At 33.6% G+C, this 141525-nt stretch overlaps 10 protein-coding genes and 1 long non-coding RNA gene across 17 annotated transcripts; 6 read left to right on the top strand and 5 right to left on the bottom strand.

The window, feature by feature from the left end:
* Nucleotides 1-27272: 27272 nt before the first annotated feature.
* LOC145796770 (uncharacterized) lies at nt 27273-32292 on the top strand. Its single transcript, XR_014337284.1, has 2 exons — nt 27273-27411; nt 31996-32292. It is a non-coding gene; the product is annotated as an uncharacterized LOC145796770 (long non-coding RNA).
* An 8589-nt stretch (nt 32293-40881) lies between these two features.
* On the bottom strand, nt 40882-50319 carry LOC114321568 (syntaxin-52). Its single transcript, XM_028268743.2, has 6 exons — nt 50050-50319; nt 49379-49600; nt 42446-42651; nt 42259-42359; nt 42077-42121; nt 40882-41314 (listed from the first exon to the last, which is right to left on the bottom strand). The coding sequence occupies exons 2-6, from the start codon at nt 49594-49596 to the stop codon at nt 41183-41185; spliced, it is 702 nt and encodes a 233-aa protein (XP_028124544.2). The 5' UTR covers nt 49597-49600; nt 50050-50319; the 3' UTR covers nt 40882-41182.
* LOC145797399 (uncharacterized) lies at nt 42870-47909 on the top strand. The gene is made up of 2 exons (XM_082884450.1): nt 42870-44650; nt 44692-47909. Exon 2 carries the CDS (start codon nt 47209-47211, stop codon nt 47863-47865), a length of 657 nt encoding a protein of 218 aa, XP_082740576.1. The 5' UTR covers nt 42870-44650; nt 44692-47208; the 3' UTR covers nt 47866-47909.
* A 4633-nt stretch (nt 50320-54952) lies between the features above and the next one.
* On the top strand, nt 54953-62780 carry LOC114321569 (serine/threonine-protein phosphatase PP-X isozyme 2). The gene is made up of 8 exons (XM_028268744.2): nt 54953-55455; nt 56560-56712; nt 60336-60398; nt 60477-60562; nt 61362-61437; nt 61561-61829; nt 61909-61987; nt 62242-62780. Exons 1-8 carry the CDS (start codon nt 55315-55317, stop codon nt 62290-62292), a joined length of 918 nt encoding a protein of 305 aa, XP_028124545.1. The 5' UTR covers nt 54953-55314; the 3' UTR covers nt 62293-62780.
* A 1018-nt stretch (nt 62781-63798) lies between these two features.
* Nucleotides 63799-64701, bottom strand: LOC114321571 (eukaryotic translation initiation factor 1A). The gene has a single exon (XM_028268745.2). The coding sequence runs from the start codon at nt 64415-64417 to the stop codon at nt 63980-63982; it is 438 nt and encodes a 145-aa protein (XP_028124546.1). The 5' UTR covers nt 64418-64701; the 3' UTR covers nt 63799-63979.
* An 11174-nt stretch (nt 64702-75875) lies between these two features.
* LOC114321572 (putative BPI/LBP family protein At1g04970) lies at nt 75876-82521 on the top strand. The gene is made up of 6 exons (XM_028268746.2): nt 75876-76929; nt 77989-78128; nt 79404-79755; nt 79839-80087; nt 80950-81075; nt 82107-82521. Exons 1-6 carry the CDS (start codon nt 76531-76533, stop codon nt 82308-82310), a joined length of 1470 nt encoding a protein of 489 aa, XP_028124547.1. The 5' UTR covers nt 75876-76530; the 3' UTR covers nt 82311-82521.
* A 1955-nt stretch (nt 82522-84476) lies between these two features.
* Nucleotides 84477-95972, top strand: LOC114321573 (uncharacterized). Of its 6 annotated transcripts, none has more exons than XR_003650356.2 (9): nt 84477-84699; nt 84880-85364; nt 86164-86542; nt 90906-92326; nt 92781-92894; nt 93347-93501; nt 94174-94305; nt 94483-94560; nt 95678-95972. XR_003650356.2 is itself a non-coding variant. In XM_028268748.2 (7 exons), exons 2-7 carry the CDS (start codon nt 84948-84950, stop codon nt 94220-94222), a joined length of 2535 nt encoding a protein of 844 aa, XP_028124549.2. In that variant the 5' UTR covers nt 84477-84699; nt 84880-84947; the 3' UTR covers nt 94223-94448. The 6 variants fall into 6 exon arrangements, 1 of the variants encoding a protein (XP_028124549.2); XR_014338903.1 differs by having other exon boundaries at nt 94483-94578; XR_003650358.2 differs by having other exon boundaries at nt 84495-84699; nt 86215-86542.
* A 21170-nt stretch (nt 95973-117142) lies between these two features.
* On the top strand, nt 117143-121925 carry LOC114321588 (indole-3-acetate O-methyltransferase 1). The gene is made up of 4 exons (XM_028268762.2): nt 117143-117313; nt 117623-118045; nt 119611-119886; nt 121375-121925. Exons 1-4 carry the CDS (start codon nt 117203-117205, stop codon nt 121726-121728), a joined length of 1164 nt encoding a protein of 387 aa, XP_028124563.1. The 5' UTR covers nt 117143-117202; the 3' UTR covers nt 121729-121925.
* A 213-nt stretch (nt 121926-122138) lies between these two features.
* Nucleotides 122139-125447, bottom strand: LOC145797398 (uncharacterized). The gene is made up of 2 exons (XM_082884448.1): nt 124874-125447; nt 122139-122460 (listed from the first exon to the last, which is right to left on the bottom strand). The coding sequence occupies exons 1-2, from the start codon at nt 125311-125313 to the stop codon at nt 122457-122459; spliced, it is 444 nt and encodes a 147-aa protein (XP_082740574.1). The 5' UTR covers nt 125314-125447; the 3' UTR covers nt 122139-122456.
* Nucleotides 125448-127472: 2025 nt separating this feature from the next.
* On the bottom strand, nt 127473-133352 carry LOC114321574 (protein HOMOLOG OF MAMMALIAN LYST-INTERACTING PROTEIN 5). Its single transcript, XM_028268749.2, has 6 exons — nt 133134-133352; nt 132892-132992; nt 131459-131568; nt 130087-130162; nt 129772-129912; nt 127473-128478 (listed from the first exon to the last, which is right to left on the bottom strand). Exons 1-6 carry the CDS (start codon nt 133225-133227, stop codon nt 127663-127665), a joined length of 1338 nt encoding a protein of 445 aa, XP_028124550.2. The 5' UTR covers nt 133228-133352; the 3' UTR covers nt 127473-127662.
* Nucleotides 133353-135140: 1788 nt separating this feature from the next.
* LOC114272965 (65-kDa microtubule-associated protein 1) lies at nt 135141-140684 on the bottom strand. Of its 2 annotated transcripts, none has more exons than XM_082884445.1 (10): nt 140457-140684; nt 139758-139852; nt 139397-139600; nt 138989-139237; nt 138677-138892; nt 137801-137956; nt 137404-137715; nt 136290-136377; nt 135748-135896; nt 135141-135627 (listed from the first exon to the last, which is right to left on the bottom strand). In XM_082884445.1, the coding sequence occupies exons 2-10, from the start codon at nt 139827-139829 to the stop codon at nt 135316-135318; spliced, it is 1758 nt and encodes a 585-aa protein (XP_082740571.1). In that variant the 5' UTR covers nt 139830-139852; nt 140457-140684; the 3' UTR covers nt 135141-135315. The 2 variants fall into 2 exon arrangements, with proteins under 2 accessions (XP_082740571.1, XP_082740572.1); XM_082884446.1 differs by having other exon boundaries at nt 139758-139847; nt 140457-140653.
* Between the last annotated feature and the right edge of the window lie 841 nt (nt 140685-141525).

Genomic DNA, 141525 nt, shown 5'->3' with positions numbered 1-141525 from the left:
CATTGCAATTTTTCGAAACTGGGAAATAGATCCCTCCTTCCTCTCGCATATTTGTTTCAGAAACAGATCTCAGATCTGGAACAACTATTTGTCTTGCTTCAACATGTGGAGAGTGTTATGAGTCAAACCATCCGCGGCTGTTTCAGATCTCAAATCTGAGGCGATTCTGAAGGAGGAACTCTGGTTTGGAAGTGAAAATGGGCTAGAACCTTACGATCTGGCAATGGCTTCAACAGCAATTCCTCTGAGAACTCTTCCCATTCTTCTTCTTGTGGTTCGTACCCTATGGATTCGGACGCAAAGCAAGGAATGAATAACAACAACAGAGAGATCATCGACCGTGGACGAGCCATTTCGCTACAAACCCTCCTCCGCCATGGAAGCCTCTGAAAAACTCATCTGGTTTAAGATCTGGCCAGTTATTGATGTAAAAGGGTATTGATGTAAAAATAAATGGAATCAAATCACACCCTCAAAATCTGGTAATATATTAGGACTAAATGGTATACAAGAAAATTTAAGGGACTAAATGATTTAATTTTTTTTAGGATAGGATTTATAGGTAATTTTTTCATTTAATAACCGTATCATTTTCTGTGTATAAAAGCTTTCTCTTATGTGTTTATGGTTAGTTTTTTAAAAACTTTGCTCCCATTTTAAGGTGGGTTTTTATCTTTATTTTTATTATAAGGTAAAATGACTTTAGTAAAAACGACTTTTGAAAAGGATTGTTTTACTATTAAAATAATAATAAAATTTAAACACATAAAAAGCTTTGAGAAAGTCAGTTTTAATTAATTTTAAATTAAGGAAAAACGGTTTTAATTAATTTAAACCGTTTTTACACTAAATTTTTTTAAACTTATATTTTCAACAAAAAAAAAAAATTGACCAAAAATATTTTTAATACAAAAAATGATTTTAAAAACAATAATGACATATCCCTCTAAATCAATGAGCTCTAATGACATAGAAAGTCAAAAAAAAAAAAAAAAAAAACACAAGACATAAATATCACTATCACAGTGGGATCTACACCTATATTAGAACTATTAGAACTCTTTTATTAGAGTTTGAAAATATTTTTTTGAAAAAAAGCGGTTTTACAAAACGGATTTAGGAAAACCGTTTTTCTAACTTTATTTTGCTTTTTCTTTTTCTTTTTTTCCGTTTGTTCCCATCTGGGAAGGTTGGACTTGGGAATCAAAAGAGTGTGAGACAGAGCAGCAATTCCATTGCATTGGCGGTGTTTGGGAAAAGGTTTTTTTTTTGTTAGTTTTTTGCTAAAGAATAAAGCTTGAGACCCCAGTGGGGGTGCTGGGGTCTCATGTGATTGGCCCAAAAAACAATTTTTTGTTTTCAGCCAACCCCAGGCCGACACGTGGCACTGGGGGGTCACTGGGGACCCAGCATTGCTGTTTGCTAAAAGATAAAATAGGATAAAAATTCAAAAAAAATAAATCCATTCAAAATATTGCATTAAACTCATAATCATTTCACTTTTTCTCTCATAAACATCACATCCAACTACAAAATAATCTATCTTCCTAAACACAAAAAAAATTTCCTCCAAAAATAATTAAAAACTAAAAAACTTACTAAAATAACAACTTCTCAAACACCCACAAAGATGGGTTTTTTACACAGACCCAAAAAAAACATAATCGATATGATACTCCACCAAAGACTTAGGCCTTGTTTGGTTTGTATTTTAACATATAATTTTAAAAAAAAATTAAAATTTTATTTCGTTTAAATTTTTTGAAAAAAATTTCAAAATCACTTTTTCTCTTCTCTACATTAATCAATTATTTTTTTTTCTCCTCTCTCTTTCTCAATCACTTTTTCTCTCATACACATCTACTCAACTATAACAAAGTATCAAATTATCCCAAACTCTCAAACTATTTTCAAAATATACAACTAAACAAACTAAAAAAATTTCTAAACTCTCTCCTCAAAAAAAAAAAAAAATTAAAAATTTATCTCAAAATACAAAACAAACACATTAAAATATAGCACAAAAATGTATGAAATTTTTAAAATTTATTTATCTCAAAACAAACACATTAAATTTTAAAAAAAAATTATCTCAAAATACAAAACAAACACATTAAAAATATAGAACAAAAATGTATGAAATATAGTGCACATTAAAATAAATAAATAAATATTTAAAATATAAAATATTTATCCTAAAAAAATAAAATTAAGAAAAATTTTAAAAAAATAAATCCAAAAAATTTTAAAAGACAACTCAAAACTCAAAATACAAGTCAAAACTCAAAAATTCTTTTCAAAACCCACCCTAGAGTGGGAATAAAATTTGGTTATGAGTTTTGAAAAGAGTTTTGAGTTGTTTTTTAAAATTTTTTTGGATTTATTTTTTAAAATTTGTCTTAATTTTATTTTTTTAGGATAAATATTTTATATTTTAAATATTTATTTATTTATTTTAATGTGCACTATATTTCATATATCTTTATGCTATATTTTTTAAAATATTAAAAAATTGAAAATATATATTTTTTATTTTAACTACATAAATTTTATTTTAAATATATATATATATATATATATATATTTTTGTTATGTGTTTGGTTACAATTTAAGTGTAAAGTTTTGAAAGTAATATAAAGTTTCGAGTTATGTGTTTGGTTATGAGTTTTGAAAATAATTTTTGAATTGAGTTTTGAGTTATGTGTTTGGTTACAATTTGAGACTTTTCAAAACTCAAAACTCATTTTAAAACTCAAAATTCAAAAACTCCTTTCAAAACTCTTTTTAAAAAAAAATTCAAAATTTCAAAATTCATAATCAAACAAATTTTATCTTTTCAAAATTCAATTCACAACTCCACACTCAAATCATAATTTCAAAACTTAATCAAACACAATTCAAAAGTTCTGAACTTATGTGAATAGAAAGTTTTTGTAAAATTTCTGAATTTATGTGGACCCAAAGTTTTTGTAAAAATGATAAGAGTATTATATGAATTGCGTTGTTGTTGTTGTTGTTTTTTTTTTTCTTTTTTTCTTTCTTAAGAAACTCATCTTTAAATGCATTGGAATTGCTACACTCTCTCACTCTTCTTTTGGTTCCGAAGTCCAACCTTCGCACATGGGAACAAACGGACAAAAAAAAAAAAGAAAAAAAAAAAGTGAAAAAATAAAATTGGGAAAACGGTTTTTCTAAATCAATTTTGTAAAACCGCTTTTTTAAAACCATTTTTTGTATTAAAAATATTTTTGGTCAAAAAATATTTATGTTAAAAATATAAATTAAAAAAAATTTAGTGTAAAAATGGTTTTACCAAAATCGTTTTTAATTAATTTTTATTAAAATTAGCTTTTCCAAAATTATTTTCCATGTTTAAATTTTATTATTATTTTAATCACGAAACACGACTTTTTGAAAACCGTATTCTAAAAAAATAGCAATGCTAAAACCGTTTTATCTTATAATAGGAATAAAGACAAAAACTCACCCTAAATTGGGAGCTTTAAAAATGGCATAATTAGAAAAATCAGCCCCATTGCCTGTGACGGTTGAATACTATCCATGGAACGAAAGAGGTTGGAATTTTCTGGGAAATTATGACATGAATGCTTGAAGGTTAAACATTATTTAGTGTGTTTTGTTTTAATTTTTTGGATTTAATTTGGTTTTTTATTTTTTTATGTTGTTTTATTTGTAGTGAATATTTTTAAAATTTTAAATATTTTTATTTTTTATTTTTTTAGATGTATTTTATTTAGATATATTTAAAAAGTAAAATATTTATAAAAAAATATATTTTAAAAAATTAATAAATATACAATAATATGAAAAATATTTTGTATTTTTGATATTTAGTGAATTTTTAATTTTATTTTTTTACAAATATTATACTTTTTTAAGTATATTTATGTTAGGTGTATCTATAAATTAAAAAAATTTCTTAGAATATTAAAAAAAATTAATAAATACGAAAAATAAAAATAATAATTTTTTGAAAAGTTAATCATTAAAATTCAAATCAAACAAACTGATTATTATTTTTCATTATATTATCTATGTGTTTTTTTTTAGTTTGAGATGAGAGAAAAAATACGATCATGCTACGTAGTTCGAATGTCGCGGCTCGAAACGCGGCTCGACACCAAAACGACGTCGTTTTGGTGTCGATTTTGTTTTTGTTTTTGTTTTTTTTTTTCTTTCTTCCCTGGTTTTGCAGAACGAAGAAGAAGAAGAAGAAGAAGAAGAGGAGGAGGAGGAGGAGGAGGGGAGGGGGCCATAAAAACCGGTTTGAGGAGGAGAGGAGGCCGGGGCGACATCGGCGGGGCTGCGACGGAGGAGGAAGCAGAGGCGGCGGCGGGAGCTACGACGACGGCGGGAGCTGCGACGACGGTGGGGCGGGGAGCTGCAACGCCGACCTTCTTACTCTCCCTCCCTTCTCTTTCTCCTCTCTTCTCCATCTCTTTCTCTCCCTCTCCCTCTCTTCCTCTCGAGCCATTTTCGAGCCTGGTAGCTTCGAGCTACCAGGCATTATTCGAAAAAATAATAGTTCGGTTAGTAAATTTTGTAGTTTGTGTCATGAGGAGCCACTTAGATATATTTGGCACGATCGGTTCAAGTCAATGGAATTGTATTGATTTATTGTATTAATAGAATTTGTTTCTTTTAAATCAATTTTCAAAAATATTTATGAAATAAAATCTAAAAATTCAACAAAAAAATGTCATCATCATCTTTAGAATATATTTTGTTAGAATCTTAACTACTAACTGTAACATTTCTTCAACTACTCCCTTGTCTATTATAAAAATTATATTTAAAAAAAACTACAATAAACTTGTAATGAATGAATTATTATCAGTTTTTCCTTTTATGTAAGAATATAAAAAATAAAAATCCTTCCCAATTTAGAAAGGACTTGTTATCTTGTTATCTTGTTTTTTTTTTTTTTTTTTTCTTTTTTGAATTCGGACTTTCAAAATTGAACAATAATGACGAAAACATACTGAATATTCACTTTTATGTAAAAAAATAAATAAATACATAAATCAATAATTACGCTGTGATATTTATGTGAATGCGCACCTCATCTTTGATGGGTTATTTCAAAAAACTGTTTTGATTACTCTCATCTATTGTTTGATTTTTATTCAAACTTTTTTTATTTGCCAGTAACATTATAATAAAAAATAATGATGTTGATGATAATGGCGAGTTTTGGCGAGTTGGATTGAAGTTTTAGAGTGAGAAAAAAGAATAAGCAAAATTAATTGAAACTTGAGAAAAAAGATAAAAAAATTTGAATACGAAGAATACATATAATTTTTTTAAATAGTGTAAGAATACATATAATTGATTAAGGTGTACAATGAGAAAAAATAATATTTTATTTTAAGGTTTAATTTGTATTATCTTTATTAGTAGATTCACATTAGGGTATAATAGAAATTAAAATTTTAAAATTTGAGTTAGGCGTGTTGAGTAGAACTGAGTAAGAAATTCGTTTAATTCGCAAACCGAATCGGTCCAATCTAATCCGGTAGGTTTGGTTTGGTTTTTTAAATCCGTGGTTTGATTTTGGATTGAAAAATTGGAGGAACCATAACTCACAGATTGGTTCCAATTTTTAGTTCACAATTCCAGATTAGAACCGATCCAGACCGTTTGTTATGTATTTTATATTTTTGTGACTTAAAATATTTAATTTGGGATATAAGTTTCATAATTTCAACATTTCCTATGAAGTCTTGTTTCTCTAGTTTTTTATTGGTAAGGTAGAGTGAAAATATTTGTTTATTTTGCTATATTTTGACCAATTTTTTGTTTGTTTGCTCAATGCATCACTATTGTATTCCAGTCTTCTGATAAGAAAATCTGTAATTCAAAGTAGTTTTAACAAATCTTTTGTGTACATGTTGAGATTATGTGAATTTGTAATTCTAAATTGATTTGAACCGTGTTTAAATGGTTTGTTTCGAATTGGTTCCATGATTTAAACAGATTTGTTTGGTTCTAACGTTTATGAAACCGTAAATAACAAATTAGTTCTGATTTTATCCCAAACTAAACCAATTTAGACCTGCTCAATAAATTTTGGGTTGAAATAGAATGTTCCTTGCTCTCACATAGAAACTGGAAACTAGCATGTGGGCCAGTAATCGGCCATTCATTTTTCATGGACTGGGCTTTTTTTTTAAATGGTAAAACAAATCAGAAAAATACATAGCATCCACACTGGGCCTTTGGCAAGCTTAGCATATAAACTTTTTAATGATTTACTACTTGAAACTAGTTTTAAAGAGTTTGAATAATATATTGTTTACTAGCCGTTGAACACACGTGATGTGTGTTCTATTTTTTTTAGAATTATAAAAAAGTATATACAAAAGCACATCAAATAGAAAAGTACAAATCCAAGACGCTTAGAACACTCATAATGAAAAATAATAATGTTTGGTGGTTCCAAAAATCATGGCTTGAATGGGTCAAAATAACGTCATTTTGGGGATAAGACGATATCGTTTTGATACATTTAAGCCATTCGGGTTACTCAAATTTGGGTCACCAAACATTTTTCAATGAAAAATAAACAGTAACATTGAAACAGATTTGATGTACATATAGAAAACTAACAATTTAAAAATAAAATCACAGCCATTATAAACACACAAACACAAAATTATTTTTTTTGACTAGATAATACAATGAAACATTTCATTTTCTAGAATTTTTTTTTTATAGCAAGTATAATTAACAGTGTTATAGGGAAAAAAAAAACACAAAATAGTTGTTGTGATTATAAATCTAACACTCATTATAAATCTAACACTTATACAAAATACTTATAGTGAAAGTAGATAAGTGTCGATAAAAAATCACCTGAGAAGTTATTTATTCTAAACAACACAAAGTCATAAAGCCACCTGCAAAAAAAATTAATAGTATTACACACAAAAAAAAAAGAAAAAAAATTACAGTTATGGTTGATAAGCCTACCCACCATTTGTGAATTAACATTCACAATTTTTACTACTCAAAATAAAATAAACAAAAAAAATCACAGTTTTCCCAAACATGGGCAAAGATGTTGGTTTACTTAATTTGTTAATTATATTGTTTAATTTTGATGATGTCTAAAATATTATTTGTAAAAATTTAAAATTTTTAATATACATATTATTTGACACAAAATATTATCTGTTTCAAATATATATTGTATGATACATTTGTTAAATATTATTTAAATAAAAATATTTTTTACTATTCACTTTTGGAAAAATTAGACTGATCACTATTCATCTTTTGACAAATTTAATATTGATTGATTGTATTATTTTAATGAATTTGATATTGATAAGTTGTCTTCTTTTAACAAAAGTGAGATATCCACATGGAGTGGTAGGTTATATTTAGTTTAAAATCTCTACAAAAATTTAAAAATGCTATATATGTTCAAATCTATTATAAATATTACTTAAAGAGATTTTATTATATATGCAAATATTTGATTAGAATATTATATGTAATGCATATAATATAAATAGAATACATCACGTGAGCAATTAGACTTTTTACACTACAATGATTGTATCATATATATATATATATATATATTATAATAAAACAAGAAGAAAAAGATAGAGCAAATCGTTTGCTTGTTTGAAAGTGGTGAATTTTGTATTATATTATTTTTGTCAAATTGCCTACAAAAGAAAAAATATGGCTCCATGTTTGAAAAAAAAAAAAATTAGTTTTACTTTTATCATCTTTTTAATTATTAACATTTGCTGTCTATTTGAAATTAAGAAGCGTGCCCATGTAATTCATGACGTCAGCAAGGAGCGTCCTACTTCCAACAGGTATATTTTTTTGGTATAAATAGAAGTGTTGTGCGTGGAGAACTTGAAGAGAAAATTTTTTGTGTGCTCCAAAATTTTGAGTATATTGTATTCTGCTCTTTCACTTTCAGATCTAAGTGTAACCTTTGTTCTTATACTTTCATATCTACTCTTTGTGAGAGAATTATTATAAAAGAGAGTTTAAGAACTACTTATTTTTATTTTTTATTTTTGTGAGAGATTTTTGTAAGGGTAAGATATTTATTGTTGAGTGAGACTCAATAGATAAGAGTAAGTCTTGTGCAAAATCTACAAGCTTAGTGAAGACTTGGTGGTGTATTAATTCATTTTGATAGTAAAAAATTCTCAAGGAGGTTCTTTGGGGAGTGGACCTAGGCTTCTGGTGCCGAACTATTATAAATCTCAGTGTTTGATTTTCTCTCCTTATCTCTCTTACTTTTATATTAATAATTATTATTCTGTTTTTTATTTGTTAAAATTCTGAATATTATGTTTATAAATTTTAATATTATAAAATTTATTAATAACCCAATTCAACCCCTCTTGGGTTGCCTACTTGGGATAATAATTGGTATCAGAGGCTAGATTCTAGTTTGTGTGACTTAACCGTCTTATAGTAGATCATGACAACCCCTAATTATTCCTTAGCTGGGGGGCAAGTATCCAATAGGCCACCATTGCTTAGCGACACAAATTTTAGTTATTGGAAAACTAGAATGATTATACATGTTCAATCTAATGATTATGAATGTTGGAAAATTATTTTTAATGGTCTAAAAATTCCTATCAAAATCATTGATGGCCTTAAGGTACCAAAACCTGAAAATGAGTGGAATGAATTAGATACTAGAATGACCCAAATTAATATCAAAGCCATAAACATGTTGTATTACGCCCTAGATGCCAACAAATTTAATAGAATTTCTATATGTAAAACTGTAAAAGAAATTTGGGGTAAGCTTATAGTAACTTATGAGGGAACCGAACAATTTGAAGAATCTAGAGTCAGTTTGCTAGTCCATAATTATGAACTCTTTAAAATAAAGCCTGATGAAACTATTTCTCAAACGTTTACTTGCTTTACTCATATTATTAATGGTTTAACTTCTCTTGGCAAAATATATATTAATGCTGAAATTATAAAAAAAAATGCTTAGGTCATTGCCAAAAAGTTTGGAGACAAAAGTCATTGCCATTAGCGAAGCTAAGGATTTATCAAAGTTAAGTCTAAATGAGTTAATGAGATCTTTCTTAACTCATGAGCTCATAATGCAAGAAGGAAAAGAAAAGGAGGACAACAACAAGAAGAAAAGAATAGCCTTCAAATCCACCTCGAAACATCAAGAGGATGGGGAAGATGATGAGGATGATGATGAGGAAATGACATTCATCACTAGGAAGTTCAAAAGGTTTATGAAAAAGAAACAAGGTGTACAAAAAATTTTCAGAAAAGATTTCAACAATAGGGATTTTCAAAGGGGAGAAAATCACAAAAAAAATCTGAAGTTACTTGCTACGAATGCAACAAACCTGGACACTACAAATCAGAATATTCGGAACTTAGGAAACAATTCAAGAAAGACAAGAAGAAAGCTGTGATTGCAGCATAGGGAGAAGATAGCGATGAAAACGACTCAGAAACCGAAGTTTGCAAAAATGGTTGCTAACCATACTTAATGGTACTTGGAAACGAAAATAAAGTAAATAACGAATCTTTTACGTTTGATGAATTACTTGCTGAATTTATGAAACTTGGTTTGAAAAGTAACTGTCAAAAGAAAGTGATTTTAAGTTTATCAAAAGAAAATGAATCCTTAACTTTCAAGATAAATACTTTAGAAAACGAAGCCATAAAAATGAAAAAGAAAAATGAGATTTTAACTCGAAAAGAGTTTTCAATTTCTGATAAAAAATTAGTTATTGAAAGAAAATATTGAAAACTTGAAAAATACTCTCTCAAAATTCACTCAAGGAAAATAGACTTTAAATAAAATTCTTAAAAATCAAAATCATACTTTTGATAGAGCTGGAATTGGATATAAACCTTTTTCAAAAGTAAAAACTATCAAAAATGGTTTTGTGCATTCATCTTCTAGTCACTCTCATCTCACATGTTATTTTTGTGGTACAAAATGTTATATTCCACCTTCATGTCTTGTTAAAAGAAATCATTTGGCTAAATTAAAAAAGATGTGGGTCTCTAAGAACATTTCAAGAGTATCAAAATCTCACTTTTATGGACTCAAGAAAATATGGGTACCAATAGAAAAATCAAATTTTTGTAAGGATGTTTCAAGACAAAATCCAGTAACGATAAATGGTATCTCGACAGTGTATGTTCGAGGCACATGACTGGAAATAACGCTATGTTCGCCACACTCCAACCAAAGGATGGCGGATATGTGACTTTCCGTGACAATAATAAAGGTAAAATCATTAGTGCAGGAAGTATTGGTAAAAATCCTTCTCCTATTATTGAAAATGTTTTACTTATTGAAGATTTAAAATATACCTTTCTTAGCATTAATCAATTATGTGATAAAAGGTATAGAGTTATTTTTGAGAAAACTCATTGCATTATTGAAAACACCTTAGAAAACAAAACTTTATTTGTTGGTTATAGACATGAGAATGTATATGTGTTTGATTTGCATAATTTGTCTTCTCATTTTAATATTAAATGCTTATCTGCTATAAATGATAATGTTTGGTTTTGACATAGGAGATTAGAACATGCTCATTTTGATTTAATTTCCAAGTTTTCAAAAAATGAGTTAGTCATTAGTTTACCAAAAATTATTTTTGAAAAAGACAAACTTTACAATGCATGTCAATTTGGAGGGTAATTTATGTCTAAATTGCGCTGAGCTAAGTATGAGACTTCTTTGGTAATTGGGCCGCAAGATGGACCGAGGTAAAAGTAGATTTACTTCGGTCCAAAAGACTAAGCGGTTGTGGGCCGAGCTAGCTAGGCACTGTGCTTGGGAGAGCCGAGCTAGCTTGGCATTGTGCATTGGAGCACCGAGCTAAACTCCTACCTCGTACTTGGTTAGCTCGGTATTAAGTATACGGCCTAGTTGGAGCATGTCAAACCGAGGGCTGAGTAAGGAATCCGAGAAATCCGTAATCCGATCCAATCCAGTCCAATCCGATAGGTTTGGATTAGTTTTTTGAATCCGTGGTTCGGTTCCGGATTGAAAAATTAAAAATCTGTAGTACACGGATTGGTTCCTGTTTGAACTCCACGGTTCCGGATTGGAACCGATCCGGACCGTATACAAATAGTATATATTTTTATTATACATCCTCTCCCATAGTATCTTCTCTTATTCTATATAAAATCTAAACTAAAACCTAAAACCATATAATATCTTCTTTTATTACTTTTGTTTGTTAGTTTTTAGTTTTAATTTGTAATAGTCTAAATACTTATGGTGAAACCAGTTTTCTTATGGTTGTTTAAATTCTAGCACAGTATGTCGCTATTATAGAAATAGATGTTGCTATTGTGGAACTAATATAGCGCTATATTTATATTTTTATGAAATTAAAGTGTTATATATATTTTTTTTGTTATTTAATTATGTGAATCTGTGATCCTAAATCGATCCAATCCGTATTGAAATGGATTGGTTCGGATTGGTTTCATGATTTAAACGGATTGGATTGGTTCTAATTTTTCAGGAACCGTAGATAACGGATTGGTCCTGATTTTACTCCAATCCGGTCCAATCCGAACCATGCTCACCCCTATGATCCACAAGCAAATCAACCCTGGTTAGATCAATTTTTTCATAAACTCCCTAATCCATGGGATGAGTTATGTATTAAAACATATCCTGATTTTCTCAAAAAAAATGGAAAATGAAGAATATGATAATCTTGGTTTTCGCATTAATTATGTTCTAAGACTGATAGCAGATCGATGTTTAGAAGCAAAGGCGAAAAAACAAATAAAAAATCAAATTTCCAACTCACAATACGGTCAAAAATGTTGTAATAAAATTTTAAAAGAAAATTGAAAAATTGGCTGTAATACATTTCCTAAAATGAAAGGATTTTCCAAAAAACGTAGAAAATATAAATGGAAACCTTGGAAAAAGAACAAAACTTTTTCAAAAAAGAAAAAGTATATTCGAAAAAAGATACCAACAAGTGTTTAAAAATAGAAAACTTGTAAATGTTACATTTGTAACGAAGAATGTCACCATGCACCCGAATGCCCAAAAAGGGGAAAAAGTGCAAAGAAAATGATCAAAGTCCTTGAAGAACAAGATTTTGAAATAATATATGGAGAAGAATATTCTGATGAAGAAGAAATCTTATATGAAATTTCTAGTGATGAGGAAAGTTCAGATGAAGAACTAATCTTCATGATGACTAATAATAGTCAAGAAATATCTCAAGAAGCAGATAGTATATCTCAAGAAGAATTACAGGCAATTCGACTTGTAGATGTAATCAGAGAAAAAAAAACTTTTACCGACGAAGAATTAGCAAAATTAGAAAAAATGCAAGAAGTTGTTCCAGAAATTTACAAACTTTCAAAATTCAACTTCTTTTCAGCAAGAGTGTTTGAACAATACAGTGGTAAGACTCAAGCAAAATGGCCAGAAGAAGGAAATATTGATATTCCTTTTTTTGATAAGAAAAAGATTGCAAGATGGAAAAAGAAATATCCTGAAATTCAATATATTCATATTGGATTAATTCAAGTAACCATAATAGCCTTATTTCGCCAAGGGATAGATACTTCTATTTTGGCAGTAATTTTTGATAAAAGATTCTCCGACCCAACGAAAGCAATCATTGGAGGAATTCAGTCTAATTTGGCTAATGGAGTAGTTTGGTTTAATGTCAGACCAAATTTTTTTATTTCCATAAATGATCCTAATCTTGAAGATACAGTCAGCATAAGAATTAAAACACAAGGATTAGGAATGAAATCAAATTCTCATGATTTGGCTATTTGTTGAAAAACAATTCACAAATTAACAAAATTTCCTGAAACAAAAACAAGATCAAACGATAATAAAATTGTTGAAATCTTTGAATCAAGACCATTTGACACGGTAATATAACATTGTCTAATGAATTGGAGTGATTTAGAAGTCCCTCGACAATGGTTAATCCAAAACCTAGTGGGACAAGGAGAATCTTCTAAAACAAAAAAACCTGCATAATTACAAATGTAGGCATCAGGAAAAAATTTATATATTGAAAATGCAGTTCCAAAAATTAAAAGATCAACTTTTGTATTTGAAAAAGATTTTCCTAACAAATCATTTTCAAAGTTAAGCATTGGAGAATCAAGTAATAATTCTAATCAAGAATCTATTATTTCAAACAATATTCATATTCCTATTTTTTCAAGGACAAGAAAACTTGAACATATTAAGTCTGCATATATGTATCATTTTCAAACAAAAAATGATGACATTATTTTTTCTCCTAGTCAGGGAAAAAGAAGATATACATATGTATTAGGAACATTTAATTTTGCAGGTTATAAACCCTATAGCCTCAGTGTTCTCATAGACACAGGAGCTACAGTTAGCTCATGTAAATGGAATGCCATACCAAAGGAAAAATGGACATTAATGAAACATCCAATTTTGGTTACTGGAATTGATGACAACCATATTTCCATACAATTCAAGACTAAAAATATAGTTATTTGGTTAAATGATAGCAAATTCATTATACCAAAAATTTTATGTTTTCCGTATATGCATGGAGATTTCCTTCTTGGAAATAATTTTATATATACATATCTTCCAATGCAAATACAGGAAAAAGTCATTTCGTTAAGCATAAACAATGTCTTAATTCATATTCCCTTGTTAGAACAACATAAATATATTTGTGATAAAGAGTTTGCGCCCATGCCGCGTGGTGATTTAACTCCCATCATCAAAACTATTGATGAATCACATTGGATTTATAAAATTTTAGAAGAAAATTTTAGTGAACATCCATTAAAACTATGGCAACGTAGTCCACGCTATTGTAGTTTAAAATTGAAAGACCTTAATGTTATCATTAGAGTAAGACCAATGATCTATACTAGACAAGATATAGATGAATTTGATATTCAACTCCAGGAACTTTTGGACAAAAAGTTAATTGAAGAAACTAGAAGCCCTCACTCTAGTCCAGCTTTTATGGTAAGAAATCATGCTGAAATTAAAAGAAGAAAAGCCTGAATGGTAGTCCACTATAAACGGCTAAATGAAAATTTAGAATTTGATGGATATTTTATTCCACAAAAAGATGTTTTGATTAACTTAACCAAATGATCAAAAATCTTTAGCAAATTTGATTATAAAAGTGGGTTTTGGCAAATTCAATTGACTGAAGAGTCAAAAAAATTGACAGCTTTCAATACACCTAGAGGACATTACCACTGGAATGTTATGCCTTTTGGGTTAAATATTGCACCACAGGTATTTCAACGGTGGATGGTGTCTTTCGCACACCCCTTCGTGTATTTCGAACAAAAATGCTTCTACTTTGCTGGGGTGGACACACTTTAGATAAGGTCCTGAGAATGACTTTTTGTACAATGCCATAGATGGGGAGAGCCAAAATTGATGCGACTTTGCTCTAATTTTGTTGGCTTCTTTCTTTTCTTCCGGTAAGACGCCGTCTTTTAAGAACAGTATGATAGGATCCATCCATGAGGGGCCTAATTTGGCGCAACACACCTCTTCTACTTCGGGGTCCTCAATGCTTGGTCTCGGTAGGTAGTCAATTAGTAGTGGGTGAGGGATGGATGTATCTGCCATTGACACAAAGCCTGCTAGTTCGTCTGCTCTGCTGTTTTCCTCCCTGCCAATCTGTTCTATTCTTACACATCAAATTTCTTGATCTCTGTTCTGACCAATTCTTGGTACTTGGCCATCATGTCATCCTTTGCTTCATAGTCGCCAGAAATTTGGTTTACCACCAGCTGTGAGTCGCTGTGGACCATTAGTTCGGTGGCCTTCATGTAGAATGCTGATTTGAGTCCTGCAAGAAGTGCTTCATACTCCGCTTCGTTGTTTGATGCTGGGAAGCCAAGGTTGATTGCTTGCTCCACAACCAGGCCATCTGGTGAGATGAGGACTATGCCAAGTCCTGCACCATGCCGGTTGGATGCTCCGTCCACAAAGAGCTTCCACATCTCTCCAACGAACAACTTCCAACAAGTGGAGGGGTCAAATGATGTCGTCGGGTCAAGAGTGTTGCTGGTGTTTTCTTCAAGGTCCATGCTTACTGTCTGCCCCTTACTATCTGATTGTACCAAGTCTTTATTTGTTGGTGAGTCTTGGCTCGGTGTAGCTTGGTTCGCTTCTTCCTTGCTGTCTTTACTCTGGTCTACCATGGGGTCTGACTGAGTATCCTACACCAAGGGTTGCGCTATGCCGGCGTCAACTTCTATCCCTAGTTCGGTTGTGTCAGTCAGGTCGACTGGGCAGATATGATGACTTCCTGGGGTAAATTCTACGACAAAGTCTACCAAAGCTTGGGCCTTTATCGCGGTTCTGGGTTGGAACTTGATGTCGAATTGTCCCAACTCTACTGCCCACTTCAAGATTCGCCCAGAAAAATGTGCCATCTCAAACAAAGCTTTTAATGGGAAAGCTGTGAGGACGACTATGGTGTGGGCGTGGAAGTAGTGCGACAACTTTCTTGAGGCCATCATTAAGGCCAAGGCCAGTTTCTCCAGTGGCAAGTACCTCGTTTCGACGCCCAACAATGTTTTGCTAACATAATAAATGGGCAGATGTTGGATCCCTTCTGCACGGACCAATACTGTGCTAATTGCGTGCTGAGAGACCGCTAGGTACAGGAAGAGTTCTTCTCTAGGTATTGGGGTAACAAGTAGTGGTGGAGAAGACATGTATTTTTTCAAGTTTTCCAGAGCGCGGTCGCATTCTTCGTCCCACTCGAACTTAGCTTTCAATGCTTGAAAAAATTATCGTAGTCTATCTGACGACCGACTAATGAATCGGTTGAGTGCAGCTGCCATGCCAGTGAGATGCTGTACTTTTTTTACTGAGTTAGGTCTCTCCAGATCCTGAATAGCTTTGATCTGGGAGGGGTCTGTTTCTATACCTCGGTTGGTCACCAGGAAGCCCAGGAATTTGCCAGATCCTACACCGAACGCGCACTTAGATGCATTAAGGCGTAACTTGTGCCACTTCAGAATCTGGAACATCTCACCTAGGTCCCTTAGATAGTCATTCTCATCCTTACTTTTGACCACCATATCGTCGATGTAAGCTTTCATTGTTCTGCCTAACAACGGCTCAAACATCTTTATGACCATTCTCTGGAATGTTGCCCCTGCGTTCTTGAGGCCAAAGAGCATGACCTTGTAGCAATACAGTCCTCTTGGAGTTATAAAGGACGTGACCTCCTGGTCTGGTTCGTACATGGCGATTTGATGGTAGCCTCTGTACGCATCCAGAAAGCTAAGTCGGTTGTGCCCCGCCGTTAGGTCTACCAATTGATCTATCCGTGGTAGGGGGAAGCTGTCCTTTGGGCATGCTTTGTTGACTGTCTTATAGTCGACGCAGACACGCCATTTGCCATTCTTTTTTGGCACCACGACTGTGTTGGAAATCTATCTGGGGTAATGCACCTCTCTGATAGCTCCTGCCTTAGCAGATTTCCCACTTCTTCCGCCACTATCTCGGCATGGTGGAGTGTCGATTTGCGAGTGCGCTGAATGATTGGTCTGGCGGATGGGTGGACATTGAGTTGGTGATAGATGAAGTTTGGATCAATGCCTGGCATGTCGTAGGGTGTCCAAGCGAACACTTCGATGTTAGAGGTTAAGAATTCCAAGACCTCTAATCTCTCAGTACTGGACAACGACGAACCGAGCAAAAAGAACTTATCCGGGTTCTTTTCATCTATTCTTACCTCTACCAAGTCTTCCACCTCTTTTTGATCAGCTGCTTTGCCGATATCTGCAAACAGTTCATTGCTCTCAAGTTCTTCCACTGAACGAACATATCCCTTGGCAGCGCGGCTACCATTAACCGTGACAAAGCATTGCTTGGACATAATTTGGTCTCCAAAGACCTCTTCAATTACCCCGGCGTCGTTGGGGAACCGCATTACTTGATGGTAGGATGATGCTACTGATTTCATGGCATGGAGCCATGTTCTTCCCAAGATTATGTTGTAAGTGGAAGGGACCTTCAATATCCAAAATTCCACTTGTTTTGTCACGCTTCCTGCCCTGACTGGCAGGATAATTTTGCCGACTGGCCATTCTGGCATTGAGTTGAATCCGATCAGGGGGGATACAGCTGGTGCCAGGTCTTTGTCCTCCAATTTCAGTTGTTTGAAGGTGTCGTGGTACATTATCTCACGCGAGCTACCTTGGTTTATCAGAATTCGCTTGACGTCATAATCCTTGATGCGGAGGGTGACGACCAGTGCATCGTTGTGAGGGCAATATATTTTTTCCAAGTCCTTGTCTGAAAAAGAAATGACGTTCGTGGCCTCTGTTCTCCCCTTTTTGATGGTAGGTTGGGCACTTAGTACCTCCCTTAAGTGCTCAGCCTTCTTGATCGACCCTCTGAGCTCGCATACACGCTCAGGTTCGAATACTCCATGTATAACGTTGATTACTCCTTGAGGCGGGGCGTCAATTGGCATTTCATTGGGGTTATTGTGGTCTTGGGGGGCTGGTTGCGTCCCTCCTTCAATGTATTTATCTAGGTGACCGGCTACCACCAACTCCTCCAGATGCTGTCTCAATGGCATGCAATTTTCAGTGCGGTGCCCCTTTTCTTTGTGGAAGGTGCATCGCGATCTTTCGTGGTAGTCTTTTTGTGCTTCTCCTAGCTTAGCTGGCCATCTGACGAAAGGCTTATCGCGTATTTCGCTCATAATCCGGTAGATCGATTTCTTGAATACCGCGGTTATGGCAATGCGGACTCTCAACCATCTTTTATCCTGGTCCTCTCCTTTATCTCGCCTGCCGCGTCGGTTTTTATTTGGACGGTCTACCACGTTGACCTTTGCTGAGGCTTTTTTCTCTGGTATTGCGGTGGTGCCAGATTTTGTTTTGGCACGGGCGCTATCCTCTTCCACCCTGATATGCTGATGCACTCTTTCCATCAAGGCCTCCATGGTGAGGGGCGGTGTCATGGTGATTGAGTCCCTTAGTCCGTTCCCGACTGGAAGGCCTCTTTTGTACTGTGCAATGGCGAGATTAGTGGGACAGTCCCCAATCTGGTTGAATGTCTCCCAGTAGCGACTATTGTAGGATCTTAGTGTCTCCTTTTCGCCCATGTCGATGGAGAGTAACTGGTCAATCTCCACCGGGGTTTTGGTGTTCGTTCTGAACCTTGTGATGAACTCCTCCGCCAATTGTGCCCAGGAGGCTATGCTGCCTTCCGGAAGTTTTTTGAACCAAGTCAAGCCTAGGTCACCAAGGCTTGATGGGAAGAGGATGCACATCAAAGCCTCGTTTCGCCGATATACCGCCATAACCTGGTGGAAGTGGCTTAGGTGTATGTAGGGGTCCGTCTTCCCCTCGAACGTGGTGAATTTGGGCTGAAGGAAGCCTGAAGGTAGGGGCGCGTTTTCAATTACCGGAACGAACGGCGAGGTCTGCAGCCTTGCTAATGCTTTGTCCGTTGGTTCGTAGGCAGGGCGTGGTAACGGCATTCCGACCTCGACGCTTCCATGCGTCCGAGGAGCCAACCGCTGAAGGGCAGATACCCTATGAGGGTTGCGCGCCCTAGTATCCTCCTTCCATCGTGCCTTTTCTTCCAGCATGATCCGCAAATCGGATGATCTTGGCAACTCCGTCTGCTTGGATGATGTTTGGTGCGAGCGCGAGGGTCGATAGGTTCTTTCCTCAGTGTAAAACCTCAATGATCTCATTCTCTCAAACCTGGAGTAACGAGTTCTGGAGGTTCTGGACTGTGTATCGCCTGTCCTGAGGCTTCTACTCTCTGCTTGTGATGGTGTGGAATGCCTTCCACGGTCTTTTGAGCGGCGAGGGGGCGTCTTGCTTTTGCGCCCCTCTCCTGTCGCCACTCCTTTTCCCTTCATCTGGCGTTTCATAATCTCCATGTCCGCCGCCATCCGTCATATTAATTCGTCATGCTCCTTTACACGGTCCTCGAATACTTGAGGATTAATCCTCCGCCTTTGTCAGTCAGGACTTTGTGAATGAGAGTGACGGGGGCTGTTATTCCGCCTCCCCCTAGCATCCCTTCTGGGGTTATGTCATTGGGGCTCCAAGTCCGCCATGGGAGGGACAGGAGGCAAACCTTCGCGCCTCCCACCTCCTTTTGGTGTTTGTCCATCAATGGCGAATTGTGGTAAATCTTTGTTGTGCGCCATTGATTCTAAAGAGGAAAAGTTTGATCAAGAGGTTATGTTCTTGTCTGAAATTTCCACAGACGGCGCCAATTGTACGGGAAAGAAATAAACCTTCTCGTATAATCCTGTTGATCAAGTCTGCGCTCCTCCATACGTCGTCGCTTTACTCCCTAAAAACACAAACGTGAGCTAGCCAGCGGATGTGTGTCGGATACCTCTCCGATGCCTAAGTCAGCAAAATAGACAAAGACAAAAAGCTAGGTGTATTCAAGAATCAAAGTTGTGTGTTACCTCTCCATAGGTGATGTTTGTGAGCTTTTGTAAGTTTCGCGTGGCATAATCCTAATAGAACTCTTACTCCTCCATGTAGAGTCCTCCTAGGATTCATACCCCTGAAAGATAATGTTTATCCTTCAGCACCCCCCTCACTGCTTAAACCAAGTGAGATGGTTTTACCATGGCCAGACTCCAATATGACCGAGGTAAGCATGGCTACGCTAAGCCGCAGACTAGACTGAGATAACTTCTACTTCAGTTCTTCCATTCACTGCTACCACGGTTTTCCCAATGCTGACCATAGTATTGTTAAGTCTGAGCTAACCATTAGCTAGGTCCGACAGAGCTAGCTGCGCTATACCGTGACCGGACTAACTCTGAGTGTGGCATCCTGGCGACCGAGCTATCCGTAGTGCTCTCCTGGACCGAGATAACAATAAGCTTTCAAGGACCGGACTAACTTTAGGGCCGTCTGGGACCGAACTAACTTCAAGGTTCTGGGACCGGACTAATTTTCAAGGACTTTTTACTCTGTCCTCCGTATTGTGGCCCATAACGGCCCATTGCCCAGCTCAGCCCAATTTATAAATATAAATTATCCTCTCAGATGGGTAAAATTTTTAAAGACCTTAAAGATTGTTGTGTAACTTATATTGATGATATACTTATCTTCTCTAAAACCAAGGAGGAGCATAAAAAACATTTAAAATTACTTTGTGAAAAATTCCAAAAACATGGAATTATTTTGTCTCCAAAAAAGATTGAACTAGAAAAAGAATCAATTGAATTTTTGGGAATAATTTTAGACCAGAAAGGTTTAAAATTACAAGAACATATTTTGTCCAAAGTACGAGATTTTCCTGATACTCTTGAAAATATAACACAATTATAGAGTTTATTTGGCATTTTAAATTATGGACGAAATTTTATCAAAAATCTTTCAAAAATATAAATTCCTTGGTTAACCAAATTAAGTAAAAATGTTATTTTTGAATGGACAGCAGAAGATGTTGCTTTAATTAAACAAATTAAAGAAAATGTTAAAACTTTACCGGATATTTATCTTCCTAAAACAGGTGATAAATTAATTTTAGAAATAGACGCCTCAGAAGCATGTTGGGGATGTGTTCTTAAAACTATACCCAGTAATTTATGACATGATAAAGAGGTACCTTTATCAGAAAATGGGATTAGACCAACAAAAAATCCAATACCCATAAAATTACAAAAAGAAGAATTAATTTGCGGATATAATTCTGGAACATTTAAACCAAATGAACAGAAATATATTATTTTCGAAAAAAAATTACTTGCAATAAAATTAGCAATAAAGAGTTTTCACATTTATTTAGCCTCAGAAAATTTTATTGTACGCACTGATGATAAGGCAGTGAGAGATTTTTTTATCAATAAAAAACCTATTGAGCAAGGAAGACGATTAGCCTGGTATAATAAAATTTCTGAATATACTTTTGAAGTAGAACATCTTAAAGGTACTAACAATTTTCTTGCAGATTTTCTTAGCAGAAATTGTTTCAGAAAATTAAATTGCTAAACAAGTAAATTTAATTTTTGCAGAAGACCTCTAGACCAAGAAGAAACAATGGATAAGGGTAAACAACCCGCTCAAGGAGATTGGGTGACGATTGCTAAAAAAGCAATCTCCAGAGAAGAAAAAGTGTATGTTGTGTTTGCAGGAAGACAACCTGGAATTTACACATACTGGAATGAAGCCAATCTACAAGTTTTTGGATATTCAGGAGCGAGCTATAAAGCATACGATAGCATGACTAAAGCTAAAAAAGTTTTTTTACAGTGCACCAGCTATGCCAGTTTATCAAAAGAATTTTTGTTAAATGAGAACTAACCTAGTTCCAACTAATATTCAGACATCTAGACTAGATGAATCTGAAATAAAAGATTTTTTCAACCTTGGTATATCTAGAGAAATTTATACAGAACTCAATGGAGTTTAGAAAACTCACATTGTAGACAACAAAGTAAAATATCGAAAACACATGGGAGTTCTGGCCAACAAATTAGCTGAGCAAACAGCTAAATTAAAAGATTTGCAAAATCTTTGTTTCAATATTCTCAAACAAATGAATTGGAATGAAGATTTTAATTTTGAAAAAATAAACAATTTTCTTCAACTATCAAACCTCATATCAGATGAGTTTTCTGATCTAGTTTTTGAACCAAAAAAAAATTTGTCTTTTTGAAAAAGTAAGAACTTTGCTTCCAAAAGAAATTTTTATGTTAATCAAAAAATCGAGTTGAAAATCATCATGATAAGATTAGACAAATCTTATAACGATCTTATGATAAATTAAATTTAAAGATGGAATTCCCAAAATAACTATCATGGCAAACCATAACATGTGGTTTTTTGAGGATATAGATTGGGGAATAACTAATCAAGTTATTTTCCAAATTTTAGATCCAATCCAATGGATAGATTATCCAATGATCATCAAAGAAAAGCTCTCATGGATAGTAAAAGGCTTTCGATGGAGCAAATATTTTACTTTCTGAATCTCCAGCACTGTTGGTTGGCGAGAACGAGAACATTTTTTCCAACCATACCAGATTTGGTATCTTAAAGAAACTGAAGGTTTTGAATTTGAAAATGATTATTTAGATGAAGATCACCGGAGAGAGCGATTGGAAAATATCCAAAAACTTTCTTTGACAGAATATTGGATAGACAATCTAATATCTGTTTCACAAGCAGCGTCCAACATCCATGGCTCAATAAAATTGCCATTCATGGTTACAGATGGTAGAATATTATTTGTAACCCATTTTCCCATAACATATCAAAGGTCTCCTACACAAATTAATGAGGCTCTTGACATGTTAATAAATCTCAAAAAGAGAAATAATTTGGATCTTCCATTGGAACTAGCCATGACCGTAGATGATGTAGAACATTTCTGTAATGAGCAATACAGCCAAGATTCGGATTCCCCTCCGTCAGAGACTGATGAAGAATATCACATTCTCATCAACAGGATGGAAGCATAGTGGACCCCACTATCAAATGTAGTTGTCTCCTGATTGACTCCAACCTTATTCAGGACAAGTGGAACAACCTGCATTATTAGGCGGAAAGTGATCAGCCACATCCTTTCAGACGACACTACACGACAAAGCAGCTCAGCCAAAGCTTATCTACAACAGTCTATCTCTTTGAAAATCGGGGAGGGTAGACAGTATGTATCAGTGTATATAATTGTAAAAACTGTAGCAAAGAGCATATAATTGTAGTTTTTCCTTTAACCATTTTTGTCTCTTTGTTTTTACTTTTATGAAGACCTTTTATAAAGCCTATGACTAGGCTTGCCTAAGGTGCTAGAAATTTTTAAAATCTTGGCCGTAAAAGTTTTGCCAAGTTAGGTATGCATTAAGTCGTATTTTTATTTATATTCACCATCTTGTAGTCTATATATTGGCCTTTATGCCAACGTAATGAAACATGTAAATTCTCTCCATATTCTCTCCATCTTTTTGCTTTCCCCTTTGTCTCAAATTTCTCATAGAATTATGGTGGAGTTATGGAATTATGATAGAGAAATTTGAGAAGTGTAAGAAGTGTAAGTCATTTTAGAAAAAATTGGAAAAAATTTATGAGGAGTGATTTCATGACACTGAAATTGATATTCCCTTTTAATAATAGGATAGATAATATATATATAAAATTATCAAGTTGAGTAATAAATTATTTAATTTTAACTTAAAATTTAACAAGCACTTTTAAAAAAAATAAAAAAATAAAACATTTTAAAACGAAAATCTTACAACAAAAATGCCACGGCCACCATCTCCACCCTGCACCACCATGACTTACAATCAACCACACATAATATGACCACTAAGAGCATCTCCAATGGTTTGCCATTGGAGCTGCCATTGCTCTATATAGCAGCTGTCATTGAATTTTGATGCTCCAATGGCAAAACATAGCAGCTGCCAAATTTGAGAAATGCCAAAGCTTGTGTCAAATTTGACACAAGCTTTGGCAGCTGCCATTCATACCAACTTAGCAAAAACCAACGGTTTCTCTCCCTCCCTCCTTCCTTCCTTCCTTCCTTCCCTCCCCCAACAACTGTTTCACTATTTTTACAGATTCAAAAATTATTCATCAAACAGATTCACAGATTCACAGAAAAAAAATTACAGATTCAGAATTAGAAAACATGAAAACGGATTGAAACATGAAAATTACAGATTCAGAATCATAATTAGAAAATTCAATTGAAAATTCAATTAGAAAATTCAATTACAAATTCAATCAGAATTATAAAATTTAATTAGAAATCAATTTCAAAAAAGCAAAAAACTTGCTTTACCAAATAAAGAAATCAGTGAAAAGTAACATCAATCAATATAGAATTACGCATAGATAGCTTAAGATTCCACAATTAGCAGCAAATCCATAAAGTGCCCATATGTAGAAAATTCAATTAAAAAAAAAGAGAAAGAAAACAGAAGAAGATGAAGAAATAGAAATATTTGGCAGCAGAGAATTATTACCGTTGGAGCAGAGACTCCATAGAAAGATTCAAATCGAAGCTCTGTCAGATTGAAACACTCAAACCCATCTACACATTTGCTAACAAACCCAACAACAAATAGAACCCATAAACCCATAACCTTCCTCATAGCTGTGTCAATCAATCCCACCCAAAAAATCTCAAAAAATCTGAAAATCTAAGCAAAGATCTTTGAAACTGTTAAAGCAGTTACGCCATAGCCAGTGGAGACCTCTGCTGGAACTCGCACTACTCTGCTGGAAATCGAGACCGAACTCGAAATCGGGACCAAGATCAGTGGAGAGAGATCGAGATCAGTGGAGAGAGATCGGCTTCATCGATGGAGACCGAGATCAGTGGAGAGAGATCGGCTTTGTTAGGGTTTGATTTGGAAGATTTGAGGAGAGGAGATGAGAAAAGAGGAGAGAGAGATGAAGATCGGTGAGGGAAATAAAGAGAGAGCAGAGAGAGAGAGAGAGCTTGGTGTCATAGATAGATAGATACAGCTCAAACAGGAGGGTATATAGGAAGATAGATAATGCACGGATTGTTCTAGATATATGGATGGATGAGCCGTTGGATTATATAATCCAACGGTGCTATTTTGTGAAAGTAATGCAACGGCTCTTTTTCTTCCTCTTTCAAAACAGTTATAAATTAACGGGCATTTTTTTACAAACGGTCATATTTTGTATTTCTATAAATAAAAAATTTTAATCTTAATTTCATTTCACACCAAATATTTTAAATTTCATTTTTCTTTTCTCTTCTCTTTTTCTGAATTTTATTTCACAACAAACTTCACAAATTATTTTCTTCTTTGTTTTTTCACACAATCACTATGGAAGGTTCATCAAAAATGAAAAAAGGAAAATCATTTACCACTCAAGAAGATGTGACAATTTGTAGAGCTTGGTGTCACATTACTGAAGATCCAATCGTTGGGAATTCACAATCTCATGCTCATTTTTGGGGAAGAATTTTTGAAAATTATTGTTCATTGCAGAATGATCACTCAAGAACACAAGTGTCTATCTCATCTTGATGGGGTGTAATCATGAAATGTTGTAACAAATTTCGTGGGTGTCTAGCGCAAGTCGAAAATCTACATCCAAGTGGGCCGTCACAAGTTGATATAGTAAGATTTCATTTCCATTTATTATGTTAGTTTTTTTATTTTGTCTTACATAAAAATTAACTGATTAATTAATTTAATATTTTATTGATATAGATGCTTCAAGCAAAACTGTTATACCATCAAGATGAAAACAAACATTTTCTTTTTGAACATTGTTGGCCAATCTTGCAAAATAATATTAGGTGGCAAGATGCAACTCCTACGAACACGGTGAAGTCAAGAATACATATACCGTTTTCCCCTAATTCAACCCCCGATTCCCCTATGGATAACTCCATTTCTCTTGAAGATGACACCAGTCCAAGTGTTGGTAACAATCCAACCGTCGGTGAAGGTAGTGTCTCTGCAAGGGGTAAAAGGCCCATGGGTAGGAAATCTGCAAAAGAATTATTTCGGAAAAATCAAGTGGCTCAAGCTGAACTTCAAAAAATGAGCACACAACTGGACACATTTAACCAATACCTTGCTGAGAAGGAAAAGAAAAAAGATGAAAGAGAAGAAAAAAGGATTCAAGCACTGCAGGAGATGAAAGAACTTGAGATGAAAAAACATGACTTCGAGATCATAAGACAAGAACATGAGATGAAAAAACATGATTTCGAGATCAGAAGACAAGAACATGAGATGAGAAAGGAAGAACACCAAATAATGACTACGGACATTTCTCATTTGGACCCTCAGATGAAAGCGTATTACACAATGCGAAAAAATGAGATTTTCGCCAAGTGGTCCTCAAATGTGAGCAGCCCAAATTTTTATTTCCCCCTACCTCCTGATGAATAATTACGGGATAAATGTTAGTCTTTATTTTTTGCAATATCATTTTTATTTTTGATGTAATTGTTAGTCTTTTTTGATGTAGTTACGGGATAAATGTTAGTCTTTATTTTTTGATGTAATTTTTAATGAAATTTCATGTTGTTTTAAGAAACATTTTTGAGTATTTTGTACTTGACAATGTAAAAAAAGACATTAACTGACATTAAAAGACATTGTAAAATAAAAAGACATTAAATGAAGAACATTTTATTGGAATAAAAAGACGTTAACTGACATTAAATGACATTAACTGTCATTAAAAAGATAAAATACTGGGTTAATAATGGATGGTTGTTGGTGGTTGGTTGTTGATGGGTAATTGGTGATTGTTTATTTTTTATGTGTAGTTAAAAAAATTTATTAAATATGTAGTGATATGTTTTTTGGTGGGATGAATTAATCAAACAAATTTTGTTTTTTTTCCAATTTTTCATTTTTTTTATTTTCTATATTTGTCTAATTTTTTTAACAAACAGATAAAAAAATGTCACAAAAGACAAAAAATAAATAAAAATAAAATCACAAAAAACCTATATCCAAACAACACCTACAAAGTTGAAGGGAAAGTTGGTTGAGATTTGTCAAAAATAGCAAATGACCATTAGAGCACCATTGCTATAATTTGGCAAAATAACACTATTCATTGCCAAATTATAGCAATAGCAACCCCAATATAGCAACAACCATTGGAGATGCTCTAACACATAAATTAAGATTAGAACAAGATAAGGGGGAGGAAGGGGAACAAAACAAAACAAAAGTTAAGCCAAAACAAAATTCTAAATTCATTCCCATTAACATTATTTTATTATTTGATAGGGAAATAACTTATCTGGTCAGAAAAATATATATATATATATATAGTAAATATTAAAATCATAATTTTTTTGTAATAATTTTTAAAAAGTATTTCTGTGAAAATCCATATTTAAATTATTCTTAAAAGAAAATAAATTAATTAATTAATGTTATTCAGAACCTACCTAAAATATAAAATAGTGAAAAAAAAATTTAGTTTTAAATTAACCCAATTCTATCACCAACAAAGACCTTATTAAGAATAATAAGGTATTGATGTTCAATAATTATTGTTATAAATTATTATTAAAAATAAAAATAAAAAATATATATATGTATATATATATATAGGAGAATCAGATTCGGTGGCAAGGGTATGCCACATGTTAACTTGCATATTGGCTTGGTGGATTCCACCAAATGATGGCTTTTGGGTAGAGTGAAGTTTATGACAGGGAATAACATCATGAAAAGAAAGAGAGAGAGAGAGAGAGAGAGAGAGAGATCTGCCAATATATATCATGGACACATACAAACAAAAGAAGGAGTATATATGGGTGAGGAGAGATTCAGTAGAAGGAAAAAAAGAGAGGAAGGTTAAGGAAGCAAAATTTTTCTACCACTTCATCACCCATTTGAATCCTACTATTAAGTAAGAAAACCCTCTCAATCCTCTCATTTTTTTTATATATTTGAAATTTTCAGATTATATATGATAAATTGTCTAAACTGTGTTGAGAATAATCTGTTTTGAATCTGCCAGCATGTTTACCCGAATTTTTAGACAATTTTATACTCAAAATTTCGAGATAATTTCTGCTACAAAGTTGTTAATAATGATGTCTATTTCATCCAGAAATTTTGGCAACAATTTTTGAGCTTTCTACGAATTTATACAAATATTTTTACTAAATCTGAAACTGTGTTGAGAATAATCTATTTTGAATCTGCCAGCATGTTTGCCCGAATTTTTAGACAATTTTATACTCAACATTTCGAGATGATTTCTTCTACAAAGTTGTTGATAATGATGTCTAGTTCATCCCAGAATTTTGGGAACAATTTTTGAGCTTTCTACGAATTTATACAAATATTTTTACTAAATCTGAAACTGTGTTGAGAATAATCTGTTTTGAATCTGCCAGCATGTTTACCTGAATTTTTAGACAATTTTATACTCAAACTTTCGAGATGATTTCTACTACAAAGTTGTTGATAATGATGTCTAGTTCATTCAGAAATTTTGGCAACAATTTTTGAGCTTTCTACGAATTTATACAAATATTTTTACTAAATCTGAAACTGTGTCGAGAATAATCTGTTTTGAATTTACCAGCATGTTTGCCCGAATTTTTAGTCAATTTTATACTCAACATTTCAAGATGATTTCTCTACAAAGTTGTTGATAATGATGTCTACTTCATCCAAGAATTTTGGAAACAATTTTTGAGCTTTCTACGAATTTATAAAAATATTTTTACTAAATCTGAAATTGTGTTGAGAATAATCTGTTTTGAATCTGCCAACATGTTTGCCCAAATTTTTAGACAATTTTATACTCAAAATTTCGAGATGATTTCTTCTACAAAGTTGTTGATAATGATGTTTAGTTCATCCAGGAATTTTGGCAACAATTTTTGAGCTTTTTAAGCGTTTATACAAATATTTTTACTAAATCTGAAACTGTGTTGAGAATAATATGTTTTGAATCTGCCAGCATGTTTGCCTGAATTTTTAGACAATTTTATACTCACAATTTTGAGATTATTTTTTCTACAAAGTTGTTGATAATGATGTCCAGTTCATCCAGGAATTTTGGCAACAATTTTTGAGCTTTCTAAGAGTTTATAAAAATATTTTTACTAAATCTGAAACTGTATTGAGAATAATCTGTTTTGAATCTGCCAGCTTGTTTGCCCGAATTTTTAGACAATTTTATACTAAACATTTCGAGATGATTTTTTCTACAAAGTTGTTGATAATGATGTCTACTTCATCCGGGAATTTTGGAAATAATTTTTGAGCTTTCTACGAATTTATAAAAATATTTTTACTAAATCTGAAACTGTGTTGAGAATAATCTGTTTTGAATCTGCCAGCATGTTTTCCCGAATTTTTAGACAATTTTATACTCAACATTTCGAGATAATTGCTTCTACAAAGTTGTTGATAATGATGTCTAGTTCATCCGGGAATTTTGGCAACAATTTTTGAGCTTTCTAAGAGTTTATAAAAATATTTTTACTAAATCTGAAACTGTGTTGAGAATAATCTGTTTTGAATCTGCCAGCATGATTGCCCAAATTTTTAGACAATTGTATACTCAAAATTTCAAGATTATTTCTTCTACAAAGTTGTTGATAATGATGTCTAGTTCATCCAGGAATTTTGGAAACAATTTTTGAGCTTTCTAAGAGTTTATAAAAATATTTTTACTAAATCTAAAACTGTATTCAGAATAATCTGTTTTGAATCTGCCAGCATGTTTGCCTGAATTTTTAGACAATTTTATACTCAAAATTTCGAGATGATTTCTCGACAAAGTTATTGATAATGATGTCTAGTTCATCCAGGAATTTTGGAAATAATTTTTGAGCTTTCTACGAATTTATAAAAATATTTTTACGAAATCTGAAACTGTGTTGAGAATAATCTGTTTTGAATTTACTAGCATGTTTGCCTGAATTTTTAGACACTTTTATACTCAAAATTTCGAGATGATTTCTTCTATAGAGTTGTTGATAATGATGTCTAGTTCATCTAGGAATTTTGGCAACAATTTTTGAGCTTTTTAAAAGTTTATAAAAATATTTTTACTAAATCTGAAACTGTGTTGAGAATAATCTGTTTTGAATCTGCCAGCATGTTTACTTGAATTTTTAGACAATTTTATACTTAAAATTTCGAGATGATTTCTGCTACAAAGTTGTTGATAATGATGTCTAGTTCATTCAGAAATTTTGGTAACAATTTTTGAGCTTTCTACGAATTTATACAAATATTTTTACTAAATCTGAAATTGTGTTGAGAATAATCTGTTTTGAATCTGCCAGCATGTTTGCCCGAATTTTTAGACAATTTTATACTCAAAATTTCAAGATGATTTCACTACAAAATTGTTGATAATGATGTCTAGTTCATTCAGAAATTTTGGTAACAATTTTTGAGCTTTCTACGAATTTATACAAATATTTTTACTAAATCTGAAATTGTGTTGAGAATAATCTGTTTTGAATCTGCCAGCATGTTTGCCCGAATTTTTAGACAATTTTATACTCAAAATTTCAAGATGATTTCACTACAAAATTGTTGATAATGATGTCTAGTTCATCCAGAAATTTTGGAAACAATTTTTGAGCTTTCTAAGAGTTTATAAAAATATTTTTACTAAATCTGAAACTGTGTTGAGAATAATCTGTTTTGAATCTGCCAGCATGTTTGCTCGAATTTTTAGACAATTTTATACTCAAAATTTCGAGATTATTTCTTCTACAAAATTGTTGATAATGATGTCTAGTTCATCCAGGAATTTTAGAAACAATTTTTGAGATTTCTAGGAATTTATACTAATATTTTTACTAAATCTAAAACTGTGTTGAGAATAATTTGTTTTGAATCTTCCAGCATGTTTGCCCGAATTTTTAGACAAATTTATATTCAACATTTTGAGATGATTTCTTCTACAAAATTGTTGATAATGATGTCTAGTTCATCCAGGAATTTTGGCAACAATTTTTGAGCTTTCTAAGTGTTTATAAAAATATTTTTACTAAATCTGAAACTGTGTTGAAACTAATCTGTTTTGAATCTACCAGCATGTTTGCCCGAATTTTTAGACACTTTTATATTCAAAATTTCGAGATGATTTCTTCTACAAAGTTGTTGAAAATGATGTCTAGTTCGTCTAGGAATTTTAGAAACAATTTTTGAGCTTTCTATGAATTTATACAAATATTTTTCCTAAATCTAAAACTGTGTTGAGAATAATTTATTTTGAATCTGCCAGCATGTTTGTCCGAATTTTTAGACAATTTTATAATCAAAATTTCGAGATGATTTCTTCTACAAAGTTGTTGATAATGATGTTTAGTTCATCTAGGAATTTTGGCAACATTTTTTGAGCTTTCTAAGAGTTTATAAAAATATTTTTACTAAATTTAAAACTGTGTTGAGACTAATCTATTTTAAATCTGCCAGCATGTTTGCCCGAATTTTTAGACAATTTTATACTCAACATTTCGAGATGATTTCTTCTACAAAGTTGTTGATAATGATGTCTAGTTCATCCGGGAATTTTGGCAACAATTTTTGAGCTTTCTAAGAGTTTATAAAAATATTTTTACTAAATCTGAAACTGTGTTGAGAATAATATATTTTGAATCTGCCAGCATGTTTGTCCGAATTTTTAGACAATTTTATACTCAAAATTTCAAGATGATTTCTCTACAAAGTTGTTGATAATGATGTCTAGTTCATCCAGGAATTTTGGCAACAATTTTTGAGCTTTCTAAGAGTTTATAAAAATATTTTTACTAAATCTGAAACTGTGTTGAAAATAATCTGTTTTGAATCTGCCAGCATGTTTGTCCGAATTTTTAGACAATTTTATACTCAAAATTTCGAGATGATTTCTTCTACAAAATTGTTGATAATGATGTCTAGTTCATCCAGTAATTTTGGCAACAATTTTAGAATTGTGTAAATAATTTATTTATAAATTTTAATACCGGGTATTCAGGGTGAGTCCTGATTTTTAATAATTTTTAAGTAAATTGTGTCGCGAAACCCTAAGTTGGCATGAGGATTATTTGAACCCTTATAGGTATTTGGTTTTAAAATAAGGGTGGATGTGCGGGTGGCACGCAGGGAAGTTACGTACCCCTGCCAGATCGTTCCCTTGGGGCAGACACGGATGTCACGGCTTGGGTATATAACTCCGGGCGTGGGCATCTTTGGTAGTTCTTGAATATTTGACCAAGGGGGGTTTCCAAATTAACCGTGGCCATGACTTAGTGGTTGGTAAGTTAAACCTCTTTGACGAGATTTCAAAGGTCACCTAAGTTATTAAATTATTTGAGGTATTTTAATGGTTGTAATTTATGTTTACAATTATATTATTATCTCGTGTTTATAATCTTATTATTTTCTCTCAAAAAGAATGATAAGTTGGTTATGTTTTCTTACTGTATTGCAAAATTCATGGCATATATTTTGTTGCCCTCGTGTTTCATGCCAGATTATGTCGAAGAATGGACTGAGGCTGAAATTGGAGCTGCTGCTAATATCGAACCTTGGCTAACTTAGAGTCAAGGTTTTATCAAAATAAAATCCTGTTATTTCTTATATTAGAGTTTAACTATGTTGTGACGTTGTGTGTGAACTTGTAATTTTATTTTGTTGTTGGACTTTGACTATGTAAGAATTTAAAATTTCCTAATTAGTAGTTAAAATTTTATCTAGCAAGTTATTGTTATTTAAATCTTATGACGTTTCAAAAAAAAAAATTTGGAGCGTCACAATTTCCCTTGTTTAATCCTCTAAAGTGTATTAGACTCCATTTGGTAAGACTTTCTAACTATGATTTGAAAATATAAATTGTATTTTGAGTTTATGTGTTTTGAAATTATGATTTGAGTGTAGAAAATTTGTTTGGTTATGATTTTTGAATAGAGTGTTGAATTGAGTGTGGAATTGAATTTTGAAAGTTTGATTTGACATGTGAAGTAAGAAAATTTGTTTGGTTATGAGTTTTGAAAAGAATTTTCAAAACTTTTTAATTCAAATTGTTATAACTCATAACAAAACACATTACTTTCACAATATTAAAAATTCTGATCAACACTTATAATCAAACCCTTTTTAAAATTTAATTAAAAAAAATTATTATTAACAGAAAATAACATTAATCAATTTTTTAATTGAAAATACTACAAAGGAAATAAAATTTTTTTCAAAATAAATATTCAAAAAATTTAAATCATAAAAATTTAAATAATTTAAATATTCAAAAAAATTAAATAATTTAAAATTTTAATATTTTAAATTTAAAAAAACTCTACGCGCAAATCGTAACCAAACACATAAAACAAAACTTAATTAAGAAATTATTTTTAAAACTCATAACCAAACACATAATTCAAAACTCCATACTATTTTCACAACTCTACACTCAAATCGTAACCAAATACATAACAAAAAAATTAAAATATTTAAAAATATTTTTATAAAATAGCGTTTGAATTTATTTTTATAAAATATTTTAAAATTTAAAAAATTAAAATAGTAATATTTAAAAATTAAAATATTTAAAAATATTCAAAAAAAATTAAAAAATTAAAAAAAATCGTAACATATTTAAATATTAAAATATTTAAAATCTTAACAAAATTAAAATATTTAAATATTTAAAATATAAAATATTAATTTAAATTGAATTTTAAAAATAATTTTAAATTATATATTTGATTATGAATTTTTAAAAATAATAATTATATTTCAAATTAAATTTTTAAAAATAAATATAAAATTATAATTTAAAAGCACAAAATAAAATAATAGGAGAACTATAAGGAAAATGTCTCGTAGCTCAAATTTTGTAGCTCAAAAGTGGCTCAAATGGCCAAAACGACGTCGTTTTGGCCATTTTTATATTGTTTTGTACTCAAAACGACGTCGTTTTGGCCATTTGAGCCACTTTTGAGCCACAAAATTTGAGCTACGTAGCATTGTCGGAACTATAATCTGCACAACAAGTGGAGCCTAAGGAAAGTAGGTAAAAAAAATTTATATAATTGGGATGATTTTTTGGCTAATTGTGAAAAGATGTGCAAAAAGTAGAGAGAAAAAAGAATTTTTAACTTTTAGATATAAATTGTTGACTTTTTGACTAAAAAAATAACTTTTTAACTTTTGACTAAAAAGGTAAGTCTCCAAACGGCGTCTAAGCGTCTCGTTTCTTCACTCTGCACAAACAGCTCGTACAGACTTCGGTTTAAATTCATATTTGTAATCCCTCTTTTTTTCTTTCTTCTGACCAAAAATAAAATAAAGCTTTTTTCTGTGGGTTCCAATTCTGTTGAATTGTTCGGATTTACAGTTTGCAAACGCAATCAAAGATAATAACATTGCATTTTTCAGATCAGATCGAACCATGTAATTTGGTTTTGTTGAATTCGGATCAGATCGAGTTTGAATTCAATATATTTCATTGCAGAAGCTTCATAGCTTTGGGTGAAATCGAAATCAAAATCAAAATGGGGTTTTCGGTGACAAGCCTAATTTTTGTCGCGATCGGATTCATTGTTTCTCTCTGTACCAGAATCTGTTACAACAAAGGTCCTTCTGCAAATCTGTACGTTTCAATTCTTTAATTTCTCTCTCTCGTAAATTGGATTGGATTCTGAACAGTTTTGGATTTATCCAATTTGAAAGGCCATAATTTTGGACTTAGGTTTTAGTTCTTTTTCTTATGAATTGCATTTAGAATCACCAGGAAGGAACCTAATTTTTTGTTGTTACAATCTTTTTTTTTTTTTTTTTTTTTGTTATTTCAGAATACAAATCTTTTTTTAATTTTGTTTAAGGAGGGAACTAGTGTACTTATGAATTTGGGAGGTACTCAGTTGATTGATTGTTTCATAAGATTCTAAAGAACATTACCCAGTGTTGGTCCCAGTAATTGAGGATGTTGGGATGGGTAACATTGGAAGAAGACTCAAACCTGCACTGAGCAATGCCCCTTTTCTTTCATATATTTCTGCAAAACTAATATTGAGATGTGAAATGTGTCTGGAAAATATGAAGTAAGAAATCTTTGTTTCTTTCATGTGACTTGAAAAATTAGAAACAAAATCCCCTGTTAAAAAAAAGTTTAAAAACATTGAACCTTTTAATGCATATAATATGATGTTCAACTAGCTATTGGGCTGATTGAGGCTGGCTAAGCTAAGGTTTTGGATATTTTGTTAATATCAGGTGAAGATATTCTAGTAATATTTTTTTAGTTTTTGAACTCCTGAACTTTCAATTAAAGAGGATAATGGGAAACATCAGAACTAAGTATGGAAACAAGAGGAGCAGGTGGGCATACAGCCCCATTTACAGGTAAGGCCTTAGAAAGACAAGCCTTTGCAACCCAGTGTACTGCTTCATTGTTGTTTCTGCTTGTCCAGGAAAAAGATAGAGAGTGTGGGGAAGCAAGTCCTCGAATGTCCAGGATAATGGCACTATACTCCCATGGTGGAACTGTTCCGGAAACGCAAAGAGAGATCACCGATTTGTTGTCACTTTCGATTTCCACTCGCAAGAGATTGAGAGCTTTAGCCATGAGACACGCTAGACGAACTGCATGTGCCTCAGCTTGTGCTGCAGACGAAGCCTTGCAAGACTGAGCACAACCAGCCAGAAGGTTTCCCTTTGAATCTCTAAGAATTACAGCCAAGGCAGCTGATGAGGAAGTCTTACAAAAAGCTGCATCGCAATTAAATTTGACTCTATTGAGGGAAGCTGGCTGCCAACCTAATTGGGAATTATGGTTGGGGATGGCTGTGGCCTGATTGAGAGGGTTGAAAGAGCCATTTAGATCATCTTGTTCTTGCCAGAAATGAGTGATCTTTTGCAAAGTAACATGGGAGTCCACCACTTGATGATTAAAGACAAAATCATTTCTAGATTTTCATATGAACCAGGCAACAGTAGCAACTAAACTGATGATGCGTTTGGATTCAGTCTTTGGATTACCTCCTTGCAAAAGGTCATTGGTCCACCTGGTCACATTTGTAATCAAGCCCGGATCCGCTCGCATATTTAAAGAGCTACCGAACCAAACAGCTTTTGTCCAGGAACAATCAAAAAGGAGATGCTCCACAGATTCATCATCTTTCCTGCAGATAGGACATTCACCAGATGATGCACATTTACGCCTAAACAGACCCAGCTTTGTTGCCAACAAATTATGGCATACTCTCCACCAAAAGTGACGGATTTTGGGAGGGATATCAAGAGCCCAAATGGAATTCCAAAAATCTGTACCAAGGATGAGAGATCCGGAGGGCTTGTTAGAACCATTGGAGTTGTGCCAGATCTGCTTGGCTAAGGCATAGCCCGACTTAACAGAATAAACTCCCGATGGATTATGGTGCCATATTAAAAGATCATCTCTGTTAACCGCTGCAATTGGGATGGCGAAAACAGCCTCTAAATCTTTTGGCGAAAGCCACTCTTTGAGAATTTCACGCTTCCATATTTTGCGAGTGGGAACAATAACTTCAGCGACTGTTTGAACATTACAGTAAGGGGGTTTATGGGAAGCAATTTTGAAATCTTTAGTAGAGGGTACCCACTTGTCCTCCCAAAAGTGAGCAAGGTTGCCGTTTTGGATTTGCCATCGGAGCCCAGTTTGGAGGAGTGCTCTGCCTTTGAGGAGGCTCGACCATGCCCAAGATGTTCTCTTGCCTCTGGATGCTTGCAAAAAATTGGAATTTGGAAAGTAGAGGCCTTTATACACACGTGCCCAGAAAGAGTTAGGATTCTTAAGGAGGCGCCAAACTTGCTTAGCAAGTAAGGCTTGATTAAAAGCTTTGAAATCTCGGAAGCTCGTACCTCCTTGATTTTTGGGGACTGTCATATGATCCCAACTGTCCCAAGGGATGCCCTTGTTATCCGGATCCCCTTTCCACCAATAGTTTTGAATGAGAGAATTTAGCTTAGAGCAGAAAGAGTGTGGCATTTCAAAACAAGACATGGCATAGGAGGGTAAAGTCTGAACGATGGCTTTGATAATACGGGATACATATTCTGATCGAATAGGTTGATCGGCTTTTGTACTACATGTTGTGATATCTCTTAATTTCTATTGGCTATTGAATCCATAAAATGGGATATCTAGATTCATGTAATTCACTAAGCTTGCTAATAATGTTTAGGAAGACATGTTATTTGCTTTGCTTCCAGTCAATTTATTTCAGATTTTTTTTAATTAATTAATTATTATTTTTGCACATGGCTAATGTACATTATGTGATGCAGGTTCCACCTAACATTGGTTATTACTGCAACAGTATGTTGCTGGATGATGTAAGTTTGATTTTTAGATGAACTTCCTTCTTTTTGCTGCAAAATCGAACGAATAATTACTTATCAAATAAAAAATAAAAAAATTTCCAAACATGAATCATCTTGCGGTTGGATTAGACATGATGACATCATTCAATGTCAAGTTTGAAACTTTAAATTCTTTTTTCACATACCTAATTCAAGTGTGAGACCTTGTTTGTTAACTATATATTTTAGTCAAAAAGTCACTATAAATCGTTACATCACTCTTTCTATTTTTTCTACACATCTTTTTATAAAAAAATTAAAAAGTTATTAAAATAACTTGTTCTCAAACAAGGCCTGACTATGGAGGACTGCACAGCCTGCAGTACATATGCATTTAGACTCTGAATCCGATTGGTTCGTAAAATCTTTTACAAGGAAAATAATTATTATCACCTATTTTCCTGTGGAATATTTAGGGGTGGTTTGGCATGATCTAAATAAGTGAGTTTTTTGGACTTTTTATGAAATATGGATTGGGTATGGGTTGGGTTTGAAATAATGTGATAGAGAGGTAATGTGACTTAAATAAGATAGTGACTTTTTGACTTTTTAACTTTTTGAGATTATGACAAAGAAGGCCTTAGTTCAAACATTTCGTCAAAGAGTTGATGGGCAAAGAAAATAATATCTTAAATAACAAAATAGTACAAAATTTGAATGGTAGTGGTTTGAGGTAGGCTTATTGCAGAGACTAAAGTAGATCTTGTTCTAGGAGATTTGGATCTTTGAACTCTAAAAAATGTAGAAACAAACCATACCAAAATGGCGCGCATGTGTGTGTGTGGAGAGAGAGAGAGAGACAGGACTGAAAAGTGCTAGCCAGAAAGGCTAACGTCCAAAATATATTTTACTGAGCGTTTGTTTAAAGGCTTTACTTAGATTCTAATGATTGTGAACATGTATAAATACATTAGATTAATTTTATGATAAAAAAGTTTGGTGTTACAAAACGTCATACTAATTGAGTAGTAAAGTACAGAAACATCGTAACTATTTTTGGATGATTAGGAACATCATCCTAAAGTCAGAATGTTGAAATAGATGCGTGGTAGGACAAGAAGGGGTTGAACTAAGATGAGAATGCATTTTTAGGAGGTTGGAGGCGACACTTATTTAGAATATGGGAGAATGTTGAAATTATGAAATTACTTTACTCTTCATAAAAAGGAAAAAATGAACTATGCTTAATCTTAACTTCTAGAATTGTATCCTTAATTAGCGAAGAGGGTAACTTAATCTTTTGGTACATTGCCATTAGTAGAGATTTGAGTGTTTGGGAGGTGGAATTGATGGAGCTTTTTAATAGTTTCTCTCTATGCTCTTCCACGCTTTCTACTTTTTCTTCCCACCTTCTATGTTTTGAAATGCAAAAAGTAAAAATTGAAACTGAAATACTATACCCAACTACCCCAAAGTAAAATAGGATAAAGACTGTTACGTTGTTTCAGTGGAGGAGCATACAGCATACCCTAGTGAGCACCTTTCAATTACTATCTCTTGCTTTACTATGGTTCATTCGGGATGAATTAGATGGTCCAAAATACATTTTTCAATGACCTAATGTAGATGCGCCCCCCCTCTTTTTTTTCCTATTGAAAAGAAAGAGAGTTTTTTAAGAATTACATGAAAAGTACCAAAATGCCAACAATCATGAATAATTTGGAGGGGTGCTAGAGTTGGGAAGAGAAGAAAGAAAGCATGGCGTTTGGCACCTCTAGTTGTTATGGTAATAGGTATTGTTTATTAGGATTCAAGAATTAAAGGCATATCCATGTACAATACATATATATATCTTCCCAAGACAATTTAAACAAGGACAATGTGTATCTTCTTTGCTATTTCTCTTCCAAGGTCAAACTTGATATTTTAGCTATGGCTTGATCATTTGGGCTATTAACTGTTTGAATTGATCATCAAATGTTTGATGAATTGACTAATAGATCGATAATTGTAAATCAATCTCATAAGAGAATTTAATCATTTAAACCACAAGATTGATACGCTGCTGTCCAACTTTGGAGTTTCGGATTTCTATTTTGTGAATTCATTTGCTATGCTAGAATTTTCATTGGACAATTTGAATTTGACAAATCAATGTTTAATCTAGACATGCAGCTCTTACAAAACTCAGTTTTGTAGTGGATTCTACATTTGCAGTTTCCCTATTTATTTGATGTTAATTCGAGTCATGAACGGGTTATCATCTTTATTGCCCCACATTCCATTTCTTTTCGCATCATATTTAATTGTGTATTTCTTTCACTGGTGTAGGTGGGCAATTGTGTATCTTGCACAGATGAAACCGCTCATAGTCCCAATTTTGAGCGAAGGGGAGTGAGGTGCTATCAGCAGAACAAATCCAATCCTCTTGCATTGTGAAGGGTTTAGTGGGAATGAAGATTATCGTTTTCAAGAACACGAAGAACCCAAAATCTTTTTTCAGATTTGTACTGGTAATTTCTTATCGGTGATGCAAACAGCTTTGTATTGATTTTTTTTTTTTTTTGCATATTGTGTTGCGAGCTGTAAAAGTGTTAGTTCATTTTTTGAGATCTTCATTATGAAATAATTGATGGAGAAAGCCACATACTGAGAAACTTTTTTGAATGTTAATTTAGTGCAATTTATTTATTTATTTATTTTTGGCCAAGTTCCCATCCACCACCATGGCAGGGCATACCATACTTAGGCTGACATGTCCCACAGATCCCCACCAACTACTTGTGTCACTTCTTACCCACTCACTACTGTGTTAGGGAACTTTATTTGTTAGGTTCTGAAACTGTGAAGCTCTCAGCTTTCTTCTGGGGTGGTCGGTCTTACACTTTTTCTTCTTCGTAATATAGAGTGTCACAGTAGTAGTACTAATGAGAGATTCAGACCAATACTTATTTCACAAGGCAGCCCAGAGCTGGTATTTTAGAACTTGGATCCTTGCTCTCTCTCTATCTCTCTCTCTATATATATATATATATGCAATTGCAAAGTTGGCAATATGTTGCATCTAAAGTCTGAAGAGGACTTGGAAGGATTTAGGGTCGACTAATATTTTTCCACAGCTTTCTTGAACTTGAAAATGGCACTGACTGACCAGTATACAAGTCATTACCCATTATTAGCCATGATGAGCTTCAAAACTAGGTTCAAGAAAGCTGTGGGAAAACATAAGTTGATTCAAAGGCAAAAGGCTCATCTCTCTCTCTCTCTCTCTCTCTCTCTCTCTCTCTCTCCAAGGTAAGAGTGCACAATCTATTTCCAATTCAAACTGCTTAGACCAAGTTTGGCAACCCAAAAATAATTTATCTTTTTATGTTTTTATCTTTTTTCCATCACATCACCTCTCTACTTTTCTGCACATCTTTTCGTAAAAAGACAAAAAATACATTTATTTAGATCATCCCAAACAACCCCTAAATGTTGTTTAACTGTTTTGTCATCCTCGTCAACATATGTTTGGTCTTTGGTGCTCTAGCTTACTTCTTGGATTTGTACAAGGAAGACAAAAAAGAAATGAAATGAAAAAACATATACCCTATTGCTTGGTTGTATCTTCATTTTTTTTATTAATTTATGCTCTCATTTTCTGAAAAAATCAACTTTTTTCATGAACTGTTTCTCAAAATTATTTTCAGAAAATTAATAATAATTCAGAAAACAACTCACTTTTTAAAAAGCACAAAAAAAATGCTTCTGAATTTTTGAAAAATGTTTTCGTACAAAAACAAAAACAATATAAAACCATGGGTGTTTTTAACTTTTCATTGGCTTTGTTTTTGAAAACATGAAAATGAAAAATAAAAAACAGAAACACAATCGAACATGCACTCCTTAGCTAAAAACCCAACAGAGCCAGATGTCTCCTCTTCATGAAATTACTGTTTTTTAAATTAAATTTATTCAATTACCTTTTAAAGGATAAACTAAGCATCCAGATTACACTAGGTGGTCAGATGACGACAATCTAACATTTTCGTCTGATGATCACCAATGCTAAAAGGCACAACACAAAATCTAGGGCACATAAGCTCAAACAGATAACCATTCAACTATTCTCAGAAGCATTCATCAAACCCATCCATGCAGTAGGTGATTACAAGAAGGAAAAAGAAGGAAAAAGAAACAATAATTCAGTGTTTGAGTGACACTTGGTCATTCGTAGTATACAAATTGATTTGATTTTAACACCAAAATAAATATTGCATGACCAAAAGGAAATCGAAAAACTCAAACAATGAACTTTTACAACAGATCAGTCATAATAGCCATTTGCACACGAAGACACAAAACACATCGGCGGAGAGATGTTGGTATGTTGTTTTGTATTACAAATATTTCACCACCAAATAGATGGCGACAACCAGAACCACAATCCCGGCAACTGATAAAAGGAGGCAAAGGCAGGAGCAACCACCTTTGGTGCGTTTGTTCAAAATTGCCAGGTTCTTCTGAACTCGCTGTTTCCACAGAGATGAAAACCCAAAAAGTAAAAAAAATGTTAGCTAAATTTTCTTAGAAAAAAAAATAGTAACGCAATGCTCGTCAAGATGCGAGTCATGACTAAGTAAAGATCAATCACATTAATAAAATGTTGTAACACAAATTAACTAGCAGCTTGATTGGAGAAAAATATATCAATTTCAACTTCATAATTAATGGCTTCAATCGAAAAAACACGTCAGATGTTCAGTTGCTTGGTTATTTCTTCTCGTGTTTTCTATTTTCATTTTCACAACAATGTCAACTAATGGAGCTGCAACCTAAAAACTCATGCTCCTGCTCTATCTGAAAGTAATAAGTAATACTACAATGCATATTGCATCACTAGCTGAAAAGATGAAAGAGAAAGGTCTGAAATTTTATCATTACAATCCGTTTTTCTTCCCCTTCATTTGCTCCCAACCTTAGCATGTGCAATTCATAAAATTATAAATTCAATCCACTTCTAAAATATGAATATTCTTCATTTTTCAGCCACAAATTATTTTTCTCCAGTAGTATTTGTACTCAAGTATTCTGATATTGCTCGTGATATCATCCCAATTTTTCAACACCCTCGCCACATAATATCCAAATTCCCAATTCCATTGCCGTGCATTGAAGAAACAAAAATGCTATTAAAAAAATCACCTAGGAAGTGCATCCTTAATCACAAAGGCTACACATGCTAAACATGGTTGCATGATATTCAGAAGGTAAAGAACTAGGATGAGTATCACCTGTAATCGAGAGTCTGTGACATCCACATGTCGGTCCAGGTTATCCTGCATGGTGGGAGAGGAAGTATCATTTCATGATCATGGTTCATTAAATTTCATAGTATTACCAAATTAATTCTACCGAGAAGGTCAAGGATGCAAAGAGGCATGTAAGTAAACAAACCAATAATGGAAACACATACAATTAGTCTAGTGTGTAGGTCAAGTTCCTCATTGACTGCCAAAGCAATATGTTTCGTGCTTATCACCGTCTCCTCCAATTTCTCAAGGCCCTCATCTTGTTCTGCTTCCAAGGCATACGAATCCATGATATAGAAGCCAAATAAAATATTTAAAAAAAATGAGTCTGAAGAAGTTACAACAACTTACCTTTCATTATTTGTCTTTGAAGACCAACAACGCCGTGGTTATCCAAGCCACTTGCCCTGCTCATGGCATCAGCTGACGTAATTTCTGGCCCAAGCAAGCTGTCTCTGTTGGCAAAATTCGACATGTTCAATGTGGAGGCCATCTGGGCTACTTTTGATCTCAAGTTTGCAAGCATATCCTTCCGGCGATTTATCTCTTTCTCTGTTCTGTGTATAACAAAATGAGGCTTCACTAACAATCCAAAGACAACAACAACAACAATAATTTAACATACTTCTACTTTGAAGATCATTGTCACAGAATCACCTAGTTTGTTATATATATATATATATATATATTATAGAAACAGAGAAATGAGTACAGCATGTTGATTACTACTTTGAAGATTTCCTGAGAAAGGGGAGTGCCAATCTGATCTTTCAGATTTTTTTTTTTTATTTTTTTATCATGATAATATGTGAGTATGTTAAATTCTTTTCAGCTTGGAATAAAAAGCAGTATCCAAAAAGACAGCCCAATATAATTAGAATTAAAAAACATTGTTTTATAACTTCTACGGAAAAAAAATAAAGATAAACATTCAGTTATGCGAGGCAATCATGAACTAATTAATTGCATAAAATGAGAAGCTGAGTATTCAAAGCTACATATTCTTATCCCTTCTTTAATTCTGAAAATTGCATTTAAATGCATCAATTGAATGAAGGATAACTACCCAAGCATATCTTAAGGTAATGCTCCCATGGAAGGCATTGCTTTGTTTCATTCATGTATCAGCTGATATTAGTATAGGGAAGAGATGTAATGGAAAACATCGCATTACCATCTAATGCCTCCCAAACAGAATTACTTCAACTTAAATTAAATTCGTATTAGGAATATGGATTGAAGAGAAAAAGAAGAGCATACTAACTAAAATTCCTTCAGCTTCAACCTCCAATGTTAGATTGCTTCACATATCACAAAACCGTTAAATCTCTAAAAAACTGGATTTAAATGAATACTTCCCCTACTTCTTTAAGGACTCAGACTTCAAATATAAAAAACCTCAAACTTCTATTACTAATAGTTCTCTAGAACTCTACTACATACCCACTAATATTACTTGGCCAAATTAAGGCCCATAACCCACCACTTACAACCCATATTTCGCACATACAGACACTGTCAATTTTGACAGTTAAAATATAAGAAAATTTTAAAATATAAACATAAATATATTAACAAAAAATTACAACACAACAAAAGTTAGACATTACAACTTTATTAGATGCAAGAGCTCTATGCTCAAAATAAAAAAGAAATATATTAACATCGAATTAACAAAATTTACAACATGACATAAGTTAGAAGTTACTACATTATTGGATGAGCACTTCAGTCCAAATGAAATTTTGGTTTGTTCATTTTCTTGTTTCCGTGATCTATATGAACATAATTTCACAAATGCAAGCATACGTTTGATAGAAGGACATTTTGTGTTTTGCTTATGGCATGCCAGTGTGGGAGTATAAAGTTGTGGTTCTACCGCTCTGCCATAGGGCCATTTGGAAGGAACGTTTGTTCGTGAAATTATTCTCTCACCCTCAAACTACGTATAGCAGTTGCGCATAATAAAATAAGAGATACTTATTTGTAGGCAAAGCATAATTACAAAATATCCATTTTGCAAAGAACATAGATCCAAAACCATAAATTGTTTTTGTGGGGATATATTTTCTGAGTACCAACACGTGGCAAGGTGACGCCGACGTGTCAGCCGAGGTGCCACGTGTCCTGGTCGTGACGCCGAGGTGATCTCGGCAAGGCCGAGATTATCTCCGAAGATATTGGAATCCGAGATAAGTGGATAAGGGACAAGAGTCCTAGAATGAAAAGGGAGCTCAACCTGGATAAGGGACAAGAGTCCTAAAATTAGAAAAGACTTCAGTTTGTATTAAGATAAGACTCTTAGAGAGTTTATCCTAATCTTACTGGGAGTCCAAAATTAGCAGTAATCCTAAGTCCATAGAAGTCAGGCTTCTATTGGGACTAGGTTTATGTTGGCTATAAAAGAAAAGCACCCCTATGGGTCTAAGGTATGCTTTTGATACTCAAGCTTGTGAGTTTAGTACTTGATTTATCTTTGAGAGATATACTGACTTGATCATCGGAGTGCCCCCGGGTGGTCGAAACCACCGCAGGATTCTTATATTTCTGTTGCAGGTGGTCGAAACCACCGCAGGATTCTTATATTTCTGTTGCAGGTTAACCAGGTGCCATCTATTCTGCCGGTGCTCTCCAGCTGGATACTAAGCGGGCAGTGTGGTCAGAAAATCACCCATACAATTTGGCGCCGTCTGTGGGAAAGAAAGAAGAATAGATGGCCAATGACGGACAGAACGCTCAAATTAGAGATAACGCTTCTGCTAGGAGTCGGAGACCTATCGATCTCAACATTGAAGGGAACGACCGCAACACAGAAACTCGTGACCAGAGTCACAGAGTGAAAGACGCCAGCCAGGAAGGTGACGCACCAAAGACAACAGATCGAAGCGAATACTACAACGAAGATGACCTCTAGGTATGGAAGGATAGATACCTGCGGAGGAACGAAGACCCTTCCAGAAAGGATGCAAAGACAGGAGGCATGAGCGCTCCCAAGGAGATAACATTCAAGTATAGAAGAACTCATCCTGAGTGAGCAGATCCCGACTCAAATTAGAGATAACGCTCCTGCTAAGAGTCGGAGACCTATCGATCTCAACGTTAAAGGGGACGACCGCAACACAGAAACTCGTGACCAGAGTCACAAAGTGAAAGACGCCGGCCAGGAAGGTGACGCACCAAAGACAACAGATCGAAACAGATACTACAACGAAGATGACCTTCAGGTATGGAAGGATAGATACCTGCGGAGGAACGAAGACCCTTCCAGAAGGGATGCAAAGACAGGGGGCATGAGCGCTCCCAAGGAGATAACATTCAAGTATAGAAGAACTCATCCTGAGTGAGCAGATCCCAGATTCCAAATCCTGGATCCCGGATCCGAGAAGACATGATCTCAGCCTAGACAAGTAGGCCCAAGAAGAGAAGAGCTCAACCTAAGTGAGCAAATCCAAGATTCCAGAAGATAAGATCTCGGCACCTGAGTCCAAGAAGAGAAAAGCACAATGAGCAGATCTCAGATCCCAGAAGATAAAAAGGAAACACACAAGATCAAACTAAAGTTGGCCAGAATTGAGAAGTATGCTAAGGCCGAGGAAGACATGCCGGGAACAAAGGCGTCGAAACAAGAAAAGAGAAACGGCTCGCCGATGCGAGGCCGAAAATCAAACTCAGGTTGGAGCCAAGTAAGATCAATAGAGAAACCAAGGCCGACAACCTCGGCTTGAATTCAACCTCAGCGACAAGGTTGAAGCTTCATGTATGATGAGAACCCAAGTGGATTTTAAGTTCACACTGGGGGCGTAGAGAAGAAGAATGCGTTTACCACTTGTTGAAATTTGTAACAATTTACAAGTTGGTTAAACTAATATGATGTTTACCGCTTGTTGAAATTTGTGGACAATTTACAAGTTAAGTTAAACTGAGATAATGCTTAACCGAAGATAAGCCGAAGATGATGTTTAACCGAAATTAAACCGAGATGATGCTTAACCGAAATTAAACCGAGATGATGCTTAATCGAAGTTAAACCGAAGATGATGTTTAACCGAAGTTAAACTGAGATAATGCTTAACCGAAGTTAAGCCGAGATGATGTTGAAACTTGAGAAGAGTTTACAAGATTGAAGACTATGGTTAAATACTTGTTGAAATTTGTAGCAATTTACAAGTTGAAGTTAAGCCGAGATGGTTCCTTATCTTCACTTGTTGAAATTTGTAGCAATTTACAAGTTGAAGTTAATCTGAGATGGTTCCTCATCTTCACTTGTTGAAATTTGTAACAATTTACAAGTTGAAGTTAAGCTGAGATGGTTCCTTATCTTCACTTGTTGAAATTTGTAACAATTTACAAGTTGAAGTTAAGCCAAGATAGTTCCTTATCTTCACTTGTTGAAATTTGTAGCAATTTACAAGTTGAAGTTAAGGCAAGATTACAGTTTCTCTTCGCTTGTTTAAATTCGTAGCAATTTACGAGTTGAAGCAAAGTCGAGATTATTGCTAAACACTTATAGCAATCTACAGGTTGGTTAAACCAAAGAAGATGCTTAACACTTGTTGAAATTTGTAGCAATTTACAAGATAACGTTAAGCCGACATATGATCATCTGTTGAAATTTGCAGCAATTTACAGGTTGAGAAAAAAGCTAAGTATGTTGTTTAAATACTTGTTGAAATTCGTAACAATTTACAAATAGATTATTGTTTAACACTTGTTATGTTAATCCTTGTTGATCCCTGTTACAGTATATGTTAATCCTTGTTGAAATTTGCAGCAATTTACAAGTAGGCTAGACCGAGATTACCGTTTAAACACTTGTTGAAACTTGAGAAAAAGTTTGTAAAGTTAACATTGAGTAGTATATGTTTCGCACTTGTTAGAATTTATGAAAAGTTTGCAGGTCAGTATCTTGCCAAAGCAAAAGTTTTGTAGCTATTATACCTGAGGTATGTAACCCCGAGAAGAATGCACAAAGGAGGCAAAGTATGAAAGGCATGCAAAATATTCTAAGTATAGAATCATGCAAGAGCAGTTAGAAGAATATCAAGACAGAATTCACGGTGATTGACACGCCCTCACCATACAATATCATCTTGGGAAGGCCATGGCCGCATACAATGGGGGCAGTTCCCTCAACATTGCATCAACTACTACGGTTCCTAACAGAACATGGGATTGAAGAAGTCAGAGGGGATCAACTGCAGGCGGAGAATTGCTCCATGGCAGCAATGAAATCCACGTGCAGCATTCGAGAACTAGAAAAGGCAGAGATTGAAAATGAGGACATTGAGGTACTAGATGATGTCGGCAAGGAGCCAGACGAGAGGTGTGAAGAGGCACTGAAAATCCTCGTCCAGAAGGGGGATAAAGAACGCTTCTTTCTTCTCGGCTTAGGCTTAGCCGAAGAAGAAGAAAGGGAATTGGAAGTTTTTTTGAGAGCAAACATTGAGGTATTTGCTTGGACACCTTATGAAATGTCTGGCATTGACCCCGAGATCACGTGCCACAAATTGAACGTCGACAGGTCAGCCAAACCTGTAATCCAATCAGCAAGAGGGCCAACGTTGATACACATCGAAGCAGTAGAGAAAGAAGTAGACAGACTTTTGGAGCTCAGGGCCATCCGAGAAGTCAATTACCCAACATGGCTATCAAATACAGTGGAAGAAGGAATGATAATCAAGGAGCAAGGAATGTTAACATCGGCCAACAGCAGACATTTTTCAGAAGCAAAAAAGGTGACATATGCAAAGAAAACAAAAGTACAAAGATGAAGACCCTAAGAACTAGGGACTAAGGCAAGAACGTCGGACTAATCTACTTCAACGGTTGACGATGGTTCAACATTGACAGTCAGCTGAGAGAGCTTCTCTACCATTATCTCGGCAACAATTTTAAGAATGGACGTGGTTCTAAGACTATACAGAAAACATAAACGAAAGCAAGAATCTGGAAATACAACAAGAAAAACAAGAAAAGAAAAATCAGAGTCAAGAAGATGACAAAGTTGAAGAATAAAGCCAAGTGCACAGGCACTAGGCATTCAAACAATTCAAGACTTGAAGACAGATGAAAATAGAAGGCAACAGATGGCAAATAAACAGATTTAAAGTAAATCAAAAGAGTTATGAAAGATTGAGCTTAATAGCAAGTAAAGAGTTTATGAACCTACAAAGTGAAATGAACGCCGATATGAAAATCGCCGAAGTCAAATAGATGACTGGAAATCAGGAACTCACCAGAGAGTGTGAGTGGAACAGTTACAAAAGCTCTTGGAGTTTACGAATTAATGGAATCAGAACCTCGGCTAGGAGGTGCGATTTCAAGCAGCTTGGAAGGCATGAATCTTGATACTTGACAGAAGTGGACAGTAAAGTCCAGGGAACTTTGAGGTCGGCAAGTTTGATCTCGAACAGAGGGGCACAGATGAACGAACAGTGTAGGTTCCATCACCTGAGAATGTCGAGGTAATAGAACTTAGGGGACAGTTGTGGGGATATATTTTCTGAGTACCAACACGTGGCAAGGTGACGCCGACGTATCAGCCGAGGTGCCACGTGTCCTGGTCGTGACGCCGAGGTAATCTCGACAAAGCCGAAGTTATCTCCGAAGATATCGGAATCCGAGATAAGTGGATAAGAGACAAGAGTCCTAGAATGAAAAGGGAGCTCAACCTGAATAAGGGACAAGAGTCCTAGAATAAGAGAATACTTCAGTTTGTATTAAGATAAGACTCTTGCAGAGTTTATCTTAATCTTACTGAGAGTCCAAGATTAACAGTAATCCTGAGTCCATAGAAGTCAGGCTTCTATTGAGACTAGGTTTATGTTGGCTATAAAAGAAAGGCACCCCCATGGGTCTAAGGTATGCTTTTGATACTCAAGCTTGTGAGTTTAGTACTTGATTTATCTTTGAGAGATATACTGACTTGATCGTCGGAGTGCCCCGGGTGGTCGAAACCACCGCGGAATTCTTATATTTCTGTTGCAGGTTAGCCAGGTGCCATCTATTCTACCGGTGCTTTCCAGCTCGATACTAAGCGGACAGTGTGGTCAGAAAATCACCCACACAGCTTTCCATAAAACCTATGCAGGTATATAAAATGGAGTGCCAACATTAAATAGGAAGAATTTATGAATAGACAAAAAATAATTACTTACACGGAAAAATAAATTATGGTGGAAACTGTAGAGTCGTGAATAAAATCGATGATTTATTTGGTTGTAGTAGTAGTAGGTACTCCGCTTACTACATCGGTGCAATTTATTGGGTGTTGGGACAACTTACAATGGTTGTTTGCTAGGAAGCTTTGATAGAAGGGACTGCAGGCTATCGAGTCTAGTTCCCAATATTGTAATTTTTCTCCGGATGGCAGATGCATGGCGTTGTGCTTCCGGTCCAGACCCCGGCATAGAACTCCTTTCAGAAATCATGCCATTGATATCATCTGCAAGTTTTACCGCTTCATTATATTCTCTGACCCATGAGTCTGCCGAAGATGCCATTGATCTGCAAGAGATGCAAAAAAATTATTTTAGTTTGGAGTAAAGACAAGCATCGCAGCGAACAGCAATTCCCATAACCGACCAGACAAAAAGGGTTTCAAGTTCGTACATTTAAACGAATCACACACAACCTAAATTTCACGCTAACGATTACATAATTTAACTTTGTAAATATAAATAAACAAACAAACGCAAACACAATTCAATTTGTTTCCTCAATTCATTAGGAGATCGATAATGAAGCTAATCCATACCAAATAATGGAAAACTAGGGCATATACAATTAGTTTTGTAGAGAGAAACAGAATCGATTAGGTGTGTGTGCGCGCGCGCGCGCATATATATATATATATATACATAGATATGATGTGTGAGATGAAGCAGATCGGATGTCCTAAATCCGGAACACAATTGAGGAGATGAGATCAGAGAAATTTTTGGAGAGATCTTTACCTGTTTGATTCGAAACAGCGATTTGATTGTGATGTTTGGAATTGATGATGATCGAATGGGATTCGAGAGGTGTATTAGGGTTTTTGAGAAGTGAATTTGAAAAAGGGAGGACACACACGGCGCCAACTTTAACCGGGAGAGTTGGTCCGGCCTTGTCGTCGTCACAGCTCAACAAGATTGAAGCATTAATTAATTGTGTATACCGGATTAACCAATCGTTTTCACGGGAGCTTCTTTCTATTCGCACACCCCTTTTGTCTTAGCACACCCTTATCTAATTTGACGACTTGCTTTTTTTTAACATATTTAATTAATATTCAATATTAAATGATAGTAATTCTTATTTTTAATTTTAATTAAAAAAATATGATATTTATACACCCATTCTTACAAATGTAATGAATCTCATTGTAAATTTTGAAGTAAAGGGTTATTTTGGGAAGTGATTTATAGGTTAATTTTTTTATTTATTACAAAAAAAATATGTAAAAAGTAAAGGAGATGATATAATTCAAATAAGTCAATATTCTATCTTATAAACTTGTTCTCAAAATGATTATAAAAAATTTAAAAAAAAATTGAAAATTTATCTTATAAAAATGCTAGTACATGAGATCCATATTTGTTTTATATATCTCATATTTATTTTTACATGAAATTATATGTCTGAAAATAATTATTCTATTATATCTAATGTTTGACTGACATATTATGAAGAAAAATAAATGTTCAATAGATTATTTATCCTTTTTAATTATTTACTAAGTAATAGTAATACTAAATATGTCTTTAATTTTTTTTTTTGCCTAGATTAAATAAAAATTTATTTTATTTTATTTTTAAAAAATTAAATAAATTAAAATTTTTGAATGAAATAAATTAAACATCAATAAAAAAAAAGGTATGTTATTTTAAAATAAAAAATTTAAATAAAATTATTTTTTAAAAATAATAAATAATGAAAATTAAAAATAATAAAAATTAAATAAAATATCAATAAAAATTTAAAATAAAAAATCAATAAAACATCTATAAACAATTATTTTAAAAAATAAATAAATAAAATCAATAAAAATTATTTTATTTTATTTTATTTTTTTAATTGAAATTTTGTATTTTATTTTATTTTACTAAATACAATACATAATGAAATCAAATATTTGGGGAGCAAATGTATCATTTTATAACTTAATGTGCTAAGATTTTAATCTCACCATTTTTATCCACGCATCACTAGGACACAATAATCCAACTTATATGGAATTCATAGTCCTATGAAATAATTTTTTTTTTATATTTTTAATATTTGACTTTCTATATATAAATATTTTTAAAAAAATTTTAAATTATAGATATAGTTAAATTTTAGTAGCCAATTACATTTTTTTATTTTTAAAAAATAAAAAAAAAAACAACATAGGATTACATTTTGAAACTCTTAGAACTATAGAAGTTAAAAATCTCATTTTTCTTAATATATAATATAAATTAGCATTTGACCTATGTAATGTACTTATTTTTTTCTAAAAAATATTTGATGGTACAATGTGTGTTGTAAAAGAATAATTTTAATTATTTATTTTAATAACATTAGCACTATCATTCTATAAAATTGTTACTTAAATACTTATATATATTAATTTTAGTTAAATTATTTGTGTATTTTGATAATTTTAGTTCTATCTTATTACATAGTGTAATTATCATATAATAATTTTGTATGATATATATTAAATTATAAAACAGTAAATTAAATAGTCGTTTTGATATTAAAAATAATAGTTAAATTAGAAGAAGAATTAGTAACATAAAATTAAAAGCAATTCTAACTATTTAATTTTCTTTTATATTCATTTGGAAAATAAAATATATATATAAATAGAAATTATATAAATTTTGTTAAAAAAATTAAATATAAATATGTTATAGTTTGATTATCATATAATAATTTTATATGATATATATATTAAAGGAAAAATTAGTCTACCATCCCTCTCCAATTTTTAATAATGAAATAGGCCCGCGATATTTTCTTTTGTAGTCGAAGGTCCCTTACCTCCATACTCTTATATCACTCCATCGCTGAAGCTCTGTGTCTCTCGTCCTCTGAAAACATTTCATAACTAAAGCTCCGCGTCTCCGCTAAGATCTAGATCCATAATTTCATTGAAGGATCTAAGTTAACATAGGATAGATCTGTGAACAAATCGTCGATTCTAATCCGCAAACAGATCATTGCCGCTCAAGATTACAATCCTCCATCTAAAAAATGCAAATCTTAGCTCTCATCTTTTTCATATATCTCCTCGCGTCCACTGCTCGAAGTACATTAGATTCACTCTTTTTTTAGTATTTTCAGAGCAATAGTTTTTAGAAGTCCTATTAGTCCCTCCTATTTCACTACGGTTCATGACCACTATCACCGGAAACCATTACTCTCACCTCACCGATGTAGTCTGATAGAGATTTGCGACTGACTATGGCCGCGCGATCTGAAGCCTTCAACGATTGGCAAGATCGCCGTCATCGCCATTTCGCTGTTATGAGAAGCATTGTTCCTTCGAGAATCCCAATCGGAAGCCAAGCTAAGCCCTAAAACCAGAGCAAAAGCAAGAGAAAAACAATAATAGTAATGGATGAAGAGAGAGAAAATAGAGAAGAGAGAAAATGAAACCATGTTATAGTGGAGAGAGGTATGGTTACAAATTCTATACCTCAGAACAAGCCTCAAGCTCCAACGTGGCAGATAATGGTGGATGGTATGATCGAAGAGGTGACGCACTTCTGCTAGAAGAAGCTAATCTTGTAGGCATCAACAAGCCCAAACAACAACTTATTGATTGGGTCCTTAATGGTGATTCTCAACTCAAAGTTGTTGAATAGTTTTGATAGGTATAAATTTTTGAGTAGAATTGTTGGATAAACTAAACCAAAGACTTTCTTCACAAAGAAATTTGTAAAGGAAGTCAGAGAAATTCTCTGTGAACAAATTCAGAGAAATTTTAGTTTTCTCTGGTCTCTTTGTTTTTGGTCTCTAAGTAGCTCAATTTTTTTATTGTTTGTTGTTGTCTGAATGTCTTACAAAATGGTGATTGTTCAATTTTCTCTAGTTTGTTATTGTCTAAATGTCTTGCAGTCCAAAGAAAACTGGTCAAAATGAAACGGTGGTTGTTCAATTTTCTCTGATTTGTTGTTGTCTAAATGTCTTACAGTCCAAAGAAAATTGGTCAAAATGAAAATGGTAGTTGTTCAATTTTCTCTAGTTTGAACTTAGAGAAATTTTCAATTTTCTCTGTTTTGAACCCAGAGAAATCCTTTGGGAAGTCCAAAGAAATTCTGGGAATTTCACTAAGACCAAAATTTCTTTGGATCAAAATTGAGGAACCTTAGATATTATGAAAATATTGGATGTTATTTATGCTATAAAATCTTAATACCAGATATCCTTTTAAAAAATCCCCTATATTAAATTATAAGATTGTAAAATAAATACTCTTAATTAAATTAAAATATAAACTGTATAAAATAAATTTAACAACAACTACCAAGAAAGAATCACATAACAACGTCTAAACTCTCAAAAAAAAAAAAAAAAATAATGAAAACATCCAAACGATAGATACATTTTAGTATGTGAAGTGATTAATCATCTATAATATGATGTCAAAATATAAAAGAATTTACTGTTTAATAATTAAAAAAAAGTAACTCAAGCAGTAAATACAAACTTTAGAGATTCTTTGAGAGTATCATTGTTGTGCATGTTTTTCTTCATGTGAGTTGTGATTATATAAAAAAATCGTAGAAAATGAAGTATAATTTCATATATAAAATTACAATAAAATTTAAATGACAAATCCATAATATAGAATAATATAAAATTGGTATTGGGACTAAAATAATGCATGAGAAGAAGAAAAAAAAAAAAAGGAAGGCAATTTAGCATTAAAAAAAATCCTAATACCCTTGAAAGAAATAAGAAGAAAAATGTGGAACGCAAAATTAGCATTGAGTTTGTGGATTATCTCAATTTACTATGAAAAATATATGGAAAATAAATATTTGTTAGATAGAATCCATATAAAATAAATAAAGTTAATATAATTTAAATTACATTCAGGTTTGTATTTGTATAGAACTCTATATATAATTAAAAAAATACATGCTGCCACGGTTCTCCTAAAAAAAAAAAAAGGCCCTTACAATGTGTCACATAAATATAAGAAAAATACTACTTTTAATTATATATATATATATATATATGATTATGCAGTAACTTGTATGTGAATATAGATGATAAAAATACTTGCTTTTTTATGGAGTTGGCGATTACGGGCCAAATTATTGTTATGATTTCAATTGAAAGTTAAAAGTGTGTTAGAATCAAAACACAACAAATTAAAATAAAAAATGTTTGGATCCTTTTTTTCGGAATCTCCACAATTCTCTTTAAATCTTAACCATTGATATATGTGTGGGGCTCACACCATCAATCATTGAGATCCAAAAAAAATTGTAAAATTCTAAAAAAATTCTAAAATACACTATTATAAACATAAATATCTTACCTTATTATTATATATTTGAATCAAAATTCCGACTTTATCACTAATTAGACTAGATATAGGCACATGTTTCTATAATTTAAATATATTTAGATAAAATAGTGACATCCCCGTTAATGCATGAATCATCTACTATGTCAAAAATATTACATATTTATATGCCTATGCAATAATAATTTATATTTAGTCTATTATTTATTTTATTTTTTTAAGATGATGTATTCATTTAACTTATGTATTCATTTGACTTGTGCTGTTGGTTAGACACACCAACGTCTGAAAGACGGGTTAAAAAGCAAATGAAACGGATAAGTAATAGGCAAAACGAAAATACACCAAAATTTAGGGGGCGGCCGCGCGAATTGCGAAAAGCTCAAAGGCAAAGCTTGCAACAAAACAAGAGCAAAAAAACAAGCAAGACAGAGAGAGAGAAAGAGAGACCACAAAAAAAAGAAGTGAACCACAACACAACAGTAGAAGAGAAACTAGTAGGCAAAATAATAGATTAATATAATATAATAAAATATAATTAATTAATTATGTTATTTGCTTGTTGTGTGGAGAGAAGAGAGAGAGAGAGCTTTTTAGATGCAGAGGAGGAGCGAGAGACAGAGTCGTCTTCAAATCGGCTTGCTCTCTCTGCTCTTCTTCCGTCCTTGTGTGGGGTAGAGAGAGAGAGAGAAACTAGAGAGAGAGAGAGATGTCAGACCTAGACAGGCAAATAGAGCAGCTGAAGAAGTGCGAGCCCTTGAAGGAGTCCGAAGTCAAGGCTCTTTGCCTCAAAGCCATGGAAATCCTCGTCGAAGAGAGCAATGTTCAGAGAGTCGACGCACCTGTCACCGCAAGTCTCGAACCCCCTCTCGCTTCTTCGTATATAAGAGTTTGATTTCTTTTGATTCGACTGTCACTGTCGTCGAATCGATCTAGGTTTAAGTTTTAATTATGGAGATTTTTTCATTGGAAATGCGACCTTTGAACTCTATGTTGTAAATTAGACTACTTGTTTTCATTTTGAATTTTTCGATATTTTGATCGTATTCTGTCATTATTTAATTGGACCGATTTGAATATTGAAACTACGGTGGCTATGCGGTTGTGAATGTTATGGGTACTAACAAGTAAATTTTTTAGGGATTGATAGGAAGAGAATGAATTAATTGCACGCTGTCTTTGAGGTATATTGGGTTGGTTGTTGTCCCAATTCTATTCAAGGTTCAACGTCCAACCTGTTGCAAGTATGCCTGAACTTTGTAAAGCTTTCTAGACTAATATAATTATGTGGGGGTCTAAGATGCTCATACTAAACGTTTATGTGGACCTAACACAGATTCCAAAATGGGTAAGCTTTAGGTTTTTTATTTTTTTATTTTTGTAGATTTGTGGAAATTTACTAAACTGAGTTGGAGCATGCGAAAAGTTTTCGATACTCAACCGGTCATGGTGTTAATTCTAATTTGCAGCAAGCAACTTGTTTAAAACTCATCCATACGTATCAGGGGAAAAACCTAGAAACTACATGTCACAATTATCCAACTTGGATTGATGTTATGAACTTTGGAGCTTACTTGATGTGTCATTTTGAGATGTGGATTACGATTACATGTATATGAACCCGCGTTGCATAGGTTCAGAAAATGGAATACTTCCTATCCTTCTGTGATGATGATTTTTTAGTAAAATTGTTTTTAGGTTTCTTGTCCTCTCTCTGTCTGCCTCTCAAGTAGCAACAAAAAGGCATTCATTTGATGGTGTCTATGTTACCTACTTGGTAAATTTGAAACTGCATTGCCTGCATAATTGATTTTTATTTTTTTAAAGATCTCAGTAGATCTTGCATCCTTGATGCTACTCCTCTGACCTGATAATTGTAGTTGTTTTTAATTTGAATACTGATGTCAGTCACAATTATGGCTTATTTGTAATATTAGGCCTCTTTTTCATATAGATTTGCGGCGATATCCATGGGCAGTTTTATGACATGAAGGAACTTTTCAAAGTAGGAGGTGATTGTCCAAAGACTAATTACTTGTTCCTTGGAGATTTTGTTGACAGAGGATTTTACTCTGTTGAGACATTTCTGCTTCTACTAGCTCTGAAGGTGTAATTCCTAAACTATTTTTTGAGCCTTATTTCTGCTTTATTTTATTGTGAGATGAGATAGGTCTCATCTAATGAGATCCATGTTCTTGCTCGTTCTTCAATTTTAAGTTTGTAATTTTATCTCTTTATAAGTTTGAAATTGTGGGCTTTCAGGCGACTTGTTCTCATGCATTTGATCTCTCCTCCACTTTAGTAGTTTTTATAGTGTACTTCTGTAAGACGGGGGCGAAATTTCTTTTATAATGACCTTTGTTGTCCAAGAGTTATTTTGTTTTGTTTTGTTTTTATTTTTAATTTTTATATGATCAAGAGCTAATAACTACCTAAGAGTGAATATTTTCTTTATTTATGATCGATTATTACAACGGTTTGGGAGATTGAAGAGGATGCGGTCCATAGAATTAAGGCAGGGTGGCTTAAGTGGCGGAGTGCGTTTAGGGTATTGTGCGATAAACGAGTGTTCACTAAACTAAAAGGGAAGTTCTATAGAACGGCTATTAGACTAGCAATGTTGTAGAGTCGAAATGTTGAGCAACCAAGAAACAACATGTAGATAAGATGAGTGTTGCTAAAATGAGAATGCTAAGGTGGATGTGTGTCAAGAGTAGAAAATATAGAGTTAGGAATGAGTATATTTAAGAATGGATAAGAGTAGTACCGATAGAAGATAAGTTCAGAAAGAACAGATTGAAATGGTTTGGTTATATACAACGGAGATTAACAGATGCAATAGTGAAGAGATGCAATACAGTGACGGTAGATGGAAATGTTGGGAGAAGCGGTAGATCTAGATCGACGTGGGCTAATATAGTAAATAGAGATATGAACCCCCTTAATTTGACTAAGGAAATGGCTTTGGATAGAGTTGAATGGAGAAGAAGAATTCATATAGTCGATTCCATTTGATGGGGCTTAAGGCTTGGTTTGGTTTGGTTTATATGCAACTAGTGCATGATAAAACACTTCTTATCCTGATAGGATGTAAGTTGCATTCAGCATTGATGCAAGGTTATGGAACAAACTTGAGAAATTATTGACTTGGTGATCTTACACAATCATTCTAGCCACCTCATATTATGAAATTTTTACCTTAGATAAAGAGAAAAAGAAAAAAGAAACGAAAAGAAAATAAAAAAAGTATTGGATACAGCATGGAGTACGATTCCATACATCAAGATTATGGAGTTCTTTTCATATATATATTTGTTCATTTTGTTATATATCATAGAATACATGTTTTTTTATTCTTTATTTTTATTTTTTGTTTTTTTTGTTGATAAATAAAATTTTATAAAGAAATCAAAGCATCGAGGAGATGCAAAAGATTACACACTGACACCCCCAAGATAGGAGCAGCACTCACAAAAGTAAACAAAACAGAACAGAACTACAACCCACTCAACCACATCATCTAAAAAATTTAAAAAGGCAAACAAATCTGGATTCACCCGCCCAGACACCCATCTGCAGAGAACATGCAGAAACCAAGTTTCCAACCACGACATCGAATGAGCAACCTCTTGAAAAATACGCTGCTTGCGTTCCAGCAAAATAAGCCACATCAAACACAATGGAGCCAACACCCAAGCCTTTTGATGCCTCTTCTCCACTCGACCCCCTATCTAACTCTATAAGACACCCAACACCCCTTTCGGCTACGCCCATTGTGCCCCAAAAGTAGAAAAAATAAGATCTCAGAAACGAGAAGCCACTGGACACTTGACAAGCAAATGGTCCACCAATTTCGCAACCTCACAATACATACAACACCAATTAACCAAAACATGCACTCGATGAACTAGATTATCAATTGTCAAAATACTATCATACGCCGCTATCCATACAAAAAAAGCCACCTTAGAATGAACACCTATGACCTAAATTTAATGCTAAGGAAACTCCTCCTTCGCCGGCCCACACAGAATCCGGTGAAATGAAGAAACCGAGAAAACACCCTTCGAACTTGGCCCTCCCCAAACCATAACATCACCTCCCAAACGACCCACTGGAAACTCATAAAGAAAAGCCAACAAATCCATCATTTGCTCAAACTCCTAATCCTGGGGCTGATGATGAAGAGCAAGATCCCAAATCACCTGCCCCCAACCGCCCCCATATAAGAAGCCACCACCACATCAGGATCCACCGCAAGACGAAAAATGAGCGGAAAACAGTCCTGTAACACCTTTCCACCACATCACCGATCCTTCCAAAACCGAATCCTTACACCAGAACCCACTTGAAAATGAACATGTTCCCAAAATTCCCCCCTCCCCAACCAAATACCTTTTCACAACCCACACCCATGAGACCCCCTTACCTGCTTTGTACTCCAATCACCATTACTGACCCCATACTTTGCCGCCGCCACCCTACTCCACAACTTATCTCTCTCCCAAGCAAACCTCTACAACCACTTCCCCAGCAAGACAGAATTAAACTTGTCCAACCGCCTCAAGCCCAAACCCTCTACTTCCTTTGGACAACAAATCTGCTCCCATCAAACCAAGTGATACTTAAACTCCTCCCCACCACCCCTCCACAGCAAATCCTGCTGCAATTTCTCCAAAAGCGAGCCACGGAGACTGGAATAACATGAACCAACATAAAATGAGTAGGAATACTCCCCAAAACACTCTTGACCAAAGTTAACCTCCCACCCTAGACAAATACCGTCTCTTCCAGCCCGCCAAACGCCGCTGAACCCTTTTAATAACCCCATCCCATACATGCTTATCTTTGAAAGAAGCCCCCAAAGGTAACCCTAAATAAGACACTGACAAGTTGCAGCCCAAAATAGTTGCTAGAGTGTTGATCGGACCCACCTCCCCAACCAGAATCAATTCCAACTTTGCCAAATTTACCTTTAGCCTCGACACTGCCTCGAAACATAGCAAAACACACCGCAAATGGCCCCGCTACTCCGGAGAAGCCCCACAAAAGTTCATAGCATCATCAGCATACAAAAGGTGAGAAATCATTACCGAATCCCCTTGCACTCCCCCTACATGGAAACCTTTCAATAAACCTTCTTGCACCCCCCGAGACAACAACTTGGTAAATGCTTCCATAATCAGCATATATTATGGCATACATTATGGAGGTCTAACAAATGGGGCGTAGAAGCTTTCAAACTCATGCTGTATTTAAGTTAATCCTGAAGCTAATCCGTCTTAATATACCACAAGGCACTTTTTTGTCTCATTTCTGTATAAGGATTGGAGAGAGGAATGTGCGCTCTCTCTAGAATTCCAAAATGTGCAAACGTGTAGAACCCTAGCCGTCTTTCCATAGTATGAACATTGAATCTACAGCATGGTTTCTTGCACACATGACCTATGCATCGTCACTGCTATATATTCCCTAATCAGCACCTTGTTATATTTGCAATGGTGAAATGTATAAAAATATATAAAGTATATGGGAGCATGTGAAATGTGTATTGGAATTCTAACTTTTTTTGTATTATTTGGTTGTTAACAAATTTCCAATGGGCGGTTGTTAGCAGGACCTATCCAAGATTGCAAAGCATTACTTGCTTATGCATATATGAAGTTTTTATGGAGTTGTAATGTTAGTCTTATTTGTTTATTATCCTTCCTTCTTCTTCTTCTCAACCAGGTCAGATATCCAGATCGGATAACTCTCATAAGGGGAAACCATGAGAGCCGCCAGATCACACAGGTTAAGTCTTATTAATTGATTTGTCTAGTTTGAGTTCTATATGCTTAGCTAACTTTTTTGGCCTTCCTCTCTTGCCAGGTATATGGATTCTATGATGAGTGCCTACGGAAGTATGGCTCAGTGAACGTGTGGAGATATTGCACTGATATATTTGATTACTTGAGGTTTGTCAGTTTCCTTACAAGATGTCACGAGTTATCTGTCTAATGAAAGACATAAAATCCAAGGGTTATTTCTATTTTTTTTTTAAGCGATTGGATTACATGTGTTAGTGATTTTTGGACACTAGCAATCCAAATGATAACCATCATTCTCACCTAATCATTTTTCATCTGCTGAATGGTCAGATGTTAAAAGGTTTGTATTTGTTAATCAGTTTGATATTTAGAATCACAAACTTGAATTGGTGCTGTGATTGAGAAATCTTTGGTTAGGCCATGGGGCAATTGAATGAATCTCATGTTTGCTGTTGAACTTTTATAACATGCTTTGTAACAAGGAAACTCCTGCTTTTGCTTTGTTCCCTTGCTAGAGAGTTCATATTTTAGATGACAATAATGTCTGTGTTTGTGTCCATAGTTACCCGTGTATCCCACTTGCCATGATTTGTGATTTCTCATTGTCGTCATGTCATGGTATGTTTGGAAGCATGTGCCTAACTTTCATCGAACTTTTTGTTGTAATTTTTTTTTCCCCAGAAGTTTCACTCTTAAGCAATTGTTAAAAGAAGCCAATAACACCTGCTTTCTTTGAGAAACTCCAGGAAGCCATGACGAAATACACATGTGGTCAAAGATATATATATTCAACATTCATAATGTCTTCTTAAAGTTGCATCTAAAAGAGGACATTATCATTTCTCTTAAGGTTTCAATGAAGTTGCTTTCAAATACAGCCTTGATTAAGATTAAATTTTTTAGGTCTTTACTTGCGGTTTTTGAATTTCAATGTGCTTCACTGCAGTCTGTCTGCCCTCATTGAGAACAAAATATTTTGTGTTCATGGTGGTCTTTCTCCTTCCATTTCCACATTGGACCAGGTCTGTTAAGTCATCCTCCATCATATGGTTGTTTTTCTTTTCAATTTTCTGATGTTATTCTATTAGTATTTTATATTGCCAAGAAAACTCTTTTTTTGATTGTTAACATGACCTACTGGCCAGATTCGAACAATTGATCGGAAGCAAGAAGTACCTCATGATGGTGCCATGTGTGACCTCTTATGGTCAGATCCAGAAGATGTAGTCGAGAGTTGGGGCTTGAGTCCCCGTGGCGCTGGTTTCTTATTTGGTGGCAGTGTTGTCACGACATTTAACCACGCAAATAACATTGACTATATATGTCGTGCTCATCAGTTGGTAATGGAAGGCTATAAATGGATGTTCAACAGCCAGATTGTTACTGTCTGGTCAGCTCCAAATTATTGTTACAGGTGACAACTAATTTGGACTATTTTCTCTTTCACGGTGTTCAATAGCCAGATTCTTTATTCACATGCAGTTATGTTGCAGATGTGGTAACGTAGCTGCAATTCTTGAGCTGGATGAAAATCTTGACAAGCAGTTTCGCGTGTTTGATGCAGCGCCACAGGTTTGTTTATGTAGTTGGACGAAAAAATTGATTGCATCTTTTTGTCATCTTGATCAACAGCACTCAGAACAGATTCCCGATGTACATGGGAGTGCCATTTTCTGTCTCTTTTCTTGTGTTCTTCAAGACTTTAATGGCCAGTAGTACTGTATATTTCCATGTAGTTGAGAGGCATAGAGTTTCTTGATACATATTCTGCCTTATTAATTTTCCTTTTGACTTCTTGTCCATTAAGAGATCATTGTGAAATGCAGGAATCAAGAGGGGCTCCTGCTAAAAAACCTGCACCGGATTACTTTCTATGAAATTAGTTTGTGGAGCTTTTGCCTCTTTTTTTCCATCCGATATATGCTTGAATTGGTCAACAACACGAGTGTACAATTGCGTAGTGAAGATAATGTCATGTTATACAGAGGAATTGATAGATAGACTTTTCAATGGTTGACATTTGAGATATGGCCAGTGGGAAGGTCTGCTGGATTTTCTTGATGAGTTTCAGTTGATGGGGATTGCCTTTGTCACATGACTTCATTTTCATGGTTTGATATTGTATTACTTGTAATATTAGTGTGTATTACGTAGCTTCTTGTGTGCTGATTAATCATTGAGATATATAGACAAGAATACATGTAAGAGGAAGCTTTTGGTCTCATCTGTGGGAGTAGAAGTGCCAGAATTTGATACCGGATATTCAACCACTGAGAAGACTCTGTGAATACTCCATATATTTTGGATTATTGTTGAGCGAGTCTTTTTTGTTATTCAAGTTTCTTAATGAAGGTTGGTTGTCAAACTGAATGCTGTGATTAGGGGTTTCCCAAAGACTAGATCAGATGTTTGAATTTTAAAATCAACTTTAATTCGCTTATAATCTTATGTTCATTAAGTTTAGTCTAAGAATCATATTTTTGTAATTTCTCATCCTGGCAACTATTATGGTTAAAAATATTAGTGTAAGAAGATATTATTTGTGAAATTTTTTGAATGTCTAATTATTTATGAAAAATATATTTAATCGTGGATGTTACTATTTTATATATTTTTGGGTAAATTAAAAATATTTTTTAAAATTTGCTTAAATATAATTGTCTCTTCTAGTTTTAGAAATTTAAAAATATTCTTTACAAAAATAAAATAAAATTCCTAGTTATTCCTATACAATTAATTTCTAAAATTATAAGAAATAATTTGTATTTTAAATAATATATTTATAATTTATCACATGTTTTTTATTGAGAGAATATTAAAAAAATAGAAAGTGAAAAAATAGTTATAAAATGATAAAGATATAAGTGATTTATGGAATTCAATTATGCAAATAGACTTTTTTTGGTTACAAGAACTCCTTGCAAAGATTACCAAGATAACTTGAAAATTTGTTCTGACCTACTCGAGAGAGCATTGAGTCCAAATTTGTTCTGACCTCTTAACTCGCGAGAGCATTGAGCTCACACCAAGTTCTGTAATAACAACAACTTGAGGTTAACCTTCCAACCAACTATCCTACGCCCATAAGATTGGCCCAAAGAGTTTTGAACTTGAAATTTAAGATCTTGACCCCAAACCTTTACCAAGTTGCCAAACACCCTTCGATTGCAAATAAACTTTTAAGTATTTCAGTCTCCATTTCTTTGAAATTGTCCCTTTTTTATTTAGTTGAATGAATAGACTTTTAAGTATTCGTTTTTTTAAAAAAAAAGGAATTTTAAGTAAAAATAATATTAAAATGTACAATTAATTTTTTATTAAATGAATATTCTGCAGAAAAGCACCAAAAATCCATTAGACATCACAACAAATCCAAATGAAACTTGCATAAATCATCCTATATTCAACGTCTCAGATGCTGAGGAAAAATCAAACAAGTTTTCAATTTGCTTACTTATACTTCAAAACCACCATAATCATAATCATACCATCAATTAAAAACAAAAAGCAAAAATCATAGTCGATTGATTATTTCACAAACAAAGACTGTTGTAATTCTTCAGATCAGATCTTATCGATATCTTCGTCTTCAAACTCAATGTAATCATCACCAGCACCATCGTCTTCCTCATCGAGCCCACCAGCAATCCCCTCGTTGAGCCTCGTGTTCTCCGGAAGCTCTCCGTACGCCTTCAACAGCCTAGCCTCGTCGGGCATGTACTTGAGGATGACGTCAGCCTTATCATCCTGGTAATCCCTGAGTCCGACGAGTATGATGTCTCCGGCGGCGATCCACACCTTCTTGTGCATCTTGCCGCGGATGTGGCCGAGCCGCTTGGTCCCGTCGATGCACATGGCCTCGCACCGCCCGTTTCCGAGCATCCGGAGGACCTGAGCGTACTCTTGACCGTCTTCCTTGAAGACCAGCTCGCGCTTCTCGTCGTCGGCCTCGTTCTTCCCTCTCTTGCGGTTCTTCCCTCCCTTTCCCTTGTTCTTTGGCATGGTGTATTTGAGATTGTTTGAATGGAGAGGGAGGTAGAGAGAGAGAGAGAGACAGACAGAGTATGAGAAAGGAAAGAAACCCTAACCCTAGCTTTCTTGTGATCGAGATATAAAAGTGAAATAGATATTGAATTCCCTGTATTTTGTCTTATTGCTGAACTGGCCCGAATGTTATTCAGCTTTTAAGATTTATTTGTCTAAAAATTAATTAATTTTTTTTATTGAATTTTTTTAATATTTTAAATAATATTTTATTTTTTAGGTACATTAATATAAATATACTTAAAAAATATGATGTTTGTGAAAAAAAAAATCTTAAAAAAAATTATCAAATATCAAAAATACAAAAAAAAATATATGAAAATTCAGTATATTTTTCGTATTTTGTGTATGATTAATGCTTGGGAACACTAAAAATGGAGCACTAATGAGGTGGCTCTCCATTTGATGTGATGATTGTCTCTTGTATTTTTCTTTTTTCTTTTATTTTTTATATTTTCCAACTCATTAGAGCTATTAGTGATTGGATTTTTTAATGGTCTCTATCATTGCTGTTTATGTATTTATTAATTTTGTAAAACATTTTTTACAAATATTTTATATTTTAGATACAACTAAGTAAGATACATCTAAAAAAATTAAAAAAGAATTGCTTAAAATTTTAAAAATATTCACTAAAAATAAAAAAATATAAACTTTAATTTAAAAAAAAATTAAAACCAAACATACTGATTGGTATTTTGTAGTAATGACTAGTTTTTGTCAAAGAGTTTATATTTAGACCATCTCCAACCGTTCACCAAATTCATTATCAAATTCAAATTTGGTGAAAAAGAGATACTTTTTGTGTTCTAATGGTTTCACCAAAACGATATCAAATTGAGAACACTCTAAAATTTTCACAAAATTGAAGATCTTTTGCACCTTTCAGCAATTTACTGTGTAAAGCCGTTGAGTGTGGACCATTGGACGTCTGGCCAGATGTCCTCTCAGATGACTACCTGAAACAAAATTTTATGAAAATTTTACACTAAGAGGTCGACCACCTTTGTATCTTTTTTGAGTAAACAAATTCGATGAAGTGTATTGAGATTTTAACAGAGATAGTGATAGTAAAATACTCTCTCTACAGGTATTGAGATTGAAGGGAAACAGCAAGATAGAAAGACAGAGGAGTTTTCTCTCCCTATATATGAAGTTTGGGAGTCCAAATTTCTTCTCTGAAACGTCTCTCTTTTCTTTTTTAATTCTTCTTCCACAAATCACCCCTGAAACAAAGTGTTCATAATGGGGTTCGTTAATGGAAGTTGAAAGTTCAAAGCTTTGAATTCTTTTTGCACTTTCATTCACTTTCTGTTCTGATTTTTTTTTAGAAACATCTCCAAATTTTCGTAATTAAAACCAAGCTTGTTTGGTCAAAATCAATCTTGATCCCTTTTGTTTCTTCTGACTCCTCAGTTTTTTTTTAACTTTTCGCCGCTTTACAGCTTCATACCTCATGAAACCCATGAAAAACCCATTTTAGATCCCCTCATAGACACTTCATTGAGAAAAACTCAGTTCACAAAATCCAAAAAAAAAAAAAATTTCCTTTTCCGGTCGACCGACCGGTCGTCCCCCTGGACGTCTACTGTCTTTTAATGAAAGTTACAGTGCACCGTTGGAGCGGCTGATATTAGATTGAGAAACTTTCCTTTTTTTACTCATATTTGATGAAAAAAATGGTGAACCGTTGGAGATCTTCTTATACCACAATTTCATATCCTTATACCCATCTTCTCATTACACCCTCTTCCAAAAATTAAAATTTTCTTTTTATTTTTTTTTCATTACTTATAATTCTAATGACATTAAGACCTCTTCAATTATTAATAATATTACTTTATCATTTTATTTATAAATACATACATACTCTTTTAATTATAAAGTCGTACAAGTTTAAAGTAATACATTTTAGGGTAAATTATAATTTAACCCTTGTGGTTTGCCTCAAAAACATGGAGCCGCCCTATGATTTCATTTGTAACACTGAAACCCCCTATATTTCATGCCAGAGTGCAAAATCCAAGGGAACTGTTTGTTTAAACAGTGCGTGTGTTGCACGACCAGAACAGGTGAGTGGAGTACGTTTTCCCGCCCAAAAACATATGGCAAATGACCAAAACACCCTTATTGCCATATATACACAAATCAAGACCCAAATAAGATAGAACCCTATATTGAAATTTTCCCACATTGTCCGAAAACTGCCCAGATTTTCCCAAAGTTTAAGGTTATTGTTGGATGGCTTCTTCATTTGCTTCCGAAAGTGGACAGTCAAGGACAAATACTCCAAGACTATGTTATTGTGGAGAGAGATCCCCTATTAAGACTTCAATGACATCTAGAAATTTAGGTAAAATGTTTTACGGTTGTACAAGATATGGGGTAAGCAAAATATAATTTTTTTTAAAATTTTTTTTTGGAAAAAAAGATTGAATTTTTTTTGAAAAGGAATTTGTGGACTCATATTTTTTTATTATAGGTTGATGTAACTTGTGGCTACTTTGAATGGGTTGATCCACCCATGTGCCAACGTGGGAGAGAGGTGTTGCCAAAAATGGTTGTAAAGATGAACAGATTGGAGAAGGAACTATCAAGAAGTCGTAGAAGGGAGAAAATGTTTTGCAAAGCTCTCTTTGGGACATGGATTTTTTTCTTTATCATGACAATGTTTGGGGTGAAGTTTGCTAAAATGAAGAAAAATGGATAGTTATTGGGCCATAGAGTTTGAGAGATGAAAAATATAGTCAAGGTATAAAATGAAGGTGTGCAATGGTCTGTGAGGCAATTGTAATGAAAGAATGTTTTGGTCAAGAAATGTATGCATCTGATAAACCAAAGAAATTGTAATGAAAGAATGTTTTGTTGATTACATCTTCCAAAAACATTAAAGAATATAAACATATTGGTTCCCATTGTTCCCCTATTTGAAACATGCTTCATTTGTAATGAAAGAATGTTTTGGTCAAGAAAGTAAACCTACTTGATTTGGATCTTGTGAAACATGCTTCATTTGCTTCAACCCCAAAACATGCTTCATTTCCTTGATTTGAAACATAATTCAAAAACATGTTTCAATCCAAAAACATAGTAAACTAAGATACATGTATTAATAATGGTACAAAAAAACATGCTTGATTTGGATCTTGTAAAATATCTGGGCTTCTCAAAACATAATAAACTAAGATACTAGCCAGTTTCAAATTCAAAAACAAATTGGTGCAAGCCACTTAATGGTTTAAGAAGTTGAAAAATACTCAAAACACAACAAAAGCTGAGTTGTAGCTTTCTTTGCCATCATGCTTTCCCTTTGCCTTTGTCAGTTTGCCTTTGAGTTGTAACTTTTGCAGAGCCACCTTATCTTCTACCTCTTGTAATGAAGCTACCTCTTAATGCAGATCTGGACATAACCTTGCCATCTCCAACTGGTTCACCCGTTCCTCTGCCATAACTAGTGGACTGCAAAGCAACACACAGAAGTATCCAATTACATTTTGTGAAATACTATAAAAGCAAATGAACTTGCAAATGAAATTTGATTATACCTGAGACGATGAGTAATCAAATTCTGGAGAACTGTATTAAACTCTACTGGCCTGCAATGATAATGGTCCAAGTAAGTAATTATATGTTGTCAACTATGTCAAAAACCAAACGACACCCATAGGAGAGAGAGCTTACCTGAGATGCTGATGTGTTGCCAGTCATACTTGGAAATTCTTCTAATGTGTGGCCAATTCTAGTGGGCTGCATTGATGTAACAAGTATGGAAATTAACAATAGAACTGGGCTGCAATGATGCAACAAGTATGCAAAGTGGACAAATCTTACTTGAGATGAGGATGTGTTGGCCCTCCTACTAGGGAGCTTCCTTCTAGGCTGCAATGATTTATATCTGTATTAAGTTATTGTTGTGGAATGTATTGCAAAATGAAATGAAATTGGAGGTTCAGGTTACTTGATATGCTATTGATGTTGCTATTGCTAGTGTTGATGAAGCAATTGCTGTTGCAGTTGCTGTTGCTGTTGTTATTGAAGATGGTTGTTACTGGTTACTTCTTGTTGGCTTAAAAAGCTTGGACTTGGGATGGACAAGACCCTTACAAGACCTTTGGTTTTGACATTTCTGAAGGCATCTAGCACAAACAATGAACCTATTCTGCCTTGAAACTCTGACAAGGTTTATTGGCTCATCTATACTATTCTTTCTCATTTTTGGTAGTCTTCCAGGCTACTTTCTGTACAATGGAGGAGCCACTACTGGCAGTCCTATTTCAACCCAATCATGCTGGCCTGGAACAGGGTGCATCATTGAGTTATAGGCTACAAGATAATGTTGCTTATTGTAATAAGAGTGCACATAGTCCTCTGGCTTCTCTCTTTGAACAAATATGGAACTTATTGCATGTTTACAAGGTATTCCAGTCAAATCCCACATCCTACAACTACATTTTCTTTCCTCCAAATCAACAATGTGTGTGTTATCACCACAATTTACTTCAAATTTTCTGTCACCACAATAGGTTGCAAAACAATTCCTAGTTTGCACTTTCAGTGCTTCTAAATCTTTGACAATGTTGGGACAAATTTCATCAGTGTATTTTTCCATCCATTCCTTCTTGATTTGGATCCTGTGCATTACCATCCTTCTAATCCATTCAAGCATGCTGATTATGGGTTTGTCCCTAGCTTCCAAGATGTTATTATTGAATGACTCACACATGTTGTTGACCAATGTATCACACCTACTTTTTGGGCTGAAATGGGACCTAGTCCATAAAATAGAATCTATCTTCCTTAGCCACTTGTATGCTTTCTCTTTTGGATCTATCTCCTTCAACTTGTTCATGTGAAATTCAAATTCCCTTACAGTCTCAGTTGTAGCTGCCTTCCACAATAGGTCCCTCAATTCAATCCCTTTGAACTTTTCTCTGAAATTGGAGTAAATATGCTTCATACAGAACCTATGTTCCACATTTGGCATTACCTCCTCAAATGCAGGTACCAACCCCTTATGTCTGTCAGAAATGAAGACCCATCCCATGTTATCAGCACTACCAATATCATCCATGAGTTGCCTTAAAAACCGCGCCCAAGAATCTTTACTTTCTGCCTCAATAGCTGCCCATGAAATTGAAAAATAGTTATTGTTTCCATCCCTTCTAAGTGCACATAATAATTGCCCACCATAGATTCATTTCAAATGGCACCCATCCAATCCTATAATGAGCCTGCATCCTCCAACAAATCATGTTCTAAGGGCTGTAAACCCAACATATAACCTTTGGAAAACTGAGGGCAATTCTAAGTTGGGCCTAAACATGTCTTCATTGGGCTTATCCCCCACTACTTGCATTACACTGTTTGGATTATGCAGCCTCACTGTTTCACATTAATCATACACCTTTGCATATTGGACCCTCTGATCCCCTTCAATAACTTCTCTTGCTTTTTTTTAGCCCTATACAATTGAGGCCTACTAACATCAACCATTAACTCCCTCTAAACTGTCTTCTACATAGGCTCAACTTTGATGTTAGGGTCATCCCTTAACTTGTCCATATACTTGTGTGCCAAGTAAGTTAAGTTCACCAAGTGATTATTATATGACCTTCCACATGCATGCTTTGGCTGGAATGATTTTATTTGAAAATTCTCTCACCTTGCATAGGAGAAGCATGCAATCTCCATCCACATCCATGCTTGCACACTACAGTAATCCTAGAGTTGTCATTCCTTATGTGCTTGATGTCATAACCATGTTGGATATTCCACTTTTTCATTGCCTTTCTAAAAATTTGAGGTGTGGCAAACTTCATTCCAAGTTTGAGTTGTGGCTCCTTCATATCTACTTCCTCAATGAACTCAGGATATTTATTTTCATATTTCTCACCTGACGACTTATGTACACTATGTAAATCTTCATCCTCGGGATCAGAATACCACCCTTTTATCTGCCTCTTGATCACATGAAGGAGGTTGCCTTTTTCTTTTCTTTACAGTCTCCCTTGGTGAGAAAATATCATCATCTTCTGGCTTCTTTAAACCCTCATTCAACCAGTCAGGTTCATCAGTTTTATAGTCTTCATCTTCTAAACCACTATCAACATTCCCATCATCCATGTAATCAGGATCATCACTATCTTCTTCATCCCAAGCTTTGTTATCCACTTCCTCATCTCTGACATCTTCATCTGCTGCTCCTTCATCCCCATCTCCATTATGCATTTCCTCATCGCCTACATCTTGTTTTTCATCTCTACAATCCATCTCTTCTTCACTCATATTTTCCATGTCATTCCAAGTTAGTGCCTGCTTAGCACTAACTGGTTCTCTTGGGGGTACCAAATGTTTCCCTTTTGGACTTACCACTTGTAATGGGTTCTGACCCTTCTCCACATATAATTGAATCACATCTAAACCTTCATACTCACATATGATGGTATATACATCAATATCTTCTTCAATTATTGTCAACCCATCATCCAAAGTTTTTCTAGATTTCCTATACCACAAAACAGAAGTACTATAGACATCTATTTTCATCTCCCTCAAGATGATATGAATCTCAATAAAAGATAGTTTGTCAAGATCAACATAATATATATATATATATATTCCATTTTCCCTTGTTTATAAGCAATATTAGGAGGCTAACTGAAGTAACCATGATAGTTGATCTAAAAAATCATTTTTTTTACCTCATTGCAGAAAACAACAAAACTTCACAATATTACATTACAAAACTCAAACTCATTGGGACCACATAACAACAATCATAAAAAAATCCAAAGTTAACATCATAAAAAAATACATGTTGTTTATGAACCTCTATACCCCACCCCACTTTAGCCAACATCCCAAAAAAATAAAGTAATAAAAGGCATGAATACTAAAGTATACAAAAATAAATCTGTGAATAAAAAATACTCAAAGTTAACATCATGAAAAAAATTCCCCATTACTTATGAAGCTTTATACCCTACCCCGCCCCACTTTAACCACAATCCCCCAAAATTAAAGTAATACAGGCATACCATGTCTAAAACCTTACAAATTTTGTGAATCGAAGTCAACACACACTTAGTTATGAATCAAAATTAGGGAAAATCAACATCTAACGATCAAAATAAATTAGGGTAAACAACACATACCTAAACTAGTAATGGTGTTCGCAATATGATGGTAAATTTGATGATGAAACCCTAGTTCAATCCAATCAACCACGGCAAGAGAGAAGATATAGAGAGAAAGAGAGAGCAAATAGAGATGCGAATACTGATGTTAGTCAAATGAAACGAAACGACTGAGGGATATAAAATATCTAAGGGCATTTATGACTTTTTACAACTTCTGTTACGTCCGTTGGATTTTGCACTCTAGTATGAAATATAAGGGATTTAAGTGTTACAAATGAAACTATAGGGGGGTTTCGTGTTTTTGAGGCAAACCACAGGGTGTTAAATTATAATTTACCATACATTTTAATACTTGAAGATGTCAATATATGCGAATTTTACAAATAAAAAGAAAAGATAATATTCACTATTAATTAAGAGTGTCTTGCTGCAATAAACAATTTTAAATATGCTATCATTTGTAATTTTACACCTTTTTTTTTTTTGGTAAAAAAAATAGATGTGCAGATAGGTTATTTCACATATCCTCACATGGAGCATTGCCCTTTAATATCTACAGACATCTAGCGAAACTAACACCGTACCTACGTCGAGGCCGAAACTAAGATTCCAACGTACTCTGGGTGTGTTTGCTTGGACGGATTGGATAAGGGGGATTGTAATCCATCAGACTGTTAGTTCTGTGATGCATTGTCCCCGGACTATTTGGTTGGACTGGATTTGTATTATATGTTTGTTTAGTCATGGGATTAGATGTATGGATTGGACTATTTTAAGTGAATCCAATGCTTGGTTGGACGGATTGGATAAGGATAAATATTCAAAATACTATTTTACCCTTGTAATTTATAATTTTTATTTAATAGATAATTTTAAATTTGTAATCTATAATTTATAATTTAACAACACTATTTTTTTTTTAATTTATAAGGCCATAATTTTTAATTTATTATTTTCAATTAAATTAAATTTATAATTTATATTTTTTATTTAATATATAATTTTAAATTAACAATACTAAAAAAATAATTTTGTTCAATATATAAATTTAATTTTTTAACAACACTAAAAAAAATTAACTTATAAGGCCATAATTTATAATTTATTATTTTTAATTAAATTAAATTAAATTTATAATTATGTTTTTTATTTAATATATAATTTCAAATTAACAACACTAAAAAAATAATTTTATTTAATATATAAATTTAATTTTTTAACAACACTAAAAAATTATAAGGCCATAATTTTTAATTAAATTAATTTATAATTTATATTTAATATATAATTTTAAATTAACAACATTAAAAAAATAATTTATAAATGTTCAAAAGACTATTTTACCCTTTTCCAATTGTTTATTAAGTAATAGCATGGGATAAAATGGACATTTTACATATTAATCCCATAGGATACCAATCCCATGGAAATAATCCCACCATTCTCCTTAGGATACAATAATCCCCCATATGAGGGACTAATAGTTCGGAGGGAATATTAATCCGGAGCAAAAAAATTGAACCAAACAATGGACTATTAGTCTGAATGGATTAATAGTCCAATCTCATGAAATAATCTCTCAAAACAAACACACTCTCTGGGTGTGTTTGTTTTGAAGGATTAGGGTGTGGGATTGTTAGTCCATTGTTTGTTTGAAAATTTTTACTCCAGACTAATAGTCCCCCCGACTATTAGTCCCACAAATATGGGACTATCTTATCCCATAGGAGGGGGTGAGATAGAAACCATGGGATAAATCATCCCATGAGATTAGATAATGAAATTACATTTTTGCCCTCTAGTATTTAATTATGTATTATATTTAGTAAAATTCAAAAAAAATTAAATGTCTCAATTTAAAAATAAAATAATTTTATTTAATTTTTATTTTTGTTTTATTTATTTAATTTTTTAAAATATTTTTTTGTAGATATTTTATTGATGTTTTATTTTTAAATTTTGTTTATATTTTATTTAATTTCATTATTTAAATTTTAATAGATGTTTTATTTTATTTCATTATTTAATTATTATTATTATTTAAAATAAATTTTATTAAAATTTTAATTAAAAATAACATATATTTATATTTATATTTAATTTATTTAATTTTTTAAAAATAAATTTATTTAATCGTGTAAAAAATAAAATAAAATAAATTTTTATTTAATCTAACTAAAAATAATTAAAATATTAAAGCTATGTTTAATATTACTATTACTTAGTAAATAATTGAAAATGATAAAATAGTCATTTGAGCATTTATCTTTTTTCATAATATCGTAAACAAACATTAGATTCACTAAAAATAGTCCAATCCAGACATCTAATCTCATAATTAAATAAACATAATATACAAATCTAATCCAACCAAATAGTCTGAAAATAATGTATCCAAGACTAATAATTCGATAAATTATAATCCCCTCTTATTTAGTCTGTTTAAACAAACACTCTCTGACTATTAAGAAATTTAGCTCCAATAATCCCCTATGAGAAGACTTATACCTAGATGTTAAGCAAGGTGGACAAGCTCCTTACCACTAAACCAGCAAATCACTGGTAATCCCACGTCTCCACGTTCACCTTATTTCGTTCTTTTCTCTTTTTTGTTTTTGGTTTTTTTCTCGTCACTTTTATCTCTTGCCCGCAACACTATATTGAGATGAGCAATGCTAGGTATCATGAAAAAACTTTCATGAAAATGATCATGAAAAATTTATGACTCTTGGATTACACTTAAAATAAAACACTACACACTAATCAAGGTAATCTAAGAGTCATAAATTTTTCATGATCAATTTCATGAAAATTTTTTCATGATCCGTATCTTTTCTCTATTGAGATAGTGAATTTGTTGATACAGTGTGAATAAAACATAATAGTTCCACAATAAATGTAAAATTAACCAATCAAAAAATATATTTTGTTCATAATGTACGGACAAATTCACAATTCCATAATACATCTCGTTTGAAAATATATTATTTTAATAATTTTTTAATTTTTTATAAAAAATATTTAAAAAAAATAGAGAGAATGATATTATTGTAATTTTTTACAATGACTTTTTGACTAAAATATTTTCTCAAAGGAGGCCTAAGGAAAGAAGACAACAACAAAGTAGGGAAATGACAAGATTAGGGATGAATAATCTTAAGCGAATTACTTACTCTCCATAGTTTTTCAATTGTGATACATTTGACCTTGGATCTCGTTATAAATAAGGACAATTGAAGACATTGTAACTTCATTTCAAAGGCAAAGTTGTCAATTTGATAAAATATAAATTAGTTTAACAAAAATAAATGTCAAAAAAATATTTTTAAATTTTAAAAAATTATTTCTACTCATCAAAGATAAAGTTATATAAAAACGATTTTTTTTTAAAATTTTTTACAAAATTATTTTTTAGTATGTATTTGGATGACGATCATGTAATGAGTAGTTATTTTTGTTGATATTTTTTGATAGTTATCATGTACTAGATGGCTGTATTTGTTGTTAATAACTATTTTTGAATGGTTATTATGTAATGGATAATTATTAGACTTTTAATGTATAATAGATATGTTTAATATATAAAATATTTTTAGTTTTCGATTTTTTGATTTAATGGATTGATTTTATAATGATATTAAAATTGTAGTCATTTTGACTTTTAAAAAAATAAAAACTAATTTAATAAAAATATATATAAAAAAATTATTTCTACCCTCTCAAAAGGTAAAATTATATAAAAATGATGTGTTTTTAATTTTTTTTCACCAATTTAATTTTTAGTTTCTTAGAAATTTTGTTTGAAAATAGATTCTAAAAACCATAATTAAACAGAATTTTATAACCATAAAGGTTTCAACATTATTCAATAAAAAAATGTCATTATATTTCAAATAACATATAAGTTAACCAACACAAAATAAGTTATATGGCGACTTTACTCTTTAAATAGAGTAACAATGTCTTCAATTATCCTTATTTGGAATAAAATTTAAAATTCAGAGAACCAAAGCGACACAAATTTCAAATTATAAAAATTATTAGTATAAATCATTAAATAATCGTTTAAAAATAAATTTAATACATTCAATTATTTTATTTGTTTAACAAATAAGAGTTGGACAGACTTTTGACTTCAATTTTTTTTTCAGCTAACACAAAATTTCTTCAAAATAATTGAAAAATCACATGTAAATATCATAAATATTTTTAAATTTATAGGAAATATTTTGAATTTTTTTCCTTCTATAATTATCAGCTAGACCCAAAAAGACATTTGGAATGCAGCAATTATTGATCGAGTCAACTATAACGATGAATCCGAATCATGTTGATTAGATGCTAATGCCTAAACATGGTGACAAGTCCGCCACGCGACTCCCTGCCAACTTCTAATCAAAAAAATTGATGAACAAAACTCCAAAAACTTGCACCAAACCAAATCGAACTTCCCTTTTTCTAATCCCTTACATACACCGCGCGTCCCACGTGCTTCCTTCGAAGTTTCAACTCCAAAACAGTGAATTGAAACACCTCGATTTTGCTTCCAAGCAAATTTCTCTTCTGGGTCTGTGTTCAATCCAAACAATCGTGTTCTTAATCTTGGATTGTTTATTGTTCAATCCAAGCGTCTTTCTCATCTGGGTTTGTGTTCAATCTAAACAATCATGTTCTTAGCTTAGTAGATATTCGTTTGAGCGTGTTTGGTTTAATCTGGGTTAATCAAGCATATTTCTCATCTGGGTTTGTGTTTTCAATCCAAACAATCGTGTTATTAGCTTAGTGGATTTTCCTTTGAGCACATTTGTCATCTGGGTCTGTGTTCAATCCAAAGAATCGTGTTCTGAGCTAGGTTGATTTTCGTTTGAGTTTGTGTGGTATAATCTGGTTCAATCCAAGCATATTTCTCATCTGGGTCTTTGCTCAATTTTCATGGCACACAATATTTCCTTTCTTGTATTGTTCTTGTTATTGATTCCTTCATATACCCATGTTCAATCCACAGAGGAAGGTTTCATATCTATAGATGTATTCAGTAAGGGCATCGATTTTGCTAAAGATTTGCTAATCAACTCTGCAATCTCCTCCATGACTCCGCTCGAGGTGCCCCAAATTGAGAAACCAGTGAAAATTCCAGTTGTTGGTACAGTTCATATCACTCTTTCAAACATAGTTCTTTATCAGCTTGAGGTCCCTAATTCCACCGTCAAATCTGGAGATACCGGTATAACTATTGTTGCTTCTGGGGCCAAGGCATATTTGAATATGAATTGGAGCTATCACTATGGTACTTGGTTAGAGATTAAAGATAAAGGTGTTGCCGCCGTGGAGGTATTTTATTGCTAGATGCATAGACTGTAATGGCCGCTGTTGAATTTCATTTGATATATTTATGTGTTTAGATAGTGTTTTTAACAAATTGACTTAGCTTTGGGGAAAGTAGGATGAAGTGGAGTTGCTTACCTAATTTCGGACTTACAAATTACTACCAAATGGAAGTATGATTGTTTGTACTAATCAGGAGATCAAATTGTCTAACAATTCCTTTCAATTTAGTGATAGAACCTCAAATCTTCAAAATTAAAAAAAGGGGATTGGTAGGAAGCATCGAGAGCTCAGGTGAAAACGAATTGACTAACCAAAGGGATGACAAAAACTATACCTGATTCAATCTTAATGCAGTAATGAGTTTTGTAAGTAAGCTGAAGAAGGTTTAATCTGAATGCCCATTGACTAACCTAGCAAGACCAATCACTTCTGCTACCCGCTAGATTTTAGAACACTAATATTGCTTATTTTAACAAGATGTCTAATTGATGATAAAGTTTCTTTCCAAGCAATACCCATTTGTCATACTCTCTACAGATGATCAAGTCACCGATACATATGTAGAAGTATATCGTTATTATTCAAACTTAAGAGAAACATAAGACTGACTTACATTGGCATCTGGGATTGAAATTTGCAAGTTGATGGTACTGTTAGACTTCCCAATCACAGTAGCATTAACCAAAATTTTCTAGCGAAGTAGTGGTTGTTTAGATGCAAAATCTTCTCATCATCATCCATTTGTTCAAATATCCAATAGTCCATGCAGTAATGCTATTTTCAATATAGACATCCCTTAGTTGATTAAAGTGGAAGTTTACTCTAATTTTCGGTTCACTTTTAGTGGAGGATTTGTTGGGTGTCTAGTGGTGGAAAAGTGAGTTTCAGAAGTAATGCATCAATGTGAACCAGACACCATTCTTATATGCTGACTTTTGTATTTTATTGGGCATAAATATACACTCTTTCCTAGAATTCTGCCTTTTCTTTTGTAAGGTTAGATGATTATCTCCAACATTTCTTTTTACCAAAGGGGAATTGACAAGTGCTTCTTCTTATAAGGTTAAAGGCATGGAAATTGGACTTACTTTAGGGTTGAAGAACCAACAAGGAACTCTTGAGCTGTCTCTCCTGCAATACGGATGTCATGTGGAGGATATTTCTATAAAGATGGAAGGTGGAGCATCTTGGCTATACCAAGGGTATGCAATCCTATTGTATAATGTGATTTTTTCGAGATTTTTTTAAATTACTTTCTTGGATTTTAGCATTAATATTCAGTTAGGGTTGGTTTGGGATGTTCTAAAAAAGTGCACTTTTTGACTTATTGGCTTATATGGGTTAGGTTTGGGTTGGGTTTGATGTGATGTGTTAGAGAGGTGATGTGATTTAAATAAGATGATGTGACTTAAATAGGATAGTGACTTTTTAACTTTTTGTATTATTTAGGTTATGCCAAACTTGGCCTTAATCTTCTGCCCTAACCAGTGATCATGAGTAATCTCAAGCTTTAAAAGGCTGCATCTGATGAACAGTAAAGGTGCTAGTTGAAGATTTTAGAATCCCTCGATAAACTCAAATCAACAAGCCTTGCATCCAACTAGTTAACGCTTTGATGAAATAGCTTCCTTTACATGTTTTACGAAGGTGTTACACAAGATTAGGTGATGCAGGACAATTAGGGACAGCAGCAAATCTAGGATTTTGGGTCTGATTTTAATTGGATTATAGAAGATTTTTATCAGTTTCTCGATGAAATCATGCCAATGTCCAAGTATCATCACTTCTCCGAATTTTGCCTTCCTTGAGCAACTCTGCATCATTAGGTCAATTATATTGACACAATTGGTTTAGTAATCAGTTGGTTAAGGTCTACTACTCCACATCTATCACTGGGTACTAACCTGGAAAAACCTTATTTATTTATTTATTATAAGTAATTAAAATTCGTAAAAAATGGCATTAAGGGAATGGCAGTCGAGTAAAATATGGAGGCAGAAAAGCCAAAAATACATCTATCCACCTCCCCGAGAATCAAAAAGCTAAAAAAATTCCAAAAATTGGTCTAAAGAAGGATTAATAACACCTCCAAACCATGCAACGAACTCAAGAAAGAACATTTGAGCTTGTGCAATGGAACCTCTATACCATCAAATGACCTTCGACCCCAAATGATCCAAAGATACAACTTCCTCCTTCTCTTGCCCACTCTATTTCCTCGACCAATCACTCCATAGGAAAAACCTATACCATCTTGGACCAAGATAAAACGGATATTCCACACCTCCCTAGTCACTCTGCAATGAAGAAGGTGATTAACTGATTCATCATTATGCTTACACGTATAACACCAATTCACTAACACCTGACATCACTAGATCAAAATATCAATTCTTGAAAGTATCTGTTTCCGGGACTATGACCTCCGTAGATATTATTAGTTGAATTGTGCAATTGATCTTCTTTCTACTTTCCAGAATTGTGGATGCTTTTGACAAGAAAATACGTTCACAAATTGAAGATGCTATTTCCGAGAAAATCGAAGATGGGATTATTGAGCTTGACTCTTCATTGCAATCGCTTCCAAAAGAAGTTGCAGTAGATAAAATTTCTGCCCTGAATGTTACCTTTGTGAATGACCTTGTTTTCAGTAATTCTTTCATTGGCCTTGAGATTGATGGGTTATTCACAGCAAGGGATGAGATTAAAGCTTCTAACCATTATTCAAGAAATTCACTAGCTTCAGTTCCCTGTGAAGGTCCAGCTAAGATGGTTGGGATTTCAATACATGAAAATGTTCTTAATTCAGCCTCTTTGGTTTACTTTAATGTAAGTCCATATACTTCACATTACTATGCAGTTGGATAGTTGAATTGCATTTAAAAATTGTTAAATATATTTTCTGTGGTCAGGCAGATGTTATGCATTGGATTGTTGATGAGATACCGGATCAGTTCTTGTTGAACACTGCCGAATGGAGACATATTCTTCCTCAGCTGTACAATCAATACCCAAATGATGAGATGAATGTGAATATTTCTATAACTTCACCACCGATAATAAAAGTTACACAGCAGAACATTGATGCTGAAATTTACTCAGATTTGACAATTGATGTTTTGGATGGTGGCAAAGTAATACCAGTTGCATGCATCTCAGTGGTAAGCTTAATTTAAATGTCAATTAGGTTTTTAGTTTTAACTGTTATAATCTGAAATTATGTTACCTAGAACGCGGATCGTTCTGCTACGAGAAATGGGAATGGGAACATGGTATGCCACATGCTTTAAAATGTGGTATGATAGGGTAAACTTCTTAATTTGACATCCAATATATTATAGTGTATTTTTTTTTTTGTCAAATTAATCGTTTAACAACACAATTTTATGAGCATTATGACCCATTATTTTACATTTTATTAATCCAAAACTCCGCTCTATCTAGATTTTAGTTCATTATATTTGACTTTTTATCTATTAAGGAGAACTATTAATGAAAAACATAGAAAAATAATGGGATCACTTTGGATCACTAAATTTACCATTTTAGAATGGAAAGTGTACCATGTTTTGTAAGGTGCGTTCCAAAATGTAAATCACTAGGGTGTGTTGTCTAGTGACATTGATATGAAAGCAGAGCCGTAACTTTTGCAGTTTACTCGTTTCTTTCTTCTTGTTCTCAAACTACATAATGTGTTTAGTTCGTCCAAATGTAAGTACTCTAGTAAGAAACATTGTGAAACCTAAGGACGGATAGCAAATAGTAGTTTGGTTTCACAGTAAAAGTGGTCATGATCTGGCATGTTGCCAAGTGTCATCTGCCCCCAACCTTGTGGTTGCAGGTCTGAATCAGTCTCTCCACAAAAAGGTGGGGGCAAGACTGTCCACCTCTCTCTCTTCTAGATCCAAATGGGTGCCTAGTGAACTGAGTACAATACAACCAGCTTTCACTATAATTTTTTTTTTTGGTGTTTTATGTTCTATTGTTTATGATAGAATCTGGGGCAATTTTTTGTTGGTGCAGGTGATTAATCTTTCCGGTTATCCTGAAATCTCTAGGAATAATCTAGCTGGTAGTGTCAAATTGAATGATCTCACCTTGTCTTTGAAGTGGAGCACAATTGGTAGCTTGCATATTCATCTACTGCAGGTATGCTGGTTCAATCTTCAATTGCATTATGATAAGTACTTGTAGTACATCACATAAGAATGTGTAGACGGTATTGGAACTCGAACATCTCTCATTGATTGCATTAAGACGACCTAACCAGCTTGTGACTTGGCTGTTACTTGCTTTGGTTCAATCTTTTTCTTGTTGGAAGATTTTAATTATTCAGAACAAAATGACTGACTATTCTTTCCAGATTTTCAAATGTATAGACTGTAATACAAAAGTTGTCAATCGGAGTACTATTTTAGTTTCTTGGTCTATTGATTTAGTCATACACACTTAACCGACTTGGAATTATTACTTTTTTCTACTACTTTAGATTAAAATTTTCATATACATATAATTTGCACTTTGGGAGTGTCATGAATATGCTGGCTTGGGGAGTCTCAATGACAAGCCACAAAACTGGCTGCAGGGATTGGGGCCTTTTGCACTGGATTGTTCATTGAGTAAGCATACGCTGTGAGCTCTTGTTCTTGTTAGTTTAAGTCCCTTCCATTGTTCCGTTTGATTGGAAAGAAAAATTGTGGAAAGTGAAATAAAGGAAAAGAAATAGAAATGAAAATATATTTTCTTGCAAGCAATTGGTAGGATGAAAATTTTGCGAGAAACGTTTAGAGTTTAATTATAGATAACCCTTGCATGGACAAATTTCAATTTTCTTTTGTATTTCTTGTAGTTTCCACTACTTTCGTGCTAAACAAACTCAGAAAAGTTTTATTTTTCTCGTTCCTTCACTTTTTCATCCTAAACAAACTAAGCCTAAAAGGGTTGTAATATTATTTTAAAGTAGGTTTGTGTTACCCATTTTTTGTAATTGGAACATGAAACTGTGTACTGCACTGTCTGAATAAAGTCATTTTGCATAGATTTAGATTATAATTATGCTTGTATTTTATAATTGTCTTCCAATCTTGTTTTCCTTTTATTTTTCTTGTTCCATAAAAAGGACCAAGTTATTTGTAGCATATCGTTACAAATTTGTAATGAAGCTTTGAAAAACTTTGCAGCCAGCAATTGAAGCTGTCCTGAAAACGGTTCTCGTGCCATACGTGAATTTACTCCTCTGGAAAGGAGTTCCTTTGCCAGATTTACTGGGCTATACGCTTCACAATGCTAAATTCAGCTACATTGATTCAAGGATTATTGTTTGCAGTGATATAGCGTCCTTAGAACAACACAAACTTGATGCTCTTGTGGTTTATTATGAGTAGCTATTCTAGGCAAGTGTATTGGAATGTACAAGCAAATTGCTAAGAATGTGAAATGTTTATTATTGTTTCATGTAACATTTCACACAGTTTGCTTTTTATTTTTTATTTTCAAGTGCCTTGTAAAATAGTGTGTTTGTATTGGACATATTTGTAACATGCAACTCTATTTGTGAACTTGAGAAGAATAGTTATTTCTAGGGGGGTTTGGCAATTTGGTTTTTTAGCAGTATTGTTATTCGATTTTTTGATTTTTTTTTTAGGAAAAAATGTCATCATTTATTTAAATTTAAACTATTTAAAAAAAATATATTTTTTTTAATTGTAATTTTGTTGTTATTATAATTTTTTCAATAAAAATTAATTGGACTAAAAGCGCCTAAAAAGATAAGTATTAAAAAATGCAAACGAAAAAAACTCAAGCGAGAAAAGTTTGTCTGCAATAGAAAAATGTTAGGGATATTAATAATCTTACTAACACATTCACAAGTTGATGTGAATCCCATATCAAGTGATGGCTGATTTTATCAGAACTCGTGAGTGTGTTAGTAAGATTGTTAGTAATTTATCCCTAGCATTATTGGTCCGAAATATGACCTTGGAAATAAGAATAATAATTAATGAATATATAAGTACAATAAATGATATTTCTAAACATACTTCTAATTTCTGCTTACATACACCCACCAATTAATGATTTTCTTATGGTAAAATTACACTTGAGGGCAAAAGTGCTTAAATCATAACTTTTTAAAAAAATATAAAGAATATCAAATAACCTTTCAATAGTTAGCGGTGGTAAGCCAACAAATTATTAGCGGTTATACAAAAACAAGTCGGGATTAATAGATGATGGAGAGAAAAAAATTGTGAAGCTAATTTTGATAATTGGGGAAGGGTGGTAAAAAAATCAAATAAAGTTTTTTATATTTATAATGGAATTTAGAATAATCCCAATGTCGGTCGTCCAACCACTGCCATCATCGCAACACTGTCGTCACCCCCCTCCACAACTATCATCGTAACACTCTCATTCTTACTTTTTTGATCTCAATCTTGATCTAAGGTTTGCCTCACCATCGTGATCCATTTTTTTCCTTGCCATTGTTGTAAGACTCCTACAAACCTTAGATCTAGGGTTTGCGTCGCCTTTTCACCCTAGTTGTTGTTGTAATCACTGTTGTAACTTATGCTAAGAAAAAGAATAAGGGGAATTAGAGGTGTGGGTTCATGACTCTTTCTCTCTCTTTCTCTCTCTCTTTCTTTTTCTCACACTCTCTACGAAGATGGTGGTGATCCATCAGCCTAGCAGCGATCACAGAAGGTAGCGATGATGGGTGGTGACAATGGTGGTTGCGAATGGATGGTGACAACGGTGCCGGATGTGAAGAATGATAGGGTTGCGAATGAGTAATGATAGCAGCGAAGGGTTTCATAGTGAGTTGTTGAGAAGCTGTCATTGCTAATGAGGGTAGAGGTCGCCAAAAAGAAGGTCGCTAACGGTGAAGGGTTGTCGGCGAGAGGAATTGTTAGAAGAAGAAGAGTTGGGGGTCCAAAGAACAAATGTATAATTGACATTAAAGTGGGGGTTCAAAGAGAAAATAAAGAAAACTCGATTTGTTGGGTAAGGGTTAAAAAAATAAGAGAAACAGAGTAGAAAAGTAAGAGTAAATAGCAGCTCTCTTAAGAAAACTTTCTTACGAATTCTTCATACAACATTTAATGCTAAAATGATATAGAATAACATTAAAAAAAAATTAATCACTTTTACCTTAAAGTCTTAAGGTTATGTTTGATTCACAAGATTAATAGTGAAGTATTAATAATTCTATTAAATTAGTGTCGTAGTCATTATCCAATTGGATTAATATCTATTGGATTAATAATTCCACCACTACCCCCATTACTAATAATCTTACAAATTTGTTGGATTAATTATCCATTGGATTAATAATCCTAAACCAAAATGTTAAAACAAACATAGGATAATTGGGCTCACGGATTAATAATCTCAATCCCATACTCTAATCCACCCAATCAAATATGCCATAAGAGTAATAATAACACTACTTGCTACATTATTTATGTTGATTTTTTATATAAATTTTCATTTACTTAAGTTATAATTATTGAAAGGTATAAGGGTAAGAACAAATAACAGCAATCGTCGCAGAGTAGCACAAAAGTAGCGTACAACCCTGGTTAATAACAGCAGTCGTACTACAAATAAAACACACACACTCTCTCTCTCTCTCTCTTTCTCTCTCTAAAAATTGGTCTCCTCTCTCTGCTCAGTTTTTGCACCAAGCCTCTTTCACAAACACCCTCCGCACACCATATTACTCTAACTTACGCACATCACAAAGCTCTCTCTTCAATTACCCGCCAAAAGGTTTTTATAATTTAACGGATCTTTATTTCGTTTTTAAAATTTTTTTTCCCCTAAACGTCTCTCTCTCTCTCTCCCCTCCCCCCTTCCCCCCTCCCCCTCCCTCTCCCTCTCCTCCCTCTCTGTTTCTCTCTCTAGGGTTCCCTGCCCTCCCATGGCTTCTCACCTCTCTTCTCTGTGCAGGTTTCTCTTCAAATCTCTCTTTCTTCGAAGCCGTTTTGGGAATCTTCAACGTTTATGGAGTGAGAGACATGGTGAATTCAGATAATTTGACGGAGGACGATGCTGGATCTATCGTTGGGGAGAAGAGGCCGGCGGAGAACGGAGAGGACGTTGAATTGGGGGTTCCGTTGCCGAAGAAGGCGAGGAATGGAGGCGGATTGGTTGGGAATGTGAAGAAAGTGGCGGAGATTGTGCTGGTGTTGGCGGCGATGGGGAAGATGAGGGGAGGGAGGAATCCGACGGCGGCGGAGAAGGGGATGATGGCTGAGGCTAGGGTTAAGTTGTCGGAGGTGTGTGAAGAGTTTTCTCCCAAGGATGTTTTCCCTAGGGACGCATTTGGGGCTGTTATTGATGATCTTGGTCTTAGTAAGTTGAGGGAACAGAGGTTAGGGTTTCGGCCTCCCAAGATGTCAATTGCTGAGAAGTTGTTGATTACCAAGCAAAAGGTGAAGTTTCTAATTGAATTTAAGTTTCTTGTCCGATTCATAATTCAGTAGGCTAATTTTATTTATTTATTTATTTTTCACTATGCAAGTCATTTATTATGTTTTCGTCATTTAAATTTATTTAGAAGAAACGAAGGATAAGGAATTGTTGTCCATTAATGGGTTGTTTTTATTCCAATTTTTTTTGCAAAATGTAAGGAGCCCTTGTTTATTGTGAGACAGTGTGGTTGAATTTAGAAGTGTGTCTCCCATGGGGAAGATTACTATTATGTTTTTTAAATAAGTAAAATAGGTTGATGATTTAAAATTGGAATTTTTTTTTTAATGCTTGTAGAAGTGTGTGAATATTTTCTAATGGGTCTGTGTTATGTGGGAGTGTAATTGGTTACTTGTCAGCAGCAGCAATAAAATTTGACTGGTAGATGTTATTTTCAATCCCAGACTACTCCAACTAAAGCCGGCCCATATTGGAAATAGTGGGAGTAGTGAATAACTTTTATGGTCGTAGACGACTGTTGTGACTGATTATCATCTAATGAAAATGCTGAACTTTCATTAGCCAGGGAGAAATAAGTTCAAACAATTGTTGATGAATGCACAACTGAGTTTAGTTATTGAATCAAAATGATTTTTCACGGTTTTGATGACTTCTATTGTACTTACTACTTTGCTCATTAGGGTAAAGCTTTATGAACTCATACTTGTTCTGCATGTATTTGTCATGACCAATGCTGCTTTAATATTACACCACTTATTTTCACCATGATGTTTACTACTTTTTTACTCAATCCCCTTTTAGATGGAAAAATCTGAAGAATTTTCTTTGCGTTCTGCTATGCATTCATCTCAGCGGTTGCAAAAGAACTCGGGTGCAGCTCCTGAAAGCCATCGGGCATCACACACTACTAGAATGTTTCCATCGGATAAACCAAATCATGCACTGATTTCTTCTGGAGGTTTCCAACCTTGTTCACCTTTAGGTGTTTCTGCTGCAAACTCTACATCTTTACCGTATCAGTTGCCTGCGAGTGAAGTAAGAACATCCTCGGTTTCCAGTGGATTACCTACCAATCTTCCAGGAGGGGATTCTTCATCCTCGATGTTGCCTAGAGTTGAAAGACCACATTTCAGGTTGGATCCTAGATCAAATGGTTCGTCGCATACATCGCAAATTCAAGGTATCCCTTCTTTTGCTGCCTCAACCACATGTAACAGTTGAAGATCTGTTTCGCTAATATTATTGTCACACCCCAAACTCGCCCCCTAAAAGTTCGGGCATGACCTATGTAGATACGGACACATAACCTGATATACATAGTATATGGGGTTTGAACGGAAGCATTTAATATTACAAAGTAACATAGAATAACATCCGTTGAGCTAAAACTAACATGCTAGGATCACATACGTGAGAGCCATTTATCCATATACATACCCATACATATAAATGAGCGTATATCCGAACATTGGTAAAGAAGGGGGTATATACATACATTTTAACCTTAAGTAAATAATTAAAGTGCAAGCCAAAATCTTAACAAAACTTTACATAAATGCATGGGCTTGGTCTGGGAGTCTGGGCATACTGAGGTTGACAATTGAAGGGTGAGCATCAAGGGTTAAGACGGACTTCCAAAGTAATTACCTACAGAATAGACATAACACAAAGTGAGCGAAGCTCAGTGAATAATAGTACATAAATGATTTAATGCTCAACTTGAAGTATAATACATATCAATGCATACATAAATAAAGAGGGCATAAGGTTAATTGATTCTGCACTAATTTCATAACGGCCTTAGGCCCAGTCTTGAAACATAATGACTTAAAACATAATATCTTGAAACATAATGGCTTTAAGCCCTTGAACAGAGTGGCAATAGGCCCTTGAACATATTGGCATTAGGCCCTTGAACGTGTTGGCATTGAGCCCTTGAACTTGTTGGCGTTGAGCCCTTGAACTTGTGTGTATGAACTTAAGAGGTGGCTCGCACGGATTCTAGAGATGACTCGCATTGCAGCACTTAGTTCCGTACAGCACTTTGTTTCATACTAACAGATCTTACAGATCATACAAAATGGCCATAGGCCTCATAACTTTCACAGAACAGCTTTCAGCCTCATAACTTTCACATATGTATGGACTCAAGAGGTGGCTCGTACGGATTTTAGAGGTAACTCGCACTGCAGCACTTAGTTCCGTATAGCACGTTGCTCCATACCAAAAATACAGAATGGCCTCTGGCCTAATAGATCATATAGAATGGCCATAGGCCCAGATTGGCTATAAGCCTAGTTCATATATGTATGGATTCGAGAGGTGTCTCACATGGACTCTAGAGGTGGCTCACAATGTAGCACTTAGTTCCAAGTAGTACTTTGTTCCATACCAGTAATTAATAGGTCTTACAGACCAAACCATACATATCATGTCAAACCATAAATGGAAACAAATTCATACATATGCATTATACTTGAATCATAAACAGAAATCAGAATTCATACTTGATTATACTTGGCACTTCGCTAGCGCTAACAAATCAATATAAAGCATTCTTGTTAGTTCCATAAAGGAATCCCCCGATACTGAGAACTTATAACATACATGAACTTGTAACATACCTAAACTTGTGCATACTTGAACTTGTAACATATGTAAACTTGTAACATACGTAAACTTGTAACATCCTTGAACCACGGCATTATTACCCCCGGACAAGGGCCGTGTGCTACGGATGTCATGAGTACTTTACATATATGGACAACTGTTCATTAAGTCAAAACGTAACATATCAGAACATAGAGCATTTCTTGTTATATCATGTCATTACAGTACACTTAACAAAGACAGAACAGTTTACATCATAACGAGAGTCACATGACAACGTCATTACTATTTAACTCTGTCTTCAGGTTGAGTCATTCGTAAGTCAATCCGTTGTTTATCATAATGCTTAGCAAGTATTAACGTATAAAACAATCCATGGTCTTAACTAATTATTCATTAAGAAATGGCGTAGTTCACTTGATCTATTAATAGCATATAGAAGCATACACCTTTGTTTGATCGTTCATATATGTTACCATAGTTGACTTGTACTTAACAGAGTATTGATGGTAACCGTTACATCATTCACATGAGTTAACATAGTTAACTTAAGTTTAACAGGATATTTCTGATAATTATTAATGAGAGATAAGTACATTTACAGATTGAATGATTTCAGAGATACGTGAATACCATGGTTCCATAGTGTTTATACGTTCCCTTTGTTCATCATGAATCACTATAGCTATCTTGCAAATAACAAAATGTTAGTCTTCTTTGTCAACAGTAATACCGCTCAATAATGCCTCTAGATTTTCCAATCAACACATTGTTAACTTAATTACTTGCAAGGAACAGCATATTAACGATAAAAATCATTAACGATAATTGAACGTACGACTACCGTACTACTACTCATAGTGATCAGTTCCCGATAGTAATAGGACGATGTCCTCGTCTCGACCTACAAGTACAGTGCACAACACATAATATGAGATTATACTCGATCCTTTACTTATTCTCTTTGATCATTCAATCAATTAGCCATGGTGGTACCAAGCTCATTATTCCTTACTAAGTTATAATCCATGTCTCAGAAAACCGGAGAAATCGGTGGAAAATGGTTTAGGTGAAGAAATGGTACAAAGCTGGTTGACAGAAAGTAAACAGTCGTCACTAATTTGGGCATAACTATTTCTGTATTTAGAATTTGGGAGTGAGACCACTTCCATTGAAAACTAGACTTCCGGGGCTTGATTTTAGGCTCAAGAATCACTCAAAACGGAGTCCGGATGCAAAAGATATGCTTGTTCAAAATTACAAGGTAAAAGCTGAAATAGAGTCGGCCGCTCGTGCGCCCACTGGCTGCTCGTGCGGCCCAATTCCGCTCGAGCGGAAGAACCCAGCCGCTCGAGCGCCCAAAAGCAGAATCAAAACCTCTTTTTTTTTTTTCCATGCTCCGCTCATGCGGTGCCCGTGGCCGCTCGTGCGGTCTGGGCAAAGACAAACAATCCGAAAATGGGTTTTTCTTGCTCCAACACTTGATTCTTTCATTTTCCAAAGCTTGTTTTCAACTTAAATCATTCAAAAACATGTAAAACTAATGAAATACATGGGATTATGATTGTTTTCTAAATTAAAACATCAAAGATACAATAAATCTTCAAGTAGGGAAATCAATCTCTTCATTTCTCTCTTTCCCAAGACTTCCTCCATATTCACATATATCTTCAATTATATATATAATTAACCACAAGATGAGCAAATATAACAACTTTACTCTTCAATCAAGCAACTCTAATTTATTTCCATATAAAATCTTCCATTTAATCTTTGATTCTTTGTGGTAGATGAGTTATCCACAAGGATGAAATCAAAGTCACATACCTTAATCCAAATCCATGTTTTTCCCCAAATTTCCATGGTCAATCTCCTTCCTCTTCTTCAAGCTTCCATGAGTGGTGAGCTCTCTCCCTCCTGTGCCCTCTCTTCTCCCAGTTCTCTCTCTCCCCCAGATATTTTGTTGGCTCAAAAAATGATAAGTCCCAACTCACTTAACATACACACACACACACATATATATAACAAACACATAAGCTTTTCACAATAGGGAGCCAAACACGCCCTTACGAATCGCGTAAAATTAAATTTCAATTAAACTTTCTAGATGACTCTAAAAATTATGCTGATCTGAAATATGTCCTCTGTTCCGGGTTCTGAAGCTTCTAAGGCCCTCAATTTATAGTATAAAGTTAATCATCCAAACGCACATTAACGAATCAGACAAATTAGGTTTCTAATTAATTTTTCCAAGTAGTTCTAAAAATTCCCATTAACATACCCAAATACTCAATTTTGATTTCTGGATCCTTAAAGGTCGGTAATTCAATTTTAAAGCCGTGACTCAACAGATAATTTTCTCAATTGAACAGATATCATTAAAGTAAAATGCATTAACCCACAAGGACATAAAAGTAATTTCGGATACGGATTTTGGGGTCGTTACAATTATATTAAAAGAATTTTTTTAGGGAAATTCAAGGACATCTTATCTACAAAACTAGTTGTGCAGAGTCATTCATTGTGTAAAAGGTGTTCTCTTTTTGGGAAGAACATTATAAATCAAGAGTTCTCTTTGCTAATTTTGAACTTTATTGGATTGGATGCACCAAAAATCACCACTACAACCATTATCTTTTTTCTTGGGACACTGTCATCATCTTCATCATCATTATAATGATTGGGTGTCTCTTTTGTAAGGTTTGCTTCGTTGCATGTATTTACTTGTTTATTTGTTTTTTTGGGCGGTGGGGACTAGGTTGTTTGCGGGAGATTTGTTTCCTTTTCTGCTTTCTTATCCGAATCATATTATGTAAGAATTAATTTCGATATGCAAAGTTACCATCTTCTGTATATTTCTATATTGATTTGTCAGTGTTCTATTATTGGTGATGATTATTCTTAATGATCATATACATACCATGTATTTGCAGCAAATTCTTCTGGAGATCACGCACTGCTAAAAACTTCAGCTTGGTCTCTACAACCCCAATCTGCTTCATCAGGTAAAACTGGACCAGATAATAAGGTCCTGCCACATCCTCCAGTTAAGGTGGAGGGAACTGTAAGGGCAGAGGGCACTGCCAATTTAACCACATCAAGAATGGCCCCTCAGGCAACAACATCTAAACCATTGATCACACAGACCACATCTGGACATCTGCCAACTATGCATCAGCATGTGCCAGGAATGAACTTCGTTCAAGTTCCATTGCTTAGCAATACCCATAGTGAAATTGGTAAGATTGTTCAGAAATTATTACAACCACAGCTTCCTGTGCACCCCACATGGACTCCACCTTCAAGAGATTACATGAATAAGGCTCTAACTTGTCAAGTGTGCAAGCTTACCATAAATGAGGTGGAAAATGTACTTGTTTGTGATGCTTGTGAGAAGGGGTATCACCTGAAATGCCTGCAGTCTCACAATCAAAAAGGAATTCCTAGAGGTGAATGGCACTGCTTTAAGTGTTTGTCATTGAGCAACGGGAAACCTTTGCCTCCTAAATATGGACGTGTCACTAGAAATATAATTGCACCAAAAATGCTGTCCAATACTGCAGCAGTTCAGTCATCTCCAGAGAAGAAAGTGGGTACATTAGGTGAGAAGGGAAATCAGAAAATAACAGCAAATGGAAACTCTGGCTTACAGAGTGCTCCTGCTGGTAGCATGGGCAATAACCATAATCATTCAGCATCTGGTTCAAATATTCCAAATGCAAGAGAAATGCAAGGGAATGATATTTTATCAAGTAGAGAAAAATTGGATAACAAGCGTCCCTTTGAAACTTGTCCAAATGATGAAATCAGAACCTCGGGGCATGCTTGTGTTTCTTCTACTGCTGTCTCATTAGTTGAAAGATCATGTGAAGAGAAACTGGTTTCTGAATCAAAAGCACAGTCTCCTGCAACACCATCTGAGACAATTACCAAGATGTTGGATCACATGCAAACATCTAGCAACCCCCAAAATAATGACCAAAAAGGGCTTGCAAACAATGCGGGAATTCCATCAAAGCAATGCAACAACAACAACCTTACGGTTAAAGATTCAGAGAGATCTGATAGTTGCAAAACTTTTGATGGCAATCCGAATGACAACATTATACAAGAGGAGCAAGGAGTTGCACTACCCGAGTCTGTTGAAACTTCTGGGACTGGCATTCTGGCTAGCGAGCAGGCTAGTTCTTCATCAGATGGCTCAAATGATGTTGATTGGATTGGTGATGTCCTTCAAGTTGTCGATGAAAAGACATATTATCCATCTTGTTGCATCAATGGAGTCTTGTATAAAGTGCAGGATCATGCTCTTTTTCAATTTAGCAATGACAAACCAATGCCTTCTAAGCTTCAGGTAATCAAATTCTTTCACATTTTAAGGTTATTGTAGCAGTTGCTCTTGTATGAGCATGCTCCCTGTGCCTTCAATATTTATTTTGTTTCTGATTTATTAGTCAGTACTTACTACCTGCAACCAGTGGCGTAAACCGTCCAGTTTTTAGATGGTACTGGTTTGCATTATAAGAGATATAGTAGCCCTTCAAGTCAGCTGAAACCCAGACACACCTGCTGACCTGATGGGCTAATGATGTAATCCAATGAGCCTAGGTGACTGCTTTAAGTGGCTTTTGGTGGGCTATCCTAGCCTTATTTGGTTTCGTTTGCACAGCGAACGCCTGGAAAGTGTAGATTTATTCCTGTTGCTGCTCATAGGAATTACTGAACTTTATCTCTTTAACAAGAACTAGGTTTTTCATTGTTAATTGTATCATAGTGTCTTCATGAGTAGCCCTGCCTTTCTACTGCAGGCCATGTGGGAGGATAACAAAACTAGGTCAAAGTGGGTTATTGTCAATCGATGCTACTTCCCTAGTGACTTGCCAGAGACAGTTGGACGCCCGTGTTCCCCTGAAACCAATGAGGTAATTGTTTATGTGCATTATTTAATTTAACTTTTCTCATCTATGTGCAGGTCCACAAGCTTAAACTCAGTAAGTTGGCCCAATTATAACTACGCTATGTCTTTGTAGTTATTTCTCTGTCCTGGTCAGTGCAGTGAATGTCAATGTGTTGTTGATAATGGGAAAAAGTGACAATAGTTTAAAGGAGTAGAGGTGCATTGCGCCATTCTATAAAAGTTGTGTTAGGTTGGCTTTCCAGTTACTGGTTAGTAGACTTGGGTGGAGGCCACATCGGCATACATTTAGAATTTTTTTGAAGTAGCAACTTTACACAAAATGGTAGCTTACATATTTCTGCTCACTGTTGATGCCATGAACAAGTGCTCTCAACCCCTTTGTGGTTTTGGGTTAAAGCAGAAAATTCTTGTTTAACAGTTCAGGGCATGCGTGAACTCCTTGTTGCTTCATTGTAGGTTTATGAGTCTAATCATGGTAGCGCCATGATGGCCGGCTTGATTCGAGGGCCATGTGAAGTTCTTCCTCCAGGCAAGTTTATTGAAGAAAGTGAGAGGAGATCCCGTTTGGGGAGTGCGGCAAATGATGGATTATGGCCACTTTTCCTGTGCAAGTGCGTTCCCTTGCTTCTCACATATATTCCTTGTATTTCAATTGCTTTTCTATTAAAGTTGCATGGTTTATAGTAACCTTTTTTATTATAAGAAGGTGCTGTGTCCTTGTTAGACACCGACGTTACTGATATGAGTTGAACACATTCCTGTTCAAGCGTATCTTATTATTCTTTTAATAAAATGTAGTTTCGGACTCTAGGGGCACACACTTGTCAATCACTTGGACACATCAAATATGCTACAAGTTTGAACAAAATAACTTAGGATCCAATAATAAAAGAAAAATAATGTAGATTTATATGTATTAATCACTTCTCCTTTAAACTTTAAAAATTAGTATTATATTTTTTATTAAGTTTGAATGAAGCATTCATATATATATATATAGATTTATAATATATATATGTATGTATATTTGTGTGTGTGTGTGTTCTCCATGTAGTGTCTTGCATTAAAAATAAAATAAATTGTCTTGTCTCATGTCCGTGTTTCTTAGGGTTTAACCATTTGTCCCCTTTCCAGGCAGTGCACACACATGGTTTCCTGCACTTGTGTGTGGTCTATGTATGGTTCATGAGTTAGTTCATTATTATTTTATTTATTTTCAGCCTGGTGGAGGTGAATTATCTGATGATGGCTTTTATTTATTGGAGATTTTAATTGTTTTGCAGATGGATTTATGATGAATCAAAAGGTGTATTCAGAGATGTTTCATGTTAGTTGCAGTCAGAAATATATTTTTAGTTTTCATAGTCTTATTTGGGCTCTCCTTGCAGCAAGCCAACAGATATCCCTTTGATCAGGTAGACTTTGTATGCTAGGTTAGCCTTTCTATCAAGGCTCTCTTCCTCTACTAAGAATATCGTCAATTATGTCCAACTAATTACACTTATATTTTTGGGCTCTATGAATGAGTAATGGTTGATGGTAATTATATTTAGTCAAATTAATTAATTTATATTTTGTTATCAATGCTGCAGTAATCCCAAGATTGCATGGTTTTACCATTGATCCACTTCACCTCAATCCTATATTTTGCTGTATGCACAACAAGAGGGGTATATAGTTTTCTTCAGGTTCATGTTATATAATATTTGCAATTAGTCTTTTGTGTTTATTTATCAAAAAAAAAAAAAAAATTTGTCGTGTTTAAAATTTTTGAAATTAATTTTTGGGCATAAGAACATGATTTAAAAGCTTTAGCCAATTCCATGGCACAAATAATGCTGGAGGTAGGTTTTGTACCCGGTCTACTCCGAACATGCCATTTCAGTGGCACCAACATTATGTTATTTATTTTATTTTATTTTATTTTTTTTGCAGATTGAAACGATGATTATATTTTATTTTATTTTATCTGTTTATACCTATAAAAAATATAAAGAATAATCATATATGATGTTAGGAGGCAAATGCTTCATTGCTTGGTGTTTCATTCATGAATAACAAATAACCATGGGTTAAAAAATTAGCACGAGTCATTGTAGAAATTAGCAATTGGTTTAACACTGGTCCTTGTTGGACCTGTTTGGGCATTCATACCCTAGTCTGTTGGAAGGGTGGTGTTTTGCCCTTACTGCATTGCTTGGACTGAGAGGATATGCTGCCAATAGCTAATAGCTGAAAGTAGTCCCTTTTCTCATGAGGTTATATAATACCCTAGTTTTTGCCCTAACAGCTAAAAGTCTGCAAATGATGACTAGAAATCATACACTCCTAAAACTGATAATTGGTCACTGACCACCACTACTTAAATAATTGACAAAAAAAAAAAAAAGACAGGTGAAATTATTGTAAACCTACTGAGACATGTTAGCATCAATTTCAGTAAGCATACCTGCATTTACATATTAATATGCTCTATTTTTTTTCCTTTTCTTATTTTATTTTTTTGTATAGGTGCTTTTGGGTGGCCTTTTCAACATATTTTGTTTCTGTAACTGCCATTCTTGCTGTGTTTGATCCCACTTGAAAACCAAAAAGTTACGATGAAACTAGAAAATTGTTTGTGGGTTATGAATGGTGAATTGGTGTGAACATTTATAGTTTCCCCACAATCTGGTTATGTTTCTTTACGCCTGTTCTATAAAATTATTTAAGCATGCTTGTTACTAGTTTTTGGTCCATGTCATGTATCCATTAAGGATTATAACCGAGTTATTTATTTCCAAACAGGTAACCTGTTTCAGGGGGGCCGTACAGACGATTAGTGAAGCTTCCATTACTTGTTTATTGTACAATATGTAGCTTTAGCCGTAGGCTGTATCATCTTCCCGATAGTAATTCAAATTGCAACCCTTTTTTCTAATTCTGGTAGAAATTGCAACATTTTCATCATTTTTTGGTCAGCTTATATTACATTGCCAACAAGTGGGACAGGAATGCCATGTTTTTCTGCTCTGCTCTGCTCTGCTCTGTTCTCTCTCAACATTGAAATATTTATTCAATACAAGATGTAATTTCTTTTGCAGATGTTTCTCATGCCTCAGTTTCTTTTCTTTTCTTTCATTTTCTTCCTATTCCTTGAGTGATTGCTAGTCATATCTGGCATCTGCCTTTTCAACATGGATGCAAGAGGATAAAGCAGTAAATAATAAATGGAGTGAACATATTGCTATGACTCTACCCTATTAAATTTCTTCCTCGTTATAACTTAGTGAACTTGTTAAAACTACAGGGAAGGGGGTTGAATTTTCCACAATTTGGTTCTCTGCTGTTGTGTTTTGGGTCTTGGATTTGAGGCAAACCAATTTTATCCCCTTCTGGTTTGAGTCATTTACACTTAACCTCTTGTACTTTTATAATATGCAGAGGGTCCATTGTGATATTAGACTAAAATGCAACGTTAACATTGCTAATAACAAACATTAAATGATCAAATTATCTGTGTTTCTACCACCAGGGGTGGTGGCATAGTGGAGGAAACAGTTTTCTCCGTAAGAGTGACCCATGCTTGAATCCTGGAGGGCGTGAAAAATAGCTGGATTTTCCAGCTGGTTCTTTTTGAGGCCTTGCACTGTAATTCGATCGACTCTGGACTCTTTTGTGGCGTGTGGCTAAGCTTCATTAGTGCCTCGATAGTGGGTCTTTTCCTATGAGTTGAGTTAAATTTGGCCAACAACTGATTATCCTGGAATTAGGGCCCATAGATGTGGTGCCAACACCGCAGAACATCCTTTTTTTTATCGTTAAAAAAAAAATTGTCTCTTTCTTTCTACTCTCATTGACTCTCTTTCCAATTTCAATACAGTTGTTAAATTTTTGCAGTTGTGTAATTTCAATACAGTTGTGTAATTAACTAAAATATATTAATTACTAAATAAATATTAGGGTTAAGATTTTGGATGAAAAAGATGAAGAAATGCTATTTTTGTTTTTTTGCTTTGAAATTTGATTTCAACTCTGCTGTTGGAAAGAGTGTATTGACCACTTCGAATTAGTTTAAATGGATTTTTCAACAGATTTTGAGTAAAGTGCTAAATAATCAAAATCACAAACGACTGTCTATTATTGAAGTCAATTATGTTAGGGACTCCTAGTGGGGGTCACCCCACTGGCATTTCATTGGCCAGTTCTTTTTTTTGTTTTTTTTTTTTTTCAATCACCCACCCCCACGTGGGGGTGGGGGTGGTGGGGGTGGGGAAGTACAGGGGTCTGGGGCATTTTTGTATTGAAGTATAGGGAGGTAAAACGCATATGACTTAGATTTAGACTAAAAATATAAACAGATAAGGATTTGTGAAGTATAACATTGCCAAACTCCAACTGAGGTCTACTGATGCCTACAAAACTAAAACCCTACAGATCAAAGAAACAATTGAAGTAACTTGTGGATCAAAAAACAGCAATCAAATGCCTTGAATGATGCCTCGATTCAATCACTAAACATTAGAATAATGTAGAAAGTACCCTAAATTTCATGCATGTATTCTTTCTATCATTCCCAATACCATATATTGAACTTAATAAGTTGCTATTACTTCAAGGCCAAATGATCCATGATATGAGCTCTGTGATCTTGTTGTGATAGAACCCACCAGCTTGAAGACTTGCCTGTGTTTAACATAACATCAATCCAGATGATGTAATTACATTGTCTCTTGCATGCAAGAGAGAGAGAGAGAGAGAGATGTCATTTCTCTATTTATTAATGTTTACTAATGTAGGGGTGTGTGGGAGTCAGTTTGGGTTGGTTTTGGGGAAAAAAAATTATATTCTATCTTAGCGGATGGAGAATTTTTTAACTCGCTGCCAACTCATTTATAAAAAAGAAAATCAACAGATTAATATATAGTTAAATATTTTTTATTAAATATCATGAATGAGTGAATAATCGAGGTCTTGGTGTGAAATGTTTCTTGTTATTTCATAATATAATAAAAAAAAGGAAAAGACAAACTTCACTTTATCTCCTGTTGTTTGAGCCATGTGTAGTTTATCCCTCTAATGTTTAGAAATAATCACGCAACTCTCTTGTGGTTTGTGAATTGAAATGCACCATTAAATATTTTATCCAACTTAATAGCAAGTGTGAAACACGTGACAGACATAAGGGATTAAATGCTCGTTTTCAAAGTTTAAGGAGATAAATCGCACATGAAATAAAGCACAGGAATTAAAGTGTAATTTGTCTTCTAAACAAATGATGAAAATATAGGAGTAATTTAGTCTTTTTTATTAAATTGTTAACAAACTTAACAGTACACTTCAGTTCATAAATCACAAAGGAATTATGTAATCATTTCTAAATGTTAACGGGATAAACCATACATGAACCAATCCATAGGGTAAAGTGAAGTTCGTCCAAAAGGAAATATAGCTTCAAGAGTAGTAGACACTCCATACAATAAATCTGCAAAATATGCAAAAGAAGAGTTGGGCCTATATAACCTAGTAAGTGAAGATTTCTTAAACCTATACTGTCGGCAATTGAGAGCTACATGAGTTAGCCTATGTTTCAATTTTGCCTGACGAATCCAAAACCAAACTATTAACATGCTTCAGTGATTAGTGGAACTCTGTTTCCCCGTATGTGTTGCAATACCATGCTTTCGACATATTCCCAAAACTATAAGTTCAAAACATTAATTAAAACTTAGATTTCTCTCTCTCTCTCTCTCTCTCTCTCTCTTATATTTATATATTTTTTATTTAGAATATCTATTATTCAATCTAAGTTAATTAAACTTAAGTTTCTCGTATTTAGATAGTCGAGAACTAATCCCTAGAGGTCTTGAAATTATGATTAAGTAAATCTCCAGTGTCCCTTAAAAACCTTAAACTTGAGATTTCAGATTTTGTCCGTAAGTTTTTATATTTTGTCCAACCCTTTGGGATTTATAAGTCAAATTGGTTGATGTTATAATACATGACTTTCTATAGTATTATGGTCATATAAACCCAAACTTGTTCAAAACTGAAATTTTCTCCAAACAACACTCTATTCATTAGGTGAAATGTGGGTTCTATCTAAATAAAATATTGTTATCCATAATCGAAAGTCAATCCTAGGTAGCACACTTAAATTTATCCAAAAATGCAAATTCAAAATACATGTCACCACTTATGTACAACACTTTTCACTTTTTGTGCGGTTTCAAACCCAAGTTCATTTAGCTTGCTTTAGCTTATTCTTGGAACACATGTTTTTGTCAATACTGCTACCGACACACTCCAAATCACATCATGCTCAAGTGTGAAATTTTTATTCAATTTTTACATCATATATTTAGACAATGACATGGTGAAATCATCCAATAAGAATTTCACAATTGATGTGGGTTCGGAGTGTGTCTCTAGAATTATCATTATGTTTATGAATGTTGTTATTATATAGTAGATATATTTATATGTATGATAGTATACATAGGATAATAATAACTATACTACATTTAGAATGGTAAGTGCATACAAGTACCCCTCTTTTGGTAGAACAAGATAAAAAGGGATTCTAATCAAAACCCTTCTTTAATCAAACCTCTCTCTTTTTAACTGTTAATCCTTGTTACCACTGTTATGACTTCTTCCTTTTGAGACCAAAATCTCTTACTTTTGCACACTAAAGTAGACAGCAATCTCACCTCTCCTAAAAAATTCCTATTTGTTTGAAAAAGTTTAATAGACAGAAAAAATTAATTATAGAATCGGGTATAATGCTTTTCTCTTTCACTGAGAGGATTGTGTCTGATATTGTAATTGATTTCTATGCAAAGAAAACTATATTTATATCCATGTTGATAATCGTCTCACTTTTATCTGTTGAAGTTTTTAACCCTTTAAGCTCAATGTCAAACCGACAATTAAAGGTTTGATGAATAATGCTCAGTCTATTCATGAAAACTTTGACCAACTATCTACAGATCGGATGGCAACGATTGCATCAGAGTAGGAAACATACTATATTTTATAGTAGAAAATCAATTTAGACCATGATATGCTACTATCTTTGCATGCATCATTCATGGCTTTTAAGTGACAAATATATAACAGTTACCATTTTAGAAGAAATAACTCACTGACGTAGCGATGCCACAAATTTATCCAAAGTTATTACATAGTGTGATGTGAAATATACATATTTTTATTATAAAAATAATTATAAAAGAGAGATAGTGGTGGGTTTTGCACGTGTTCCCATCATTTCTCAATATTTTGTGATCTAAAATTGTTAAAATCAAGATTATAATATATTATTAGAGTTGTAATTACTTTACAATTCTATAAAATTTAAGATTTTAGAGTCGTTAAATTCTATGATCTAAATTGGATTCTAATAACCATGATTATATGATTATTTTTATGAAAAAAAATACTAATAATCCATCTTCATGGATGTGTAATTGTGTGTAAAGATAGGTGAATTTTTAGATTCATTAAAAAATGATCCGGCTTGGTATCACGTGAACCGGCGACTATCAAGGCGTACACTACAAGAAAAAGCATTTTTGCCAACCATTTTTGGCTACCAAAACCAATTTAGTCGCCAAAAGTCACGGAATTGGCTACCAAAAATAATATTAGTCGGCAAAAGTCAAATTTTTAGCTACTAATTTTTTTTAGTAGGGGAATGTTGATTATTGGCGACTAAAAAAAATTTAGTAGCTAAAAATATTACAATTGGCGACTAAAAAATTTTTTAGTAACTAAACATATCACAATTGGCGACTAAAAGAAAATTTAGTAGCTGTAGAGGTACCTTTAGCTACTAAATTGTTTGGTAGCTGAATGAAAATCAGAAAATTAATTTTTAATCTTTGCCGACCAAAATTTTGGTCGCCAAATGTTAAGTTTCGGCGACGAAATGAGTTTTAGTTGCTGTAGACCTACTTTTGGCTACTAAATTTTTTGGTAGCCGAATGAAAATAAAAAATTAATATTAATCTTTGCCGACCAAAATTTTGGTCGCCAAATGTTAAGTTTCGACGACAAAATAAGTTTTAGTCGCTGTAGACCTACTTTTGGCTACGAAATTGTTTGGTAGCCAAATGAAAAAAAAAAAATTTAATTTTTAATCTTTGCCGACCACAAGTTTGGTCGCCAAATGTGAAGTTTCGGCGACAAAATGAGTTTTAGTCGCTGTAGACCTACTTTTGGCTACTAAATTTTTTGGTAGCCGAATGAAAAAAAAAAATTAACAAAATAGTTATTTTATTTTATTAACAACAATACCATTAGTCTCCACTTGAAAATTTGACTAAACAAAATAGTTATTTTATTTTTTTTATTTTTATTTTTATTTTTATTTTTATGAAGAGGTTGTACACCCACCATCCAAAAATATTTGTATCTTATTTTATTTTTTATTATCTCAAAATATTAATTTTTTTTAAAAATTAATTATTAAAATAATATGAATTTCTTATTTTGTCCTTTTTTTAAATCCATTAATAATACAAAAAGTACAATTATGACAATTGATATTTCTAAAAAAATATACTATCAAAAGGTAATTTTGATAAATTAATATTTTTAAAATGTAATAATTGTATTATAAAAAGAAATTAAATTCTGAAAATAGACTATTATTTTGAGATGAAAAGTACAATTAAACTATTTATACTTTTTACATCATCATATTTCAATAACACTAATAAATTAAGAATAAATCAAAATTCACAAACAAAAGACAAAATATCTCAATTATTTATCATTTCAATAAATTTTTCAATATTATTACCAGTACTAATGAAAGACAAAATATCTCAATTATTTGTAAGACTTATTGATATTATTTCAGATTTTAAAATTTTTCTTAATTTTTTAATAATTATTTTTTTCAACTTTTTAAAATTATTTTTACGTTATACACGGTTAACAATAATCAAACACTATTGTTAATTTAAATTTGGAGGAGACATTTCTAATTTAAATTTGAGGGATTTATAAAAGTAATTGGCTACTAAAAAAACACGGGTTGAGCTGGTTCAAAATTTTTTTTTAAAAAAAAATTTCCTTCTTTTTTTTAAAAATTTTCTTTCTTTCTTTTCTTTCTTATATTATATATATATATATATATATATAATATAAGAATATAAGAATATAAAATTTTAAAATATATTATTATATTTTTCAGTAAAAAAAATAATATGACAAATATTTAAGATAATTTAATATTTGTAATTTATAATTTTATTACTTATATTTTTATTTAAATATAATTTTAATATATTTATTACTTTTATTTAAAAAAATTTTAAATAATGAATTTTGAATTGTTACTTTCAATATATATTTTTAATTCATTATTTACCGACTAAATTTTAGTCGGCGATTAGTCTTACAAAATTTAAAAATTGTGCTTCAGACTTCGGAGGGAAACTTCGAAGGGAAATTTTAATATATTTTCTAGGGTTGTATTTTCTTGATTTTGTATATTAAGAGAGAGAGAGAGAGAGAGAGAGAGAGAGACTGGAGATGGGAGTGGCGAGCAAAGCAGGGTGCTGGGCATTCAAGGCCTTCACGGCGGGCCTCGGCGTCGCCACCATCTATCTCGCCGCCACCTTCTCCGTCAATGTCTACCACGGCCTCTCCTGGCATAACGCCCAATCGGTCTCTCTCTCTCTCTCTCTCTCTTTCACACACACAACCCTATGATATTTGTCTGTAACTCTTGTTGGTGATGCTTTGTGATGATTATGCCTAATTTTGTGAGTTTGTTCTTCTTTTGAATTTGGGAAAATTACTACATGAATCGATTTGGATTTGCAATTTTATTTCTTTATTTCTCAAGTATATTCGTTATAGAATATGATTAGTCAACATTCAATTCGTGATTAATAGGTATAAACTTCACTAAAATTGTAAATAGTTTTGGGAGTTTGAGTGCTTTGGCTCTGAAATGGAGGTCCTTGGAGTGCTTTAACTTGAACTACCTGACATATTATTTCTTTCGTTTCCATTGCACCTGTGTTACATGGACCATTATCCCTTCGTGGACAGGTATATATATATATATCTATTGTGTTGCTCTTATATAATAACCTTGGTGGACATGGTGTTTGATGAAATGCCTCAAAGAAGAATTCATCTTAATTGCAAATCAACTTTACATAGTGTTAGTATGATTTGACATCAAACCTTCCAGACTAGAGTCAGTCCATTAGATCATTTGCATCTGTGATTAATGACCTTAATAAATAAAGGTTCCAATTTATGTGAGCATTGGACTATATTTCATATACATATGATGCCATACCACATAGGTCTTCCTAGGTCTCTGACTATTTTTGTTAGCCTTTCATGCATAATTCAAACCATGTTCTTATTGTAATATTGTTTCTTATAAACTGAAGTTGTAAAGAAAATAAAAGATTGAATATATTGCTTCCTAAGCATAATTATACACCAAGTTCTCATCTTTTTTATCATACCATGTTATATGAAACCTAATTATAGGTTTTCATATTTAAATTCACTCCTTCATGTGTGGTAGATTGTGTGTTAATGGCTTCACTGCTATGCATTTTGCAGAAACCTATAGGGCTAATATCTTTGTTGGATGAAGATTCAAATTTCCCCAAGGCCACTGATTTGACCTTTGCTAATAAGCTTAAGCAACACTTGAGTGGTAATCCTTGCTTTAAAGGAGAAAGAGGTGGAGCTTTTGGTATTTGCCATTATGCTGGAGAGGTATGTTGTTAGATGGTGTAGCTGGCATTAACTAGAAATTTACAGCTCAAATTGGTGAATCTTTTGACTACACTGCGATGTGTACTGTTTCCAAAATAATAAAGACAAAATAACTAACAAATATAGGACAATTTAAGATGTTATGTTAAGACAACTTGCATTAATAGCATCCATTTATGTCTGCATGTGTCAAGAGAGATGGGAAGAAATTTTAACACTAGTCTCAAATTTGAAGTGCATAGATCCTTTTCTCTAGCACTATTCTCATTCCCTGTCAAGTTCTAATAACTCATGATTTAACTTGTAATGGAAGTGAAAATCTATGGATCAGTAAAAATGTAAGTAATTGCAAACTTGAGAAGAATTAAATTTTGGATTTGACCTCAGGATCTCTCATTTTTTATCTTCTTTTTCCCTTTGCGGATCTCGTTCTAGCAAAAAAAAATTTTGTTGATATTACTTGGAAATTTTGATCCACTCGTTCCAAGAGCTTTCCAATCATCAATTTAATTATCTTTCTATTTAAGTTGTTTAATTATCTATACTTATTTGCTAAATGCTTCCGCTGATTGGGAGGCTGATTATTATTTTGCAGTTGGTGTCTTCAGAAAGAAAGGTACCAAACTATATGAAGCAAGCTTGAAGGATGAGAAGCCTTTAGATCAATGGCTTCATTGTTAAATTAAGCAAGTGTTTTAGTAAATAAATTTAATTTTCCCATCATGTTTACACCTTCAAAATATTTTGTAAATGACATTTGATGTAGAATTTTTTGTACAGAGGACATCTTTTTTGTATGATTTTGTGTTTGTATGGAATTAATATTTTGGGATGGATTGTATTTGATTTGTATAGAATTTGATGTTAATTGATCAAATTTTTGTATTGTTGAAACAAAATAGAAATAGATATATGTATAATTATTGTTTAAATATAGGGTGCAGGTTGCACGAAATAAATACAGGTTGTGAAGAAATTAATTATAATAAAAAAAACACTAAATAAAGTTTTTGGCAATTAAATGTTTAGTAGCGAAAAAAAAAGAAGAAGTGAATTTGTTAGTGACTAACCAATTGGTAGCCAAAAAGGAAATTAATATTTTTAGTGACTAAATATTTGGTAGCCATAAAGAATCCAAAGATTTTTGGTGACTAAAAATTTAGTAGCTAAAAATAAATTAAGACTTTCGGCTACTAAATGGTTAGTAGCCAAAAGTTTAATGAAATGAAAAATAATATTTTTGGCGACTAAATTCTTTAGTCCCTAAATGTAGTAATGTTGTGACTAAAACTTATTCCCGACAAAAAGTTTTAGTCGCTGAAAATTTAATTTATTTTATTTGAACACTTTTGGCGACTAAATATTTAGTCGCCAAAATATACCCTTTCCCGACTACTCAGAGTTTGGTAGCCGAATGTTCACTTTTGGCGACTAATATTTTAGTCGCCAAAAGATAACCTTTGCCGACTAACCAGAGTTTAGTAGCCAAAACATTCACTTTCAGCGACCAAAAATAGTTTAGTCGCCAATACTATCGCCGACAGGCTATAAGCGACGACTTTGGCGACAAAAAATATTAGTCGCTAATTTGTTTCGGCGACCAAAAATGGGGCTTTTGGCGACCAATATTGTGGTCGCCAAAAGTGGCATTTCCTGTAGTGGTACGTGAGGACTTTGAGGAAGAAGGGGAGGTGGTTAATGTCGTTGTTGGATAAAGAAGAGAACAAAGTTTCGGGTCTTTAGAATTAGAGACCATACAATCAAGTTTGTTTGTTTGTTTGTTTGTTTTTTTTTTCCAATAAACAAGATTTTAGGTTCCATGTTCACTTATAAACATGATAGACTCAACGGGTTGGTCGAACAGTAAAAATTGAGAATAAAATTTAAAATTTTGAATTCGAGTCATCTTTAGGGATCATTGGAAGCTTGTTTGGTAGTTAACTTTAGGACCAATTAGTCAAAATGTGTGTAAAGTTGGCTCGAATACTTGATTATTATTATAATAAATAAATAAATTAATTAATGTCCCATGACAAATTAGTTTTGACAAGAAGGAAAACAAAAGTTGGCCAGAGACCAACCCGACCACCAAGCAAAGTTGTTAAAATCAGGATCCTACGTTGGATCGTTGGAAGTGTTTATAGGATCGGATCGTAGAATCGGATCGAGAATCGTAAGATCCTACCGAAAAAGACAAATTACATAATAATTTAATTTAAATAAATATTTCTTATAAAGTATACACAAAATGAGCCTATATTCTATTAAAAAGAAGTGAAGATAATGTGAAAAATATAATACTCTATATAAAATGTACATATAATATTATGCAATAGAAAACTCAACGGTAAAAGTTTTGTATTTCATCAAAAAAGAATTTGAAGAAAAAGAATTCTATAACAAAATACTTTACAATCTACAATAATGCATAAAAAGTGAAGAAAAAATATTTAACAAAGTTGGATATGAAAATAGATTGAGAACTCAAAAGAGTAGGTTAGTCGAATGATAAGGTTTGTCGTTAGCATCCCTGGTGGAGCGGATTCGAGCTACAAAAATAATTTCTCCAAAAATTGGGATAAAGTTTCAATCATCTGACCCTCCTTAGACTCCGCTAAAGCTAAGTTTGTTTTTTCGACTATTTAATTTTCTTAAATTACTGCAATATTTAAATGTTTGTTTCCTAGTTCGTTGTTCTTAGTCTATTTGATTCAATACTACTTAATTTTTATTATTTATTTTGACCACATAAATTGGTATTTAGACAACAAATATAAAATTTACAATAAAATATGTCATACAATACAAAACAAGGCTTGTAAATTAGATCGGATAGGATCGGATTCGGATCGGGATTCCACGATCCTATAAGATCCCACTACCAGGATCGAAAGATCCTACCTATAAGGAGATTTTTACACGATCCGGATCGATTGTACTCAAATGAATCGTAAGATCCGGATCGGGATTCTGATAACTATGCCACCAAGCAACAGAAACAACAAACAAAAATCCATCGCCAAGGCATAAAGCAAAACTCCGAACAGGCTAAATTTCAATTTCACTCACACATTCAATACACTAAATAAAATCATAAATAATCTACTCTGTTATTTTCATATTGATCTTGAACCCGAAAGCTACTCTAATAACCTTATTCAGATAAAAAATCTCATGCCATGCTGCCAGCATCTTCTTGTTGAAAATGATATTATTCCGATGAAGTCACAACCACCACAATACTAATAAGAAAATAATTTGCGGATCTTAAAAAGTCCAACACTCAATCAATTTCAAAAATAACTTTTTAGCATTACCTAAGAAATGGGTTACTCACAAAAAAAAAAAAAAAAAAAAAGAAAAAAAGAAAAAGAAAAAGAAAACAGTTAACCAAATAAGATTATCATTTAAAAAAAAAAAATAGTATACAAAATAAAGTATATTGCATTCATTATGAATAGGACTCGCACCCTACTAAAATGAATTTTGTCCTGCCAACATTGTACTACGTAATTTTTTTTTTTGATAAATTTATTGAGTTTGTTTGTAGCACTTTTTGTTTTTTAGTTGCTTTTTCCTTTGTATAGAGGTTTAATTGGTGTACTTGATAAGGTCTAATTGGTTTAATCAGGGTTACACATCACTAGCTGATGAGGCATGTTGTGGGTTGCTTTGCGGGTCTGCTTGATACCAAACATGACTCCAACAAACTCTATTAATCTAGTTATTAGTAAAAGTATTTAGGTGCTAACTACACCTTGATTTTTGGGAATTGACTGTTTAGAGGATAATCAATCATCATTAGCCTTTTAATTGAATTGAAACTCTTTAAATCTGCATTATCTCAAAAAGTTCTCTCTTGCAGACCATATGTTATTGTATACTAACAGTATATATATATAGATCAATGTACATAAAAAATTGGCTAATTATGGTCCAAAAGCCTCCAACAGCGCCTACTAATCACTTCTTTGAAGACTAAACCTATATTACAGGGCATAAAATAGGACCACAATTACTAGAGTCGGATTTTATTCACCAATCTTATTTAATATTTTGGAATATCAATATAATGTATGTAAGAAATGGTTTTGGGAAAAAACATAATTTTCCTCAATTTTGATCTAATTTTTGGGTGGGACCCATGTGTCAAAGATGTCGGGTCTAACTGGTCACGTTCTATGTCGCGTTGTGATTCACGTAATATATTTGGTTGCTCAAAATCATTATCGGGTGAATGAGAAATTGAAGTCAAAGTAAGCTCTATGAAAATGGCGTTTTGGTGAAATTTTCATTAAAGTTTGAGTTAAAACTTGTCCCACGTTGGTTTGGTGGACAAACTTTTGGTGGGTTTATAAAACTTGGGTTTGCAACTTGGGGATGGCTCCAAGGGGAACCCAAGTTTTGTGGAATGGTGAGGTTATAGGCAAAGTGAGCTAGACCCATTGAACCCAAAACAAATAGATGTGCGCATCGCCACCACCAGGCGGGCTCGGCTTGGGCGCGGGTGCGTGGTTGTGAGGTTGGCCTTATCTGGCCCAATGTTTATCTTTTTGGGTAAAAAACTTTTGAATTTTATTTTTTTAAAATTAAATTCTTACCATTTTTTTGGAATTTGAATTTCGAAATTAATTCCAAATAATGTCCAGATTATTCCTCCACCCAAACAGGTCCATACCTGTCCAATTAAAACGAACAGTTTCCGCATCTGTTCGAAATTTAAACCCAAATAGGTTTATATCTGTTGGAATTTAAACCAAATAGGTATTATACCTATTCAAATAGGTTTGCACCTGTTTAATTCAAACCGAACAGCCACAAATTCTCCTATAAATAGACAGACCCTAATTTGTTTTTTGCACTCTAATTTTCGTTCTTGTTGCTGTCATTGCTCTCTGCATTTTGTTGCATTTATTTTTTTGTGAAAAAGTGTATAAACACAAAGTGTGTTCGTTGTACAAACAGTTTGTAGTATTGCTACTGTCTGTTGTTAATCATTTTATCTTAAGAGATAGACGTCCACAATCTAAAAGTACCGTAGAGAGGACGAATCTGTCTTAAGGATACAGTGTTAAAAACTGGACTTGATCAGAATTTTGTTCAATAAATACATAAGGTTAGTAATTAATTTACTTTCAGTTTTATTTATTTATTTTTATCAGATTCTGATTTTGTTTTTGTAACAAAATAAGAATCTATTGTTTTATTATATTTTTGTTACTGGTTTGATTTTTGTAATCAAATAGTCTCTCTCCTTCTTTATTTCTTCTGTTAGTTGTTAAGTACGCAAACATTATTTATTCTTAATACAGTGAAAATTGTCTAACAATATAAGTATGTGGTACTCTCTTGACTAATAAGACCATACAAAAAGATGAACGAGACAGGACTTATTTATCACCCAATTGGCCAAGGCTGGTTATGTTAACTCTATATCCGTAATTGATTCTTTTATTGAAATTCACCACTAAGTAGAGTTCAAAGTTGTCAATTCTAATAAAAGAATCAATTAATGAGACGACTAATGTATATCTGTAATAAAGACGAATAAATAAAATTATTTTCCAATTAAAGTAGAGTTGGGGGTCAATGATTTGCTCTTGCACAAAGCAACAAAGAAAATCATATGATAACAACGCATAATCTAATCAAGATTTCATATTTTATTACTCTGCTAAAGATGTTATATATATAGATCATTCACACATAACGCAATGGGTTGGATAGTCATTTTGCATGGTTCGGATCCACTAGATTAAATTATTTTAGGCCAATTTAGACTCACAAGTGTTACTTATTCATTTATGTCACGAGACCTCTATTTTATTCTTTTTGTAACTGCAAATGTATCCAAAAAAAGAAAAGAAAAGAAGATTACATAATATTGGAATAAAATCAAATCTTTGATCGTTTTCCCAATCATAATCGTATGTTACACCTACTTTAGCAAACACTTCATAAATAATCTTGTCTGCCATTTTAAATGTTCCATTTATTTTTGTACAATGCATACAAGAACAACATCCTTTTATTTTTTCTTTTTCTTTTTTCTTTTTTAACCAATTGATTAGAGGAGAATAGGAGGGGAGAAAAGTTGTAGTAAATTATCAAAATCAAGTTTGCCATTTATTTTTAAAATATATATATATATATATATATGACGTGGTCATGTACTTATAAATGTCAAATTAATTTTATTTTTCTCATTAAAAAAATATGCTCGATAAGTGTTACAAAATGAACATCTCAAATATACAACATGCCCGGGATAGGCCCACCTGAGCCCTCAAAACAGCAGGGGCCCCCTTCGACCCCCCCCCCCCCATATTTTCCCTTCCATAATCTTCTTCTCTTTTTTTTTTGGTATAATTTTTGGCTTATGCTTTTGCAATATTCCATGGTTGGAAATCCGGCGGCACAATTGGCCGGAAGAGAGAGTAGTTACGTAGAGATGCAAACAAAAGGAAGGAAGGCGTCAATCTTGGGCCTGATTTCTCGTTGCATGTGATTCCTGCCCATTTTGTGTAGATTTATATGGGGTTGGACTGTATAAATCTATCACACAAATAGAAGAAATTATTCAGTGAGTGTACATCGTCTGATGTGATGTGCTGAATTAATGATTTTTTTTTTTTAAATTTAAAACTATAGCTATTTTTTAAAATTAATGTCCAATCAATCAATTTTGTAAATTTTTGTCCATTCTTATTGATGTTAATCTAGACTATAATATATACTATTATTATTATATACAATAGTATACTATTTTGTAAATTTTTAGTTGTTTTATGTTAATCTATACTATTATGGGGGATTATATATGTGAGTACTAAATCAGTGTCTTGAAATTTTATTTTTCTTTATGTCAAGTGTTTAGTTATTTATCTAAAAATAAAATAAAATAAAATTAAAAAAAAAGAATGGAACAACATTTACACTTAAAACCACAAATTTAATAAAGGAGATTTACTCCACTTGAGCCTACACTATGTTAAATATTTTATTTTATCTTTATTTATTTAATTTGTAGACGTATTATATGTGTCAACTACTAATATATTTTAAAGAATTATTTTAATGTAATGTAATTAGTAGGTAAGGGATATAGATGGGACGCTACATGGCCGGCCCAACCTACGCCTTCTTGGAAAAAATAGATTTTTTGTAACTTTAATTAAATATTAAAGTGGATTTCAATTATTTATTATGTTGGGTTCAAGTAGGTCTAAATACTTTGCAATGAGATCTTTACACCATAAATAGAATTGTCAAAAATTATTGACAATTGAATGAGAAATTGCCCATAAAGTTAGTTTCATGAAAGAGGTAATGGAGTTTGTAACTTCTGCCTTTATTGCAGAGTTGAATAGTGCATTAATGGGGTTTGTAACTCCTGCCTTTATTGTATAGGTTAATGGTGCATTAATGACCAGCCATAAAGGCTGGAGGCTTCTCCTCTCTCCCCTATATATGTATAAATTGAGACCCTTCTGTCAAGTCTCAAACACAGAAATTGTTTTCTTCCATTGTTTAGTCAGTTTGCTAGAAATTTCTTACTGTGAGATAGTGCTGCCATTGTCGGTTCGCCAAAGTTAACAGAAGGTGCTTCTGAGTTAGCCGGTTTAAACCATCTTATCTTCGGAGACAGAAGTCGACGTTTCTCTAGCATCCACGGTGAGGCGGCTAATCTGTTTTAAGGATACTGTGGTATCACACAGAATTTGGTTTGATTTCTTATATTCATATTCAGATTAAATATGTTATTATATTAGTCTTGTTTCATGTTTATACTCTATGATGTAATTTATCAAGTATCATTTTATTTAATGTTATTTTAGTTAATTTAATAAAGCGTTGATTTATTTATTTTGTTTCAATTACCCAATTTTAAACAACACGCCTAAGCCCCACTTTTTCAAAAGTTTGAAAATTTTAAATTACAAAATGCCTTGCAAAAAAACCTATAATTCGGAAAGAAACAAAAATTATATGGCATGATACTGGTAAATTATCCAATTTTTTTTTTTCAAAAAAAAATTAGCTAAATAAATGAGAAGAATTTTTGAGAGAAATGGGTATTATTGGAAGAAAATAAATTTGGAAGGGCTCCATAATTCTCCTTTCCTAATTTTCATAATCATGGCCATGGACTACTTACCTTTTAGGGTGCTCTGGGAAGTAAATAAAATATTAGTTTTTATTTTTTTATTTATTTTGAGTCACATTACGTCTCATTTTATTTTTTACAAAAAGATAAAATAAATTAAAAAAAATAAAAAAATCCACTTTTTACCAATTTCTCAATACCACTTCATATCTTTTATAGAATACAAACGTAAGCTCTCTTTCTCTCTCAATAAATACAAACACAACCTTCCTTTCTCTCTCCGTAAAGGAGGATTCTTTTATACACATCTATATATCATACATTTTTAATTATATTATTTTTTTTAATTATGATATTATTTTGAGATTTTAGTTATGATTTTTATAATATTTTTTTAAATTATAACTTATAAAATAAAAAATTATACCATTTTTTCCCTATATTTATAAAGTGTATATGATATATTGTTAGGTTTTATTATTGGCAATCCCGTTTGACAAAGATTTCTTTAAGAAGTTGATCTTCTTCCAAAATTAGGATTACTTTTGGATTCCTATAAGTAATTGGATTTCTTCCAAAACTAGGATTACTTTTGAATTTTCTATAAATAGTTGGTTTTCTCCCAAAACTATTTAATTCCTCTAGATCTTCTTTTTGGTTCTTAAGGTTTATATCTGAGGATATTTTGTTAGTTTTCTTTGATATTTTATTGAGTATTCAACGCATGGTTTAAAGAGAGTACATTAAAGGTTTTGTTTGTTATACACAAGAGAGAGATAGTTGTTCTTCGGTGGATTTTGCAGAATTTGAGCATGAAGTTTTGGTGGATTCCAGAGTGGCTCATCGTAAAGACAATTCCGAGGTGAAGATGGGGTTGGAAGAGGCACATAGAGGTTGGTTCAATTAGACGTGGATTCGCTAGGTAATTGAGAGTATACCTGTGTAATTCCTTTAAATCTTCTTAGTGGATTGTTTTGTGCCTGTTGTCCGTACTTTTTTATTCACAGTTGGAGGTGTCCAATTGTGGTTTTTCCAAGTTAAAATCGTTGTGTTGATTTGTCTTGATTGTTTGATTGTGATTGTTATATACTGCTTAAAATTGTTACATAATCACAAATCAATATCTAAGGGATTTCTAGATTTTTCAATTGGTATCAGAACGGGTTGCTCGTTTGTTTTTTAAAACTTTTGAGCCAGATCTTGTTTGATTTGTGATAATGGATTCAATTCGTGAGGGAAATTCTATGGTTCGACCACCCCTACTTGACGGATCCAATTATTCTTTTTGGAAAGCTCGGATGAGATCGTTTTTGAAATATATAGATGAAAAAGTTTGGCAATCTGTCATGAATGGGTGGACCGAACCAACAATTACTGTTGATGGAGTAACTTTCCCTAAACCAATTGAAAAGTGGGATACAATTGATTACCAAAATAGTAGCTGGAATAATAAAGCTATCAATTCTTTCTTTTGCGCTGTCACACCTGAAGAGTTTAGCCGAATTTGCAATTGTGAAGTCGCAAAAGAGGCTTGGGATATCTTACAAACTATTCATGAGGGCACTCCTTCTGTGAAACGCTCAAAACTTCAAAGGCTCACATCTAGTTTCGAAAACCTTTCAATGAAAGATAGTGAGATCTTTGATGAATTTTATGCGAAGTTGAGTAACATTGTAAATTCCAGCTTCAATTTAGGTGAAAAAATACCAGAATCCAAAGTTGTGGAAAAAATTTTGAGATCCTTGCCCAATCGGTTCCAACCAAAAGTTACGGCTATTGAGGAGGCTCAAGATGTTGACAATCTCAAGCTGGATCAGTTGGTTGGAAATCTCCAAACTTATGAAACACATAGGAATTTCAAAAAGAAACAAAAGGATATTGCTTTTAGTAGTGCTCATAGAGTTGGAGAGGATTCTGATGAGGATTGTGAGATAGATTTCAAGATTACGGCTGCTTTTGTTAAACAGTTTAAAAAATCTTTTTTGAAAAAGAATCTTAATCTCTTGGAATCTACTCATACTCATAAATCTAAAGGCAAAAATAAACTCAAAGTTAATTCTATAGCTAAGAAGGAGAAAGGAAAGATACAAGAGAATTCTGAAAGAGTCCAATGCTATGAATGCCAAGGATTTGGCCACTTTGCTTCAGAATGCCCTACTCGTTTGAGGAAGAAGAAAGCCTTCGCCATCACTTGGGATGATGAGTCAGAATCTGATGAAGATGAAAGTGACAACGAAGATCAAGGCGAAGAGGGATATAAACAATTCCTTGCTTTCATGGCGGCTTCTGAAACTGAAGGACGAACAGAGTATCTGAAGAGCCCGGTTGAGAATGCCACTGATGATGAATCCTCGGGAAGTGATGATGAAGAGCTTGAGCACGCTTATGAAAAGTTGTATAAGGAATCTCTTAAGTTGTCCAAATTGAACGACAAACTCACTATGAAACTCGCAGCATGTGAAAGTGAGAATGTCAAACTAAAGGAGGAGATTTCCGAGGCTAGGATTGATGCCATCAAGATTTCTAATGATCGACAAGTTCTTTGTGCAAAACTCTTGACTTGTGAGACAGAGAGGAATGAACTACAGCAAATCTATGCAACATATGAAAAAAAGATTGAAACTCTCGAGATGTCTCAACTTGCCTTGGAAGAACTAATCATCAAGAAAGAGGAAGAACTCAAGTGCGTTATGGCTACCATTGGTCTTTGGAACAAAGGATCAAAAACTTTGGACAATATCATTGGGTCTCAACAAATTTGTTATGACAAGAGTGACATTTGGTTTGGTGGTAAGAAAGAGCAAAAACAAAGTGCTTCCATATCTCATGACACAAGAACTTAAGGAAAAGGGGAACAAAAATTTCAACATAAGGATGGACTTCTCAAACTTCCTAGAGTTGGTAAGGTAAAAGAAAAGAAGGTACACCCTGTACACCATATTTTTATTTGTCATCATTGTGGTATGCATGGTCATATTCGCCCTTATTGTTATAAGTTGCATGGGAGAGTGTATTTGTCTAGACCTAAAAATAGGATGTTGGAAACCAAGTCGAGACGGGTTCCCATTGAAAGCAAAGGGAACCACAACGTCAAGACAACACCCAAGAACCGCAATGCTCACAACCTTGTTTATACTAAAGCGGTTTGGGTGAGAAAACTTGACTTGTGTTAATTTGTTTTTTTTGTTTTAGTTTTTGGGTTTTTGTGTGTTTTTTTTTTTTTTTTGTCATTACATGTGTACATGTTCGTTTTTTGTCTTGCTTTGGTTAAGAAAAAAAAAAAATCCCAAAAAGATTCTCTTAGTATGGTTTTGCATGCTTGAAATTTTTGAGTGGTCTTTGGTGCATATTGGAATTGATGAGAATATCCATTACATGTTAATATATGTGTGCTTTCTGTGGTCATTACTCGTTTTGAAGTGTGTGTTTTTTGATTAGTATGTCTCATTTTGTACATACTCTTGGATTAGCGAATTTTGGAGTCTTCCGCCTTAGTGATTATTTTTTCTCCATGGACTTCTGGCATTGTATCTTTTGCTTTTCTAGAGGAATTGACCTATACTAGCATATCATGGGTGATGTTGAGTCTCTTATCCACGTACCATCTTTTTGCATCTCCACGGCTTTCCCCTCTATTCTTTGTAGTCTAGCCATGAGGAAAAGGCTACCTCAGAGTCACCAACCAAGCCATCTTTATTATATCTATGCTTCTCTGGTTCGGTTTCCATACTCTTGAGCGTGTGAGCCGCCAATGAGTGTGCAAAAGAAAAAGAAAAAGAAAAAGAAAAAGAAAGAGAAGAAGAAAAAATATGCAAAAGAAAGAAAAAATGTGCAAAAGAAAGTAAGAAAAAAAAGAAAGGATTCATTGATTGAGGGGGAGCCTCCTCTTTTACTCACCAAATACCCCTTGATTCCTAGTGGTTTGACTTTTTGTAGTTGTGCTTAGATTCTCTTGTCAAAGGTCTATCTTTCAGATCACTACTAGGATTGAATCTAGTGTTTGCCGAATACCAAGAGTCACACACACACTTTTATCATGGGATCTATGCTTTTCTCATAATGCATCACTTTCTTTCATGAGGACTCTTCTATAGACTGTGCACATTGTGTTTTCTTGTAATGGTACTTCTTGAATAGTCTTGTGTGTTTTAAGGTACTAATCTGAAATTTATGGATTGCTCCACCATATTATTTTTGTCTTTTTCTTCTTGTTCACTGTTTTCAGTGTTTGTAGTTGCTTTTAGTGAGGGGGAGTTTGGTTCATCTTGATTTAGGTTGGTAAGGGAGTTTGGTTTATCATTGCAAGAGTTTGTTAGCATGACACTTTGTTTTGTTTGGTAAGGGAGATTGGCTATAGTTGTTTTGCATGTTGCTATGCACTGTTTGCGTATTATTTCCTTCTTGCATGCTCCTGATATTTACATCGTCATATGTCTATTGCTTTTTCATATACGCTTGTGGGACTAATAGTTGTTTTGGAGATTGTGACACTAATAGTTGTTTTGCAGATCTTGACCGTCAGAAAGAAGTTTGTTTTTGTTGGCTGTAATGGGTTGGAGTGATTAGGATTTTATTTGTTAGGTGTGTTTTGTCACGGCATTGCCAAAGGAGGAGATTGTTAGGTTTTATTATTGGCAATTCCGTTTGACAAAGATTTCTTTAAGAAGTTGATTTTCTTCTAAAACTAGGATTACTTTTGGATTTCTATAAGTAATTGGATTTCTTCCAAAACTAGGATTACTTTTGGATTTTCTATAAATAGTTGGTTTTCTCCCAAAACTATTTAATTCCTCCAGATCTTCTTTTTGGTTCTTAAGATTTATATCTGAGGATATTTTGTTAGTTTTTTTTTTTATGTTTTATTGAGTATTCAACTCATGGTTTAAAGAAAGTACATCAAAGGTTTTGTTTGTTATGCACAAGAGAGAGAGAGTTGTTCTTCGGTGGATTCTGAAGAATTTGAGTCTGAAGTTTTGGTGGATTCCGGAATGGCTCATCGTAAAGATAATTCCGAGGTAAAGACGGGATTGGAAGAGGCACATAGAGGTTGGTTCAATTAGGCGTGGATTCGCTAAGTAATTGAGAGTATACCTGTGTAATTCCTTTAAATCTTCTTAGTGGATTGTTTTGTGGCCGTTACCCGTAATTTTTTAATCACAATTGGAGTTGTACAATTGTGGTTTTTCCACGTTAAAATCGTTGTGTTGATTTGTCTTGATTGTTTGATTGGGATTATTATATTCTACTTAAAATTGTTACATAATCACAAATTAATATCTAAGAGATTTCTAGATTTTTCATATACGATACACTCTTAAAGGGTGTGACGATAATCTTTTCCCTGCATAAATACAAACACAAGACTCCTCTCCTCCGCTCTATATATACACCTCTTGATAGCTCTCTCAAACACACACAAACCAATAACCCAATTTTCATTTTATAATACAGAGCAATATCAATATATGGCTCCCACAGCAGACAATGTTGTTGTTTCCAGTATGAAGCTTGAGAGGATGCTCAGCATGAAAGGTGGTAAAGGAGAGGCTAGCTATGCCAATAATTCTCAAGCCCAGGTTCCTTTCCACCCCTACTTCATACTTTATTTTCCCTCATTTTATTTGCTTTTTTTCCCCTTTCATTTTGGCATAAAATATTTTCTTATATTTCATCACAAACTTGAAACTAATAGGTTAGTTGTAATTTTGGTGGCGGTGGTGGATGAGTAGTAGAGTGGTGATGATAGTAATAGTAACGAATAATTTCGTTCATTTTCATATTGTGTCATATTAAATTTTAAAAATTAGAAATGTATTTTTTTAAGAATATTTTTCGCTTAAACAAACCGTTAGTTATAACATATGTTTGATGCTATATATATATAGGCTCAACATGCTCGATCTATGCTTCATCTTCTTGAAGAAACCCTAGATGGAGTGCAACTAGACTCGCCGGAAATCCCCTTTGTGGTGGCAGACTTGGGTTGCTCCTGCGGTACAAACACTATCTACATTGTCGATGTGATCATCAAACACATGATCAAGCGGTACGAGGCCTCCGGATACGTTGATCCGCCGGAGTTCTCGGCTTTCTTCTCCGACCTCCCATCAAATGACTTCAACACTCTCTTCCAGCTTCTGCCACCCTTGGCCAGTAATGGTGGTGGCAGCATGGAGGAGTGCCTAGCCGCCAACGGCCACCGCCCCTACTTCGCTGCCGGGGTTCCGGGATCCTTTTACCGGCGACTGTTTCCGGCTAGATCTATTGATGTTTTCTACTCTGCATTTTCCTTGCACTGGCTCTCTCAGGTTATTTTTTGTCCTTAAAAATCAGAAATTTGCACAAAATTTTCAATTTAAGGCCAAGATTTATTTATAATGTGGTCCACAAGAAAAGAAAAAAAAATTAAATTCACACCATAAATAAATAAAAAACGATATATAAATCTATTTTTTAAACCCTATGATTTGCAAATAATATGATTAGTTACTAATTAAAGAAAATATGAGAGAGAGAGTATTGCCTTAGATATTCTAACAACAATGTTACGGATACTTACACATTTACTAACAGTCTTAGTAATACCCTTACAAGTTTTGATAAGATTAACCACCACTTGGCATGGGACCCACATTAACTTGTGAGTGTTAGTAAGATTTTTAGTATTCCTAACATTTTTCGATATTCTAATTGATTGTTAAATCATTAGACTTGAAAAGTGAGTCTATTTTTTAAAATTAAATAGCAATACTCAATAAAAAATTATGAGCAATTTTCTGATCTCTTTTATCAAACTGTAGACTTTTCCATTTTTGTCCATTACTTAAGATATGTGAGTCTAGTTTCTCTATCATAATTTTTTTGCAACGATCTTATTATATTTTTTTATTACAATTAAACACATGATTCAAATTAAAAATAAAATAAAATAACATTAAAATTATTTACTCTAGAATGAAGTAATTTTGCTTCAATTTAATTACCATCATGATGATGATGATGATGATGATGATATGTGTACAAAATAGGATAAAGATTATGTATATCTTTATTTTTATTGAATTTCATTTTAATTGAAGTCTGGAGTTAAATCACTCTTATGTGTCTATTTTTGTGTATAACCTTATATTTTTCTATATGGGTATAGATCCGAAAAGTTATGTATGACTTGAGAATTTGTAGAACGATGTTAAGTGTTTGATCTTGTCTAGATCCATTGCCCCTGTTAGATGAAAAATGCATTCAAATTGTTAAAATTCTGTGTATGAATTGTACAGTACAATTAAAACCCATGTTTGGATATAATAAATTCACTCATCCAAAAAAACAAAAAGAAGATTTATATACTTGATAAACTTATTGTACATTCTTTCGTGTAAATAAGATAATTAAATAATATACAATTATTTAATAATTTAATTTAACAAAAAGCCTAAAAAAAACTGTTGTCATGCTGGATAGTCCAAACCAAACCTTAATCATTACACCAATTAATAGTCTGTATTATTAAGAGCCAACATTAATGTAAATTAAAGATTAGTTTCCACTTAATTGTTGTTACTTTACTGTTTCTTTTGGTTGTTACAACTCTTAGAGCTTGTTTCATAACATCCAATATAGGTTTTGTCGTTTGCTCATTTTCGATTTCTTTAATGATTAACATCTTTAATTTTTATTAAATTATTTTTTTATTTTATTTTAACACATTTTAAAATAATAAAAACCTCTCCTGAACTGCACCAAACAAATAGGGCACATGCACTTATACAACAAATATAGGTGAAAACCATGAACACGTGTAGTCATTGGCTTTGCATGAACACTTTTTGCTGTATAGCACTCACACGGAATCATGGTCTTTCTGGTATCCCAGGTGCCCGAGATGGTGTTAGACAAGAGATCGACGGCGTACAACAAAGGAAGGGTTTTCATCCACGGTGCAAATGAGAGCACAGCAAATGCTTATAGGAAACAGTTCCAGGGAGATTTAGCCAAGTTTCTAAGATCAAGATCGCAAGAGATGAAGAGAGGTGGGTCCATGTTCCTGGTCTGCTTAGGAAGAACCTCTGTGGACCCAACAGACCAAGGTGGGGCTGGCCTACTCTTTGGGACCCACTTTCAGGATGCTTGGAATGATCTTGTCCAAGAGGTAATCATATCATGTCCTTTTCAATTTTCTTATGGGTTTTCGATTTTTTTTTCTAAAGTTTTTTATAGTGGTGCATTGTGTAGTTGAGATTTAATATTAAAAAATTGATATGACTTGTCATTAAATCTCAACCACACAATGCACTACTTTCAAAAACTTTAAGAAAAAAAAACTCTAGAGGATCCTTACTCTTTCGATATTGATTTGGATCCATTCATCATAATTATTCATACATATGTATCGTTCCTTTTTTTTTTTTTTTAAAAAAAAAAAAAAAAAAAAATTTTAGATAGAGATCCTCTTTAATAACACCTTAATATACCGCATAACTTTTTTCTAATGAGAATATTAAAGTGTGTTAGTTAAGTGAAAAAAATCGATAAAATAAAATAAAATAATTTATTTATTTGGCTCTAATATACGATAAAATAACCATTCATTTATAGTGATAAATGACAATTTCATCTTATTATTTATTTATTTATTAATTAAATATAAAAATTAACATTTTGATGGAGCATTCTTCTTATTTTGTTGAAGTAAATCAAATGCTACGTCAGACAAGAAAATAACAAACAAACACAAAGGGACAAAAGGAGATATGATGAAGTGTTTTGTTTTATATGACACATAATAATAATCTAGAAATGCCAATGGTCATGATTAAAAAACTTCTGCAATTGTGGCTGTTCGATGGGTCAACTGCCTTATTTGTTCTAGGCATTGATCGGTTGATCTGGCCTTCCAGATGTCGATCATTGTGTCGGCATTACTCTAACAGGTGCAGGTGAGTGGGCCTCCCAATTGAGGATGGTTCTTAGGGCACACTTTAATTATTTCTTATCCGTTGGATTGTTGATCAGAAATGAGTAGTCCACATTGCCAGTGCATGTACGTTGATCCTGTCCCTCAATCAGCATCATCAATCATGATGAACGGCTATGATTATAGTATCTTCAGGGGTCTATAAGTACCAAGTACGCGTTAGATATTTCAATCCATCAAAACAATTTCAAAACCTTCTATGATCGAATATGATGATTGTAAGCCCACAAAAAATTATAGGCCCCTATGCTCAGGCCTGGCTAGCCCATCTCCTCTAGTATAGTGGGCCAGGCATAATAGTGTGCCAAACATGATCTCAGAAAAATAAGGCCCATGTTGGCCTAGGGTTGACATTTATATTTGTGCAAAAAAGCTAGGTAGGCAAACTTAAAACACAAAAAAAATATATTGTGTGACTGAGATTTATTTAATATTACATTTAGCGTGAATTTGAGCTGCAAAATATACTTGCTATGTATTTTTGTTTTTGATATTCTAATTCCATACGCTTAGCATTTTTTATATTTGTGTAATGAGAGATTTAACTTTGTATAAATAAGAATTTTTGTAAAAAACCATACCAAGTGCAATCTTGTCAATATAGCATTCATTAAATTGGTATTGTTGATGCGTATTTTTTATTATAAATTGAAATTATTGCAGGGTCTTATTGCTAGCGAGAAACGTGACAACTTTAATATTCCAGTGTATGCACCAAGTATACAAGACTTCAAGGAGGTAGTCGAAGCCGATGGCTCATTCGCCATTAACAAGCTGGAGGTGTTCAAAGGTGGAAGCCCTCTTGTGGTTAACTGTCCAGATGATGCAATCGAGGTTGGCCGAGCCCTAGCTAATAGTTGCAGAGCCGTAAGTGGGGTCCTAGTCGATGCACACATAGGTGATTGGCTTAGTGAGGAGCTATTTTCAAGAGTTGAGAGTCGAGCTAGTAGTCATGCAAAAGAACTATTAGAGCAGCTACAGTTCTTTCACATAGTTGCATCTCTTTCTCTTGCTTAGCGAGGAAAGAAGGGCAAAAAGAGAAGGGTTCTTTCTGTTATCCTGCTTTGAAAAAATTGGTACAAACCCTCAAAAAGAGGAGAGAAATCTTGTTTCTCACTCTTTTGTTTCTCTTTTGTGTGTTTTTGTGGGTTGTTAATTAGTTATTATTGGAGCAAATGACCCGGTGCAATGGAAAAGTAAAAATATCACAGTAATATCAGTCTTGATGAGTTTTCGAATATTTTTATACTTATTTAAGAACCTAGTAGAATTGCAAAATTGGAGAACCCTCAGTATAGCAAATATATTATCATGACCTGAACTCGCCCCTAAAAGGATTAAGGTCATAACCGGCAAGTAATCACGAGATTAGCTACGGCCTCAAACCGAATAAACGTATATCATCAGAGTTAAGGGGCTAAAATGGAAACAAATTTAAAACTTTGTCCATAGAGCTGTACTTACATACACATTATAACATTTCACATATGTGTTCATTAATAACGCACACCAAAAGGAAAGTTAACATATGAACTTTACACAACAGGATCATTCAAGTCATAATCAACCAAACCAAAAAGCTTATGTACAAAGGTGATCCAAAATTTTCGCCAACATTAATAAAAGTACAACAACGAACAAAAGGGGCGAAAACAAGTCTCGTACGTGAGACGTTTGGGCTGACTCCACAAAACTTGACTCTTCTCACATAACTTCACCGTGGCTGGGTTTGTACATCTCTTGGCTCACCTACAGACACATGAATGAGAGTGAGCGAAAGCCCAGTGAATAATATCAAGTAGAGAAGATACATGAACGAACTTTGAAACAGTTACATCAGACGGCCTTCGGCCCAATTCATGTTTCTATCTAATGTATCAAACGACAAAAGTTCTAGATGTATCAAACGGCCTCGGGCTCAATTTACTCATGTCCGATGGCCTTTGGCCCATTCATTCATGTCAAACGGCCTCTGGCCCAATCGTTTATATCCGACGGCTTTTGACCCAATCATTTATGTCCAACGGCCTTTGGCCCAATCGTCTGTATCTGACGGCTTTTGGCCTAATCATTCATGTCAAACGGCGTTTGGCCCAATCATCATGTCCGACGCCTTTTGGCCCAATCATTCATGTCAAACGGCCTTTGGCCCAATCATTCATGTCCGACAGCCTTTGGCCCATTTCATTCATATCTAACGGCCTTTGGTCCAATCATTCGTATCCAACGGCCTTTAGCCCAATCATATAGCAAAACAAATATTTGCCCACAATTCAAATTAACAAGCTTATAAGACTTAAGGGATAAACAATAGGACATATAACATACTTCAAAATATCTTTACTACGATATTACTCACAGTGATCTGCCAGTGGATTTGCTCTCGTGCTTGATCCTACACATTTCATGAACATAATGGGTCACAAACGATTCAATCCGTTCTTAATTCATACATCCCTCTTAGGCTTCTTTCTTATTATTTTAACTCATTTACAATGCTTAATGTATGACTAAGAGTACTAAGAAATGAAAGAGAATGGAAAATGAATCACAAAACATCTTTACAAAATTTTTGAAACGGGGATCCCCACTCGAGCATGGCTTCTGCCGCTCGAGCGGACCCCTTTGGTCTACAAAAGTACTGGTTGTCTCGCTTTTACGCTCGAACTGAAAGTCAAACTACGTGGCTTGGAGCTCGAGCGTGAACCTCCCCGCTCGAGCAGACATCAATGTCTACAAAATTTCTAGGAACTAGCATTTCACGTTCGAGCGGCAATTACCCTGCTCGAGCGGACATGCCGAATTCTAAGTTTTCCAGCAAGCTGTTTGAGCTTCAAACTTGCATTCAAACTAAGGTAACTTGCATATTATGACTCATACTTCACATACACATCCTCTAACCTGATACAAATGCGAAATTACAACATTATGAAGCTCAAATCCTATGAATCAATCACATGCATACTCAAATTATACCAAATCTATCTCCAACACATCAAATTCATGCATTCAAAACTCATACCTTCATGAATTGTACTTGCATGTGGGATATGACTTTCATTCTCAACTTAAATGATGTAGAGATGTTCAAAAGCATGAACTTTAATCAAAATTCAACATGGATCATGTATTTCATGCTCAAAGATACAAATTCATGGTAATTTCTTATATACATGCATTTATTGACTTCAAACTCATCAAGATCAACTCAATTTATGTTCTAGATCATCATCTTACTTTGAATCCATAAAATTACAACTTATACTCATAAATCTTTGCTCAATTACTCACTTAGGAGCTTCAATCCTCACAATTGTAGTTAAATCTTGAGTTGATCTTCAAATTCTTCAAGTTTCTTGCTCAAATCTCCAATTGCCTTCACTTCCTCACTCTAACCGACCCTCTCTCTCTCTCTCTAGAGTAATCTCAGCCAAAATGAATTAAAGAGGAGGAATTGAGTGTAATAAGGCTCTTTATATAGGCTTTCCTAATCAAGTTTAATTAGGCCAAATAATGGAAGTTAATTTAATCGTTCTGAATCTAATTATTTTAATTCGAATCAATTTTCAATTAAATTTCACCATAAACTCTAAAAATTATGCTAATCACTATGGCGTAATCAATTTTAATTTCTGTGGCTGATAAGGCCTTCAATTTAAATTCTAAAGCAGAAAATCAAACAAATTTTTTTTACGATGAACAGATAGAATTACAAAAACACATATAATCATATGATTATCACACAAAGCCATATCAAGCATATAATCACAATCATAATTAAGATCAATTAGCATAATACAAAACAGGGCTATCACATATATAGTAATCATACAAACAAAAATTATCCATTGAGATGCATAATCAGTGGATAAATTCAACAATATTACATGTCAAAAAAAAAAAAAAAATACTAAAAAGCCAAAACTGTAATATATGAATCGTATATAGTAAATGGGTACAAAGGGAAAAGGTGTAGGTGGGTAACAAATAAATTCCAAACTGCCCCAAAAACCCCAAAAAGAGACTAACAATCTCGAGACACAATTAAATAACAAAGAATATTTTAAAACAAAACAACATATATGGATATAGATAATCAGGTGCCAGAGTTGTTACAATATTGCTATAGTATCTCAAATTCACCTTCCAAACTCTAATTTACCTTGAATCAATTATGATTATATCAGCCACTTCTGGTAACCTAAAGCTCACCTTCTTCTTTCTCTTCCCACTTTGGCTTCTGCTCAATGAAGAACTCTCCATAGATCTAGACTTGATCATCAAGTCCTCTTCACCCAAAGATGGATGAACCCTATTAGAGAACTGTTTAAAAACATGAAAGTCACCACCATTGTTTAACCCTGGTGAAGCCAAAAGCCAGTCTTCTAGAGTGAATTGATTCACATTCTTCAATAGCTGTTGTTGCTTCTCTTGTTGGTGCAACTCTGTGATCTTATTCTTCTTTGATCTCCACATGCATGTGGGCCTTATGAACTTTGCTATGGACACTGTGAAGCCACCGTGCTGATCGTCAGAGTCTTGTTTTGCAAATCTTTTAGGGCTTGTTTGCCAAGAGCCACCACCACATAGTGCTGGTCCCATTTTTCTGATTCAAAAATGAGTTGACCAAGCATGGATATATGGGTAGAACTTGAAGTTGAAGATGGTTTGAATTTGTTTGGTGGGAAAGAATATAAAGGATTCTTTGACGGACTTTCCTATAGAAAGGAAGGGGTTTCATAGTATCATAGCTTAGTAGGTATCAACATTGTAAAAAATGTAGATAAGAGCAAAATAGCAAATTGGGTTTACCAACAACATATGACTGTGTCATTACCAAGAACATACTGCTGTCATTATCAAAGTAGATAATTGGGTTAAAATCTTTAAAAAAAAAAAGAAAAAGAAAAAGAAAAAGTAGAAAATTGGGTTTTACTTTAATTTACTAAAATATCTCTTACTGGGTTTACTTTGTAATGAATATTTCATTATCAATCTGGCTAAAAATTGGGGTGTTTTGAACTTTTTCCATGTAGTCTTTAGAGATTTTATACTGTGACATCGTCTCATAATCTCATTACACACACTTTCTTTTACATTCATTAAAAAATTTAAAATTTCTTCCTTTTTTTTCTCAATACGCCCCTCAATATTCTAATCATACCCCTCTCTGATATCCAATCTTCTCCTTACACCCACTCCCTCTCTCTCTCCTTCCCCGTCTCTCTCAACCAAATGTAGGGTCTCTAGACAAAATGTCGATGTTTGGCAGTTGAAGGGTTTAGTGGGAAAAATGACGTTGGGAGGGAGGATAGGCACTATGGAATGGCAGGAAGAGGGTTGGGGGCATCAGAAAAGCGGAGAGCTCTAGGGGAGTGAAATTTTGTTTTGAATTTTATAATTTTTGTCATAAAAAGTAATTTTGTTAAAGAGTAAAAATGTAATAATTTTGTTTTTATTAATAAAAATTATGTGTAATGAGACAAAAACATGATGTAAATAGCATTTCAACTATGTCCAAGATAATATTGTGGATTATATTACATGTGAAGACAGGTGCTTTGTGTTACCCAATCTTTTACTTCTAGGCCAGGGCATGCATGGTAAAATAGGAGATGAAAGCAAAGGTCCATATTGTATATTTACATCACCACAACAAAGTTGACGAAACAAAACCAACAAAGTTGAAACAAAACTCCTCTCTGTTTGAGACAAAAGTTCTTGTTCTCATCATATATCTATGTTGTTCTGCTTAGATTTTGGATTATAAAAGCGTAAATTATTGTCTTGTAGCTGTCAGCGGGCAGCTGATGTGGTGGTTCTATTCACACATGAACATCGCATATAAAAAACACATACATATATATATATATATATATATATGAATAATATTATATGTACCAATTAATGTACTAATTAGTAACTAATATACTAATAGATGATGTGACATAATTTTAAAAATTTTAGATATTTGTAATTTGTATAATAGGTGGGGTCAATAATAATGACATAATACTAATTGATACATTAGTGTGTACATTAATTAGTGCATGTAGCACTATTGTATATATATACATACACCCAATACCTAGGGTTGACTTTTCGTGTGATCAGGCCACTGTTATTGATCTGGTCAGGAAAGATTGATTATTTCTAGAAAATTATATACTAAGGTCATTTTAGATTATTTATGACAACCATGAAATTGGAGTACAATTGCAATTCATGTGACAATTTCTATAGGAGTTTAAGTATGATATGGAATTTGAATATATAATATCTAAATATGAAAAATGATATAAAAGTTCATTTTTTAAACCCACTTTCTAGACGTGATGTGTCAAAAAGATATCTTCTTGACATTAATATTGAGTTTAAAAAGTTAATCTAATTTTTAGGTATTAATGGCAATACTCTTTAATATGTTGCAGTTCGTATGACAACTGTTCATTTCTCTTTCAAAATTGAAATAAAATGGATATTAACTTGGGAATCAAATAAGGCCCATTTTAGATTTAGCTTCACAACCATATCCTCATATGTGGACTTCATGGACAGGGGTCAGTCACACCATAAACACAAGCATATCCCAAAAATAAAATGTACGAACCAAATGTACTTTAAATGTAACTCAAATCATACTAAATTTAAATCTATACTTCATTTACTTTTAGTAAAGTGCTAGCACAGTATATCAACAATATAAGCAACTCTTGCCAAATCTAAAGAATCAGCCATAGGAGAAAGGGAAAAAAACAGCATTTTTAAACAAGCAGTCAATTAATTACACACCCCTTTCATTTCAGTTAATGTGGCAATATGGGATACAGAATATCTCATTTAAAATTTAAAAAAAAAAAAAAATCCAATAAACTTTACAAATCAAACCATAAAAAATCAGACACAAGAAATTTCTGCCGGCACACAGATCCATGAGATCAAGCAACAAACTCAGTGACCTGCTGTTGGATTCGTCAGTAGTTCCAGTGATTTCTTAAGGTGGTCCACTGCAACAGAGACATCATCAAATGCCAAAGCTCCAACTGCAAACCTCGCAGCCTTGTGTGCCTCGGCGATTTTCTCAGGTTGTGGCATGTAATTGCTGTCATATTGGTACATTTGTACAGGAGTTGGTGCAGATTCTGAAACAGTACCATTTCTGCTGCTTGATTTGTATTCAGCAGGTGGTGGATAATTTGTCGTGGTTGGAGGTGAAGGAGTAGAGTAAGTAGCATCAGAACCCTGATAATATGAAGGATAATTAGTTGGTGCTGTTGCGAGGCTAGTTTCTGTAAAACTAGGGTAAGATTGGAAATTGGGATAGGAGTACGGGGGAATTTCATGAGACGGGTAGTTTTGTGGAAAAGGCTGTTGAGGTTCTTGTGGAAAATGCTGTTGAGGTTCTTGTGGGTAGGGTTGATGGTGATATTGCTGAGAATAAGTAGAATTTTCCGTTCTGTTGGATGGAGGTGGTGGTGGTTGAAAATCATGGGTAGGGTAACTTGAAGTACGGTAAAGATGAGGTGATTGTGAATTATTTGAAGGCGATGGTGGAATGTCTGTAGTATGCTGGGGTTTAACGTCATCATAATACTGAGTTGATGGTGGAATGTCGGTAGTATGCTGGGGTTTAACTTCATCATAAAACTGAGGTGATGGTGGAATGTCTGCAGTATGCTGTGGTTTAACTTCATCATAAAACTGAGGTGATGGATCATGTTCTGGTGCAGGGTTGATACCTCGATCAGTTCTGCTTGGCTCAAGATCCTGCAAAGAAGAGAAGAAGCCACAAATTCTTCAAAAAATGAAAACCTATATAAACTTTCCTTATCAAAGTCCTAAAATACTTTCAAATCATATTATTTGTTATGGAACCCAAAAATACAGTACATTCTATGCATTATTTGATAAAGTACTTTATGGCCTATGTTACATGGCTGTGGGTACAGGTGCCATATGCGGGCGCCTAAGAAGCATGGACACGGACACGTGACACGACACGAGTACGACACGGACACGCCGACACGTTAATTTTCAAAAAATGCAGGACACGACACGAGGAGGACACGCATGAAATATATAATTTTATATATTTATTATATGTTATATATATATGAATATATCATTCAAAGATAATAAAAAATGCAATATGACACTAATTCTTATAAATTTATATGGTTTTTATTTTATTATTGTATCTTAAGTTATTTTGTTCAAACATAAAATTAGTTTTACGTATGTCTAATCGTTAGACACGTGTGTTTAAACGATTGACACGTGTGTCCTTCAAGTGTCCAAAGAGTGTCCAAGTCTTTAAACAATAGGACACGTTTTGAAGAGTGTCGGACACGTGTCCTGAGAGTGTCCAAAGAGTGTCGGTGTCAGACACGTACCCGACACGGATACGTCACCTTCCTAGAAGTGTCCGTGCTTCTTAGGCGGGCGCATATCTAGAGGTCAAACCCATCAAATTTCTAATCCAAAAGGTATGTGGACTCGGCAAAAATAGGTAATATTTTTATAATTTTAATCTATTTTGTGAGATAAAATGGTGTTTTACTAGCATAGAGTGTCAAAAAGACATTTTACTCATTTTATAGCAATTATGCAACAAAATATACATCAGAAGGCAGTGTTAAACACAATTATATATAAAAAAAATATTGGACACATCCCACACGCTTATCCAAATGTCAAGCGTTCGATATGGGTATTTGATTTATTTTGAAGAGTTCATGTAACATAGTTTAGAGCCTCAAGAAGCCTCTACGTTGCCATCACAATTTTTTTTCTTTTTTTACTAGTATTACTATCAGAATTTTCACCACCAACTGCAATGCAAAAACCATGCAGAAAATGCCAATGGAGAGTGAAGTTTGTATTTTCTGAGGTTTTAATTTATTTTTTTGAATTGGAGTCGACAAATCTTATAAAGGAATAATATACTATTTCTACCATATTTTCAGGCTTGGTCAGTGGGTAATAGTTCCAACTGGTTTGACAAGCACACCATCTTTTATTGTCTTCCTCACCAGACAAAAACTACATCATTCTACTTACATATTCACCACTTGATGTACCAGACGGTAATGATAAATCGTCATCACCACCAGGGGGCCCTGGTACCGGCTTCCTTCCTTCTTTCATAGCTTTCCTTATATCCGCAGCTTTCCACACTGCATACTTTTGTTTCTGCTCAAGCTGTTAAAAGCAACCAATCATAAACATGAATACTAGTCGAATATGGCCAATTAAATCATATAGAAATAAAACTAATCTACTATGGCCAGAAGTCCTATAAATAATAATAACAATAAACTGTAAGTCAAAATTATTAATGTATGTGAAAATTATTAATGTCATAAGAGGACTCACATCAGGCGGAAGTTCACCAAACTGAGTAAGAATCTCAAAAAAGATGCTTGCTGCATAAAATGTCTTTGCGGTATTCCTGTAAGAAGACAACAAGTTATTGCTCTCAGGTAATTACCAAGAATCGACTTGAGAGAGGGGTGGAGAGCTTCAATCTCATAGATGTGTCAGTATACAGCTTGACACAATTAAGCACAAGGGTACACCGCAAGTACAGGCATGACCACCAACAAATTCCTCCACAAGTTACATTGCATTACTCAAGTTTAGACAGAAAAAAAAGTAGACTAGATTTCAAAGCAAAACAGTGAATTTTTTCTCCTCGTAGAGAGTATGATATATAATAAGAAGATAGGATTATACTCGAGAAATGGTCTACTTCAAGGCTGGGTAAGCTACATACTAACACAATATCTTTCACAAAACAATAAAATAGAAGATAAATTTTGATGTAAGAATGAAAGATATTGGAAGTATTACGACATCTTTTGTGGATATGCTTAACAAATAAATCTTGACGGGTAAAGTATTCATAGGTTTTTCAATTTACCAGAAAGAAAACAATCAAGCTATACTAGGGCACTTCATTGATGTTGCACATTAGTTTTAGAGCATTCCACAAAAAAGCACATAAATCTTGACATATTCATAGGTTTTTCAATTGTCTAAAAAGAACAAAAAACAGAAAAACTCAAACTTCTTCTAATCTAAAAGGGGGAAAAAATGCATTTGATTTTAAATACATCCTCATTCGACAAAGAAACTCTGCTTAAACATGAAACCTAACTTCGCTTTGAAGAAAATATACTTAACTATGCCCCTAGTTACCTAGTCAACATTTGTTCATTCAAAGATCAAGAAAGACAACTAAGTTTGCAGCACAGATCATTGGAAGAACTCTTAATGTGCAAGGGGTAACATGATTTATTCATTTAACAAAAATAGCTAACAACCCAACAAGCAAATAACCAAAAAAAAATTGTTATCAGGTTAGTTATAAGAATATTTTCAGCTGAGCAAATTCTCTTATGATCCTAAGCGTTTAAACATGTCTACAGTCCACCTTCAATTAGAAATAAAACCTGCCCATAACTAATATAACATGATCAAGAGAGTTCCTAGTTTTAGACTTTGTGACAGAAAATTCAGATGAAGCATGGTGCATGCGTCCATAGCATAAAGGGATCTCAAGGCACAAGGAATGTATTTTAAATGCATCTCACAGATTGAGACATAGACCTTGAGTAATCAGAAACTCATTTAGTTAACCTAGATGCATACTTCAAGGCATGAGTTCCAAAATACCTTTCAGATAATTATCATAAAACACTTTTCAAAATACTTATTTCATAAATAAGTAAAGAAATTATCATACAAATCTGCTCGGCCAGCCCGATCTTGCTTGTCTGCCTTTGCAAAGACATTCAAAGCAAATCCCTCAAGGTGCAAATGGTCATCAGGACCCAATTTTACTGTCTTCTTGTCCTGTAAAATAACAGGGTAGGGCAGATACCAATGAGGAGATGGACAAAATGAGAAAATGAATTCCAAACAATTGCTAATGCTTTAAAATTATGTAATATCCGTAAATTGGTGAAATATCAGGTCGTAGTTACATAATTTTAAAGCATTAGCAACAAAAAAAAACTCACTCAATTTTTTTTTTTTTTTTGTGTGTTTCCTATTGTACGTGCACTTTTGGCATTTAATACCACTATACTCAAAGCCCACACAATTTATTGCTTGAGAAAAGAAGATGCAAGAAATAAAAAATATAAATTCCGATTGTTTCAATCATTGAGACCCAATGGAAACCAAACAGACCTACACTAGAATGTTCTTACTACAACTAGTTGGCTCACTTTAAATCAACTTGAGAATGAGGTAACATTAAGTTGGAGACTTGGAGAGAAACACTTGAATCTAAAATATATAGGATAAGCAGAACTAAAATAGAGTATATGGAGTGTAATTTTAGTAACATTAACAATGAATGTAGAGGAAAAGTATAGATTGAGAACCAAGAACTATTTAAGAGTGAATATTTTTGTTATTTAAGATCGATTATCACAACGACGTGGGAGATTGGTGTGGATGTGGTCCATAGAATTAAAGCGGGGTGGCTTGAGTGGAGGAGTGCGTCTGGGGTATTGTGCTATAAACGAGTACTCAACTAAAAAGGAAGTTCCATAGAATGGTTATTAGGCCAGCGATATTGTATGAGTCGGAATATTGGGTAACTAAGAAATATATAGATAAGATGAGTGCTACTGAGATGATGATGCTAAGGTGGATGTGCGGCAAAACTAAAAAAAGATAGAGTTATGAATAAGTATAGTCAAGAATAGGTAAGTGTGTACTGAAAGAAGATAAGATAATAGATTGAGATTGTTTGATCATATACGACCAAGACCAAGAGAGACCAAGAGAGGTAGTAGTGAAACGATGCGATAAAGTGACGGTGGATGAAAGTGTTAGGGAAAGCGACAGATCTAAATTAATGTGGATTAGTTTAGTAAATAGAGATATGATGCGTCTTAATTTGACTAACAATATGTTCTTTGATAGAGTCGAGAAGGTCGAGAAGAAGGATGCATAAAGCCTACTAAGGCCTGGTTTGGTTTGGTTTACCTCAGTTTTCTCAGCAACCAAACAGACCTAGTAACTCCAATATTTAAATTAGAAAGATAAATAAATACCCATCATACAAAGCAAAAGGAGCCATCAATATCATTAACTCTTCAACTTGATGGTCACAAACAAATAACATTACAGAAGAAAAAAGCATCACAAGGAATGATTTTGTACCTTTTCAAGTTGATTCATGAGGGAAATAAGGAGCGAATTAGTGGTTTTAGTACGTTCGCTCTGTGGGATCTTCAACCCTCGTTCCATCGCATACAATCGACCTGATAAAGATAAGATTAATCCAAATAAAACAAATTCGAATACAACGAAGGACCATAGAAGCATTAAAGAATCAATTTTGAAATTAGGGTTTAGAGTTGCTTAATGGTGAAGGTTTCGAATGTTTCAAAAGAGGAACTTACAGTAGTAGGCGACTAGGGGTTCGTGTTTCTGCAACTCATCGGCTCGTTGAAGGTATGGTAGAAGAAGCTTCGCGGGCTCATTATCGTTCGCCATCGTTTTAGAGAGAGAAACAAGAGAGGCAGAGAGAGGGAGTCGGAAGTGCTATGCTACAGAGAGAGAGAGAATAAATCAATATTGCCCAGGGAGGGCATAAATCAATATTGCCAAGGTGTCTTGACACGTGGCCTACATAGCGTCTTGGTGTCAATTTTCAATCGACGGAGTGTGATCATATAGCTATCGATATCCGATCAACGTGATTTTTTATAGGCATATAGTACTCGACGAGTTCTACACACGAAACGGTTCAAATTATTAAAACGAAACCCGTGGTGGGCCCTCACGGACCCAACAACACGGTTCAGTCCCATTCCGGACTAAACAGAAGTCATACCCTTTGAAAAAATGATTAAATGTTATTTTTTAATTTTTTTAAATCTTTTCTTTTTATTTTTTTGTGAAAAGTAAATTAAAAATTAAGAAGTGACTTTTAACCCACTATCTCAGGCCGGCGTGGTTAAATATTTCCTATTTTGGGAATTTTTTTATTTAGTTGGATCAAATTTAAATATAAATAAAAAAGGTCAATATTTGAATCTTTTTATTTTTTTATAAAAAATTATGAAAAACATATATATTTAGTTTATATTTTAATCAGCGAATTACACTTTAGTCTCTATAATTTGAGATTTGTGTCACTTTGATCCTTAACTTTTCAATTATGACACATTTGACCATGGATTTTAAATTTTATTTTAAATAAGGACAATTGAAAATATCATTGCATAATTTTAAGGACAAAATCATCAATTTAATAAAATATAAACTAATTTGACAAAAATAAATGTCAAAATTTTTTTTGAATTTTTAAAAATTAATTCTACTTACTAAAGATAAAATTATGTAAAATTGATAAATCTTTTAGACCTTTTTTTTACCAAATTAATTTTTATTATGTGTTTAGATGATGATCATGTAATGGGTAGTTGTTTTTATTTTTATTAAATTAATTTCTATTTTTTCAAAAGTCAAATATGACGACAATTTTGATATCATTATTAAACCAATCTATTAAATCAAAAAATCCAAAACAAAAAATATTTCATATATTAAAATATATCGATTACACATTAAAATCCTAATAACCACCCATTATATGATTATCATCCAAACACATAATAAAAATTAATTTGGTAAAAATAAATAAATAAATGTTTAAAAGATTTATCAATTTTATATAATTTTATCTTTTATAAAGTAGAAATAATTTTTAAAAATTTAAAAATATTTTTTTGACATTTATTTTTATCAAATTAGTGTATATTTTATCAAATTGACAATTTTATCCTTAAAATTAAGCAATAATATTTTTAATTGTCCTTATTTGGAACAATATTCAAAATTCATGATCAAATGTGTCACAATTGAAAAGTTAAGGATCAAGGTAACACGAATCCCAAACTATAGTGTAATCCACCCTAATTTAGTAAATAAATTCATTCATACACAGTTTATTAGTTTTTAAACTAAATTACAATACTAAAATATGCGTTATTTATGTACTAATTTTGTGATATTAATTTAAAATTAAATGAAATGTGACTATTATTTTTATGAATTAGAGAATAATTTTTCCTCCAATCTCATAGAATTAGATTAAGGACCCCACCCTTTGAGGAGAAATATAGCCTCATTGTCATGTTAATCCCTACCATTTTATCACAAACGTGATTTTAATGAACCATCAAATTATTAATTCAATGCTACCTTGTAAATGGCTAACAAATTGAAGTTTGAATTTCTCCTCTCTAGTATTTTTTTTCTCTTTCTTGTTTTTATTTTGCTCTTTTTCCTCTTTTATTTTTTATTTCGCAATAGATTTTGAATCTGTTTGAGTTTGGGATTTGAATATGGCTCTCTCACTCTCCACACAAAATTCATCTCAAGCAAATGCTACAAAAGCAAAATGAAAAATTATTTCTGAATACCAATATCACACAAACAACCAATGGTGTCTCTACTCTCCGTAACTTGCGCACTCTCCAAAGAAGTATCTCCCTACGGCAGCAACTATAATCTAGTTTTAACAGTAATATGTTATCACAAGGGGTATTAACCTACACATCTTTATGCAAATATATATTATGGTGAAGCCGAAATAGGCTCAGTGACTGAAATTTGAGAGGCAGCATCCTCTTTCGATATGGCAACGTAGTTCACAGGAGCAACCAGCCTGGAATTGTCCTTCTTCCCGTCTTTATTTATGGACCTTGCGCCATTTTGATTAACATTCAAAGACAACCGTCTGTTAGGAGTTCCATTTGCACCTCCGTTTGCACGCGGGCCCACCACCTTTTTCGAACCAAGACTTGGTCGACCAGGGCTTGGGCTTGGCTTCGAACCAAAGATAGATTCTTGTTCTGTGTTTAGCTGTTCATGAAACTTTTTCTGATCCTGTCAAGTCCAAAGTTTGAACCATATTTAGCTTAAGAAACATTTCAAGATATGATCAACTTTTACATGCACTTGGAAGCATCTATATCAGTTTTTGAGTTTCAATCGATTTGGACTTACCCTCATCCTTCGTTTCTCTTCTTCTCTGTCATGCCTGAGCATAGCATATTCATCCAGCATCGCAAGTAGAGGAACACCATCATAAGTAAATGATATGCCACGGTCATCTTCCCATGCCTGAGTTTTGGCAACCAAAGTGTCCACAAGAGCTAGACAAAAAGCAATAGTAGCATCCATTAGTTTAAAAATACTTCCACAAATGATGAACACCAAATCGTTGGGAGTTACTAAATTTATGCACTCAAAAGACAAATGCAGAAGATTGAAGGTACAAGTTGAAACTCCATGAGATAACCTTAAAGACCATTACAAAAAAGTAATTAAATAAATTAAAATGGAAAACACAACCATCAGTAAATACATTACCTACTGACTTACTTTTCTTTTTGGAAATGGATTACCTATATGTGATATTGCAATCTGTTTGTTCATAATGATAATAAATCAAGAAAAGTAACTGTACAAGACAGTAGGTTATAATATAAAATTGTGTAAGACACTGAATCGTGATAACTGTTGTTGTCCTCAAATTCTCTACAAACCTGGAATTTTGTTGACTAAGATACGGGCTTTTTCAGCTCGCTTGAGATTCAAGTGTGCACCCCTACTCGCATTATACCTGTTTTCATCCTGTTTCACACATGCAATATCAGGAACATAGTAATCTAATTGTTGCTTCAGGAAAAAAGAAAGGGAACTTGCATTGAAAAGAGAAGGCACTGCCATAAATTTCTATTTAACAAGCAACAATTTCCAAATTCCAACGAAGAGTATAAATTTTCACAGGTCAATAGGATCATGGTGAGACGTATGCATTTGTGCATAGCATAGGCAAAGTTAGGATAAAAGAAGCAAACAAATTAGAAGAATTATGTGCACATTTGACATGATGAAATTTAGAAAAGACTTGTTGGGTTAAGAGAGATCAATAAGGTCTACAAAGAACATCAAGTTACAAAAGAACAATGTCATTAGCAGTTTCTAATTATCATAGAGGATAAAAGATACAAGACACTTAGGATGCGCAGACGACTTCATTTTTTTTAAAGTACTCTTGTTGTAAAGAAATATCGATTGTATTATGTAGGTTTATATATCTTTCTTTTCCTGGATTCTCATCAACAAAATAAGGAGATTCTCTAAATATTTTTATGCTTTATTTGCTATTCTGTATCTCTGATTATATTGGGACATATGTTTTATATCTGTTCAATACATATTATGTTCTGTTTTACTTTCTGCTTTATATCTTTATATCTGTTTTGATTAATATATGTGTGTGTGTGTGTGTGTGTGTGTGTGTGTCTATAGTTTAGTTTATATACATCATATTTAACTTCGAATAAATTGTGTATTGTCGATGTATCTAACTTGTGCGGCAGAAATAACAGAAGTAACCCCAAACCCTAAACTAAAGCATTGGTATATATGGGCTGCACCATATCAAATAAATATTTAACATGGTACATAGTGACGGGTAACAAAGGTCCAAGGCTTGAGTTCCATGACTAAACTGGTGCCAGGCAAATAATGTTACTGTGTCAAATTGGTGAAAGATGCTAATATTGCAGACAACATTTACTACAGTTTCACTGATCATGGGGATCAACCAATAACACAAACACACACGCGGAGAAAAAGTGAAATCAGAAATACCCTATTGTAGTCTTCAAGCCAACTCTCTTCTTCACAAGCAGACATCCATTTCTCAACCTTATCCAATATTTCTTTCCTGCTGAGAGCCTCTTCCTTTGCTTTTATTATCTGGTTATCCATGTCAGCAAGTAACTCAGAAGGATCGACATTCCCAGAATCAATTAGAGCCATAATTTTTTCTTGAGCAGCCTCTGAATCAATCTCAATATGAGCATGAGCAAAAATCTCCTCAAGCTCAGTTTGCCTTTTTAAAGCAATTTCCTTCATCCTGCTAGCTTTTAGTTGATCAAGCCTTTCAACTTCCACCTCAGCCTTGACAACAAAAAACAAGTCAATATTTAAACAGCAGGTATTCGATATTCAACTAAACTTCTGCAAGCTAATGGACTTCAATTACCTGCTCTATCAAATCGAGAGCAAGAGCCCCAGGGGTGGTTACTTCATCCACTGAAGCTGATATGTTACAGGTAACATGATCAAACAAACTCCGTTCTTCCTCGTGGGTATCCATTAAGTTCCAAAGATCAATTAACTGAGTAGCCAATTCTTGAAGCTGTTGTGGAAGACGCATGTTAGAAGACAATTCAGTTCATTGGAACATATAGCAGACAGAGGCAATGTGTAACATACTGTGAAAGTATTCCTTACTATATGCATCATTATGCTTTAACATTTTTTGAGGACATGAGATAGTCCATGGAAATCATATAAAAAAAGAAAGTAAAATCATAGTACTCAAATTGAAAACAATAACTACATGAATTGCAATCGAAACAAAAGCTTGTTGACTGGTGAAGGGCAAAAAATAAGCTAGCACAACACATGTTGAATGGAAGAGAAGAGACTTCCTAGGATAGTTTTCGTTTTAATATACATTCACAATGGATAGTGGAATAGTATTCAGATGGGCCATACATCTATATATACCGATTTGATAGTGCAAAGAAGTTCCATTTCATTTATGAGATGCCATAGATAGTGAGCCAACTTTGAATAGCATGTAGAATGTGTGACAGGATGACAACATGCACACTGTCTAATACCTTTGATTCACAATGGCATACATGCAAAATATGCGTGGTAGCAATGTAGGAGAGCTGCTTTATTGTGTTTCCCTTTGGGGTTGTGCCCGAGGTTTATTGTACATTCTGCTTTTTCGGTAGTAAAAGCTTTCAAATAAATATAAATAAATAAATAAATATGAAGAGGTAAAAATGCAGGGTAAAACAACAAATTTCTCATGAACTCTTACAAGTAACAATCGCGAAATTACCTTATGCAACCTCTGCTTCTTATCTTCTTTTAGTGCTAAGACAGTCTTAGCCAGCCTAGATAGGGTATCATTGCTAATGCTTTTGGATTGCACACCAGTAGAGTCATTTAAGCTAGGATGAACTTCAGTAACTGTACTGAAGAAGTCCATCCCAAGGACAGCACAGAGATCATGCACACTACTTACAAATTCAAGGACCTTGTGCAACCTCTCACTCTGCCACCAGATCAAATAATCAACCAAAATTCATTAACTCAGTGGGTAGGAAAGTTAGTCAAACTGATATTAACTGAACAATATGAAATAAATTACCTTTTCCTTTTGCAGTTCTTGGAGCTGAGACTGAAACTCATCCAACTTCTTCAGGGATAGGTCAGCCTCATCAACTACATGACTCCCCACCTGCTCATAAGTCCCAGCAATTTCTCCACATATCTTTTGTATCTGTGATTGTACATCGAAAAACTCTTTAATCCTCTCCTCTTTCTGTTTCCACAGCTGTTCTAGAACTGGTGCAATAGCAGTAAGTTGTTCATTGATCGTTCCTGTACTCTTCTCAGGCTGCAAATCAAACCAAAGATAATTATGAGAACCCAATTTCCTAACTCCCACAACAGACTTAAGAAAGCTAAATCTATATATACACAACACCAAAAACTTCCTTGAAACAATTCCAATATAAGAATCGTATAAACTGTTATAAGAATGTGGACTACTAACAATTCCAACGAAACTTTTCTCTCCGAGAGCAGATAGAAGACTCGAGAGTTCAACGTTGGCATCTGCCAAGCCCTTAAGAAGTCGTGCCCTTGACTTTGCAGCCTGATCCACCTTCCTCTTGTACACATCCAAACACTCCAGCTCTAACTGAAGAAGCATCTTGTCCCGTTCTTCGTCACTTTCACCAACCTCATCCCAAATTCGCTGCATTAAAACAGAGTACTTTATTAGCCAATCATACTATTCACAACTTACTAGTTCCACTCATAACAACTGAAAATCATTAGCCAAAGCAGCAACACATCTGATAAGCCAAAAACGAGCAGAATGCAGAAAATAAAGAAAATTTCAAATAGATTGCCTGCAATTGCTGCAGTAGAGAACCACAAGTAGTATCTCCAAGAAGAGGATTTTGAGCATCCACTGCTGCCATTCACGCTATTGCTAGAACCTACTCTGCACCACGTAGTGTTCAAAAGGATATCAATAAAGCTCATTTTTTTTTTTAGCTGATCAAAAAATGTTATTAGAAAATATGATTAAATAGCTGGGAGAAAAAAAAATCATAATACAAGTATAATGGCGATATTGCTGAAGTTCTAGAAGAACCAACTATTGCAGAACAAAAAAATTTTCCAATAACATTTCTGAAACATACAATAAACATCATTTTTAACTTCTAACAAAATACATCAGACCTCACTCATTTGCATCCAAGCCCACTTGACTTAAGCAATACAATTAAGTGCAAAATTAAGCTTCCATTAAAAAAAATCCAAACATTAAGCACAAGAACACCCATTCAAGCACTACTAATGACAACACAGTCAAATTTACAAGCAATTCACTTCACCAAGTAAGTGTATAAACAACAAAACCCCAAAACCCTAGTTTTCACGCAAATGTGTGCCAATCCATAACCTTAAACCCCACATTCAGTACAATCAAGTGATCTACTAACTTAAAAACTCTCAGATCTCAAATCAAAACCATTTCAACACCAATGATGTCGTGCATACTAAAACAATGAAGAAAAATCAGAATAGAGTAAAATGCTTACCGAGTTCGCAATTGGGGCTAGGGTTTTGGAAGTCTGTGGATTCAGATCTAAGCGGTTTCGTCTGGGTGAGGACTGGAATAGAAGGAAGGGGTGGTAGTGAAGTGATGATGACAAATGTAAATGACACTCGAGTGTTGGATTGGAGCAAGCAAAGGACATTGAAATAGTAGGAAAAAATATAAAAACATATACAGGTTGGAAAATGAAGTGGCAGTCGGGCCATTATGTACGTCGCGTCGCGTCGTGTCGCTTTCTTTCTAATTGTCAATGAAATCTTTCTGAAATTTATTAATATTGTATTTATTTTGAAAGATGGAGAAATAATTTATAATTTTTTTTTCTGATTAGAATGATTTTTGGAGAGGGAATTATGATGGAAGTTTGGGATTTGATATTAGAAAATAGTTTGTCAGATTTTTGTTTTTTTGTTTTTTTTATTTTTTATATGTTGGGTATTTTTTTAAATAATATTTAATTTTTTACATTTTTTATTAAGTAAAAATCATAGTTTTATTTTTATTTTTATTTTGTTTTTTACATGTTGGGTTTTTTTTTTAATATTAATGTTTAATTTTTTGTATTTTTTATTTGTTTTATTATTTTATATAAAAATAATTTAACAATCCCTATACCAATAACTATCATCAAAACAAATACAATTTTACTTAATTTCCTCACTAATAATTCTCTCATTACGAATCCCGTCCATTCTATATTTGAAAACAAACAAGCTCTTTATATTGTTATGTCTCTATTTTTCATTAAATTACGAAAATACACTGTCAGTATGTGAAATATTAACAAAAGACTTGTAACACCTTTTTTTTTTTTTTCTTTTTCTTTTTTAACGTAGAAAAAAGACGTTTCGTAGGATTATGAGTATTTTAGAAAGATAGTTAAAAGCTATCTTTTAATTTTTAATCCATTTTAAATCATATTATTTTTTTACATTTTTTATACATTTTAAAAAATATATTAAAAAATCAAAAAATCAATTTTAACCATCTTTCTCGGAATAACCCATAACACCTATACGCATCACAAAAGAAGTTTAATTCATATCCGAGTA

Source organism: Camellia sinensis, chromosome 8 (genome assembly GCF_055761805.1).
Source record: "Camellia sinensis isolate YWXY chromosome 8, ASM5576180v1, whole genome shotgun sequence".
Taxonomy (NCBI): Eukaryota; Viridiplantae; Streptophyta; class Magnoliopsida; order Ericales; family Theaceae; genus Camellia; species Camellia sinensis.
The sequence above is the reverse complement of the archived record's forward strand: the minus strand, read 5'-3'. Positions and strand labels throughout refer to the sequence as shown.

Coding starts and splice junctions, on each gene's coding strand:
- LOC145797399 (XM_082884450.1), top strand. CDS start 47,209: ATGGGGGCAGTTCCCTCAACATTGCATCAACTACTACGGTTCCTAACA.
- LOC114321568 (XM_028268743.2), bottom strand. CDS start 49,596: ATGGCATCTTCGGCAGACTCATGGGTCAGAGAATATAATGAAGCGGTA. Junction 42,652..49,378: donor CTTCCTAGCAAACAACCATT/GTAAGTTGTCCC, acceptor TGTTATACACAG/AACAGAGAAAGAGATAAATC. Junction 41,315..42,076: donor TCACAGACTCTCGATTACAG/GTGATACTCATC, acceptor CTGTGGAAACAG/CGAGTTCAGAAGAACCTGGC.
- LOC114321569 (XM_028268744.2), top strand. CDS start 55,315: ATGTCAGACCTAGACAGGCAAATAGAGCAGCTGAAGAAGTGCGAGCCC. Junction 60,399..60,476: donor AGAGCCGCCAGATCACACAG/GTTAAGTCTTAT, acceptor CTCTCTTGCCAG/GTATATGGATTCTATGATGA. Junction 61,438..61,560: donor CCATTTCCACATTGGACCAG/GTCTGTTAAGTC, acceptor CCTACTGGCCAG/ATTCGAACAATTGATCGGAA.
- LOC114321571 (XM_028268745.2), bottom strand. CDS start 64,417: ATGCCAAAGAACAAGGGAAAGGGAGGGAAGAACCGCAAGAGAGGGAAG.
- LOC114321572 (XM_028268746.2), top strand. CDS start 76,531: ATGGCACACAATATTTCCTTTCTTGTATTGTTCTTGTTATTGATTCCT. Junction 80,088..80,949: donor CAGTTGCATGCATCTCAGTG/GTAAGCTTAATT, acceptor TTGTTGGTGCAG/GTGATTAATCTTTCCGGTTA. Junction 81,076..82,106: donor TGCATATTCATCTACTGCAG/GTATGCTGGTTC, acceptor AAAACTTTGCAG/CCAGCAATTGAAGCTGTCCT.
- LOC114321573 (XM_028268748.2), top strand. CDS start 84,948: ATGGTGAATTCAGATAATTTGACGGAGGACGATGCTGGATCTATCGTT. Junction 92,895..93,346: donor GTTCCCCTGAAACCAATGAG/GTAATTGTTTAT, acceptor GCTTCATTGTAG/GTTTATGAGTCTAATCATGG. Junction 93,502..94,173: donor TGGCCACTTTTCCTGTGCAA/GTGCGTTCCCTT, acceptor ATTGTTTTGCAG/ATGGATTTATGATGAATCAA.
- LOC114321588 (XM_028268762.2), top strand. CDS start 117,203: ATGGCTCCCACAGCAGACAATGTTGTTGTTTCCAGTATGAAGCTTGAG. Junction 118,046..119,610: donor CCTTGCACTGGCTCTCTCAG/GTTATTTTTTGT, acceptor CTGGTATCCCAG/GTGCCCGAGATGGTGTTAGA. Junction 119,887..121,374: donor GGAATGATCTTGTCCAAGAG/GTAATCATATCA, acceptor AAATTATTGCAG/GGTCTTATTGCTAGCGAGAA.
- LOC145797398 (XM_082884448.1), bottom strand. CDS start 125,313: ATGGGACCAGCACTATGTGGTGGTGGCTCTTGGCAAACAAGCCCTAAA.
- LOC114321574 (XM_028268749.2), bottom strand. CDS start 133,227: ATGGCGAACGATAATGAGCCCGCGAAGCTTCTTCTACCATACCTTCAA. Junction 132,993..133,133: donor ACCCCTAGTCGCCTACTACT/GTAAGTTCCTCT, acceptor TATCTTTATCAG/GTCGATTGTATGCGATGGAA. Junction 128,479..129,771: donor GTACATCAAGTGGTGAATAT/GTAAGTAGAATG, acceptor TCTTCTTTGCAG/GATCTTGAGCCAAGCAGAAC.
- LOC114272965 (XM_082884445.1), bottom strand. CDS start 139,829: ATGGCAGCAGTGGATGCTCAAAATCCTCTTCTTGGAGATACTACTTGT. Junction 139,238..139,396: donor AGAAAAGTTTCGTTGGAATT/GTTAGTAGTCCA, acceptor TTTGATTTGCAG/CCTGAGAAGAGTACAGGAAC. Junction 137,957..138,676: donor AGAAGCAGAGGTTGCATAAG/GTAATTTCGCGA, acceptor CTTCCACAACAG/CTTCAAGAATTGGCTACTCA.